The sequence below is a fragment of the Ranitomeya variabilis genome, chromosome 3 (assembly GCF_051348905.1).
Source record: "Ranitomeya variabilis isolate aRanVar5 chromosome 3, aRanVar5.hap1, whole genome shotgun sequence".
Lineage (NCBI taxonomy): Eukaryota > Metazoa > Chordata > Amphibia > Anura > Dendrobatidae > Ranitomeya > Ranitomeya variabilis.
Window position 1 is genome coordinate 136123023 of NC_135234.1, and position 115412 is coordinate 136238434.

Sequence of the window (115412 nt, forward strand, 5' to 3'; positions counted from 1 at the left end):
GCCGGAGGACTAACTAATCCTGGCAGAGGAAAATATAGTCCTGGCTCACCTCTAGAGAAATTTCCCCGAAAGGCAGACAGAGGCCCCCACAAATATTGGCGGTGATTTTAGATGAAATGACAAACGTAGTATGAAAATAGGTTTAGCAAAATTGAGGTCCGCTTACTAGATAGCAGGAAGACAGAAAGGGCACTTTCATGGTCAGCTGAAAACCCTATCAAAATACCATCCTGAAATTACTTTAAGACTCTAGTATTAACTCATAACATCAGAGTGGCAATTTCAGATCACAAGAGCTTTCCAGACACAGAAACAAAACTACAGCTGTGAACTGGAACAAAATGCAAAAACAAACAAGGACTAAGTCCAACTTAGCTGGGAGTTGTCTAGCAGCAGGAACATGCACAGAAAGGCTTCTGATTACAATGTTGACCGGCATGGAAGTGACAGAGGAGCAAGGCTAAATAGCGACTCCCACATCCTGATGGAAACAGGTGAACAGAGAGGATGATGCACACCAGTTCAATTCCACCAGTGGCCACCGGGGGAGCCCAAAATCCAATTTCACAACAAATGTGTATATTTCTTTGAGTAATATTTCAATTCATTTTTAGGGATCTTTTAGATAAAAGAGCACATCATCTGCAAATGCGGCTATTTTATGTCCTGTTTGACCACATTTTAAACTTTTAATTTCAGGATTTAGTCTTATTTTTTTAATTATTATTATTTACTTCATAATTATTATTATTATTTTTACAAAAACATAATTGGACTGTTACTGGTGTTACAGGAAATGTGTATAGGTGTTACAAAGTCCACATGCTTTTAGTTTCCTGAGGTTTCGAAAAGCAATACCTTCAATTTTAGATACATTTTTACCCACTGATAGTCCTTTAACCCCTTAGTGACAGAGCCAATTTGGTACTTAATGACCGAGCCAATTTTTACAATTCTGACCAGTGTCACTTTATGAGGTTATAACTCTGGAACGCTTTATCGGATCCCGCTGATTCTGAGATTGTTTTTTCGTGACATGTTGTACTTCAAGTTAGTGGTAACATTTCTTCGATATTACTTGCGATTATTTATGAAAAAAATGGAAATATGGCGAAAAGTTTTAAAATTTTGCAATTTTCAAACTTTGTATTTTTATGCCCTTAAATCAGAGAGATATATCACAAAAAATAGTTAATAAATAACATTTCTCACATGTCTACTTTACATCAGCACAATTTTGGAAACAATTTTTTTTTTGTTAGGGAGTTATAAGGGTTAAAAGTTGACCAGCAATTTCTCATTTTTACAACACCATGTTTTTTTTAGGGACCACATCACCTTTGAAGTGATTTTGAGGGGTCTATATGATAGAAAATAACCAAGTGTGACACCATTCTAAAAACTGCACCCCTCAAGCTGCTCAAAACCACATTCAAGAAGTTTATTAACCCTTTACGTACTTCACAGGAACTAAAACAATGTGGAAGAAAAAAATGAACATTTAACTTTTTTTTGCAAACATTTTACTTCAGAACCATTTTTTTTAATTTTCACAAGTGTAAAAACAGAAATTTAACCACAAATTTTGTTGTGCAATTTTTCCTGAGTACGCCGATACCCCATATGTGGAGGTAAACCACTGTTTGGGCGCACCGCAGAGCTTGGAAGTGAAGGAGCACCGTTTGACTGTTTCAATGCAGAATTGGCTGGAATTGAGATCGGACGCCATGTCGCGTTTGGAGAGCCCCTAATGTGCCTAAACAGTGGAAACCCCCCACAAGTGACACCATTTTGGAAACTAGACCCCCCAAGGAACTTATCTAGATGTGTGGTGAGCACTTTGAACCCCCAAGTGCTTCACAGAAGTTTATAACGTAGAGCCGTGAAAATAAAAAATCGCATTTGTTTTCACAAAAATGATTTTTTCGCCCACAAATTCTTATTTTCACAAGGGTAACAGGAGAAATTAGACCACAAAAGTTGTTGTGCAATTTCTCCTGAGTACGTCGATACCCCATATGTGGAGGTAAACCACTGTTTGGGCGCACCGCAGAGCTTGGAAGTGAAGGAGCACCGTTTGACTTTTTCAATGCAGAATTGGCTGGAATTGAGATCGGATGCCATGTCGCGTTTGGAGAGTCCCTGATGTGCCTAAACAGTGGAAACCCCCCACAAGTGATACCATTTTGGAAACTAGACCCCTTAAGGAACTTATCTAGATGTGTGGTGAGCACTTTGAACCCCCAAGTGCTTCACAGAAGTTTATAACGTAGAGCCGTGAAAATAAAAAATCTCATTTTTTCTACAAAAATGATCTTTTTGCCCCCAAATTTTTATTTTCACAAGGGTAACAGGAGAAATTAGACCACAAAAGTTGTTGTGCAATTTCTCCTGAGTACGTCGATACCCCATATATGGGGGTAAACCACTGTTTGGGCGCACCGCAGAGCTTGGAAGAGAAGGAGTATCGTTTTACTTTTTCAATGTAGAATTGGCTGGAATTGAGATCGGACGCCATGTCACGTTTGGAGAGCCGCTGATGTGCCTAAACAGTAGAGACCCCCCACATATGACACCATTTTGGAAACTAGACCCCTTAAGGAACTTATCTAGATGTGTGGTGAGCACTTTAAACCCCCAGGTGCTTCACAGAAGTTTATAACGTAGAGCCGTGAAAATAAAAAAATCGCATTTTTTCTGCAAAAATGATCTTTTTGCCTCCAAATTTTTATTTTACCAAGGGTAACAGGAGAAAATGGACCCCAGAAGCTGTTGTACAATTTGTCTTGAGTACGCCGACACCCCATATGTGGGGGTAAACCACTGTTTGGGCGCATGGCTGAGCTCGGAAGCAAAGGAGCGCCATTTGACTTTTCAATGCAAAATTGACTGAAATTGAGATCGGACGCCATGTCGCGTTTGGAGAGCCCCTGATGTGCCTAAACAGTAGAAACCCCCCAAAAGTGACCCCATTTTGGAAACTAGACCCCCCATGGAACTTATCTAGATGTGTAGTGAGAACTTTGAATGCCCAAGTGCATCACAGAAGTTTATAATGCAGAGTCGTGAAAATAAAAAATATATATTTTTTAACAATAAAGATTTTTTAGCCCCCAAGTTTTTATTTTCACAAGGGTAACAAGAGAAATTGGACCCCAAAAGTTGTTGCCCAATTTGTCCTGAGTATGCTGGTACCCCATATGTGGGGGTAAACCACTGTTTGGGCGCACGGCAGAGCTCGGAAGGGAAGGAGCGCCATTTTGGAATGCAGACTTTGATAGAATTGTCTGCGGGCGTTATGTTGCGTTTGCAGACCCCTAATGTACCTAAACAGTAGAAACCCCCACAAGTGACCAAATTTTGGAAACTAGACCCCCTAAGGAACTTATCTAGATATGTGGTGAGAACTTTGAAAGCTCAAGTGCTTCACAGAAGTTTATAATGCAGAGTAGTGAAAATAAAAAAATATTTTTTTTTCCAACAAAAAAGATTTTTAGCCCCCAAGTTTTTATTTTCACAAGGGTAACAGGAGAAATTGGATCCCAAAAATTGTTGTCCAATTTATCCCGAGTACGCTGATGCCCCATATGTGGGGGTAAACCACTGTTTGGGCGCACGGCAGAGCTCAGAAGGGAGGGAGTACCATTTGACTTTTTTAGCGCAAAATTGGCTGTCGTGTTTGGAGACCCCCTGATGTACCTAAACAGTGGAAACCCCCCAATTCTAACTCCAACCCTAACCCCAACACACCCCTAACCCTAATCTCAACCCGATCCATAATCCTAATCACAACCCTAACGATAATCACAACCCTAACCCCAAAACAGCCCTAATCTCAACCCTAACCATAACCCTAATCAAAACCCTAAATCCAACACACCCCTAACCCTAATCCCAACCCTAACCCTAATCCCAACCCTAATCCCAAACGTAACACTAATCCCAACCCTAATCCAAACCCTAACCCTAATCCCAACTCTAACCCTAACTTTAGCCCCAACCCTAACTTTAGCCCCAACTCTAACCATAACTTTAGCCCCCGTCGTCACAAAAAAAGTTCAATGTAACCTTTTTGTTGTACGTCGCGTCCGCCATTTCCGCGCATGCGTGGCCTTAACTCTGCCCCCTCCTCCCCAGGACATAGACTGGGCAGCGGATGCGTTGAAAAACTGCATCCGCTGCCCACGTTGTGCACAATTTTCACAACGTGCGTCGGTCCATCTGGCCGACGCATTGCGACCGCCCCGTACCGACGCAAGTGTGAAAGAAGCCTAAGGCTACTTTCACACTAGCGTCGTACTCGGCCCATTGCAGTGTCGGGCCGACGTACCGACGCTAGCGTTGTAAGCACCGCACAACGGGTGCAGCGGATGCTGTTTTTTCAACGCATCCGCTGTCCCATTGTGAGTTGCGGGGAGGCGGGGGCGGAGTTCCGGCCACGCATGAGCGGTCGGAAATGGCGGACACGTCGCACAAAAAAGTTACATGTAGTTTTTTTTGTGTCGACGGTCTGCCAAAGCACGACTCATCCGTCGCACGATGGATGCGACATGTGGCAATCCGTCGCAATGCGTCGCTAATGCAAGCCAATGGAGAAAAAACGCATCCTGCAAGCACTTTTGCAGGATGCGTTTTTTCTCCAACGACGCATTGCGACGGAAGCCAAAAAACGCTAGTGTGAAAGTAGCCTAACCCTAACCTTAGCCCTAACCCTAAATTTAGCCCCAACCCTAACCCTAACTCTAACCCTAACTCTAACTCTAACCCTAACCCTAACCCTAACTCTAACCCTAACCCTAACCCTAATTTTAGCTGCAACTTGTCTTCTCCTGCCGGCCGGCAGATGGCAGCAGATGGCGGGCGCACTGCGCATGCGCCCGCCATGATGAAAAAGCCGGCTGGCAGGAGAAGACAGAAGAGGACCCAGGGACCCCGGGTGAGTATGTTAGGGTCCCCGAATCCCCCTATTTCTCTGTCCTCTGATGTGCGATTTTTTTTGCGGTCGCCGGTAAACTGTTAATTACCGGCGATTGCAAAGCAGGGGTCGGTGCAAACCGACCCCGATCATGTTCTTTGGGGTCTCGGCTACCCCCGGCAGCCGAGACCCCAAAGATCTTCCGGGTGCCGGGCGGCGGGCGCACTGTGCCCTTTTTCCCGGAAAAAAGATGGCGGCGCCCATGGGGAGACACGAGGAGCACCGGGGGAGGTAGGTGAGTATTGGGGGGCTATTGGGGGCCATCGGGGACCACATTTCTCTGTCCTCCGATGTGCGATCACATCAGAGGACAGAGAAATTAAACGGCAAATCGCGTTTTTTTTTTTTTTTTTGTTGCGACCGCCGGTAAACGGTTAATTACCGGCGATCGCAACTCGGGGGTCGGTAAAAACCCCCCGAATCATGTTCTCTGGGGTCTCGGCTACCCTCGGCAACCGAGACCCCAGAGAAAATCCGACTCTGGGGGGCGCTATTCACTTTTTCCACAGCGCCGTTAATTAACGGCGCTGTGGATTAAGTACCCTTAGCGGCCGCCGTTAAAAGGCGTATCGGCGGTCGTTAAGGGGTTAAAGAGTTTTTAAATTATTTTGGAATTTTTTTATTTTCAACATATTTTAGGGAAAAAAAGGTTTATTACATTTTTATGTTAGACTAGATGGTGGCCCGATTCTAACGCATCGGGTATTCTAGAATATGCATGTCCACGTAGTATATTGCCCAGTCACGTAGTATTTTGCCCAGTCATGTAGTATAATGCTCCATGCAGTTATGGCCCTATAGATGCCCCATATAATGCTCCATGCAGTTATGGCCCCATAGATGTCCCATATAATGCTCCATGCAGTTATGGCCCCATAGATGCTCCATATAATGCTCCATGCAGTTCTTTATGGCCCCATAGATGCCCCATATAATGCTCCATGCAGTTATGGCCACACAGTTGCCCTATATAATGTTCCATGCAGTTATGGCCCCATAGACGCTCCATACAGCATTGTGCCACATGTAATGCTGCTGCAATAAAAAAAAATTAAAAAAATCACATACTCACCTCTCGTCGCTGCTCCTCAGCGTCCCGTCTCTCCGCACTGACTGTTCAGGCAGAGGGCAGCGTGCACACTAATACGTCATCGTGCCCTCTGACCTGCACAGTCACTGCAAGAGGACGGGAAGACGAAGTGGTGTCCGGCGGATGGAACACGGGCAGGTGAATATGAAATACTCACCTGCTTCTGGCGCTCCTGACGCTGTCCCTGCCTGTCCCATGGTACCGCAGCTTCTTCGCGCCTGCTCGAGAAGGACCTGCCATGACGTCACAGTCACATGACCGTGACGTCATGGCAGGTCCTTCTCGCACAGGGAAATACTCACCTGCTTCTGGCGCTCCTGACGCTGTCCCTGCCTGTCCCATGGTACCGCAGCTTCTTCGCGCCTGCTCGAGAAGGACCTGACATGACGTCACAGTCACATGACCGTGACGTCATGGCAGGTCCTTCTCGCACAGGGCCACATAGGCAGCATCAGTAGTAAAAAGTTGGGGACACACAGGGTTAATAGCAGCGGTAACGGAGTGCGTTATCCGCGGCATAACGCGGTCCGTTACCGCCGACATTAACCCTGTGTGAGCGGTGACCGGAGGGGAGTATGCGGGCGCTGGGCACTGACTGCAGGGAGGTAGGAGCGGCCATTTTCTTCCGGACTGTGCGCATCGCTGATTGGTTGTGGCTGTTTTGCCGCAACCAATCAGCGACTTGGATGTCCATGACAGACAGAGGCCGCGACCAATGAATATCCATGACAGACAGAAGGACAGACAGAAAGACGGAAGTGACCCTTAGACAATTATATAGTAGATGTTCATAATAACTTGAAATTGTTACTTTTAGTGCAAAAACACTCCAGTAAGGTAGGTCAGTATAATAAAAAAAATGTAATATAATAATAATCTATTTATATAGCGACACCATATTCCTCAGCATTTTACAGTTTTGCACACATTATCATCACTGTCCCTGATGGGGCTCACAATCTAAATTCCCTATCAGTATGTCTTTGGAATGTGGGAGGAAACAGAGTACCCGGAGGAAACCCCACACAAACACGGGGAGAACATACAAACTCCTTGCAGATGTTGTCCTTGCCCTGGCCTTGTGATAGGGAATACCTGTCACTTTAGCTCCTAAATCTGCTTCAAGGACATATTCTGTCAGCCGGTGCTGTCGTATTTAGTCTGTTGGCAGTGCTGGTGATGGAGGAAACATCACCACCAGAAGCTCTGGGCGGTACAGGCTTTGTCCGCTCACATAGACTTGTTTAGTGCCATTCAGTCTGGTGGTATGAGTGTCTTTACTGTCCAGCAGGAGTAATTACCTTCCTGCTGTGGCCAACAGGACAGCATTATTATTATTATTTATATTAAGCACCCTTAATTCCATGGTGCTGTACATTAGATGGGATTACATTAAAATACAAATATCCCTTTCAGTAAACAAAACTAACAATGACAGACTGATACAGAGGGAAGAGGACCCTGCCCTTGCGGGCTTACATTCTGCAGGATTATGGGGAAGGAGACAGTAGGTCAGGGTCAGGGGTTGTAGTAGCTCCAATGGTGTTGAGGTGGCTGTGTGGTCATTACAGGTTGTAAGCTTCTTTGAAGAGATGGGTTTTCAGGTTCCGTTTGAAGGATCCAAATTTTGTGGATAACCGGATGTGTTGGGGCACAGAATTCCAGATGATGAGGGATATTCGGGAGAAGTCTTGGAGGCGATTGGGTGAGGAGCGAATAAGCGTGGAGGAGAGAAGGAGGTCTAGGGAGGACCGGAGATTACGTGAGTGAAGATATTGAGAGATTAGTTCGGAAATGTATGGTGAAGAAAGATTATGGATGGCTTTGTAGGTCAGTAGTTAGTAGTTTAAACTGGATACCCTGGGAAACTTGGAGCCAGTGAAGGAATTTGCAAAGAGGGGAAGCAGGAGTTCCGTGAGGAGAGTGATTAATTAGTTGGACAGCAGAGATAAGGACGGGCTGGAGAGGTGCGAGAGTGTTATAAGGTAGGCCACAGAGGAGGCATGTTGCAATAGTTGAGGCAGGAGATGATTAGGGCATGCATAAGCATTTTGGTAGAGTGAGAGTTGAGCAAAGGACGGATTCTGGAAATATTTTTGAGCTGGAGGCAACAGGAGGTGGCGAGAGCTTGGATGTGCGGTTTGAAGGACAGGGCAGAGTTAAGGGTTACTCCAAGGAAGCGGATTACCGGGACAGGAGAAAGTTTGAATTTATTTATTGTGATAGATAGATCAGGTAGGGAGGGTATGCGAGATGGTGGAAAGATAACTAGTTCAGATTTGTTCACATTTAGTTTGAGGAAGTAAAAGGAGAAGAAGGAGGATATGGCTGATAGACACTCTGGGATTCTGGAGAGCAGAGAGGTGACATCTAGGCCAGAGAGGTAGATCTGAGTGTCATCAGCATATAGATGGTACTGGAAGCCATAGGACTTTATGAGTTGTCCCAGGCCAAGGGTATAGATTGAGAAGAGAAGGGTTCCTAGGACAGAGCCTTGAGGGACACCAACAGAGAGGGGGCGAGATGAAGAGGTAGTATGGGAATAGGAAATGCTAAATGTGCGGTTGGTAAGGTATGGGGAGATCCAGGATAGGGCAAGATCTTTGACACTAAAGGAAGAGAGGATCTGTAGTAGGAGACAGTGGTCAACTGTATCGAAGGCAGAGGACAGGTCTAGAAGGAGGAGTATAGAGAATTGTCTGTTAGCTTTGGCTGTAAGTCGTTCGTAAGTTTGGTCAGGGCAGTCTCAGTGGAAAGGTGGTGAGGGAAGCCAGATTGTAGGTTGTCGAAAAGTGAGTTAGATGCATGGTGAGAGGAAAGTTCAGCATGGACGTGCTGCTCAAGGAGTTTTGAAGCAAATGGGAGCAAAGATATGGGGCGATAGCTGGACATAGTGCTCAGGTCAAGGGACAGCTTTTTGAGAATAGGTGTGATTGTGGCATGTTTGAAAGCAGAGGGGAAGGTACCAGAAGTTAGTGATAAATTGAAGAGATGGGTTATGGATGGGATTATTGTAGTGGTGAGGTTGGGGAGCAGGTGGGATGGGGTCAAGTGCACAAATGGTGTGGTGTGATTTGGAGAGAAGATGAGCAAGCTGTCCTTCAGTGATTTTGGAGAGGGAAGTTAGCAGAGATGAGGGAGGTTGGAGGGGGCAGTGGTGGGCGGAGGAGGGGGGAGCTAAAGGTGTTGAACAACTTTTTGGGGTTGTGGGATAAGGAAGATACAAGGGATGTAAAGTAGGCCTGTTTAGCCAAGGTGAGAGCTGATTTGCATGCGAGTGTTGCTTGTTTGAGTGCAGTGAAATCATCTTGCCAATGCGTTTTCTTCCAATGCCATTCTGCAATTCTGGATACTTGTGAAAGCGTTTTAGTGATGTTATTGTGCCAGGGTTGTGTATTGATTCGTCGCACTCTGCTATGCATGACAGGGGCGACCGATTCTATGACTGATGCAAGAGTGGCATTGTAGAAACTAATGGTCTTATCTGTGTCATGGAGTGAAGCTATGGAGGACAGAGGTCGAACAGAGTCAGAGAGTGTGCGAGTGTCTAGATGTGCGAGGTTTCTGCAGTGGCGTGCATGTTGCTGGAAATCAGTGACAGGTGTGGAGAACAGTGATGAGAAAGTGAGTAGATGGTGGTCAGATAGAACGAGAGGGGAAGTTGTGAACTTAGACAGGGAGCAGAAACGGGTGAAGACCAGGTCTAGTGTGTGTCCGTCTGTGTGGGTGGCTGAGGAGGACCACTGAGTAAGTCCAAAAGATGGAGTAAGTGACAGGAGTATGGAGGCAGCTGACTGGTGAGTGTCAATGGGAATCTTGAAGTCACCCATGATGATGGTGGGAATTTCAGCAGAGAGAAAGTGAAGAAGCCAGGTGACGAATTGGTCACACCTTTCTAAAACTCCCAGCTTATAGCTCGGGGTAGCCAGTTATAGTTTTAATAGCTATGCTTCAATTCCGTTGCTCAGTTTCTGAACACTCCCTGACAGAAGTTATGTCGCTTATCCATGTTATGTAAATAAAAGCTTATAACCTGACGTTAAATTCATCCATTGGTTGTATAAATTATTCTTTTGAAAGCTCAAACCCTCCGAAATGTGGTTTAGGTTAAGAAAATAAATTGGCATCAGTGCAGAAATATTGATCAGTTAATGGACACAGAATGGTTAGATTTTGGCAAGACAAAAGTTTTGTCACCTGGTCATATAATGCACCTAATCCTCGTTTACATCTTCACCTGTGCTCAGTAAATGATCTGTTAATTACCGTGTGTATAAAAAGAAACCCAGCACCCCAGACCTTCACTTGAACTGCAAATTGAGCTCTGACAACATGCCAAAAATCCACCCTGTGACCAAAGCCTGGATTATCAAGAGGCTGAAGACCAGATCCACTGCAGAGGTGGCTGGCACCTTTAATGTGTCTCAGCGTCAAGTACAAAGAATTAAAAAAAGATTTGAAGAGACTGGAGATGTGTTTGACAAACCCAGGTCTGGCAGACCCCGCAAGACAACTGCTCAGGAGGAACGTTTATTGGTTAGAAAATACAAAGCAAGTCACTCTTCTATTTCAGCAGAGCTCCAACGGGCCTGGTCACCTCAAGTCCCTGTGTCAACTAGAACAGTTTGTATGATTCTGTCTCGAAATGGCCTCCATGGTCGAATCAGTGCCCAGAAGCCAGCACTAAGCAAAAGGCAAATAAAAAACCGTGTGGCATTTGCAAAGTCTCACAGTCTGCTAAACAGATGGACGCTGGAAAAGTGGCAGAAGGTGGCTTCCTCTGATGAATCTTCAGTAGAATTAGACCACAGCTGCCGCAAATACTACAGGAGACCTACTGGAGCCCTTATGGATCCAAAATACACCCAGAAAACAGTTACATTTGGTGGTGGAAAGATCATGGTCTGGGGTTACATTCAGTATGGGTGTATGCGAAACATTTGCAAGGTGGAAGGCAATATCAATAGCCTAAAATATCCAGAAGTATTAGCTAACTCTTGTATTCCAAATCATAAAAGGGGTCCAATTCTGCAGCAGGATGGTGCTCCATCTCATACATCCATCTCTACAACAAAGTTCCTCCAGGCAAAAAAGATCAAGGTGCTCAAGAACGAAAGAAGAAAGAAGATGAAAGAGGAAGCTTGGAAGACAAAGCCAAATAATCTAGATGAACTCTAGGAGGCATGTAAGACTGCATTCTTTGCTATTCCTGATGACTTCATTAATAATTTGTATGAATCATTGTTGAACCGCATGGATGCAGTCCTTCAAGCTCATGGAAGTCACACAAAATATTAAATATGACTCTAATAGCACCACAACTTCATTCATCAATGTTATGCAACATATATTTGTATTTTAAGTTAATTATTTGTTTGAATATCACATTACTTTCTGTGGGCGACAAAACTTTTGTCTTGCCAAAATCTGACCATTCTGTTTCCATTAACTGATCAATATTTCTGCATTGATGCCAGTTTATTTTCTTAACCTAAACCACATTTTGGAGGGTTTCAGCTTTCAAAAGAATAATTTATACAACCAATGGATGAATTTAACGTCAGGTTATAAACTTTTATTTACATAACAAGGATAGCCGCTAGTGTTGAGCATTCTGATACCGCAAGTATCGGGTATCGGCCGATACTTGCAGTATGGGAATTCCGATACCGAGTTCCGATACTTTTGTGGTATCGGGAATCGGTATCGGATCCATATTAATGTGTAAAATAAAGAATTAAAATAAAAAATATTGATATACTCACCTCTCCGGAGGCCCCTGCACCTAACCGCTGTTAGCCGGCAGCCTTCTTTGCTTAAAATGAGCGCGTTTAGGGCCTTCCATGACGTCACGGCTTCTGCTTGGTCGCGTGCCGCTCATGTGACCGCCACGCGACCAATCACAAGCCGCGACGTCATTCTCAGGTCCTAAATTCCTAGAATTTGGTGGTGGAGAGTTTCCTCTCCTTCAGACCCTGGGAACCATCAGGATACCTTCCGATACTTGGTGTCCCATTGACTTGTATTGGTATCGGGTATCGGTATCGGCGATATCCGATACTTTTCGGGTATCGGCCGATACTATCCGATACCGATACTTTCAAGTATCGGATGGTATCGCTCAACACTAATAGCCGCACACTCCGGTCCCGAGTGCCAGCAGCAGTGCTGGGTATTGATGCGAGAGTCTTTTGCAAGTTTCTCGCATTGCATTCACAAGTGTGACCCCGGCCTCACTCCAGTCATGCACTTCTTAATAAATCAGGAACCCTTGACTCCAACACACTCCCTCATCAAGACTGGTGAGAAAAACTTGATGAATTGGGGCCTTTGTGCTCAAATGCGCATACCAAATGTAAATGAAGCAAAAATAAAGGAAATGGTGGTTTTGTAGGTGAAGCCATGATTATAGGTTAAATTAAGTTGTTACATACTCACAGACATTCACTTATACAGAAGTGAGAAATACCAGTAGGCAAAAAACCTTTACTTTTCCAGGTAAAACAGCCACATGTGCAACTGAAAATAACACCTTACATTAGTGTTAGAAAAGTACCCGATGCTACTTGGTATAGCTGTTACACATATTTCTGTTACAATTAATAAGATTTTACAATGCTTATAAATATATTTCTATCACTGTTTATTTTGAAATGAAACTTCTATTTCCTTCATCCAGAACAATTGTTTAATTTGCTGCCCTAACCAAGTGTTTAACTACATAGCTAGCTCTGCCCCGAGTTATAATCCTGGCCAGTTAAGCATATTTTTTGTGCTAAGTAGTTTAATTCTTTATGTCTATAGGGTAATATAATACTATTTATAATTTCTACTGAATTTCCTGGAGAAGGAAGATGCATACTTGAGACCTTTACATCAAAAAACAGGGACACTATTGGGGACACTAGCTTTTCTGCTAATGGTCCAGGACATTGCATCCACACCAGTGGCTGGAATTTAGGAACTGCACAGTCAACAGGCTATACCCAACATTTGATGTTCACATTGCTCCACTTTTTCTCAGAGCCATAACTTTTATATTTTTCCGTCAATATGGCCATGTGAGGGCTTGTTTTTTGCTGGACAAGTTGTACTTTTGTAAGATACCATTAGTTTTACTTTGTCATGTACTAGAAAGTGGTGGAAAAAATTCCAAGTGCGGTGAAATTGCAAAAAAAGTGCAATCCCACACTATTTTTTTTTTGTTTGGCTTGTTTACTAGGTTCAATAAATGCTAAAACTGACCTGCCATTATGATTCTCCAGGTCATTACAAGTTCACAGACACCAAACATGTCTAGGGTTTTTTTTACTTAAGTGGCAAAAAAAATTACAAACTTTGTAAAAAAAAAAAAGTAAATGAGCCATTTTGCGATACCCATAGCGTCTCCATTTTTCGTGATCTCAGTTTGGGTGAGGACTTATTTTTTGTGTGCCGAGCTGACGTTTTTAATGATTCAATTTGGGTACAGATATGATCTTTTGACCGCCCGTTATTGCATTTTAATGCAATGTCACGGCAACCAAAAAAATGTAATTCTGGTGTTTGACTTTTTTTCTCGCTATGCCGTTTAGCGATCAGGTTATTTTTTTTTGTTGATAGATTGGGCGATTCTGAATGCGGTGATACCGAATATGTGTAAGTTTGATTTTTTTTATTGTTTTGTTTTGAATGGGGCGAAAGGGGGATGATTTGAACTTTTATATATATATATTTTTATTTATATTTTTAAAAACTTTGTTTTTTATGTTTGGCATGCTTCAATAGCCTCCATGGGAGACTAGAAGCTGCCACAACCCAATCGGCTCTGCTACACAGAGGCGATGATCAGATCGCCTCTATATAGCAGAATTGCTCCCTTGCTATGAGTGCCGACCACTGTGTGGCACTCACAGGAACCCGGCACTGACAACCATAGAGGTCTCCAGGAGACCTCGTGTTGTCATGCCAAGAGTGCATACACACCAATAATAGACACTGGTCAAGAATGTTTTCAAAAGAGGACTCGCATACAAATTAAATAAAGTCATAAGAGCACCAAGCCTGTTCTCGCTGTTGTTAGCAGCAGCAGGTGTAGGCTGATGGCAGTTGTAGTCCCAGCAGCTGATGCCAGTGAATAGATGTAAACTTTTTACCTCCGTTCCAAGCCACGGGCTCAAGCTGTCATTTGATTTTGCCAATGATCAGAGGCAGATGTTCGAGTTCCCCATTCAAGTAAATGGGGTCGGATTTGGGCACTGTTCTGGTACCTGAACCAAACTTTTTTTAAAGTGTTCAGCCAGACCCAAACATCCGTTCACCCATCACTATTACGAGTTCATAGATACCAAACATGTATTTTTTTTATTTAGTAGTAAGTAGTGAAACAAAATCTACAATTTGTAAATTTTTGTCTCATTTTCCGAGACCCGTAGCGTCCCCATTTTTTGGGATCCGGAGCTAGATGAGGGCTTATGTTTTGCGCACCGAGTTGACATTTTTAGCGATACCATTTCGGGATAGATACGATGTTTTGATCGCCTGTTATTGCATTTTATTTCAATGTTGTGGGGACACAAAAAATGTAATTCTTGAGTTTTCATTTTTTTCTCATTACGCCATTTACCTATTGAATTAATTATTTTTACAACTTGATAGAGTGGTCATTTCTGAATGCGGCGATACAAAATATGTGTATTTTTTATTATTATTTTATTTTGAATGGGGCAAAAGGGGGTGATTTGAACTTTTATATTTTTTCATATTTTTAAAAATATTTTTTTTTACTTGACGCAATAGTGTCCTTATGATACTTGAAGCTCTGATCTCCTAATCGTTTGTGCTACATATAGCGGTGATGCCTCGGTGGACAGAACACTGAGAACATTGAGCCCAGTGATTGGCTGCAAGCAGTTATAAGCTGTAGTCATGATGTCACACCAGCAGCCATGTCAGCAAATAATGGGCAGTGTAGAGGCAGTGCTTAGCCAATAGGAGTAGAAAGTAATCAAGAATTTTATAGTCTCAAAAGATTTTGGGGTATTACAATGTAAAACTGTAAAACCCATTTTAAATTACAAGTGCACCCAATATGTTCAGCCAATGAGCGAATATGGAGTGTAACTAGACTGTAAATGCAGCCCTGCCCAATGGGTAGGCATAAAAAAGGCTTCTTGATTGGCTGAAACTTCATTTGTTTCTCCCATGTATGTTTTCTGCAATTGAAATAATGGACTGTTCCTTTACAAGCGTTAATTAGTTGCAGCGGTGATTTTTTTGATTCAGATTCAAATTGGCTTGTTTAAATCTCAAGTAGAAAATACACCACGTCAGATGTTGACCTCAGTGAATTGCATTTTATCTTGATAGCAATAAACTATTGGGGAAGATTTTAGAAATAAAAAAAGCATTGTGGCTTTGCTTTAATCTAGTCCTAGATTAAAATTTCAACCCAACCCAGTCTGCAAGGAGTTTATATGTTCTCCTCGTGTTTTTGTGAGTTTCCTCTGGGTACTCCATTTCCTCCCACTCATCAAAGACTGAGAGGGGACTTAGATTGTGAGCCACCTAGAACTTGATGGATTCATATAATAATAGTGGAGCGCCCGCCAGGGCCGTGGGATACTTGGTACCAGGCCAGACACAGTTCTTAAACGGTAAGTCACGGCAGCAGTGACCCGGTCTGAGGCCCTGGGCGTACAATTAAAGGGGATGAAGTGTAGTGACAAATAAAGTCTATGGAGAAATGTTCATGATGCCACCTGTGGTACTCGGCCAGGGATGACCAACGCTGCTTAAAGGGATCCACTGGGGCTGATGGTGATGCAGCTTAGATAGTTTTGCTCCCCACAGGTGGAGCAGAGGCCCCAGGGCTACCAGGACAGTCTATGAGGGGTTGTAGATGTTGAGGTGCAGGAAATTATTGGAGGACACTGGGTTTGCAGCTTCTTTACCTTTTTAATTGCCAGTACAGTCCAGAGCACAGGTTACAGGTGATCTTTGAAATCCGGGCAGCCTGGATGCGGTTCGGTATCCCCCTAACCAGGTGGGGTTGGAAGCCTTCCTTCCTGCGCTGAATTCTTGGTTCTTGATGCATTAGCTTTCCTCAAGTCCCTCTCTCAATCTGTCCCTCAGATGGAACACTACCCGCATCACAGGCAGCTCGAGCCTTTTTACAGGTGTCCCTCTCTCGTGATTATGGGCTCTAATATGCTGCTGTGCCTTCGGGTGTCTGTTGTGGCCAGGAGTCCTGCAATCTCCTGCCCTCCGGTTTCTGCTGTGGGGCATACAGTTCCCATACAACCTTGGACTCCGGTCTCCGGTTTCCTGCGCTCGATCCTCGGGGTAAGCTCAATTGCAGCTCCACTCCGTTTCTCTCGCCTCCTGTGCTTCCTCTCCCTTCACTGTCTCACACAGACTGACTACTAACTCCTCCTCCAGACCAGAACTTATAGGGAAGCTACCCTGAAACCAGGTTTAGAGCTCCCCCTTCTGGCTTGGAGTCAGGAAAGTGTTGTATGCTAGTGTTACCTGTTAAGGGGATCCCTTCTCGCTTCCAGGCATGGCATCACCCTCCCCGAGAGGCAGGCAATACCACTGTAGCACCCAGACCCCTGGGGCCCCACAATAGGACTGGACCAAAAAGTATACCAGTTATTGTAATGAAATCATACTACCAGTACCATCTTTGTAGTCTGTAGGACAAGTATCACTGAACTAAAATGTATAAAAATCTCATTTATTTCTTCAGAGGGATTCACTGCAATGTCTAACACAAAACGTGATGGACCATGGTCTCAATGTTGAAAATGTTTAGGACTACACTATGTTCCAAATTATTATGCAAATGACATTTTCCTCTGATTTTCCTAAATGGTCGGTGCAAATGACAGTCAGTCTAATAAAAGTAATCACCCGTTAGAGTATACATCAAATTTTATTGAATAAACCTCCCAATGATAACAGTATAATCTCCAAAATGAATAAAAACTTAAAATGCACTGTTCCAAATTATTAGGCACAGTAGAATTTCTAAACATTTGATCTGTTTTAAAGAACTGAAAATGCTCATTTGTGGAAATTGCAGCATTAGGAGGTCACAATCACTGAACAAAAAAGCTATTTAACTCCAAAACATCCTAACAGGCCAAGTTACATGTTGACATAGGAACCTTTCTTTGATATCACCTTCACAATTCTTGCATCCATTGAACTTGTAAGTTTTTGGAGAGTTTCTGCTTGTATTTCTTTGCATGAAGTCAGAATAGCCTCCCAGAGCTGCTGTTTTGATGTGAACTGCCTCCCACCCTCATAAATCTTTTGCTTGATGATACTCCACAGGTTCTCTATAGGGTTGAGGTCAGGGGAAGATGGTGGCCACACCATGAGTTTATCTCCTTTTATGCCCATAGCAGCCAATGACTCAGAGGGATTCTTTGCATCATGAGATGGTGCATTGTCATGCATGAAGATGATTTTGCTCCTGAAGGCACGTTTCTGCTTTTTATACCATGGAGGAAAGTTGTCAGTCAGAAACTCTTTATACTTTGCAGAGGTCATTTTCACACCTTCAGAAACCTTAAAGGGCCCTACCAGCTGTTTCTCCGTGATTCCGGCCCAAAACATGACTCCTCCACCTACTTGCTGTTGTTGCAGCCTTGTTGGGACATGGTGGCCATCCACCAACCATCCACTACTCCATCCATTTGGACCATCCAGGGTTGCTCAACACTTATCAGTAAACAAGAATGTTTGGAAATTAGTCCTCATGTACTGTATGTGTGGGCCCAATGCAACCATTTCTGCTTGTGAACACTGTTTAAGGGTGGCCGAATAGTAGGTTTATGCACCACAGCAAGCCTTTGAAGGAGCCTACACCTTGAGGCTGCACCAGCAGCTTCAAATATCTGTTTGCTGCTTTGTATTGGCTTTCTAGCAGCTGCTCTCTTAATCCGATGAACTTGCCTGGCAGAAATCTTCCTCATTATGCCTTTATCAGCACAAACAGATCTGTGCTCAGATACAGCCACAAATCTCTTAACAGTACGATGATCACGCTTAAGTTTTCGGGAAATTTCTAATGTTTTCATCCCTTCACCAAGGCATTGCACTATTTGATGCTTTTCAGCAGCAGAGAGATCCTTTTTCTTTCCCATGTTACTTGAAAACTGTGACCTGCTTAATAATGTGGAACATCATTTTTAAGTAGTTTTCCTTTAATTAGAATCAACTGGAAAACTAATTATCCCATATGTTTAAGATTGATTTCAGTGATCCATTGAGCCCTGAGACACAATACCACCCACGAGTTTATTTGAAAAACAAAATAATTAAATCTTTATCACACTTAAATCCAACTTGCATAATAATTTGGAACACAGTGTATTTATTGGCCTGTTCTTTCCCTGTGTCCACCACAGCTGCCTGATTTATGCCTTATTAGAAGGTCAATTTGTTGTCATTTTATGAGCGCCTTAGTATTTCAGCACTGACCCCCATGCATATCTCCTAAGAGGGCACAACAAAACTGTATAAAGCTCATCTGCTGCAGTTGAAAGATCAAACAAAGCAACATCTCAGCATCTAATAGGGAAGCACCGATGACAATGTTACATTGGGGCAAGTGGCACAATGCCTCACCGCTGTTGCTGGTTGTGTGTTCCGAGATTCTTATTTGTGATTTTTTGGCAGAGTGATTTGTGTTTTGCACAATAGAGTTAGGATTCACTCATCTATAATAATAGAATGGATTTGCCCACCTTTATGCATTACAACAGTGTAAATGAAGCTTCGCATTTCAGTTATTTTCCATCCTTCTCTCCTTAACATGAATTGAGTTGTAGTGTACTAGTGTAACGTTTTAAATTTTCTCATCATAATTATCATTACTTATGATATTGCTAAAGCTTGTGGTTTGATTTGTATCCTGTGTGGGCATACTGCATTAGCTATAGTTGCAGAAGGAGCTGCCACTTATGGCTTGGCAACCAAGGTTTGTGACCACCACAAACCACACGTTAATAGTACATCAATATTATTAAAGGGAATTTGTCCATAGGATCAACCCTCCTAAGCTGTCCATTTGGTCACCCAGGTCATAGGAAGCTGAATAAAATGATACCTTGATATCTGCGATCTGATGTTTATTCCAGAGATTTTAAATACATGTTTTTCTTATATGTAGAGAAAGACAGCGCAAATAAAAGTGCACAAAAAGGCTTTGAGAACAAAGTGCAAAAAACATCCATAAAAAGCATATATAGACATGCACAAACTCCCAATAGAGTATAAATAAACGGGCTAACAAAAAAGATAAATCCTCAATTCAATAAGTATAACTCCCATGCAAATGAAGCAGCAACGGCAAGAAAAAAAATGATGCATAAATAAAAAGGCGTCCGGCCAATGTGCGAACAGCAGCAATACAGTATGTGTGACTCCTAGATGACCCCGTTAAAATCAATTTATAGCAGCACAAGTGTTGCACAATCATGGAAAAAAGGAGGGGGGGGGGGGCGAAAAAATACAAACAATTTAAAGTCTAAAATAGAGACACCAAAGTTGGTAAATAATTCCTGTGAGCAATTGACATGCGTTCCAAAACAGTCGGCCATGTACAGTATGCGTTTCATCGGCCGGAAGTAGAGACCACGCGTGCGTGATCAGTCAATATGCATAGCACACAGAAAAAAACACATATCACGGGATGCACTTCAAAGACCAGACAAAATGTAATCGCAACTGTGCAATGAGAACATTTGTGCACCAAAAGTTTTTTTAAGTAAAAAATAATAAATGCTAATAAAAGAAAAAAATATAAACATAATAGTAATTACTAAAATGATACATACAATCTAATATCATTATTTATATTTAATTTTGAAAGGCACTATATGCCAGCAAGGATCCACAGGTAAGCGAGATATGAAATATCTACCCATTAGGTGTATATAAGTAGTACATATTTCATATCTCGCTTACCTGTGGATCCTTGCTGGCATATAGTGCCTTTCAAAATATAATGAAATATCATGTATCATTTTGGCGATTACTATTATGTTTATTTTTATTTTTTTAAATAAAACAAATGTATATTTTTTTCTTTCTTCAATATAATTCATTGATGTCCCCTGTTTACCTATATATGATTCCCCTTGCAGGAATTTAAAGTCCTCTTGTATCTGACTCATTCATTTTTTATAGCCTTTAAGTATTGTATACTTTGATTTTGTCCGCCTGGTGGTACGCACCCCGAGCTCTTATGATGCACAAACGATCTCATTGCGCGGTTGCGGTGACATTTTTCTGGTCTTTGAAGTGCATCCCGTGATATGTGGTTTTTTCTGTGTGGTATGCATGTTTACTGATCGCGCACACGTGGTCTCTACTTCTGGGCGATGAAACCTATACATGGCTGACTGTTTTGGAATGCATGTCGGTTGCGCATGCGCACTGACAACACTTTTCGAGCAGATACGCATGTTTGAATGGATGGAACTTTATGTACAATGGACGCCGCTCTTACTGAGCAGGTATTCTATTAGTAATTGCTGGACCAAGTGTTCTATGAGTGCCGCCTACAGGTGTCTGCGACCAAGAGAACTGCAGTAAGTGCACTGACATGACTGATCTTTCTCTGACTTTCCCTGATGAAGCTACAAGTGTTAGGCTATGTGCACACATTGCGGATTTTGATGCGTTTCCGTGGCGTTTTTGGCCGCACAGACTCGCATCAAATTCGCAGTGTAGTGCACAGCCAATGTTAGTCTATGTGAAATTGACAATTGTTGTGCACATGCTGTGGAAAAAAACTATCAGAATCGCGGAATTTTTTTTCCGCAGCATGTCAGTTATTTTGGCAGATCTGCAGCGTTTCTGCACCCATTGACTTCTATTGTGAAAGGCACATCCGCAGCAAAATCGCAGGTGTAAAAAAGATGTGCGTGTATGTGTGTGTGCCGGTGTCTGCGTGAATCTGTGTCTGTGTGCGGAGGTCTGTGTGCATGTGTCCCTGTGTGTGTGCTTGTCTGTGTAAGCAGCCATTGTCTGATAAGATCACTGCTCCCATCCGGCAATGAATGCTCACAGTGACAGCATTGCCGATGATGGGAAAATAGTCCCATCAGACAATGGCTGTGTTCAGTAGTAAAAAAAACAAAACATACAGAACATACAACATATAACATACAGGACATTTACATAACACACAACACATAAGATAGAGTACATACTCACCAATCACCTAGTCCCCGAAGCCCTCGATTATCCTGTAAAAAAAAAACCCCATAATAAACCAACCTATACTTACCTTTTGACCGTAGTCCAGTTAATAATGAGTGTTCCACGACAATCTCCCGTATAGAACAGTGACATTGGGCGATGTCAGCCCTCTATAGGGGCTTTGCGATGAATTGAGAGCGGAGGTAATCCTCCGCAATGTATATCCCTCCGCCGCTGCCGGGAGAGAGGTCACTTAAGTTCATTCTCTCGCAGGCAACGCTGTGTGAAAAAAATTCCCACACAGCATTGCCGTAAAGCGAGAGAATGAACTAAGGTAACCTCTCCAGTGATGCACTGCAGGAGTCATTGTCTCCTGTCAGTGTGTCACTGAAGGCCCTATAGAGCAGTGACATCACCCGATGTTACTGTTCTATAGGGGAGATTGTCGTGGGACACTCGCTATTAATTGGACTACATCGGACAGGGAGTATACGGTTGGTTTACTATTTTTTATTTTTTGCAGGTGATCAATGGCTTTGGGGAATTAGGCATGGTTGTAAGTATGGTGAAATTAAGAATATTTAAATACTTTTTTCTGGCTGTGTCTTTCTTTAACTCTTTCACTACTATAGGATTAGTAATGGATAGGTGTCTTATTGATGCCTCTCCATTGCTAACCAGGCTTGATGTCACCTTTCAATACAAAGGTGACATTAACCCCTTATTACCCCATATGCCACCGCTACAAGGTAGTGGCAATTAATTCTACTCAGTGTTAGTTTTAACATAATAATTATATTAACATATTAATTATTTAATATTAATATTAATTGTATCACTTAATATTGAGCAGAATTAAGTATGCTGACATACCCTTATATAAAGTATGAGCCCGCACAAAGCCCCCATTATATACCGAAGAGCCAACTCACAGCCCCCTATATACCATATGAGCCTACACACAGCCCCCCTATATACAGCCAGAGCCCCCAAATTCCCAAGGATGCACATGTGGGTGAAGGCGGCAGATTGCGGGCAGAGGAGGGCATGTTGCAGCCTGTGGGCCATTGTTTCAGCCCTTTGACTGTGTCGGTCCGTGTGCCAGACTGGAACTGCCCGAAAGCTGGATGTGGCCTTCGGGCCACTGTTTGCCCACGCCTGCTCTAAAGCTTGGTTGACCACTGTTTTCTGCACTTTTGAAAAGAATGTAAATATAGACCAGATGGTTCAGGGTAGTTCTGCTTCCTCATTAGTGAATGGATCTGTCGGCAGTTCCATCTGAATCACATTTTTCAGATATTTTGTTGGAAAACCTGCTGCAAGTGCTAGCATAAAGCCTCATATTAATGTGAATCAAGTCTTCAAAGTGAACCAAAATGAAAATGTCACCACTCAGATCCATCATCTGTTAATGGAAATATAAGGGATCTGTATGTTACTGAAAGCACAAAGGCTCTGAAAAAGCAACATGCTTCTCCCAATCTAAATACAGCAACACCTGCTCTCCCAAATACAAATGTTCTTATACCTTCTGAGCACCACAGTGTTTCTATTGTAATGGGGAGATCCTACTTACTTAGCAATTTTCACTTTGTAACATCCACTGCTTCCTGTTTCTGGAAAAGAGTCAAGCTCCTCACTACACCCATAAATGAATTCCAAGAGAGGTATAATCTACCAAAAGGCATGTCTTATAGAGGCCTCTCCGCATACATAGTGGCGCTACATTGTTGTCTGCACTTCAATTTACTCCATAGGGCAGGCAGCTATAAACAATTAAAACCTGGCAGCCTTAGCCCTACTTGCAATCGCTGATTACCAATTAGTGGTTCCTGTGTGTGATTAATCAGTGAGTGATTATGAGGCTATTTAAGGATGGGTGTTCCCACTAGAGACATAGCCCTGACGAAGAGGGGAGTTACCCCTCGAAACGCGTTGGCAGCTTGTCTCTCACCCCTCCCTGCTATTTGTGATGTCACACTAGCTCCGCCCCCATCTCGGCGCCGCGTCCTCAGCGTTGCTTCCGGCCGGGGCACGCGAGGCGCTGGTACCTTCCAACTACTCACTGTGCCGCTATCGCCCAGGAACCTCGGCCTCTGGCACCAATCGGACCACAATCCGCTGAGCTCATTGAGCGATTCAATCAGCACCGCATTCATTCAATTACTCTGCTGTCTTCACTGCATGTGTCTACCTAAGTGGGATGTGGTGAGTGCCAGTGGACTTCTATTGATATCTTCTGGGATGATTGTGGTTAACAATAACTGTATGATCTAATTTATTGCTTTATCCATTTATCAGCATTTGGTTTATCACACCGTGGAAATAAAACACTAAATTCCACATAGGATCGCTTCAAGTGCAGCCTACACAGTTTCATAAAAGGAGTAAGTGTATTTCACCAATACTCCTGGCAGTTCACTTTTACGGCCCAAATAATATACTGATTTTTTATATATTCTACTTTTCAGTAAGTCGCTGCAACCAGGTGCAACCCTTTACTCATAAGGGTCCCATAGTCACACACTACAAAAACAGCTACAATATAAGTAAGTATTGCACTCATTTTTCGATATTCTAGCCTCAGTTTAACGCGGTGGTTTCACAGTATTATTTAACCGGTTATTTATCAACTGTTTTGTGTGACATCACTCTCTGATTAAGGGTACACAAACTGATTTAAGGGTACAAAAATAAAATTTCCGTTTTTTTCACAAATAAACACAAGTTATGTTGAATAAATTTTGCCACTAACATGAAGTGCAATATGTCACGAAAAGAGAATCTCAGAATCAGTGGGATAGGTTGAAGCATTCCAGAGCTATAACCTCATAAAGTGACTGTGGTCAAAATTGTAAAAATTGGTTTGGTCATTAAGTTCCAAATTGGCTCTGTCACTAAGGGGTTAAAGAGGATGTTCAGAGGAAACCAGTTATCATCTATCTATAGCATAAGTGATAACTTACTGATCAGTGGAGGTGGGACAGCTGGGGGTCTCTCAGATCGGCAGTACGGGAATGTTTATCCCCAATGGGTCACTTTTACCACTGTTACAAAGTAGAGCAGCAAGCCTAATGCCCTGACCTCCGCACCATTCAGTCTCTACTGCTGCAGGAAAAAATTGAGCGAGTACTTGGAACCCTCTTAGGGAATAAATGGCGCAGTGATAGAATATGTGCACAGCCACTCCATTCTAATGGAGGCAACAGGTTCATATATATCTTGTAGATAAGTCATAACTTGCTTTCCATGGACAAACCCTTTGATGGACATTTGTTTGCTTTAAACTGCCACAATAAAATTAGCATTACCCTGGTCTAGTTTCCTCACCGGAACTTTGGGGCAACTGGATCAGTACAGTGTAATTTTCCACGGTCCATACTGTAATGCTGGCATCCTGGGTGCCTCTTGTGATTACTGTGACGTTATGAGGTTGCTGTACAATTCACATCATGGTATTGTTTGATGACTACATGCTAGACCTCATGTGATGTCATTACATTGCAGAGTCACACTGGCTTTGGTTAGGCCAAAATTGTATGAAGAAATAGTGATTATGAATGTCTTCTTTGTTCTCATTTATCATATGTTATCATTAACCCATATATCCATATAAATAGTACACAAAAGTACTTTTTTTTGTCAATGGTGCAAAAGTATGTCCATCTTTAATTAAGTCCTCCAATAATTATCAATTGTTAAGTACTACTACTTTGCAACCAAATTAGGATAACCAGCACACCAGGTTTACTTATGTAGATTTTATTTACAATATTTTATATACATGTATTACCTTTACTTGTAAAATGAATGAAATTGCCCACAATCCAATACAGATATAAAGATTGAACTGAAAGCATAATTACAATTGGCCTATAACAAAAACTGAAGCGTTATACACATACAGTATGTATGACTGCAATGTTTCTTGTGTTCCTCAATCCAAATGACATTGCTATGTTGAGCAGTATACAAAAACCAATAAAATAGCGGACTGCAAGTAAAAAGGAGCTTTCACTAAACTTAAACTGAGTACCTCCTCTAATTGCAGCTGTTCCATTGATTCTGGAAATTTTTATTTTGAGGCGTCAGCTTTTTATCAACTATGTCTGAAGTTTTGCAGCATACACCCATTTGGTTAAAAGGAAAAGTTTACTTGGAGGCATAACTTTGGCCAGGAGGAGGCTAAAGAAAAAAAAAAAAGAAAAATTGCTCCAGAGTCAGTGATGCAAGACAAGTGGAAGAGGTACTCAGTTTAGATAAAAACAAAATTAATGAATGGTCCTCTTTATAGGGAATCTGTCATGCTGGATATCACTATTGACCTGCCACTATGTGGTTAAAAGGCTTGTGCACTACATGAACAACCTCTTCTCATTCCTCTTGTTTGACCCGGTTAAAATAAAAAATTCTATACTCGCCTCCGGTGCTGGTGCTGTTCCAGCGGTATCTGCACTTGCATTCTCGGAGCTTACGTGAAGTTGTTATGTCACATTAGCCCTGCATCCAATCAGTGCTGGCGTCACTGTCCCCGCCTTCGGACACATCGAACAGTAACAGGAAGTCAGAGAGTAGCCACAGTCCTGGCTTCCTGTTCATGTTCAATAAGTCTGAAGGCAGGGATAGTGACGCCAGTGCTGATTGAGCTCAGGGCTCGTTGACATAACAACCTCATGTGAGTCCCTGGAACGAGAGTGACAACACCGCTGCAACAGAGCAGGCACTGGAGGTGAGTATCAGTGTTTTTATTTTAACGGGGCCAAACATGAGGAATAAGAAAGGGTTGTCCTAGCAGTGGGCAGCCCCTTTAATCTGCAGGTTAACAGGAGTACAATTATGCTCATCCTCCTTGCTGAAAATGCAACTTCAGGAAGAACATGAACTTTATTACTCCTGGGAGGCACCATATTTAATTCATGCAGGCATATCTGGAGCAGCTAAAGTCACTGCCAAGTATACTGTGAGCGGTGGCTGTAAGCATGTCCAAGCACTATGGCAGATGGCACTGCACTGATGCACTGCGGAGTCGATTGTCAGTCAAAGCGTCAGGATGTGCTTAAAGAAGCCGCTGCTCTTTGTGTACTGAGCGGTGACTGTAGCCGCCTAACACAGCTGTATGGCTGAAAGACAGCAGCTCCCGGGAGGAGAAAAGTTAATTTTCTCCCAGGATTCACACTTTCCTTTCAGTATGGCAGCCGAGTACCCTTCTAATGCTATTAACATGCAGATTAGCCCCATATCTGAAGGTTAATGGCATTATCTGGCATGACTTGTTCCATTGAAGTCATGCCTAAAGTACTTTGTTGTCTAAAGCACATATGTTTGGTGAGATATTTGTTAGGCATTTATAAAATAATTTACCAAAACTTAAAAATGTAATAATTTTGTACAATATTTCCAATACCAACATGTATTATCTGATAAAGCACTCAATGTTTGAACTTAATTATAAAACCATCTTTTGAATTAAAAGTGCTGCCTTTGTAGTCAGTCCCATGTCCTTAGTTCAAATGCTGATTAACTGTAACTCCACTTAGATTCAGATAGAAACATTTCATTCAGTGCCCTCAGTTCATATGCAAAAGGTGTCCAAAATGTCTACATATCGCTCACTTGGTTGTGGTCATATCTGTGGTTGTTCCCATTTTGTAAGGTTTCACACTGTCCAGAGGAAAAAGTCAGAGCAGAGAACACACTGTCCCGTCTTACTACACACTGTTTAATGCTTCGAGACCTGAAATTCAACAACTCCAATGCTTTCCTACGAAAATCTTTAGAAGCAAAATAATAGAGAAATGGGTCCACACAACTGCTTAAACAACTCAACGTAAGAGTCAGTTTGTAAGCGTAGTAATAGCTCTTGCCATAGAACAGACGAACAATTGTGTGCAACAGAAGGATCAAATTGTTTGGTGCAAAACAAGTGATGAACACTATAAGAACAAATATAGCAAGGTTGATAGATCTTCTTTCATAACCAGTACCATTCCTGTTGGATGTCTGAATCAGCTTCCTAATGATACGGGCATAACAAACCACAGTAATTATAAACGGTATTAAAAAAAAGAAAAGGAAAAGTCCAATGATGAATACAGCCCAAGCAATGAGGTTTGGCAACATGTTCCATTTCAGAATATCAAAACATGTTTTGATATTTAGCTCCTTCACTTCATACATTAGATCTGTCGACTCCATAGGGTATAATGCAGCTAGTAGCACCAGCCAAATTAGTAGAATTGCTCCAATTGCGTACCTTTTTTTCCTCCATAAACTTGATTTCATTGGGTGGACAATGCCTAAGTACCGCTCCAGGCTGATTAACATGATTGTTAATATTGTACCATACATATTAACATAAAACATAATTGATATCACATTGCAAAGGTCCTTTCCGAATATCCAATCGTTCTTGTTGGCATGGTAGTGTATTTGAAATGGAAGAAGCATGGCAAGGGCAAGGTCTGTAATGCTCAAGTTGATCATAAGGATTACTGAAGATGTGATAGGTTTAGAGTGAAATACCAAAATCCAGAGTGAAATTAAATTTCCGGGAATACTTACTAAGGTTACAAGTGAATACACCACTGGTAAAGCCACCCAGATTGCTTTGTTTTTAAGCATATCTAATGTCTCATTGTCCGGATGGGATTCATTTGGTAAGCTGTACAAATTCATCATTGCTCCGGTTTATGATGGCTTTTACTTGGTTTAGACAAATACTCCTGCAAGATAATGGAATAGAAGATAAGAATCTGCATAATTTTAAATCAAGTGAGAATAAAGACAGCTATACATATTAGCTGGCTGTCTCCCAAAAGCCGATTGCTTGGTTGACAGCCATCTCAGCCGACTCTCCCATACACAAGAACGATCATTCGGCAGAGTGGTCCTGTGTTCTGAATGAGAAAGCGGCTGGCTGACATTATGGCCAGTGCTTATCACCAATAGAACATTGTGATTGGCAGTCCAAAATTGGACATGACAGATCGACATCTCCCCTGATGATCGGTTGGCCAGTGCACATTAGACTGTCAATATCCACAGTTCAGTCGACATTCACCTAATGTGTATTTTAGATATTTAGACAATGCTTTCAATCTTTCACAGGTCAGACTGAATGTATGTCATAAAAGTGTCTACATAATGGTATGGAACAGTAGGCAACAATGTGCCTTGAAGTCTATCCCCATATATACCTATGGTAAAATTACAATTTAAAAATGTTTATATGTTATAAAAGTAGCTTGCCCTGTGAATCTTGACCTTCTACTATAGTATAGTATGGAGTTGTGAAGTTCTGTACTTTAGGTCATATACAGTGTCTTGCGAAAGTATTCGGCCCCCTGGAACTTTTCAACCTTTTCCCACGTATCATGCTTCAAACATAAAGATATCAAATGTAAATTTTTGGTGAAAAATCAACAACAAGTGGAACACAATTGTGAAGTTGAACGAAATTTATTGGTTATTTTAAATTTTTGTGGAAATTCAAAAACTGAAAAGTGGGGTGCACAATATTAGGGGCGTGCAATATTATTCGGCCCCTTTACTTTCAGTGCAGCAAACTCACTCCAGAAGTTCATTGTGGATCTCTGAATGATCCAATGTTGTCCTAAATGCTTAATGATGATAAATATAATCCACCTGTGTGTAATCAAGTCTCCTTATAAATGCACCTGCTCTGTGATAGTCTCAGGGTTCTGTTTGAAGCACAGAGAGCATCATGAAGACCAAGGAACACAACAGGCAGGTCCGTGATACTGTTGTGGAGAAATTTAAAGCCGGATTTGGATACAGAAAATGATTTCCAAAACTTTAAACATCCCAAGGAGCACTGTGCAAGCGATCATATTGAAATGGAAGGAGTATCATACCACTGCAAATCTACCAAGACCCGGATGTCCCTCTAAACTTTCATCTCAAACAGGGACAAGACTGATGAGAGATGCAGCCAAGAGGCCCATGATCACTCTGGATGAACTACAGAGATCTACAGCTGAGGTGGGACAGTCTGTCCATAGGACAACAATCAGTCGTATACTGCACAAATCTGGCCTTTATGGAAGAGTGGCAAGAAGAAAGCCATTTCTCAAAGATATCCATAAAAAGTGTCGTTTAAAGTTTGCAACAAGGCACCTGGGAGACACACCAAACATGTGGAAGAAGGTGCTCTGGTCAGATGAAACCAAAATCGAACTTTTTGGCAACAATGCCAAACGATATGTTTGGCGTAAAGGCAACACAGCTCATCACCCTGAACACACCATCCCCATTGTCAAACATGGTGGTGGCAGCATCATGGTTTTGGCCTGCTTTTCTTCAGCAGGGACAGGGAAGATGGTTAAAATTGATGGGAAGATGGATGGAGCAAAATACAGGACCATTCTTGAAGAAAACCAGTTGGAGTCTGCAAAAGACCTGAGACTGGGACAGAGATTTGTCTTCCAACAGGACAATGATCCCAAACATAAAGCAAAATCTACAATGGAATGGTTCACAAATAATCATATCCAGGTGTTAGAATGGCCAAGTCAAAATCCAGACCTCAATCCAATCAAGAATCTGTGGAAAGAGCTGAAAACTGCTGTTCACAAACGATCACCATCAAACCTCACTGAGCTCGAGCTGTTTGCCAAGGAAGAATGGGCAAGAATTTCAGTCTCTCGATGTGCAAAACTGATAGAGTTGAACCCCAAGCAACTTGCAGCTGTAATCGCAGCAAAAGGTGGCGCAACAAAGTATTAAGTTAAAGGGGCCAAATAATATTGCATGCCCCACTTTTCAGTTTTTGAATTTCCGCAAAAATGTAAAATAACCAATAAATTTCGTTCAACTTCACAATTGTCGTCCACTTGTTGTTGATTCTTCACCAAAAATTTACATTTGGTATCTTTATGTTTGAAGCATGATATGTGGGAAAAGGTTGAAAAGTTCCAGGAGGCCGAATACTTTCACAAGGCACTGTATATGTCTACAGTGGATTCTAAATAAACGGTGATGATGAGTATCTACAAAGTGGCACTCGAGGTAGTCCATGGCGAAAGAGTTCTGCAACTTCTCTTTCCTAATGTACAATAGTATAATATGTCTCTGTGAGTACATAATAGGCGAAACAATGGACAGAAGCCGTTTCAGATGAAACCATCTCCTGTTTTGTGGGAAAACCACAATGTTTTTTCTCTACCCCAGATTCATGCCATGGGAAAGAGTTAATTACACAGTCAAAATCAACCAGTAAATAATGTTAACTTCTCGATTTCAAAAGTACCAGCAAAGCGTTCAGAAATACTGTTGAAAACACATGAAAGACTTGCTGGTTTCGTTATATTGCTAAACCTATAACACCTTTATAACGAACACTAGTTTACTGGAACATTTAAAACAAAAATTAAAAGAATACTTGAATATTACAAAGAAACAAAACATCATACCGGTGCACGTCCTATGATGTTAGCATTTAGACACTTCTGGTAACACCTAGCTATTTCTGATTATTAAGCCTTACCCCTTAAAGAGGATGTGTCTGTTCTCCTGATATGTCTGTTTTTGTGTCTAGAGTAATTATATAGCATTTTTTATCAAATACTAGATTGCAGATTGAGCATTACCATGTCCCTTTTCAATAGGGTTTTTATATATTTGGGCTTTTGTTAGGAGCCATACAGCATTTAAATGTGAATCTTGGATTAATAATAATCGGTAGGGATGATATTCGGCAACATGAAGAAAATTGTGGTCAAAAAAGCAGAATTGAAACATTTCCTGTAGTAGTAAATGCAATAGGTTAGCCAATACTTTAACTGCCAAACAAGTTTCTTAAGTAAAATAGTGATTTTCTGCAGCATGCGGCTAACATCTTCTAATGGTGTCAGCAAACATGCAAACCTAACAGCGAGTAACAAGATCTTTACATCCAAGATATTACAAAAAATGAAAACACGTTCCTTAGGCAAATGTGATTTTTTTATATACTTTGGTGCTTTTTAAATGTTTTATAATGCACAACTAAAACGTAACAGGTTGTTAGATTAGAGGATTTAATTCAAAGAAGGATTCATACCATAGCCAATGATGACTTTTTTGGGTGCGTGTTACATTCCATAGTGACCAGTGAGATCCTGTAGATAGCAAGGATGTACATAGGAGGCAGACAACCTCACTTCTATGGGGACTCCATCCAGGTTAGACCCATCACTTTTACAATTAGGCATCAAAAACCTGTAAATGACTCTCCTCTCCAGACGAACAGCGTTAAATACAAACAAGGAACTGATAAATTGAGTGGGGAACCTTCTGTCCTGGCAGAACCTGGCATCATACTGTGATACGGAGTCCCTTCTTTTTAGTGAATGCCACTGACAGTGACAAATAAAGAGCAGGAAGTGAGGGAAATCAAAATTTCCGGAGGCTCTGAATATGATGTCAGGATACCCTAGTAGTAATCTAGTAGGTACTTAAAAGGGAACATGTCATCAAAAAATAAACTGTTCTTTAAATTAGGGTTTTGTATTTTTTTTCCATTGGAATTTTTTTTCCATATCTTAATCTTTAACCCCTTCATGACCTTGGGATTTTCCGTTTTTTCGTTTTCGTTTTTCGCTCCCCTCCTTCCCAGAGCCATAACTTTTTTATTTTTCCGTCAATATGGCCATGTGAGGGCTTATTTTTTGCGAGACGAGTTGTACTTTTGAACGACATCATTGGTTTAACCATGTCGTGTACTAGAAAAAAATTCCAAGTGCGGTGAAATTGCAAAAAAAGTGCAATCCTACACTTGTTTTTTGTTTGGCTTTTTTGCTAGGTTCACTAAATGCTAAAACTGATATTATGATTCTCCAGGTCATTACGAGTTCATAGACACCAAACATGTCTAGGTTATCTTTTTATCTAAGTGGTGAAAAAAAATTCCAAACTTTGCTAAAAGAAAAAAAAAAATTGTGCCATTTTCCGATACCCGTAGCGTCTCCATTTTTCGTGATCTTGGGTCAGTCGAGGGCTTATTTTTTGCATTCTAAGCTGACGTTTTTATTGATACCACTTTTGTGCAGATACGTTTATTTGATCGCCCGTTATTGCATTTTAATGCAATGTTGCGGCGACCAAAAAAACTTTTTAGGTCTAATAAGGGACTTTTTCCGTTTCCATTTTTTCACTTTTTTGTCATGCCATCCTTTCACTTTTTTTAATCAATGAAAAAAAAAGCTTTGTACATTTTATATGTGCCAGATTTTAACGTTTTAAATTTCTTGCTTGTGGTGGATTTTGATTCAGGCACTCTCCAAGACAGGTGAGCTGGTATTTTCTTTTTGTGTGGGAGAGGAGCAGTACAGCAGAGTCGACAGTGCTATGAAAGGAGAAAAACTGATAAAGCGGTTTGTAATGTGACACAGCTAAACTCACCTGTCCCCCGCCCCCACACTGACTGCTGTTACCTTATCTGAAAAGTGTTAGTTATTTGTGCTTGACTCCCAATACTTTCTAATTATGCACAAGGTTAAACCAAGAGATCAAAGCTGTCTTTTATTACATCTCACACACTTAGTTTTTTTATTGGCATTATCAAATAGTTTCTATCTTATAAAGTCCACTTGGACTCAATGAAAATTAACTCTTTAAGAGGTAAATTTTTTGATTGCTAATATGTTTGCACGCCCCCGGAAGAAGCTAAGGGCGAAACGCGCGTCGGGGCGAGAGGGGACAACCTAACCACCCTTAATTTTGCTGCTTACTGGCTGATATGTCTGTGGCTCCTTTTGAAGAGGTAATATAAGTATACCTGATGTGCAATATATTTATGCAGCGTTTACATCGATCAATGGTAATTTGGTATAGATGCCTTAATTTATTATATTAACTTTGAGTACCCTGTCTGATTGCCTACAATTTCATATAGTTGTAAACAACCATGCTCATCTAAGCACCAGGTTTTTACAGATTTATATTGCAGGGAGCTACTTATGTATTTATTTATTTATTTATTTAAATTATTTTGGGTTGGTTGATTTGGGCCCCTCTAAGGGTATTTCTTTTGTTTTTTTTGCTGCTAAATAATGCACGTGCTGCTGCTGAGAGCTTCCCTGCACTGAATGTTGACAGTCAGGGCAGGGAAGCTCTCGGCAGCGCGGCATTAGCAGCGCTCCAGCCGAAAGCAGTTTTAACCCTGTGGACGCCGGGGGACGTGACAGACATCAGAATGTGAGTATGTACTGTTTTTTTTTTAACTGTTACAATGGTAACCAGGGTACCTGCGGCCCTGCGCTTAGTAACCCGATATTTACCCTGGTTACAAGTGAACACGTCGCTGGATCGGTGTCACACACGCCGATCCAGCGATGACAGCGGGACATCAGCGACGAAATAAAGTTCTGGCTCCGACCAGCGATATCACAGCGGGATCCAGATCGCTGCTGCGTGTCAAACACAACGAAATCGCTATCCAGGACGCTGCAACGTCACGGATCGTTGTTGTTCTCGTTGTAAAGTTGCTGAGTGTGAAGGTACCTTAAGGATTTATGTTTGAGTTTGTTTTGGTGCTGTGCAACCTGAGCAAAGCAATACAAACTGTACTTGTTTGGACCAAAACTGCATTACCTGTGTGAACACTACCTAAGACCTAATGCCTACCTGAGAGAGTAGAACCTACACCATGTAAATACAACTCTACTTTGTATATGGCCACTTTCACAGGACAGTATCTATAAGCCAAAACCAGATGTAGATCTATAACACAGACAAGGTTCAAATATTTCCATTCTAAGTTTTCTCTGTAGGTTACAAATGCTTATGCAAAATACTGACCAAAATACTGTCGTGTGAAAGTAGCCTAGCCAGCCTAATCTGCCGGGATTAGACACATCACACAGATGCTCCTGAATTCTAATTTTTCGGTTTCAAAATCAAGGGGACTTTCACAACTTCACCAAGTCTGAACAAACAGCTGTTACGCAATGTAAACACGTATGTGAACTTGTCATTTGGAGATTAGACACAGATGGGGGATGGGGTGAGGGGTTGTGTAGGTTCTTTATTATTCATTTCAATACTAAGAACCTTCTCATACAAAGGATGCACAAAGAAATATGTACCTGAAAATGGTGCCATTGGAAACTATATCTGTTCGCTCTAAAAACAAGCTTTCATAAAGCTACAATGACAGTAAAAAAATGGTTTTTGACCTTGGAAAAACATACTATAGCTTTAAAAATCTGAACATACTTGGTATTCCCATAATTATAATGACATTTAAATTAACATGTAAATCGTACAAAAACATTGATAGAATTATCATTTCTTCTTTGCACACAATACTCATAGTTCCATAGTTAGCATGGTAGAAAAAGACACATGTCCACCAAGTTCAACTGAGGGATGGTAGATGATCAAAGGAAAGAGCAGAACCATAATGCACAAAACATTATGTTCTAAAAAAGTAAATTTTTCCTTCCTTCCTAATCCCGAGTATCGATCGACTGGATTAACAATCAGAACACGAATTTTTCCATGTTTGCATAACTGTTTCTGTTATTTTAATCTTAAAAAAAAGGATTTACACCCTTTATAAAACCATCGATAGGTCCCACAGTGACTAGCTCTTGTGGTAGTATTTCACATGGTAAGGAAAGCTCACGATCATTCATTTAGCTGGAGATTAGTTGCGGTTCTCTAGGCAGGAGCCAAAAATAAGCATTAACAGATTGAAGACGACAGTGGAGGATTTTCAAAAGACATAAGAAAAGGATGGCATAGGGGCTAAACAACACATGGCCAAGACTTTATTGGGTACTAGCTTGTATAATGTGTTGCACAATGTTACTGCGTTGTGTATCTTGATTGTGTCCATCACTTTGGAACCCACATGAGCAAATCAGCTGTACTTTTAATTAGTAAATCTTGTACCTAATCCTTGACATCATCTCTTTAATAAAAAGCAACAACAAAGAAGGAAGGCACTCACTGGTCTAAGACTCATCACTTTATTCCATCTTCAAATAATATTCATGGTCGGGGGAGTGAACATAGGAGCTGGTGTGAGCAGGGATAGACGACGGCCGTTTCGCGCTGTGCTTGCGCTTCCACGGGTCAGTAATAAAAAGAGAGAACTAGTTATAGTTCTATTTTCCGTACTATGCAGCTTTATTATGTGACAGGAGGATAAAAAGAAAACTGAATATCATATAAGTTAGTTTCAAATTAAAAAGTTTCTTCGTACAGATCCTGCTGGTCTTGTGGTCATCATTACCAACCTCGTTAGGATTAGAACAAGCGCGGTATTTGTTCTCTTTACTACAATTTGACATTAGATAACACACAGTAAGTACTACTTATTCTACAGCTTGACATGATAAAGAATATTCTAAGAAGAGCCTGAGCAGCACAGAAGGATATTCATTCCACATCACTACGAGTGCAGTGACTGGTGAGACAGCAGCAGAAGCACCGTCATTAGGGCTAACATACGATTGACTCACAATAAGAAAGGAATATCTTTTACATTTTTTGATAATCTATAAAGCAAAATCCCTTGAAACTATCGACTTTGCAAGCCGATGGATAAACCGCTTTTAATTCACCAACCATGGGTCTAGTGCCGAGTCGCTGCTACCGAGCTGATGTCAAATTAACAATGCGGCAGCCAATAAGTGACTCTGCTTGTGAAAACTAAACTACCCGTTAGAGCCACTGAGCTCAATGATTGGGAGCAGCGCCATAGACTCAGCCGTGATCTTGGGGACGGTGAGTCAAGAGCAGTTTGGTTTTCTATAATAAATTGCAGCTGGGGCGAAGACTTTCTGAAATCAGGCAACCCATTTAATTATTTTCCACACTTAGGTATGGATAAGAATGAGCAAGGATTTCAATAATGAAATAAAATTATACAAAATCTTTGCAAAAAAGCTGTAAATCAATTTGGCCATATTTACCCAATGCAGCAAGAATGTCTCTGTCACACAAAACAAATTAAAATCTGGCAACGAGCCCTTATATTATCTGTTATGTTCAGTCCATTTAAACTTAAGTGCTATTTTTACAAACCACTACTTTATCAGACCACATAATCTCGCTGATCTGAGGTGTATTAAAAACATGAGGCATTCGTTCACCTCATCTGAGGTCTTACAATAATATGCAGGAACTGGTGTGCCTGGCACAGACACTGTCTGATCCGGTGTCTTATCTGGTCCAGGATCTCGATGATATGTCGGCATGTGGTCTAGAATCTTGTTGGAGCTGTGCGTGGCTTTGGTTGTCCTATTGAATGAAGACAAATTGGCACAAGCCTTGTTTGGACACTAGTGTGATTGGCTTTTACACAATGAAATGCATTTGGATATGTTTTGTTTAATGCCTACAAACATGGTGACCAGACAATGGGAAATATAGTAAATTATGTATGGTAAAACAAGGAACAGTGATGATTAATAAGCACATGTTCGCACTTTAAAAATAGAAAGACAAGTTCCCTTTTAAGACTCTTGTGATTGACACGTGCATCAGAAGTTTGAAGATAGAAATATTCAGCATTCGTAGTATGTGCACCTGCAAATGGAATTGGAAACACTGTGAACTTTATTGTTAAGATATCCTTCTAAGACACGTGTAAAGATCACCCTGTTATTGTGCCTACATAATCCAGATATCTCCTCCATTTGGTGTAGTAATACAGCTGAAAGGACTAGAAATTTCAGCTGTCGGACTCCCACTCATCTAATATTTAACGAGTAACTAAAGAGTTAAAGGGGTATTCCCATCTCCAAGGTCCTATCCCAATATGAAATAATAATAATATTAGCAACTACCTCCAATTAGAAAGTAGTATAGTTCTTCTGATTTGCTTTGTCGCTCACCCCATGTGCAGGGCATTGCAGTAGCTTAGGTATCATTGATTATGACGTCTCATATTGTGACAGTTAGTTAGCTGTTAGTGGCCATAGCCATGGATACCTAAGTACTGCAATGCCCTGCGCAAGGAGTAAGCGACAAGGCAAATCAGAAGAACTATACTACATTTCTAATTGGAGGTATTTGCTAATATTATTATCGTTACCGCTACTACATATTGGGATAGGATCTTGGAGATTGGAATAACCCTTTAACTTATTTTTCTTATAAGCTCATCAACGCTATTGCTTTTAGATCTTTGAGGGCCTGGGTTCTGGACTCCCACCGATTGCTTACAATATTGCATAGTAGTACTGAGCTCCGGAGACAGAAGCACATAGCTCCATCCCATGTGGGGGTGCAGTGTGGAGTATGGATTCAATAGAAAGTGAAAAGCTATCTATTGCATCTATACCCATACCCATGTGTGCTCAATCAGGCAGGAGTGATGTTCCCCGTCTCCTGAACTGAGCATTTCTCCGCAATCTTTTGAGTTATCAGTGGTGATCACAGACCCCCAACAATCTACTGGTAATTAAAGTGGCTGACAAATATGTCAAATGTCAAATGTTTACTCCACATGTATACTAAGCCTGATGAAGGATAATAATGGGCTATATGTGCAACTATACTAGAACCGGCACTATTATTGTTATTATTTATTTATATAGCACCATTGATTCCATGGTGCTGTACATGAGAAGGGGTTACATACAGATTACAGATATCACTTACAGTAAACAAACTAACAATGACAGACTGATACAGAGGGGCGAGGACCCTGCCCTTGCGGGCTTACATTCTTCAGGATTATGGGGAAGGATACAGTAGGTTGAGGGTTGCAGGAGCTCCGGTGTTGGTGAAGCGGTAGCTTTGGTAGTGATGAGGAGGCAGCGGGGTCAGTACAGGCTCTAGGCTTTCCTGAAGAGATGGGTTTTCAGGTCCTGTCTGAAGGATCCGAATGTGGTTGATAGTCGAACGTGTTGGGGAAGAGAATTCCAGAATATGGGGGATATTCGGGAGAAGTCTTGGAGGCGATTGGATGAGGAGCGAATAAGTGTGGAGGAGAGAAGGAGGTCTTGGGAGGACCGGAGATTACGTGAGGGAAGATATCGGGAGATTAGTTCAGAGATATATGGAGGAGACAGGTTATGGATGGCTTTGTAGGTCAGTATTAGTAATTTGAACTGGATAAGCTGAGGGAATGGGAGCCAGTGAAGAGATTTGCAGAGGGGGGAAGCAGAGGAGTAGAGAGGAGAGAGATGAAGTAGTCGGGCAGCAGAGTTAAGGATCGACTGGAGAGGTGCAAGGGTGTTAGCAGGGAGGCTGCAGAAAAGGATGTTGCAGTAGTCAAGGCGGGAGATGATGAGGGCATGCACAAGCATTTTAGTAGATTGACGGTTGAGGAAAGGACGGATTCTGGAGATATTTTTGAGCTGGAGGCGACAGGAGGTGGAGAGAACTTGGATGTGCGGTTTGAAGGACAGGGCAGAGTTAGAAGGTTACTCCGAGGCAGCGGACTTCCGCTACGGGGGAAAGCATGATGTCATTGATCGTGATAGATAGGTCAGGTAAGGAAGATCTATGGGATAGAGGAAAGATGATGAGTTCAGATTTGTTCACATTGAGTTTGAGAAAGCGAGAGGAGAAGAAGGAGGATATGGCTGATAGGTACTCTGGGATTCTGGACAGCAGAGTGGTGACGTCTGGGCCAGAGAAGTAGATCTGAGTGTCATCAACATAGAGGTGGTACTGGAATCCATGGGACTTTGAGTTGTCCCAAGCCAAGTGTATAGATTGAGAAGAGTAGGGGTCATAGAACAGAGCCTTGGGGAACTCCAACAGAGAGAGGATGGGATGAGGATGTAGTGTGGGAGTGGGAGACGCTGAATGTGCGGTTGGAAAGGTACGAGGAGATCCAGGATAGGGCGAGGTCTTTGATACCAAAGGAGGAGAGGATCTGTAGTAGGAGGAAGTGGTCAACTGTGTCGAAAGCAGAGGACAGGTCTAGAAGGAGGAGTACAGAGTATTGTCCATTAGCTTTGGCGGTAAGTAGGTCGTTAGTGATTTTGGTCAGGGCTGTCTCAGTTGAGTGATGGGGCGGAAACCATATTGTAGATTGTCAAAGAGCAAGTTAGATGAGAGGTGGGAGGAAAGTTCAGAGTGGACGTGCTGCTCCAGGAGTTTGGAAGCGAATGGGAGCAGTGATATTGGGCGATAGCGGGACATAGCAGTTGGATCGAGGGTTGGCTTTTTAAGGATAGGCGTGATTGTGCCATGTTTGAAAGCAGAAGGGAAGGTGCCAGAAGATAGTGATAGGTTGAAGAGGTGGATTAGGGATGGGATAAGTGTGGTGGCGAGGTTAGGGAGGAGGTGGGATGGGATATAATATAATAAAATAACTATAATACATAAATATCATAATGTGCCACACAAAGCAGTTTGGAGTGCTATTACTATCCCTGGGCAGTGGGGAAATGAAACGTACTCAGCATTCATCTATAGACCAAGAAATTGATGACCTCACTGCTAGTTTAAAAATGTGTGGGGCCAAATAAACATTTTAAGAATTTCTGTTATATATAATTTTTGATTAATATTACCAATGGTAAAAAAAATAGTAAGCATAAGGTTTTTTACATGATCTAGAAATGCAAAAAGCTGGGGTGTGTATTCAAATATCTCCAGTCATCGCTGACACTAGGAATTTCGGGACCTCATACTGGCAACATTTTCGGGGCCCCCTTGAGACAGACCAGGCTCCACCCCAGCCCCACCTCCACCCCTCGAACTGTCCACAGTCAAAAGACTTTTTAAGCCGCCACCACGACAAGGTACGACGATTTTTAAAATGACCAATAATATCACATACAAGGAACAAATACCGCCACGTCATGTCCAGACCACATATTACTACCACAATGACTGAATAATATCACATACAGTACAGACCAAAAGTTTGGACACACCTTCTCATTTAAAGATTTTTCTGTATTTTAATGACTATGAAAATTGTACATTCACACTGAAGGCATCAAAACTAGGAATTAACACATGTGGAATTATATACTTAACAAAAAAGTGTGAAACAACTGAAATTATGTCTTATATTCTAGGTTCTTCAAAGCCACCTTTTGCTTTGATGACTGCTTTGCACACTCTTGGCATTCTCTTGATGAGCTTCAAGAGGTAGTCACCGGGAATGGTCTTCCAACAATCTTGAAGGAGTTCCCAGAGATGCTTAGCACTTGTTGGCCCTTTTGCCTTCACTCTGTGGTCCAGCTCACCCCAAACCATCTTGATTGAGTTCAAGTCTGGTGACTGTGGAGGCCAGGTCATCTGGCGTAGCACCCCATCACTCTCCTTCTTGGTCAAATAGCCCTTACACAGCCTGGAGGTGTGTTTGGGGTCATTGTCCTGTTGAAAAATAAATGATGGTCCAACTAAACGCAAACGGGATGGAATAGCATGCTGCTGCAAGATGCTGTGGTAGCCATGCTGGTTCAGTATGCCTTCAATTTTGAATAAATCCCCAACAGTGTCACCGGCAAAGCACCCCCACACCATCATACCTCTTCCTCCATGCTTCACGGTGGGAACCAGGCATGTAGAGTCCATCCGTTCATTGCACAAAGACACGGTGGTTGGAACCAAAGATCTCAAATTTGGACTCATCAGACCAAAGCAGATTTCCACTGGTCTCATGTCCATTCCTTGTGTTATTTAGCCCAAAGAAGTCTCTTCTGCTTGTTGCCTGTCCTTAGCAGTGGTTTCTAGCAGCTATTTTACAATGAAGGCCTGCTGCACAGTCTCCTCTTAACAGTTGTTGTAGAGATGTGTCTGCTGCTAGAACTCTGTGTGGCATTGACCTGGTTTCTAATCTGAGCTGCTGTTAACCTGCGATTTCTGAGGCTGGTGACTCGGATAAACTTATCCTCAGAAGCAGAAGAGACTCTTGGTCTTCCTTTCCTAGGGCGGTCCTCATGTGAGCCAGTTTCTTTGTAGCGCTTGATGGTTTTTGCCACTGCACTTGGGGACACTTTCAAAGTTTTCCAAATTTTTCGGACTGACTGACCTTCATTTCTTAAAGTAATGATGGCCACTCATTTTTCTTTACTTAGCTGCTTTTTTCTTGCCATAATACAAAGTCTATTCAGTAGGACTATCAGCTGTGTATCCACCAGACTTCTGCACAACACAACTGATGGTCCCAACCCCATTTATAAGGCAAGAAATCCCACTTATTAAACCTGACAGGGCACACCTGTGAAGTGAAAACCATTCTCTGGTGACTACCTCTTGAAGCTCATCAAGAGAATGCCAAGAGTGTGCAAAGCAGTCATCAAAGCAAAAGGTGGCTACTTTGAAGAACCTAGAATATAAGACATAATTTCAGTTGTTTCACACTTTTTTGTTAAGTATATAATTCCACATCTGTTAATTCATAGTTTTAATGCCTTCAATGTGAATGTACAATTTTCATAGTCATGAAAATACAGAAAAATCTTTAAATGAGAAGGTGTGTCCAAACTTTTGGTCTGTACTGTACAAGGAACAAATACCGCTGCACCATGTCCAGACCACATATTACCATCACATGATGACCAATAATACCAAATACAAGGAACGAATACCACCACACCATGACCAGACCACATAGTACCACCACAAAGTGACCAAATAATAGCACATACAAGGAACAAATACCGTCACACCATGGCCGGACTACATATTACCACCACATAGTTATTGAATACTAAAATACTGATCAGTAATGGAAAAACACACTACAAGTATCACCAAGTGCCATTATACACAGGAGATCTGTACTTAATATGCAGTGTCTGTGTACAGGTAATACAGTGATCACCGGTGACATTATGCACAGGAAATCTGTATATAGTATATAGTGTAATGGTAATACAGTGATCACTGGTGACATTGTACACAGGACCGCTGTATATAGTATACACTGTATAATGTCAGTGTACAGGTAACACACTGACTCACCAGTGACGTCTCTAGGTGAAGTCCTTTATCTTCGCTTTTAATCTTCATCCAGCACAGACCGCCGTCACTTGTTCCAGCCAGGGCTTGTCTCTGTAGGAAATAACACAGTTATCTAGAGCACCGCTTGCAGAAAACATTACTTATTTTTTTCACAAATTCTAAACTACACCAGATGAAGAAAAAAAGGCGACAGTGTCTCCATCCTGCCCCCTGCATCTCCAATCCTGTCCCCTGTGTCTCCAATCCTGCCCCATGTCTCCCATCCTGCCCCCATGTCTCCCATCCTGCCCACATGTCTCCCATCCTGCCCCTGTGTCTCCCATCCTGCCTCTTGTCTACATTCTGTCCCCGTGTCTCCCATCCTGCCCCCTGTCTCCATTCTGCCCCTTGTCTACATTCTGCCCCCATGTCTCCCATCCTGCCCTGTGTCTCCATTCTGCCCCGTGTCTACATTCTGCCCCTTGCCTACATTCTGCCCCTTGCCTCCCATCCTGCCTCTGAGTTACTTTCCTGCCCCCATGTCTCCATTCTGCCCCTTGTCTCCATTCTGCCCCATGTCTCCTTCTTGCCCCCATGTCTCCCATTCTGCCCCATGTCTACATCCTGCCCCGTGTCTCCCATTCTGCCCCATGTCTCCATCCTGCCGCTGTGCCTGCGATCCTACCCCCGTGTCTCCCATCCTACCCCTGTGTCTCCCATCCTGCCCCCGTGTCTTCCATGCTGGCTCCATGTCTCCCATCCTGCCCCCTGTCTCCATTCTGCTCCCATGTCTCCAATCCTGCTCCCGTGTCTCCATTCTGCCCCCTGTCTCCATTCTGCCCCCTGTCTCCAATCCTACCCCTCATGTCTCCATTCTGCCCATGTCTCCATTCTGCCCCCAATCCTGCCCCCCGTGTCTTCAATCCTGCCCTGTCTCCATCCAGCGTCTTCATTCTGCCCTGTGTTTCCAATCCTGCCCCGTGTCTCCAATCCTGCCCCGTCTCCAATCCTGCCCCGTCTCCATTCTGCCCATTGTTTCCATTCTGCCCATTGTCTTCAATCCTGCCCCCATGTCTCCCATACTGCCCCTTGTCTCCATTCTGCCCCGTGTCTCCCATCCTGCCCCCGTGTCTCCCATCCTGCCCCCGTGTCTCCCATCCTGCCCCTGTGTCTCCCATCCTGCCCCCATGTCTCCCATCCTGCCCCTTGTCTCCATTCTGCCCCTTGTCTCCATTCTGCCCCTTCTCCCATCCTGCCCACATGTCTCCAATCTTGCCTCCATGTCTCCAATCCTGCCCTCATGTCTCCAATCGTGCCCTCATGTCTCCAATCCTGCCCATGTCTCCATTCTGCCCCGTGTCTCCAATGTTGCCTCCGTGTCTCCAATCCTGCCCTTGTGTCTCCAATCCTGCCCATGTCTTCATTCTGCCCCTTATCTCCATTCTGCTTCTTGTCTCCCATCCTGCCCATGTCTCCCATCCTGCCCCGGTGTCTCCCATCCTGCCCCGGTGTCTCCCATCCTGCTCTGTGTCTCCCATCCTGCCCCCATGTCTCCCATCCTGCCCCCGTGTCTCCCATCCCTCCATTCTGCCCTGGGCCACTTTTAATAAACAAATAAAAACTTTCTTCTTACCTTGCCATTTTCCTGCGGCAAAGTTCCCTCCAGGCATTTCAAGCGCGCACTTGCCGGCAAATGACAATTACGTCATACGCCAGCGACGTGCGTGCTGACGTCAGCTGTCAGCCTGCGATTGGCTGGAGGCTTTAACTATTGCAGTGTGGGCCCACACAGCAATAGAGTAACTGAACCTGCATCTCAGACGCAGGTTCAGTTACTGCACCGGCAGAAACCTGCCGCTGGCGCCCGATCAGCAGAAGAGACAGAGCCCGATGCGGGCCCCCTCTGCTGATTGGGCCCCATACGCCAGTTAGGGCAGTAATGCCTTGATGGCAGCCCTGTCTCCAATTATGGATGGACCTATGGTAACTCTACTTTCACTGCCATGTGGAGAAAAGATTTAGTCATGATAGCCTCATCATATTTTTCACTTGTCACAAGTATATACTGCCCATGCTTATCCAGGACCACTGAAGTAGGCACAGGAGGTCCATCAGCCTTTAGGCAACATAGCGAGTGACTGTATTTTGTCACAAAGGAGTGATTTTGAGGGCTTTTTCCCTAGTGACAGGTTTCAATTTTGACTTAGTAGTGGGCCAACTATGCTCTTAATTCAAGGATTGTCTGTTTTAAAGAAGTCTTGCTACACTTCCAATGACTTGGGTAAAAGGTTGATCACTGATAAATGTTAACATACTGGAAACTGCAGAGAAACAATTTGCTTGGCTTTGCTCTTGCTGCTGACTGAGCACTCACACTACGGAAGTTTTCCACATATCATTAGTGATGAGCGAATATACTCGTTACGCGAGATTTCCCGAGCACGCTCGGGTGACCTCTGAGTATTTTTTAGTGCTCGGAGATTTAGTTTTCCTCACCTCAGCTGAATGATTTACATCTCTTAGCCAGCTTGATTACATGTGGGGATTCCCTAGCAACCAGGCAACCCCCACATGTACTTATGCTGGCTAACGGATGTAAATCATTCAGCTGCGGTGATGAAAACTGAATCTCCGAGCACTAAAAAATACTCAAGAGGTCACCCGAGCGTGCTCGGGAAATCTCGAGTAACGAGTATATTCGCTCATCACTACATATCATCTCTAACCATTTCAGAGAGTTCTTCATGTTAACCTGATATTAACACAATAAGTTTTCAAACTGATTTATTAATCACAGTGAATAAAAACAGTAAAGCTTAATAAGGATATTCCCATGAAATGTTTATCTTATCGATCCTTTTGTTATATTTTCAAAGTAGAGTAGCCAACAATTAGTAGAGTGACAGCTTTACCAGAATCATGAGCAAGTCATAAATCCGACCTATCCTGGGAATCAGGACAAGCATCAGGGCACTATATGAAGTTCTGCTGTCGGAGGCCTGATCAGCTGCTATGTTAGAGAAGCAGCCACACAGTAACATGAAAACAATCAAACTCTGTCTACCATCATGTGCCAGCAGGGAAAGATCTTTGATAAGGACTTAAATAGCTTCCGTTGAGTTTATAAGATATATCAGAATCTAATGAGGCAGAAAAAAAAAACATCAAAAGTTGAAGGGGTACAATACTTAGGCAAGATGTTAAAAGGGACCATTTAGGTGAGTTGCCTATTTAAGAAAATGAAAAAAAAAAAAAATTAGTAACTTTATTGTTCAGATCAGTTCAGGCGATCCAATTTCAGTGGTGTCTTGAAAATCTGGCTGTCTGGCTCAAGTCTATGGCAAAACCAGTATCCTTCTCCATCACACTTAATTCAGAGATGGTGAAGGGGTCTGGTTTTGTTAATGAGTTGAGCTATATAGCCATACCCCTTCATCACATCACGAAGAGCAACCAGGGGAGTGGTCCTAAAATAGTAGGAATCAAGCTACTTTTATCAAAAATCTATTTTTTCACTTATTTTACCATAATGAAACTTCAGGGTGTAGAAATACTTGTTATGTTCTTGCCATATTAGCTGACAATTTCCTTTAAATTGTGAATTGTGTTTTTATAAATGTAAAGAAGATTTACTATGACAGACTCTGTATATTGTCACGTTTCAAATGCAGACAATACAGGATGTGAGATATCTTATCAGTCTAGATGGTTTTAAGGAAGTGTCTCAAAACATTTCACCTCTTAAGAAATGGGTTACAGAGATAAATAAGATGTAGGGATGATCAAATAAATTTACAGGACCCTGATCCAGCAACCACATCAGTATTCCAAGACCATCGGATGGGAAGCCTACGAACTGCCTTCTTCCCACCTGCCAGCATTCCTAGCTCCTCTCTTGATTAGTGAGCCTCGCACAACATCATTGTTGTGGTGTGGTGCACAGGTTGGCTGGCCAAAAGAGTAGTTGGGGATGTCGTCAGGTAGGAAGCAGCTTGCAGGGCTCTCGTCTGGTAGTCCTTGGAATACTGATGTAGTTTCTGGACCAGGGTACATCTCTAATAAGAGGTAATTAGTGATGAGCGAGTGTACTCGTTACTCGAGATTTCCCGAGCACGCTCGGGTGACCTCCGATTATTTTTTTAATGCTGGGAGATTTAGTTTTCATCGGCGCAGCTGAATGATTTGCATCTGTTAGCATCTGTTTTTAAATCAGCAGCGCACTTGAAGTCCACTTATCCTGGCTCTTCATACCATGTGGACTTACATGATGATCTTTTGTGTTCTTATTCCAAATACAGTACATTTTAACAATTAAACCAGAATAGTCATACATTTGATTCAAACGAAAGACATAAAATTGTACAGAGAAGATAGGTCACACAACACTCGACCGTGCCAAGACCACAGGAAACAATTTATCGTAAATGATGATCTTGTGTAGAAGAGACTGTTTTTTCCATTGTTTAGTGAAATCATTACCACTCATCTCATTCTGCAGCATAATTGCCTTTGAACCCCTGGTAAGTTCTAGAAATGCACACGCTATAATATCATCAGACTATAAGCTGAATGGATCTTAAAGAAGACAAGTGGTAAAGCTTTTTATGGGCAAGGTAACGATAGATGAAAAAAGGCAATAAAGGCCCATTGCTTTTGGAGATGTCATGGAAAGCTAAACAAGCTGGCTCGGTCAGTTGTAAAGTGCTACAGAATATGTACAAATAAAATTATTATTATTATTTCTGTAGTTTTGCAGTTTGGAGATGTCTAGTGAAGAGAAGGCATATTGCATAAGGAATGTATTCATTTCAATAAAGTTAATCCAACACAAACAAAACCCATTGTCCTAAATGTATGCAGGGTCAGGCTGGCCCACACCTTGGACACAGTCGTATTCGGGGGCTCTTGTTATGCCACAATGGTAGGGCCCAGACACAACAGAGATTCTAGAGTTCAGCAAAGGCCAACCCATCAGATGCTGACTTTTTGCTGCTAGAGGTGATCACCTTTTGGGGTTAGACAAGCACGTGTTATTTCCTTTGGTGGTCTAAGACATACCACTTCCATCTGCTGATTTCTTTACTAACTTATTTCTTTATTAATACCTAATGAATCTACATCTTCATACTAAAGTCACAATTTCTTATAAACACTTTCTACCTGTTTTACTAGTTTAAGTTTAAAATGTCCTTTTTGTTAGGGAGAAGGTAAAGAGCACATAGAAAAAAGGATCAGCTCATTTTACTTCCCACAATGCATCTTGAGGGAAAATACCCAGATCCTTTCGCTTATGTGAGCCTTATTTACTGCATGTTCTAGCAGTTTTTAATAACAGTGGCAGCCTTCCCTGTATGACTGTGCACACTGAGCTAATTGGTAGTCATTGAATAGGACTGCTCACATGGCTCCTAAGTATAGAAAGGGCTGTGCTTTTATTAAAGAGATTGGCTCTCTAGAAACATTTACGGCTTATCAGAGGGATATGCTATAAATGTGTGATAGATGTGGGTCCCACCTTTGGGCCCTTCACTTATCTACTGACTAGGGTTCACCTGATCCCTACGTTCTTCACGCCGTCAGACCACCAGTAAATGTAGAGCTGGTGATTGACGTGGCAGCTCTCTCCATTCATTACTATGGTAGTTCCAATTCCAGTATTTGCTTCGCTGTATTCGGAACTCCCATAACTATGAGTTGAGAGAGTTGATTCATACAACGCCATGACTACATCATGGGCAGGGTGTTGTGGTGCCCTCCAGCTTAGTGACCTGGTAGGAGTCCTCATGTATTCCCGAGTGTAAGGGTATGTGCACACGCTGTGGATTTTGCTACGGATCCGCAGTGTTTCCGCAGCTGCGGATCCGCAGCGGTTTCCCATGCATTTACAGTACCATGTAAAGCTATGGGAAATGAAATCCACAATGCACATGCTGCGGAAAAAAACGCGTGGATACGCAGCGGTTTATTTTCCGCAGCATGTCAATTCTTTGTGCGGATTCCGCTGCTCCAATAGAAATCTGCAGGTGAAAACCCGCAGAGGAAACCGCAATAGAAACCGCGATAAATCCGCAGTAAAAACCGCAGCGGTTTTGCACTGCGGATTTATCAAATCCGCTGCGGAAAATTCCACAATGGAATCCACAGCGTGTGCACAAGCCCTAAAGGTTCTATCAGATTTCAGTCACAATTTTTTTGGTGACTGGTTGGCTACATTTATCTTCCTGTCAAACTGGAAACAAACCTACTGTCAAACTGTTTTTTGGCGGCCTTGTAAGATGGCAAAGAACGGTATGTAATCATAATGCCTTTGGATGTATTCTAAAACAGGCAGACAATTGGAAGGTCAGCAAATGGGAAGTTCTGGCACATTCAATTCCTATTTCACTGTCGCCCTTTAATTTTTTCTACTTTTACAACAATAAAACAATATCACTAACTACTCTTCCCACTGACGCTTTTTTTAACGACAGGAACACTGAACGCTAAACCTCTAGACCAGTGTTCCCCAACTCCGGTCCTCAAGAGCCACCAACAGGTCATGTTTTTAGGATTTCCTTAGTATTGAAGAGGTGATAATTGCATCACCTGGACTATACTAAGGAAATCCTGAAAACATGACCTGTTGGTGGCTCTTGAGGACCGGAGTTGGGGAACACTGCTCTAGACTAACAGTGACCTGGCACTCTTCCTATGGATCACCAAGAAATGTGCACCTGAGTGCTATGACTATACTAAAGGATCATCAGGTCTGGAAGCCTAGGTCAGTGGTGTACTGACACAATACCTCTAGGAAACCCTAAATTAGATTTGACACTGCTACTTGTTCACTTTGTCAACCTCTTCTTAAATCAAACAGGTTCCTTTTAAAAATAAAAACAGTTTATACTCACCTCCAAGTCCGGCACCATTTCAGCAAAGTCAGTGCCGCATCTGCCAGTACTCAGGTGACATTGTTATGTCATGTGAGTACTGTAGTTTATCAGCGACCACTAATGGGCGTTCTCCGGAATGTCCTAGTTTCGTCTAATGGAAGTGCGAGTTTCATTTGGGAGACCAATATCTCTGGAACGGCCCTGGTGTAGAGGAGAGGAGTATAATTGTTTTTCATTTTATTTGGAGGACTAAAGAAATAAAGATCTTATTGCCAAATATAGACTGAGCAGTTTTTATTCCACAATGTGTTTCGATGCTAGACTGTACACCACTTACATTTGAGAAACACTCCAGTCCAGCGTCAAAATGCGTTGTGGAATAAACACCATTCAATCTATACTTGGCAATAGGATCTTTAATTTGGTAGCGCAGCCCAATACTGTGCTTTGTCCAATTTGGTCAAATATCCTGGAGGATTTCATCCCCCAACCACAGGGCAGAAGCTGATATCATACCTCAATAGGATTTGTGCCTCACACAACTCACAACTTGGTCAGGTGAGCACATTCCCTTGAATTTTATTGTTTTTTCACATGATATCACCCTATGGTCTTGTGGGCTCTGTTCCCTCTACAATTCTTGCGCATGGGCATGTGATGGACAGACAGCCGCAAGTCTCATTAGTTATATGATGTGTAATCAAAGCTGTGTCTTACAAAGAGCCATGTATCTGTCTGTGCATCACATGACTAGGGGGGCTGCCAACTTGATGTTTTATTTTTTTCTGAAAAACTTTTCAAAAAATCAAGGACAGACAATAATTTTTATGGACACAACACATTTTTAATATTATAAGAGGTACATATCATAACACATTTTTAATATTACAGCCCATAATTCTGATAAGCAGACATTAGCTGCATTCCCTATGAACTGTAAAATTACAGTCATAATAATGGGAAAAAAGTGCCCTATTTTTACTTGGCATGTACTGTCCAAAAATTTCTGGGTAGTTGACAACCCGGTGATCCGGGCAGATTTAAGTCAACACTGAATGCTTTTGATTATTGACAGTATGCAGAGATATTTAACAGCGTGTTGAATCAATTCCACTGGAAAGTCAGATAACTTTTCATTATAAAATAAATTAGATTTTTTTCTTTTACCGATGCAACAATACCCCTTTAACCACCAATGTTCAGAGTGATGCCCTTATCCGATTTGTAGTTTGGGGGGCACATAGATGAGCATTTACGGTGCGGACCCTGAGTAGAAGGTTTACAAAGGCATGTTTAGTGAAGAAAGTTGCTTAAATAGAATCTGTCAGTAGTTTTTTCATATGGAAGTATGGGTATAGCTGCATAGGCGCATGTACCCTCCAAAATAATACTTTTTTATAGAGATCCTATGTGGCAGTCATGAGAAATCGATTTTAGAAGCCAGATGTAAATAAGGCAGAGGACGTGGTAATGTATATAAACGACTTCTTCCAAGTGCAGAGACACGTCCCAATGCACTTCCAGCCTGATTTGCATATGGCTTCTATGCTAGATTGCACATGACTGATACATCAGATCTCTACAAAAATCATTTTTATTGTGGGACATTCACCTATAAAGCCATGACACTACTTACATGTAACATGCTGACACATCCCTTTTCATTTTGCACTTAGGAAGCATATGAAAAATAGCTTCTATAGCCGTTAACACAGTAACCTTGCATACCACTTTCTCTCTACACATGCATCATATGCGTGCCAGTATTTATAGACATGACGAATATTCACGTGCCTGTTTCCAGTAGATATAACTTCTGATAGTACCCTGCTTGTGTTTTTCTTTTATCTCCATCTGTAACCGTCTTGCATCTCTTTAGGAATAATGTAAGATATTGGCTAAATTTACTAATTGTAAACTTTTTTTTTACACTGAACAAGGCTTGTCTTATTCTTGGAGTGTTTACTCTATGAATAGCTAAGATTATACATTATTGAGGTTATTTTCCACCCAATATATCACAAATGACTCATGAGACAAGACAATACTTCACGGAGACTCAACTTAAAGGAGTATTCCCATCTCCAAGATTCTATCCCAATGTGTTTTAGATGTAATTATATGATGTTAGCATGTAACTCCAATTAGAAATGTAGTATAGTTTTTCTGATTCACTATGTTGCTTACCCCGTGTGCAGGGCATTGCAGTAGCTTAGGAATCCATGGTTATGACCACTTACATAGTAACAGTTAGTTGTTAGTGGTCATAACGGGCAACATGGTGGCTCAGTGGTTAGCATTGCAGCGCTGTAGTCCTGGGTTCAAATCCCACCAAGGACAACATCTGCAAGGGGTTTCTATGCTCTCCCCGTGTTTGCGTGGGTTTCCTCCGGGTACTCCGATTTCCTCCCACATTCCAAAGACATACTGATAGGGAATATAGATTGTGAGCCTTATCGGGGACAGCGATGATAATATGTGCAAACTTTAAAGAGCTGCGGAATATGTTAGCGCTATATAAAAATAAAGATTATTATTATTATAGCCATGGATACCTGACCTAATGTCCTGCACATGGGGTATGTGACATACTGAACAAGAAGAACTATACAACATTTCTAAATAGAGGTATTTGCTAATATTATTGTTACTCCTACTACACATTGGGAAAGGATCTTGGAGATGGGAATACCAATTAATCAAACGCTTCAATCATAGAGGGGTGGGAAAGCGCAAAGATTTTGAGATCCATATTTAGCTCTCAGAGATAAACAACAATACCTTGTGCCCCTCTTACTTATAGTCAGAATACTCACATCCAGGGTTTTCCACTTCACCCCCATTTGGTATTCTTGCATCAAGCACTCTCACCACACCATCTTATCCAGCTTCAAACAGTGTCTAACTAGCAGTATCATCCTTTATCCAACTTAAAACATTATTCTTCCCTACCTCCAGTTTACACGCATCCAGATCTGCTCTTACGTGAGGGTTTACTCACAAAAGTCACAATTTGGAGACCTGCTCTTCATAGTTGTTTGCTAGACATGGTGCTAATGCAGATGGTCATGAGCCACACCTCATGGGCCCATGAGCCACAATTCTGAACAGCCAATCACAGCATTTTTTCTTCAAATCCCTCTCTGCAGGAGATACCGCAAAAATCAGAAAGTCTTTCCTAAGACGCTAATTGGGTGGCTGCTCAGGAAGGGCGAGAGCAGAGTCCAAGCAGAGTCCAATCTAGCGACAACAGGCTGGTGGTCATGTACAAGGACAAGAGGGTACCCTTTTCTTGACCACTGTACATGGTAATGGCAGCACCTCCATGACTGTATGAGGTACTTCTACAAAGGTCCACAAACCAAACTGTGTACTGAGGTACAACAAGAACATGGTGGGAGTTGATCTCTCTGATCAAGTCCTCCAGCTTTACCGTGCCATCAGAAAGGCCAAGGTGTGGTACAAGAAGCTGGTTGTGCACATCGTACAGATGTCAATGTACAGCACTTTCATGCTATCACAATGTGCAAGCCAGACCGGTACCTTCAGTTCCAGGAGGTAGTGATTAAGGCCCTAATATATGGAAGTCAGGAAGGAGTGGGCCCCAGTACTTTCAGAACTGAAGGTGCTTGTATCGTACCAGGCCAACATTTTGTCAGTGAGGTCCCTCAAACCACAAAGAAATTGAAAGTCCCAAAAAAGGGACAACAGGGGAATACGCAAGGGCATCACTTGGCAATGTAACACCTGTCCTGACAAACCTGGCTTGTATATTAAAGAATGCTTCAGGCTGTACCACACATTCATGGACTAATAAATTAATTTCTGACTTACACAGCATGACATACACTACACAACTTACGTATGCTAATCTTATGTACACTACACAACTCACGTATGCCAACCTGATGCACTTTACACAATTTACGTGTATGCCAACACATTATAAAATTCACATAGCAGGAAAGCACTAGATCAATTCCAATATAGGGTCAATTGTGGGAGGTTTCTACTGTTTAGGCACATCAGGGGCTCTGCAAACGTGACATGACCCCCACAGACAATGCTATCAAAGTCTGTCGTGCACCCAAACAGTGGTTTTCTCCCTCATATGAGGTAAGAGCGTACTCATAAGAAATTGCACAACAAATTTTTGGTCCATTTTCTCCTGTTAACTTTGTCAAAATAAAATAAGTGGGGTTAAAGATCATTTTTGTGGAAAATATGTGATTTTTTTATTTTCACGGCTCTACGTTATAAACTTTTGTGAAGTACTTATTGGTTCAATGAGCAATTAGTTTCTAAAATATGATCACTTGTGGGGGGTTTCCACTGTTTAGGCACATCAGGGGCTCTCCAAACGCAACATGGTGTCCGCTCTGGATTCCAGACAATTTTGCGTTCAAAAAGTCAAACGATGCTCCTTCCCTTTCAAGCCATGCTATGCGTCCAAACAGTGGTTTTCCCTTACATATGGAGTATCAACGTACTCGGGAAAAATTGCACAACATTATTTGGTGTCCATTTTTTCCTGTTTCCCTTGTAAAAATAAAAAAAATTGTGGCTGAAAATAATTTTTGTGGAAAAAATGTGATTTTTTTTATTTTCATGGCTCTACATTATAAACTTCTGTGAAGCTCCTGATGGTTAAGGTGCTCACCACACATCTAGATAAGTTCCCTGAGGGGTCTAGTTTCCAAAATGGGGTCACTTATGGGGAGTTTCCACTGTTTAGGCACATCAGGAGCTCTCCAAATGCGACATGGCATCTGCTCTGGATTTTAGCCAATTCTGTGTTCAAAAAGTCAAACGGCGCTCCTACCCTTCCGAGCCCTGACGTGCACCGAAACAGTGGTTTTCTCCCACATATGGGGTATCGGAATGTTCAGAAGAAAATTGTACTATAAACTTTGGGGTCCATTTTTTCCTGTTGCCTTTGTGCAAATAAAAACATTGGGTCTAAATAAAATTTTAATGGAAAAAAGTTAAATGTTCATTTTTTCCTTCCACATTGCTTCAGTTCCTGTGAAGCACCTGAAGGGTTAATAAACTTCTTGAATGTGGTTTTGAGTGCCTTTAGTGGATCAGTTTTTTAAAATGGTGTCACTTTTTTGGTATTTTGTGTCATTTAGACCCCTCGTAGTCAGTTCAAATGTGAGATGGTCCCTAAAAAAGATGGTTTTTTTCATTTTGTTGGAAAAATGAGAAATCGCTGGTCAACTTTTAACCCTTATATCTTCCTAACAAAAAAAATTTTGTTCAGGAATTTTGCTGATGTAAAGTAGACATGAGGGAAATGTTATTTATTTACTATTTTGTGTGATATAACTCTCTGATTTAAGGACATAAGAATTCATAACTTGAAAATTGTAAAATTTTCTACATTTTCACCAAATTTCAGTTTTTTCACTAATAAACGTAAGTCATATTTAAGAAATGTTACCACTATCATGAAGTACAATATGTCTATTGTTATCTAATATATAAAGCTGAATGTGTGTATGTGTGTGTGTGTATGTATGTATGTATGTATGTATGTCCGAGATTGGCATCTGAACCGTCGCAGCTACAGCCACAACATTTTGCATAGTCACACGCCTGGACCCCGAGAGCGTCATAGGCTATGTTGTGAGGTGAAATTTTAACCCCGCGCTTTCCAATTCACCAAACAATTTTGCCCCTATCTACATAATGGGGAAAAAGTGAAAGGAAAAGTGTTGGAGGCGTCACAGCTACAGGCACAAAATTTTGCACAGTCACACGTCTGGACCCCGAGAGCGTCAAAGCTATGTTGTGAGCTGAAATTTTAACCCCGCGCTTTCCAATTCACCAAACAATTTTGCCCCTATCTACATAATGGGGAAAAAGTGAAAGGAAAAGTGTTGGAGGCAAATTAACAGCTGCCAGATGTGAACAAGGGGGACTTAAAGAATGACAGCGATGGCGCCAAAGAGTATATGCTGTACAGTTGCTAAGGTGGGGCCCCGACATGGGATAATCACCACACCACCACGGGGATATGAACACACACACAAAATGCGCCACACACTACCACGTGCTCGAACACATATACGACCCTCAGCGCACATTTCACCACACATACACCAACCTCGCCACATAAAAGTCGAAACACAAAAGTCGCCGCTCAAAACTCGCCACGCGCAAAACTCTCCACATGCAAAACTCGCCACACGTGCAAAACTCACCTCATGGAAAACTCACCACACGCAAAACTTGCACACGCAGAAAAATTGCCACATGCACAAAAGTTGCACCACATGCAAAAGTTGCCTCACCCAAAACTTGCACATACTCAAAAGGCACCACACATAAAACTCGCCACGCACAAAACTCGCCATGCGCAAAACTTGCTGCACACAACTTGCTACACTAACCTGTCACATGCAACTCGACACACAAAAAGTTGCTACACGCATGTCGACACACAAAACTCATCTCACAAAAGTCGCTACATGCACGTCGCCACACGCAACTCAACACACACAACTTGACACGAAACTCGCCCTAAAACACACACAAGTCTGGTATTATCCTTCAAAAATAAAAATCTGATTAATAAGCTGAAAAACTACAAGAGCAACAAATGTACCATATAGGAATCCGGCAGCTGTCAGTCACATGACCAGTCTATTATGTGTATGTGTGAGCTAATATATACTGCCAGGGGATGGGCTTACTGTTGGCTGGGGATTTATCAGGCTGCCAATTTAGCTTACAAATACTGAGGTAAAAATACTGACCAAATAACGTGTGAACGAGGGCTAATACAGGAGGAGATGACATACAGATATATACTATATACAGGAGGAGATGACACACAAGTATATACTATTTACAGGGGAGATGACACACAGGTATATACTATATACAGGAGGAGATGACACAGATATATACTATATACAGGAGAGATGACACACAGGTATATACTATATAGAGGAGGAGATGACATACAGGTACATACTACATACAGGAGGAGATGACATACAGGTATATACTATATACAGGAGGAGATGACACACAGGTATATACTATATACAGGAGCAGATTACCTACAGGTATATACTATATACAGGAGGAGATGACACACAGATATATACTATATATAGGTGAGATGACACACAGGTATATACTATATACAGGAGATTACATACAGGTATATCTAATATATAAAGCTGAATGTGTGTATGTATGTATGTATGTGTGTATGTCCGGGATTGGCATCTGCACCGTCACAGCTACAGCCACAAAATTTTGCACAGTCACACGTCTGGACCCCGAGAGCATCATAGGCTATGTTGTGAGGTGAAATTTTAACCCCGCGCGTTCCAATTCACCAAACAATTTTACCCCTATCTACATAATGGGGAAAAAGTGAAGGGAAAAGTGTTGGAGAAAAATTGACAGCTGCCAGATGTGAACAATGGGGACTTAAAGAATGAGAGCGATGGCGCCAAAGAGTATATACCGTACAGTTGCTTAGGTGGGGCCCCGACATGGGATACTCACCACACACGGGGATATGAACACAAACACAAAATGCGCCACACACTACCACGTGCTTGAACACATATACGACCCTCAGCGCACATTTCACCACACATACACCAACCTCGCCACATAAAAGTCGAAACACAAAAGTCACCACTCAAAACTCGCCACGCGCAAAACTCGCTACATGCAAAACTCGCCATATGCAAAACTAGGCTCACGCAAAACTCGCCACACGCAAAACTCACCTCATGGAAAACTCACCTCATGCAAAACTTGCACACACAGAAAAACTGCCACATGTACAAAAGTTGCACCACATGCAAAAGTTGCCTCACACAAAACTTGCACATACTCAAAACGCACCACACATAAAACTCGCCACGCGCAAAACTCGCCATGCTCAAAACTTGCTGCACACAACTTACTATACTAACCTGTCACATGCAACTCGACACACAAAATGTTGCTACACGCATGTCGCCACACAAAACTCATCTCACAAAAGTCACTACATGCATGTCGCCACACGCAACTCAACACACACAACTTGATACATGAAACTCGCCCTGAAACACACACAAGTCTGGTATTGTCTTTCAAAAATAAAAATCTGATTAATAAGCAGGCAAACTACAAGAGCAACAAATGTACCATATAGGAAATACGGCAGCTGTCAGTCACATGACCTGTCTATTATGTGTATGTGTGAGCTAATATATACTGCCAGGGGGTGGGCTTCCTGTTGGCTGGGGATTTATCAGGCTGCCAATAGCAACCAATCACAGCTCAGCTTCTATTTTGCTACAGTTAATTAATCTAAGCTCTGATTGGTTAATATAGGCAACAAAGACATTCTCAGTATAACAAAGCTAATATATGTTGTGAAATTCTTCTATTAGCTTAGTTTTTGCCTTTTAATAATTACATTTCTATCTATTTGTTTTGTGGTTTTTGTGTGCAGAATAAATTTTTGTTAACACATTCTATTTTGCTAACAGCAGTCATTAACCCGGGCGAAGCCGGGTAGTACAGCTAGTTATCTAATGAAGTAACAGTGGTCATAATTGTAAAATTTGGCTTGGTCATAAAGATGCAAACAGCCTTGGAGGGTGAAGGGGTTAAAACAATAGGTCATTTTCTAATAACGCATTCCCTTTAAGAGGTTATGCAAATCAGAAAAACCTGAGTATTAGATTTTTTGTGTTTAGAAAATATTGGTAAGATCAAAGAAACCAGGAAATTATAAGATAGCTTTTCAGAAGACTCTTTGGTCATGAGAAAGAATACCTACATACAATACATTGTATGCACCTTTATGCAAGTCAAGAATGTTTGATAGCCATTTTCTTCTGACTTTATCATTCTTTTTTATAAATTAGACTTTGTCCAATTAAATTTGAAATCCACCATTTTTAACAGTAAAAATAGCTCTGCTTGATGATCTATTTTTGTTTTAAAAAAGACAGAAGACTCCAAAAAATCTTAAGAAATTACATGAAATGTCACTGAGGTCAATCAGTCGTTGTTCTGATTTCCCATATGGTGGAGACAGTTTTATAATTTCCAAACAAAACAAAAGCCATGATGCTATTAGGTAAAAAAAAACCAAGATATAATTTATTCTCTGTAGTTACAAAAATGTTGACCAGTGTCAGATATTAGCATACTGCCTGAAGGTTTCAATAGGTAAAGGAAGCCAGTACTCAAGAGGAACTGTGATATTACACCAGACAATTACCACAGATTAACTGCCAAATGATAACATCACGAAAGCATCTTGATTTAAATTCTATTAGGATTAATTATAATCAGAATCTCATATATTGCCCTAACTCATGGATTCATGATGTCATGGGTTGTCCTAACTCATGTATTCATAATGTCATATATTGTCCTAACTCATGTAGTCATGATGTTTCGAATTGTCCTAACTCATGTATTCATGATGTCTTGTATTGTTCTCACTTGTGTGTTTGTGAAGTAATATATTGTCCTAATCTCTAACTGCTAATGGCATGAATTACCAATACTGAAAGCCTGCCTCTGTGTGATACTTGTTTAAAGTTGTACAAGAGAGCATGAGCAGAGAGAATAAGATCTGTCCCTAAATTCATATAATCACTCTTGTCATCTTTGCTGTTACAGACAGATTGCACTTGACAACAGACAGTGGACAGTACGTTATACAGAAGCAAGACACTTAGTGGCCAACATTTTGGTTTGATTTTTTGTGACAACAGATTTGCTATGCAAAGTGATCTGTAGATTGCCTATTTACACAACAACATCAAGTTGTATGAAAGTTCAGTGACCATTTCAAAGTCCTGTACTACTTTATTGTAACCAAATTAAAAGCACATAGCAAAACTACCAGAAAATCGATGTCACAGGGATACCACAACAGAGAGGGGCTAAAAGATTGTGGGGTTTGGTCACATGAACTTCTGCATTGATTAGACCTGCTTCACTATCTTATTAAATAGTGGAGGTTTTTCTTTGCTCTGTTATTGGGAGGGTTTATCAGTTCAGTTGATCTCCTGGAGCTCTCCATCCTAAATTGTCGCAGCTGTTCTGTGTTGGCCACTCCCCTCTCGTATGTATGCTCACCACTGGCACTTGGGATTTGCCAGTGATAATTCACACTCCTGGTTTGGTGTTGAAGTAGAATTTCTGTGTTTGGAATAGGCGGTCGGAGAGTTGTTCAGGAGATTTCTGTGTAGAGTTGGTTTGCAAGTTGATCCTCCCATTTGGTTTCTCCTTCCTATTTCTAACCTGTTTTCCACTCTGTTATTTTTGTGAGTGTATTTGCACGATTGTAGTTTTCTTTTTTCCCTTTCTGTCTACCCCTATCAGTCTGGTTAGTGTAATCATATACACTTCTGCCTCACATCTCCCTGGGTGAGGGAGGGAACAGATAAGGGCTAAGATAGGAGCATAGCAAGGTACATAACCTCAGCATCTCCACTTCCAGTGTAATCCGGGAGACAGGAATAGCCAAGGATGCCCCCTAGTTTAAGGAATCGGGTAGGTGCCCACAGTCCCTAATCGCTATGTGACAATCGAACATCGTAATATATAGTACTGTATGAATAGCAGGAGAGTGTAGGTGGACTGATGTTCCCACTGAGCTACCATAGAGCTTTTTGTTTTCCAACACATGATTTTTATTTAGAGAGTGCTGGTATATGTCCTAATATTTAAAGTTTCACTTTCTTCTATGTACTGAGTAGAAAAGAAAGCTACATAACGTTGGTAACGTTCCTCTAAATATTGAGTAGAAAACACCACGTACTGTATAGTTTGTTACAAATGAATAAAAGAAAACCTGTAGCATATAGGGACTTTTCCGAAAATGATCAAAACAAGACACTACATCAGTTTCAGAGCCTGAAATCAACTACCAGCATACCATCCACCTACTTCTGGTTTTGCTTCTACTTTTGTAAAATACTGCCCTACAGATGTGGAAAATGTATACCCCTCCCTTTACTTTTACTTTTTGAAGCGAAACATATGTAGAAGTACCTAATAAAGTAGTGAAAAAAAGCAATTGATGTTATATATAAAAGGTAGCACAAATTTAATAGCTAAACAGAAGAGGATAGACTCTCTCTTTAAAGTGGACTTCTGTTCAAAACTAAAAACTGCCTACTCCATTTAGATCCATTTATAAAGTATTTTTGGAAATCCATTCCCCTATGTTAAGTACGCACAATTTATTTTTGGTACAATTTTGACCCTGCATATTTTTGCTGTGAAAAAAAGTAGATCTTATAATTCTAGCAAAATGGGTGGAATTTACATAAATCTCATGGCCACAGTGCACTTTTTTTTACATTGTGTAAACTAACCTTTTGTGCCTGTTTGAAATCTGCAACGGTTAATTGCTCATGTGGGTACGCTGAGTTTTATGTGTGGGTTTTCCCCATAGAATTGCATTAGATGCAAAAAATGCACATGTAAAGAAACACATGCATTTTGAGTGCATTTCCACTGTGGAAAAGCACAAAATGCGCATGTAATCCACACATTATTGTATCAATAAAGTTTTGTCAAAACCAAATACCATAAGGGATCACAAATAAAGCAGCTTAATTTGAAACATGACATACCAAAAAGACAAAAATATGCAGTGTCAAAAACATGATAAACACATGCACAAAAACTCACTCAAAAATATAATGAAAAAACACAAGCAACGCTTACTAATAGGTGCAGATATGCTGGGAAAAAATCTGCAACATCTAAAAGTCACCAAATATTCACTGTGGGAAGCCTTAGGGTATGTGCAGACGATCAGTAAAAGCTGCGGGTTGGACGCTGTGTACTTGTCCAGCACCCAGATGTTACAGCATATCCCATGCCACAATGCGTCTACAGACGCCAGCGGATCACCCGTGGAGACGGGCATGCGGCACGTCTCTCCAGACTGCAGCATGTCTACACAAGAGAAATTTCACCAATACAATGTATTGGACGCTGTGAATCTGCACGGTTCAGTGAATACATGCGGAATCACCTGCGTTCAATAGTCGGCAGAGCTTTAGATGCGGCAAACATTCGCTGCGTCCAAAGCGCTGCCACATACGGATCGTCTGCACATACCCTCAAAGTTCAGCTTCTTGTGCTGTAGACATCTCCTTCCTAAGTCATTAACATGATGCTATTATCATTTGGAATGCTACAGATACAGTGAATCTACAACTCAGTCATGGCCATTTTGTCTACAAGTCTGGTAGCTGACATTACTTTTGCCACAGCCCTCTACTTTTAGTACGCTAATGTGGATCCTTCCCTCTCAAAAATCAGAGATGGCCAATTGAAAAATTGTAGAGGCTGCTGTAATCACAGGGCTACATTAACTAGACTAAACACAGACTATCACTTTATATTTCATTTTTTTCATGTCATATTTAACTCTGAGATGTATGCCCTTAGATGTTTTAATTGGATTTGGGAAGATTGGTAAGTAGATAAGAATCGCTACCTCCTTCGTACTTGTGCTACACCTGCGTGCCAAAAAATACCACGCTATGATTTATTGTAATTAATCATATTTTACAATTCAGTATTTACCTTTATTTTAGCATTGTTCTTTTGATTCTGTTCTTGCAGTTGTCTGTTTTCCTGACAGCGGAAGGTATATTTCTGTCATGAACACCTGTACGATATACAGTTAGCGTTAGATTACTGTTCACACTTCAGTCATTGAAATCAGACGTCTCGAGGTCAAGAGCACGTGACATATTCAGATGTGGAAAGTAATCAGGAACTTGAGGCAGCTGCGCGTGTGACAATCATTTTGCAAGGTTTATTGAAGTACAAACAGGATGTCTTGTGCCCTGGTTACAAAATCCACAGGATGGCTAACCAACATAAATCATATGCAACTTCTCATCTGTTCTGCAGCGACAAACAAGCGTGACACTGGCTTTACTTAGATTTGTACTTTTGCGGGAAAAAGTAGAGGGTCCAATTGCCATTACACTATGTTCTGAGTTTATAGTCAAATTACATGATTTCCCTTAGTTTGTCAAGGACTGTGAAATCCCAGCATCAGTGAGGCAGGATTCATGACATACAAAGCCATCCACAACCTGTCTCCTCCATACATCTGTGACCTTGTCTCCTGGTACTTACTTAAATACACGCAACCTCCGATCCTCACAAGATCTCCTTCTCTACTCTACTCCTATCTTATCTCCTCTTCCCACAATCGCATACAAGATTTCTCTCGTGCATCACCCCTACTCGGGAACTCTCTACCACAACACATCAGACTCTCGCCTACAATCGAAACAAAAATGAACCTGAAGACCTACCTCTTCCGACAAGCCTACAACCTGCAGTAACCACCAATTGACCAAACCGCTGCACGACCAGCTCTACCCTCACCTACTGTATTCTCACCCATCCCTTGTAGACTGTGAGCCCTCGTGGGCAGGGTCCTCTCTCCTACTGTACTAGTCGTGACTTGTATTGTTTAAGACTATTGTACTTGTTTTTACTACATATACCCCTCCTCACATGTAAAGTGCCATGGAATAAATGGCGTTATAACAAATAAATAATAATAATAATGCAGGGATGTGATGCAAAAACAAAGCAACTATTGTAATGAGGTGTTCGTATTTTTATTAAGAAGAAACATCTAAACTATCTGGGTTCTTTTATTTCCAGCCTTATGAAATGAAGCTTGTGGGTGCCACTGAGCCTAATAAGTTTGAGTAGGGGGAAGGAGAGGTAACGAGAATTGAGAGCAGGTTACGATTGGAGAGCTTCTCTTATGGGTGCAGCTCCAATCACTTCCTCCCCTGTATCTGGTTGTCCAATTAGAGGGGTGCACAACGTTTGGACTGGGGGCCACATGCGGCACATGATGCCATTCTGTGAGGCCTCCAACCATAAGGACAGAAAAAATGCTTGTCTGCTAGATTAGCTGTATGTGGGCAGCCACAAACAGAAGAGTAGTTGGCAACTGGCTAAGGAGAAGGGACTGGCAAGTACTAATGGTGCCCTGTTTAGACCTCTCGGGATGCCTCATTATTATCAAGAGATGGGGTCTCTCTACCCATTTAGCTCTCCGGAAAGGCAAATGTGAACTAGACAAGGTGGCCTCCTGTGTCCATGGCTAACTCCACTGTAGTTTATGGGGGTTCTGAATCATTGGGCAGTAAGCAAAAAAACATGATCTGTTGCAGAGAGCCATGTGCATTCATGACCTCTTCCATTTACACAGCTTTTTACAAGGATTTAGAAGTGGATGTTATTGCAAATACACATAAAAAATGTTTCAAATATTCTTTGAATAAGCTTCTTATTGGTTTTACAGTGAAATGTACAAAATAAGGTGAAAAAACAGTACTGTGCTGTAAAGGAGATTTCTCCCATTCAAATCAGTAGGAAATTTTATTCAAAGAGTATTTGATGTGGTTTTTCAAGTGGATTTAGGAACAGAATCTATTTCCAAATCCTTGTCAAAAAACTCGGTGTGAACATACTATTAGGGTATGTGTCCACGTTCAGGATTGCATCAGGATTTAGTCAGGATTTTTCATCAGTATTTGTAAGCCAAAACCAGGAGTGGGTGATAAATGCAGAAGTGGTGCATATGTTTCTGTTATACTTTTCCTCTAATTGTTCCAGTCCTGGTTTTGGCTTACAAAAACTGATGAAAAATCCTGACCAAATCCTGATGCAATCCTGAATGTGGACACATACCCTTAGAGTACTGATGTTTGGAGGTAAGAGTCCTGCAAGGAAAATGTGTACGAGCCGGACATTTATGGTTGTGAACCTTAGTCCTATAGGATACTTAATGTAAAGTGCTCCACTTGGTGACAGAAAGTATTTAAAGATAACCAGTCATATTTACATATGGAAATAGTGGAAGGGCTGTGGAGGCGCTTGTCCTCCTATAAAAAAAAAGAGAGATCCAATGTGCAATTAAACATTCTCTAGAGAAGATAAAGGCAAAGCAGACTATAAGTGCATAGGGGTGTACTAATGCACTTAACCTGGGGCCTAATTTTTTTCTATTTGACTATGCACTTATCAGCAGGTAATTGCTAACTACCTGCCTGTTCTGCCGGGTGACGATCTCTCCCAACTCAGAGCGGTCATAGACTGCTCCTGGCAGCGATTCTCCTGTTTCCTGTGATGTTACATCGACACAGCAGTCCCTTCTCAACCTATCAATCAACATGATGTCAACACTCTGCTGAACGTGCAGCGTGGAAGAGAAGGAACTGCACTGTCGACATGACATCACAGGAAGTAGGAGAATTGCCGGTCACAGGAGTAGTCCCAGTCAGCAGAGTTGGTCACGTGGTGGAACAGGCAGATAGTTAACTACCTGCTGATAAGTGCTAAGACCTATATGAAAAAACTAAAGTCCCGGATAACCCCTTAAACTGTTTCTTCCAAGTGCAGTGACACAGCCCTGGTGCATTTCCAGCCTGATTTTCATATAACTTCTACTCTATATTTAGACAATAGAGAAACTGGACACTCAAAAATACTTTAGCGTAGATAGTTATTTATTCAATGTGCATCCATGGAGACAAAAGTTGAACGTCTTCGGTCCACATCTGGACCTTCATCAGAACAATTATACTGGTATACTGGGAAATACGTATATCCAGTCAAAACTGGTTCCAACAGAGTTTTCAAAGAAGCCTGGATGCAAAGAGGAATCTTGAGTGTGTCCGCGCACATGGAGGGCGACAGAAGTCGCGTGGTGAGTTGCGCAACTCATGCCCTCCATTTGACAGGATATACGTATTTCCCAGTATACCAGTATAATTGTTCTGATGAAGGTCTGGATGTGGACCAAAAACGATCAACTTTTGTCTCCATGGATGCACATTGAATGAATAACTATCCATGCTAAAGTATTTTTGAGTGCCAAGTTTCTCTATTGTCTGGATTGCTTTGGGCTGCATGACCGACTTGAGCACCTAACTCGCATGATAGTATGAGTGCCTTGTTGTACCACTACAAATTCTACTCTATATTTGTTAGGACTGCTACATCAGATCCCTACTAAAAATGTTAGCAATACAGCAACTTCTGTATGAGAAAACCTGCTGACAAGGTCCCCTCAAAAATGTCCCCAGAACTGTTTTCCATCCCTGTCTCCGTGGACGTGGTAGAGTATATGAATATCAGCAGGGGTGAAAATAACCAATACACAATTATCATGTATAGCTGGAAAATCATAATTTCATGATCTACCAAATCAGTTACTTTATGTGAGCAAAGCAATAAAGAGGGAAATTTATCAAAACTGGTGCAAAGAAAAAGTGGAGTAGTTGCCCATTTTAACAAATGAGATTTTAGCTTTGACATTGTAGAAGGTCTCTGGGACAAGAAAGGAGGAATCTGATTGGTTATTAAGGAAAACTACTCCACTTTTATAACGGCATCTACATTATTTGGCAAAAAAACAACTATCACATATCAAAATAAATGCACAGGACTTTTGATTTGGGGGGAGATGACCTTAACCCCTTTCTGCCAGCTGACGGAATAGTACGTCAGCTGGCAGAACCCCCGCTTTGAGGTGGGCTCCGGCGGTGAGACCACCTCAAAGCCGCGACATGTCAGCTGTTTTGTACAGCTGACATGTGCGCGCAATGAGTGCGAGCGGAATCGCAATCCGCCCGTGCCCATTAACTAGTTAAATGCCGCCGTCAAACGCTGACAGCGGCATTTAACTAGCGCTCCCGTCCCGCGCGGCCGGAAGTGCTCGCACCGCTGACCCCCGTCACATGATCGCGGGTCATCGGTGCATTGCCATAACAACCAGAGGTCTCCTTGAGACCTCTATGGTTGTTGATGGCCGATTGCTTTGAGCGCCACCCTGTGGTCGGCGTTCAAAGCACACCTGCATTTCTGCTACATAGAGGTGATCTGTGCTTCACCTCTATGTAGCAGATGCGATCGAGTTGTGCATGCTCCTAGCCTCCTATGGAGTCTATTGAAGCATGCCAAAATTTTGAAAAAAAGGGTTTAAAAATATAAAAAAAATAAAAAAATATATAAAAGTTCAAATCACTCCCCTTTCCCCAATCAAAATAAAACAATAAAAAAAACTAACCTACACATATTTGGTATTGCCGCGTTCAGAATTGCCCGATCTATCAATAAAAACAAAGCATTAACCTGATCGCTAAATGGCGTAGCGAAAAAAAAATCAAAACGCCAAAATTACGTTTTTTTGGTTGCATTAAAATGCAATAATGGGCGATCAAAAGCACTTATCTGCACCAAAATGGTATCATTAAAAACGTCAGCTCGGCACGCAAAAAATAAGCCCTCACCTGACCCCAGATCACGAAAATTGGAGACGCTACGGGTATCGGAAAATGGCGCATTTTTTTTTTTCTTTTTTTTTTTTTAGCAAACTTTGGAATTTTTTTTAACCACTTAGATAAAAGAGAACCTAGACATGTTTGGAGTCTATGAACTCGAAATGACCTGCAGAATCATAATGGCAGGTCAGTTTCAGCATTTAGTGAACCTAGCAAAAAAAGCCAAACAAAAAACAAGTTTGAGATTGCACTTTTTTGCAATTTCATCGCACTTGGAATTTCTTTCTCGTTTTCTGTTAAACGGCATAGTAAAACCAATGGTATCGTTCAAAAGTACATCTCGTCCCACAAAAAATAAGCCCTCACATGGCCATATTGACAAAAAAATAAAAAAAGTTATGGCTCTGGGAAGGAGGGGAGCGAAAAATGAAAACAAAAAAACGAAAAAAGCTCCGGGGGTGAAGGGGTTAATATCTTTATACAGCATAATATCTGAAATTACAATTTCACCTAAAACCACCAAATATTTAAAAATTAATCACAATTTCAACCTTCAACCAAAATTTGACCATAATTTGCATTTTACTTGCAAAATGATGTATCTTGTCATGTGTACGACCGTACCTGCTGGATCTACCACCATATTACTTGTCAAGTTACTTTTTAGGGCTAGGATGAGGATTAGGCAGAATAGACTGCTGCCATTATGGGGAAGGGCAAGTGCGCGTATAATGTATTGATAAAAATCTGCAAACTAAACATAACATTTCCTCATAGATTGTAAGCTTTTGTGAGCAGATCCATCTGACTCTGTGTAAATTGCTAATTGGTTATTATGTAATGTCTGATTTTGCCTGGTCATGTGACCTACGAATTGTAACTTGCTGCAGAATATATTGGGGCTACATAAAGATTACTATTATGATGCACCCATTGCAACAAACAGCATCTGCATATTATATGGTACGCATTTTCTTTAATATGTACGTTTGTATGGAAAAGGATTGGCGGCTACATTATCCCAGAGTGCAAAAAATAGTGGCTTGATAAAAAAGCATAAATACGTTATTTTGGCCTCTATTGAGTAATGTAAGTCCCATGGATACGTTTGTCATATGAGGTTTTCCATATATTTTGAACAAAGTATGCAAAATTCAACTTTTTGCAACGCTTGCAATCATTTCTGTAAGCACTATTACTGCACTCTGGCTAGAACTCTACCTTCTGACTTATTAATATACAGCCACTACTTTTGGTGGATAGTCACTTTAAAATAAAAAATAAAATAAATCTTAGCGCAGTGTGAGAAGGAACAGTACCGGCACTGTCTGGATAAAAGAGAAATCACCACTGTGCGAAACAAAAAGTGTTAAGAAAAACCTTCCTCGGGCAAAGAAATGGCCTTGCGTCACTTTAAACAAAAGATACACTGTAGTTAGATTGTCATGGTTTACATGAAATGTCCCTTTAAATGTTGTCAGACCTAGGGGCACAAAATATGGAAAAGATGCAATTACATTAGGGTTGGTGTTTGGCTAAGGACAAGCAAAATGTCTGCAAGGCTACAATAGTCCGGAACCATATGATGATCAGTGATGGAAGGCTGCGTATGGCACCAGCCACATGTGCGCATCATCTGACTATGAAAATAGTGTGGGTTCTTTTTTTGTCCTTTCAGACAGCAAACCAGCCATTCAGTCAGACAGTTTGCATCTGTTCGTTCCATAACACAGACACACCCTGGAGAGTTGGTATCATCACAACAGATCACTTGAAGAGGTGAAGATAGTTTTAGAGATGGAGCCCAATGGAGAGAGAACAGCTCTGTACCTCAACTTTCATTTTCTCTACATTTTATATACTTTTGCACCCTTAACCCCTACCACTAATCTTTATGTTGCAATGCGGAGTGGCAAATGTGACAGCGTTGATACAAAGGGCCACTACTTTGGTTCATAGATGTTCTCCGTGAGAGCAGGTGCTCCAGACTCACTGGCATCCATGATGCATGATTTAAGAACCACTCCAGTGTGTGTCTTTTTCATTGTAGAGCTGGAGTGGTGCAAATAATCGGTATAGGGAAACCCAGTGACTCAAAGATGATGTTTTCCCTGGTTGACATTTGAGGTTTTTCCTTTAACCACCTAACCTGTCTCTACACACAAACTTTTCATTTTGCTGCTACACTCAATTCTCCTGTCCACAACACAGTAAAGTGTCTCCTTTGTCCTCCATTTATAGTCTGTTATGGTTCTCAATGGCAAGAGAACATAGCCCAGCAAACATAAGTACTAGCTCTTGGAAGGATGGAAACTAAACTGACCATGAACTAAACCTGCCGCACAACTAACAGTAGCCGGGTAGCGTTGCCTACGTTTTTTATCCCTAGACGCCCAGCGCCGGCCGGAGGACTAACTAATCCTGGCAGAGGAAAATATAGTCCTGGCTCACCTCTAGAGAAGTTTCCCCGATAGGCAGACAGAGGCCCCCACATATATTGGCGGTGATTTTAGATGAAATGACAAACGTAGTATGAAAATAGGTTTAGCAAAATTGAGGTCCGCTTACTAGATAGCAGGAAGACAGAAAGGGCACTTTCATGGTCAGCTGAAAACCCTATCAAAATACCATCCTGAAATTACTTTAAGACTCTAGTATTAACTCATAACATCAGAGTGGCAATTTCAGATCACAAGAGCTTTCCAGACACAGAAACGAAACTACAGCAGTGAACTGGAACAAAATGCAAAAACAAACGAGGACTAAAGTCCAACTTAGCTGGGAGTTGTCTAGCAGCAGGAACATGCACAGAAAGGCTTCTGATTACAATGTTGACCGGCATGGAAGTGACAGAGGAGCAAGGTTAAATAGCGACTCCCACATCCTGATGGAAACAGGTGAACAGAGGGGATGATGCACACCAGTTCAATTCCACCAGTGGCCACCGGGGGAGCCCAAAATCCAATTTCACAACAGTACCCCCCCCTCAAGGAGGGAGCACCGAACCCTCACCAGAACCACCAGGGCGATCAGGATGAGCCCTATGAAAGGCACGGACCAGATCGGAGGCATGAACATCAGAGGCAGTCACCCAAGAATTATCCTCCTGACCGTATCCCTTCCATTTGACCAGATACTGGAGTTTCCGTCTGGAAACACGGGAGTCCAAGATTTTTTCCACAACGTACTCCAACTCGCCCTCAACCAACACCGGAGCAGGAGGCTCAACGGAAGGCACAACCGGTACCTCATACCTGCGCAACAATGACCGATGAAAAACATTATGAATAGAAAAAGATGCAGGGAGGTCCAAACGGAAGGACACAGGGTTAAGAATCTCCAATATCTTGTACGGGCCGATGAACCGAGGCTTAAACTTAGGAGAAGAAACCCTCATAGGGACAAAACGAGAAGACAACCACACCAAGTCCCCAACACAAAGCCGAGGACCAACCCGACGCCGGCGGTTGGCAAAAAGCTGAGTCTTCTCCTGGGACAACTTCAAATTGTCCACTACCTGCCCGCAAATCTGATGCAACCTCTCCACCACAGCATCCACTCCAGGACAATCCGAAGATTCCACCTGACCAGAAGAAAATCGAGGATGAAACCCCGAATTACAGAAAAAAGGAGACACCAAGGTGGCAGAGCTGGCCCGATTATTGAGGGCAAACTCCGCTAAAGGCAAAAAAGCAACCCAATCATCCTGATCAGCAGACACAAAACACCTCAAATATGTCTCCAAGGTCTGATTCGTCCGCTCGGTCTGGCCATTAGTCTGAGGATGGAAAGCAGACGAGAAAGACAAATCTATGCCCATCCTAGCACAGAATGCTCGCCAAAATCTAGACACGAATTGGGTTCCTCTGTCAGAAACGATATTCTCCGGAATACCATGCAAACGGACCACATTTTGAAAAAACAGAGGAACCAACTCGGAAGAAGAAGGCAACTTAGGCAGGGGAACCAAATGGACCATCTTAGAGAAACGGTCACACACCACCCAGATGACAGACATCTTCTGAGAAACAGGAAGATCCGAAATAAAATCCATCGAGATGTGCGTCCAGGGCCTCTTCGGGATAGGCAAGGGCAACAACAATCCACTAGCCCGAGAACAACAAGGCTTGGCCCGAGCACAAACGTCACAAGACTGCACAAAGCCTCGCACATCTCGAGACAGGGAAGGCCACCAGAAGGACCTTGCCACCAAATCCCTGGTACCAAAGATTCCAGGATGACCTGTCAACGCAGAAGAATGAACCTCAGAAATGACTTTACTGGTCCAATCATCAGGAACAAACAGTCTACCAGGTGGGCAACGATCAGGTCTATCCGCCTGAAACTCCTGCAAGGCCCGCCGCAGGTCTGGAGAAACGGCAGACAATATCACTCCATCCTTAAGGATACCTGTAGGTTCAGAGTTACCAGGGGAGTCAGGCTCAAAACTCCTAGAAAGGGCATCCGCCTTAACATTCTTAGAACCCGGCAGGTAGGACACCACAAAATTAAACCGAGAGAAAAACAACGACCAGCGCGCCTGTCTAGGATTCAGGCGTCTGGCGGACTCAAGATAAATTAGATTTTTGTGGTCAGTCAATACCACCACCTGATGTCTAGCCCCCTCAAGCCAATGACGCCACTCCTCAAAAGCCCACTTCATGGCCAAAAGCTCCCGATTCCCAACATCATAATTCCGCTCGGCGGGCGAAAATTTACGCGAGAAAAAGGCACAAGGTCTCATCACGGAACAATCGGAACTTCTCTGCGACAAAACTGCCCCAGCTCCGATTTCAGAAGCGTCGACCTCAACCTGAAAAGGAAGAGCAACATCAGGCTGACGCAACACAGGGGCGGAAGAAAAGCGGCGCTTAAGCTCCCGAAAGGCCTCCACAGCAGCAGGGGACCAATCAGCAACATCAGCACCCTTCTTAGTCAAATCAGTCAATGGTTTAACAACATCAGAAAAACCAGCAATAAATCGACGATAAAAGTTAGCAAAGCCCAAAAATTTCTGAAGACTCTTAAGAGAAGAGGGTTGCGTCCAATCACAAATAGCCTGAACCTTGACAGGATCCATCTCGATGGAAGAGGGGGAAAAAATATATCCCAAAAAGGAAATCTTTTGAACCCCAAAAACGCACTTAGAACCCTTCACACACAAGGAATTAGACCGCAAAACCTGAAAAACCCTCCTGACCTGCTGGACATGAGAGTCCCAGTCATCCGAAAAAATCAAAATATCATCCAGATACACAATCATAAATTTACCCAAATAATCACGGAAAATGTCATGCATAAAGGACTGAAAGACTGAAGGGGCATTTGAAAGACCAAAAGGCATCACCAAATACTCAAAGTGGCCCTCGGGCGTATTAAATGCGGTCTTCCACTCATCCCCCTGCTTAATTCGCACCAAATTATACGCCCCTCGGAGATCTATCTTAGAGAACCACTTGGCCCCCTTTATGCGAGCAAACAAATCAGTCAGCAGTGGCAACGGATATTGATATTTAACCGTGATTTTATTCAAAAGCCGATAATCAATACACGGTCTCAAAGAGCCATCTTTCTTAGCCACAAAGAAAAAACCGGCTCCTAAGGGAGATGACGAAGGACGAATATGTCCCTTTTCCAAGGACTCCTTTATATATTCTCGCATAGCAGCATGTTCAGGCACAGATAGATTAAACTTAGACTGTAAAGTGCCAATTGAAACAGACTTATCAAGCTTCTTAGTACGCTTAGAGCATGCTGATATAACATGAGTTGAATCACCGCAATAGAAGCACAACCCATTTTTTCGTCTTAAATTCTGCCGTTCACTTCTGGACAGAATTCTATCACATTGCATATTCTCTGGCGTCTTCTCAGTAGACACCGCCAAATGGTGCACAGGTTTGCGCTCCCGCAGACGCCTATCGATCTGGATAGCCATTGTCATGGACTCATTCAGACCCGCAGGCACAGGGAACCCCACCATAACATCCTTAATGGCATCAGAGAGACCCTCTCTGAAATTCGCCGCCAGGGCGCACTCATTCCACTGAGTAAGCACAGCCCATTTACGGAATTTCTGGCAGTATATTTCAGCTTCGTCTTGCCCCTGAGATAGGGACATCAAGGCCTTTTCCGCCTGAAGCTCTAACTGAGGTTCCTCATAAAGCAACCCCAAGGCCAGAAAAAACGCATCCACATTGAGCAACGCAGGATCCCCTGGAGCCAATGCAAAAGCCCAATCCTGAGGGTCGCCCCGGAGCAAGGAAATCACAATCCTGACCTGCTGAGCAGGATCTCCAGCAGAGCGAGATTTCAGGGACAAAAACAACTTGCAATTATTTTTGAAATTTTGAAAGCAAGATCTATTCCCCGAGAAAAATTCAGGCAAAGGAATTCTAGGTTCAGATATAGGAACATGAACAACAAAATCTTGTAAATTTTGAACTTTCGTGGTGAGATTATTCAAACCTGCAGCTAAACTCTGAATATCCATTTTAAACAGGTGAACACAGAGCCATTCCAGGATTAGAAGGAGAGAGAGAGAGAGAAAGGCTGCAATATAGGTAGACTTGCAAGAGATTCAATTACAAGCACACTCAGAACTGAAGGGAAGGGGAAAAAAAAAAAAAAAATCTTCAGCAGACTTCTCTTTTCTCTCCTTTCTCTGTCAATTAATTTAACCCTTTTTTGGCCGGTCAAACTGTTATGGTTCTCGATGGCAAGAGAACATAGCCCAGCAAACATAAGTACTAGCTCTTGGAAGGATGGAAACTAAACTGACCATGAACTAAACCTGCCGCACAACTAACAGTAGCCGGGTAGCGTTGCCTACGTTTTTTATCCCTAGACGCCCAGCGCCGGCCGGAGGACTAACTAATCCTGGCAGAGGAAAATATAGTCCTGGCTCACCTCTAGAGAAGTTTCCCCGATAGGCAGACAGAGGCCCCCACATATATTGGCGGTGATTTTAGATGAAATGACAAACGTAGTATGAAAATAGGTTTAGCAAAATTGAGGTCCGCTTACTAGATAGCAGGAAGACAGAAAGGGCACTTTCATGGTCAGCTGAAAACCCTATCAAAATACCATCCTGAAATTACTTTAAGACTCTAGTATTAACTCATAACATCAGAGTGGCAATTTCAGATCACAAGAGCTTTCCAGACACAGAAACGAAACTACAGCAGTGAACTGGAACAAAATGCAAAAACAAACGAGGACTAAAGTCCAACTTAGCTGGGAGTTGTCTAGCAGCAGGAACATGCACAGAAAGGCTTCTGATTACAATGTTGACCGGCATGGAAGTGACAGAGGAGCAAGGTTAAATAGCGACTCCCACATCCTGATGGAAACAGGTGAACAGAGGGGATGATGCACACCAGTTCAATTCCACCAGTGGCCACCGGGGGAGCCCAAAATCCAATTTCACAACAATAGTCGCCCCTACATACAGAGTAAAAATTAAAAATTCTGCAACTCTCAACACATTTATGCCTCCTTCGTGTCCCACCATACCTGTCCCCCCTTTCTGCCATTACACAGTAAAGATACCCCTTAATCTCCACCATAGTAATAACTCCCATTTGGCACATAGAGTAAAAATTGACCTTTATGCTTTCGCACAAGCTAGTGCCCGTTTTGAGTCCCAAAATTAACAATACCCATTTTGTGCCTCAGAAGTATGAAATCCTCTTTGTTCCCTTTTAGATAGTGACACTATGTATCCTCCTAAGTAATAACGCCTCCTGCTTCCGCAGACACAGACGGTTGGTTCTGCAGCGGACCACCCAGCACCATGGAATGACTGCACCAATAAAGTAAGAGAACAAACTATATTATTGTACCAGTCAGCCCCCTGTCACATCACAGCATGTGGTAGTGTGGGTACCCCAACTCCTCCTTCCAAGACCCCTGCTTTTTAGCTCTTCACAGCTGAGAATCTGACAGCAGTAAACAGGGGGAGTATGGGTCGGGGTAGTCACAGCACTGCGTAATGAAGTTTGTCCTCTTGCATTAGCAGACACACTCTTGGACATAGCTTTGGAAACACAATTAGGTGTCCTGTCAGTGTTACTGTGTTACCATACGTGGAAAACATTGCTCATTGGCAATGCCATGCAAAATACCCCTGCAAGCTTAAATCACCACTAGAGGGGCAATGGTGGAGACATGCATTTTTTTTCCCAGAGTTTTAATACGTAAAGAGAGTTTATACATTTCTTTCTGAACAATTTATTCCCTTAAAACACTGGTACAATATATTGCCAGAACATGCCATAACAATAAGCTTAGTGGAGTCCATAAAAAGCCTACTAGGGTTACTGGTCTGTCTTGCCTGTATACTACTAGTCCCTGCACAGTAATACTCCCTACCACCTGCCTGCAGAGTTAGGCCGGGGTCACACTAGAGAGAAATACGGACGTATGCGAGGCGCAAAAACAACGCATTGCACACGGACCAATGTTTCTTTATGGGGCAGCTACAATCTGCCGTATGTTTCTCGGCCGTATTTTACGGGCTGAGAAAATCGCAGCATGCTGCATTTCTCAGCGTATTGCACAAAAAATCCACCAATGAAAGTCTATGGGGGCGAGAAAAATACGGATTACACACGGACCATGCGTGTTATTTGCGAGAAATACGCAGCGGTGTTCTTTAGAATAGCCGGTAATTCAGTGTGGTGTACATTAAAATCACACTGACAGAATAGAATAGGTAAAATAAATGTCTACATATAGAATATATATATATATATATATATATATATATATATATATATATATATATATATGTCATTGACACACACACATACAGTGGGGCAAAAAAGTATTTAGTCATTCAGCAATAGTGCAAGCTCCACCACTTAAAAAGATGAGAGGCGTCTGTAATTTACATCATAGGTAGACCTCAACTATGGGAGACAAACTGAGAAAAAAAAATCCAGAAAATCACATTGTCTGTTTTTTTATCATTTTATTTGCATATTATGGTGGAAAATAACTATTTGGTCAGAAACAAACAATCAAGATTTCTGGCTCTCACAGACCTGTAACTTCTTCTTTAAGATTCTCCTCTTTCCTCCACTCATTACCTGTAGTAATGGCACCTGTTTAAACTTGTTATCAGTATAAAAAGACACCTGTGCACACCCTCAAACAGTCTGACTCCAAACTCCACTATGGTGAAGACCAAAGAGCTGTCAAAGGACACCAGAAACAAAATTGTAGCCCTGCACCAGGCTGGGAAGACTGAATCTGCAATAGCCAACCAGCTTGGAGTGAAGAAATCAACAGTGGGAGCAATAATTAGAAAATGGAAGACATTCAAGACCACTGATAATCTCCCTCGATCTGGGGCTCCACGCAAAATCCCACCCCGTGGGGTCAGAATGATCACAAGAACGGTGAGCAAAAATCCCAGAACCACGCGGGGGGACCTAGTGAATGAACTGCAGAGAGCTGGGACCAATGTAACAAGGCCTACCATAAGTAACACACTACGCCACCATGGACTCAGATCCTGCAGTGCCAGGCGTGTCCCACTGCTTAAGCCAGTACATGTCCGGGCCCGTCTGAAGTTTGCTAGAGAGCATTTGGATGATCCAGAGGAGTTTTGGGAGAATGTCCTATGGTCTGATGAAACCAAACTGGAACTGTTTGGTAGAAACACAACTTGTCGTGTTTGGAGGAAAAAGAATACTGAGTTGCATCCATCAAACACCATACCTACTGTAAAGCATGGTGGTGGAAATATCATGCTTTGGGGCTGTTTCTCTGCAAAGGGGCCAGGACGACTGATCCGGGTACATGAAAGAATGAATGGGGCCATGTATCGTGAGATTTTGAGTGCAAACCTCCTTCCATCAGCAAGGGCATTGAAGATGAAACGTGGCTGGGTCTTTCAACATGACAATGATCCAAAGCACACCACCAGGGCAACGAAGGAGTGGCTTCGTAAGAAGCATTTCAAGGTCCTGGAGTGGCCTAGCCAGTCTCCAGATCTCAACCCTATAGAAAACCTTTGGAGGGAGTTGAAAGTCCGTGTTGCCAAGCGAAAAGCCAAAAACATCACTGCTCTAGAGGAGATCTGCATGGAAGAATGGGCCAACATACCAACAACAGTGTGTGGCAACCTTGTGAAGACTTACAGAAAACGTTTGACCTCTGTCATTGCCAACAAAGGATATATTACAAAGTATTGAGATGAAATTTTGTTTCTGACCAAATACTTATTTTCCACCATAATATGCAAATAAAATGATAAAAAAAACAGACAATGTGATTTTCTGGATTTTTTTTTCTCAGTTTGTCTCCCATAGTTGAGGTCTACTTATGATGTAAATTACAGACGCCTCTCATCTTTTTAAGTGGTGGATCTTGCACTATTGCTGACTGACTAAATACTTTTTTGCCCCACTGTATATATATATATTACAGAGCTAGATAGCAGAAAATCCGGTAATTCAATTGCCGGCTTTTGCTCTCTCCTTATCAAACCCAACAGGATATGAGACATGGTTTACATACAGTAAACCATTTCATATCCCTTATTTTTTTACATATTCCTCACTAATAATGTAAGAAGTGACTGTGTTCAAAATTTGGGAGCTCTAGGTGTTAAAATAAAGGGTTAAATCACGGAAAAAACAGGCGTGGGCTCCCGCGCAATTTTCTCCACCAGAGTGGGAAAGCCAGTGACTGAGGGCAGATATTAATAGCCTAGAGAGGGTCCATGGTTATTGGCCCCCCCTGGCTAAAAACATCTGCCCCCAGCCACCCCCTAAAAGGCACATCTGGAAGATGCGCATATTCTGGCACTTGGCCACTCTCTTCCCACTCCCTTGTAGCAGTGGGATATGGGGTAATGAAGGGTTAATGTCACCTTGCTAATTTAAGGTAAGGTATTAAATATAAATATATATATATATATATATATGTGTCTCACTGACATATACAGTCATACAGTATATATATATATATATATATATATATATGTTTTCACGAATATTTGAGCCCATGGATCCATTCTATGTCCATTTTGCAAGCCGGCAAGAAAATCTCGCAGTACGGATGCCATACGGAGGTTTACATGTGCAAAATACGCAGCCACACCTTGCCTACGGATGACATAACGATCACTGTTCAGGGAACATTTCTGCGTATTTGGTCAGTAAAAAGCGGACTGTATTTTTATACGTTATGTGTGACTCCAGTCTAATACTCCATACCACCTGCCTGCACAGTAATACTCCATACCACCAAAGGTTTAGGGAAATATAATCTCCAACTTGTGGCTCTCCAGCTCTTTCAAACTAAATCACTCTGTATTCTCTGACAACCTGTACTTTGAAACTGTCTGACTACACATCTCAGTAGAATTTCCGTTGCCATTTTCATTACTGACAATGATGTAACTAAACTATCTGTGTGATTAGAACGGGGCAGCAGCTCTACTGTATCTACAATAAATATAGACTATGGATGTCTTGTGCGGGCTCATAATACCGTGCCTATACAACACTATGGACCCATACTGTAACTCATAAAGAAGCATAACTGAAGTGGAACAAATGCATATTCTAGCACATTCTGTATTACAGTGGTTTACCATCTTCCCAGGGCGAATGTGGTGTTATACACATACACATATAAATATACAAAGGCACAGGGTCTTTCTAAGGCTACTTTCACACTAGCGTTAACTGCATTCCGTCACAATGCGTCGTTTTGCCGAAAAAACGCATCCTGCAAAAGTGTTTGCAGGATGCGTTTTTTCACCATTGATTAACATTAAGCAATGCATTGTGACGGATTGCCACACGTCGCACCCGTCGTGCGACGGATGCGTCGTGCAGTGGCGGACCGTCGGGAGCAAAAAACGCTACATGTAACGTTTTTTGCTCACGACGGTCCGCTTTTTCCGACCGCGCATGCGCGGCCGGAAGTCCGCCCCCACCTCCCCGCACTTCCCCGCACCTCACAATGGGGCAGCGGATGCGCTGGAAAAATGCATCCGCTGCCCCCGTTGTGCGGCGGAGACAACGCTAGCGTCGGGAATGTCGGCCCGATGCACAGCGACGGGCTGAGCCCGAAGCTAGTGTGAAAGAAGCCAAAGCCACTTTCCTTGTGTGCATGGACCTCAAGTTCCAGTTCATAACAATTTATTGAGTGTTAAAACGGAATCAAAAGCAAAGAACAACATCTGTCAGTGTGCATTTTTGGCATTTTTTAGGGAATATTAAAAATGTTTTGTAAGTCTATGGTTGAACATCAGATTAACCCATCATCAGTTCAATAAATGCCAAAGCACATAAGTAAACAAATGGTAATGTGTATGGATATTCATACAAATGTGCAACAGTTCTTTCAGGCAAGAGAAAACGACATCCCACACCAACCAAAAAAAAAATCACAAATACTACTGTAAACACCGTGACTGACAGTTTCACATGTGTGAATAAACATGGCTAATTTGAATGCGGTCTGAGGAAGAGTACAAAATTGTGAAACAGACATTACAGTCATGGCCAAAACTAATTTTATACAAATCACCAAAAATGGGCTAGATACAATTGTTGGCACCTTTCCCAAATTGTGGGTAAACAGCTTTGTTTTAAGCATTTGATGCTTGTTCAAACTCACCTGTGGCAAGTAAAAGGTGTTAGCAATATGAGAATCACACCTAAAACCAGATGATAAGGGGAGAAGTTGATGCAGTTTTTGCATTGTGTGATATACTAACCATGGAGAACAGAAAGAGGAGACAAGAATTGTCGGAGTACTTGAGAACTAAAATTGTTGAAAGATATCAACAATATCAAGGTTATAAGTCCATCTCCAGAGATCTTGATCTTCCTGTGTCCACAGTGCACAAGAAGTTTACAACAGATGCTGTAGATAATCTCCATGGGCATGAACAGCAGAGAAACATTGATGAAGGTTGCAATGCAAAATAGGGATAGTCTGGACCGTGGATAAGTAGAGGCAATCAAGGTCCAAAACAATTCAAGCTGTCCTGCAGGCTCAGGGTGCATCGGTGTCAGAGAACTATAAGTCCACATTTTGAATTAAATGAAACGCTATGTCAGGAGTAGAGATGAGCGAATTTGCTTGGGTTCCCTCTTATTCGGCAACCTATAGTGCTTGCCAAATAAGCTGCAGAGGAAACCCGGCATCCTGGATCGAGCCGGCCGATCAGCTGATCGGCGCCACAGCTGCATGTGTCAAAACACATGCATGGAGATCCTGTTTGTTGGGCTCTCCATGCATGTATCGTGACTGTCACACAACCGCGACACATGCAGCTGTGGCACCGATCAGCTGATTGGCCTGCTCTATCCAGGAAGCCGGGTTTCCTCAGCAGTTTATTCGGTAAGCGCTATAGCTTGCCGAAAAAGAGGGAACCCGAGCAAATTCACTAATTTCTAGTCAGGAGACCCAGGGGGACCCCACTGCTGAGACAGAGACATAAAAAACTAGGCTGCAGTTTGCCAAAATGTACATAAGCCAAAATCCTGCCGGGAAGGTCTGTTGTGGACAGATGAAGGTAGATCATTTTGGTAAAGCACTATTCTACTGTTTACCAAAACGGAATGAGGCCTACTAAGAAAAAAACACAGTACCAACAGTCAAATATGGTGGAGATTCAAATATATTTTGGGTTGTTTTACTGTCTCTGGCACTGGGTGTCTTTACTGTGTGCAAGGCATCATGAAATCTGAAGATAATCAAAGGATTTTGAGTAGCAATGGTCCAAAGTCATGGGTCTTCCAGTAGAACAATGACCCCAAACATACTTCAAGAAGCACCCAGAAATGAATGGAAACAAAGAGCTGGAGAGTCCTGAAGTGGCCAGCATCAAGTCCAGATCTAAATCACATTGAACACTTGTTGATAGATTTTAAAATTGCTGTTGGGAAAAGGCACACTTCAAATATGAGAGACCTGTAGTCCAAGATCCAGTTGAGAGATGTAAGAAGCTTGTTGACGGTTATCGGAAGCAATTTATTCCAAAGGGTGTACAACCAAATATTAAGTTGAGGGTGCAGTAAGGAGAAAACACCAGCACCATTTAAGAACCTACATATCATGAATAGATGTCGCACACACCTGCGACTTGCTTGGGAATTCCGGTGCTTTACATACCTAAAGAAGAGACCCGTTGAAGCTCCATTGTTTGTAAAACGGTCGTAGTTCATCTCTGTGCTTGCATTCTCCTGCATCCATGTTTTATGGATCATGGAATAAAGAAGAATTTTTATGGCATCGTGAGTGCTGCCATTTTTTCCTCTGGATTGTTTAAATGGAGGGTGCCAACAATTTCTATCAGTCCCATTTTGAGGATTTGTGTGAAATTATATCCAATTTGCCTTTTTTTCTCAGTTTTTTTGTGCTCTTCCAATACACACCCAGGAAATAAACATGTTTATAGCAAAACATGTGTAATTCCATTAATTTTCTGGGAGAACAATTCCTGGAACAATTTCAAGGGTTCCAACACTTTCGGACATGGCTGTACCTTGTTTGCAGCCCATGTCTTACATGTTTGAGCTTTAAAGCATTGATTACTTTCATCCCAGTGAGTTTATATTGCATATCGGGACACTTTCTAATGAAATGAACTATCGGTGTGTGCTACCAAAAGTTTGGTGATTTCCGGTGCCAACTATACATTCTCTTTCAATGACTAAATAGGTATATTTTATAAGTAACAATGTAGGTTTACTCCTAGTTCAAAAACAAGCTCCATGGTAAGGAGCAGAAAAGAACAGATGTATTATTAATGGATAGAAGAATATTCTGACTTTAGGCAATCACTACGTTCAGCAATAATACCGGAGAAGGTGGCACAAGCAATCGAGCCCACTGATTGGCTGCAGTGGTTACCTACTCTGTAGTTGTGATCTCACAGCTACAGGAAGTAAACCAAGAATGGAGCGGCGGCTGTAAAGCATCGATGGACCCAGGATGGGTAGGTAATGCTGTGTTTGTTGTTTTAAACATCTACAAGCCTATGGAGAAATAAAAATGATTGCTGGACAACAAGTGTAGTACTCACCTAAAAAAGTGCAGAAAACGTGAAAAAAATTATTTCAAAGTGACTTCTTATTAATACTGGACAAAGGTTCATACAGGATGATAAAATATGATTTATCTGTGACCTCTCATTTATGCTTTACGGTTCAGTTGCTCACCTGATTCGGAAATCACAGAAATTATTAGCAGATCATATTGGAACAATCCGCAGCAACAGTGCAAATGAGACGTGTTTTATAAGATTTTCATGATGTATAATTATTAACCCCTAAAATTCGGGAAATCTGTGGTATATGCTTATTTAAAACAAAGATTGATTGATCACAGGATAGATAGATAGATAGATAGATAGATAGATAGATAGATAGACAGATAGATAGATATTGGATAGATGGCTAGATAAATCGATGGATAGATAGATAAATAGATAGGTAGATATGGGATAGATAGATAGATAGATAGATAGATAGATAGATAGATAAATAGGTAGATATGGGATAGATAGATAGATAGATAGATAGATAGATAGATAGATAGATAGATAGATAGATAGATCTGTATCTTATTGCTCATACAAATACATAATTTATACTTTTCATTTCAGGATATAAATTCTATATAAATATGTAATAAAGCAGTATTCTTGTTGCAAGTGTCACAGTTTCTACATCAAAGGGCTATAGGTGTGTGATTGCACACTCGGCATACAGTACACGTAGATTAAAATGGCTAAACATACCTACAACCATCATATAGCATGTATACACATCTTCACAAGTCGACAAATGCAATAATAGGTATCTAATGCAGGCCTCTTGGGCGATGTTACATACAATATTATATGAACCTGAAGACACCAGCAAGGTGGGAATGTCGTAACAAGGTCCTAAAGTAGATTTGTAGCAGTTCATATTATGACAATGTAATTTCACCATTAATAATACACGTATGACTGTTAGACTATTACAGAACATACTCAGCTGCATTAAACACTTATGCATTGGAGACATATCCGAGTTACGAAGCTTGAAAAAAAAGACTTGTGATTTATAATATTTATAGCTAATGGCATCTCGGCAGATGATGAAGCCACAGATAACAAAAAAAGAAATATAAATGCACGAGAGTAGAGATAATATAGTACAACAGTTATCATGTACCGGCCAATGCTTACCAGCTCTGTCATTCAGTTGTGGTTCAGACAGATTTGTCATCTTGTCACAAAGTAAGAGCGGAAAAAAATAGGAAGGACAGGAAATTAAATTATTTTTTTGCGACTGAATTGTTCTCAGCTATAGCAGCTCTTGAGGCGGGGTCTGTGAAAGGAAGACTCAGCTGAAGATTTCTGTGTTCAGTTACGTTTTGCATACAAGACTAGACTATCTTTAATACTCATAGTAGCGTAACAGGAAACAGTTTAGCCACAAACCTTAGGTTTTTAAAAGGGCATTGCCTAAAACCTATAAGTTAACTAACAAGCACTGAGAAATGACATACAATACAATGAAATTATTGATTTTAGCCTGCAATGTGAGATATTTACTTTTTTTTTTATTATTACCCTATAAACTGTTTCAGAATGCAGAGCTAGCACTTTAACCCAAGTCTCCCCTCAGTCACATAAGGTACCGTAATACATATTTTTAAAAAGTACAGTACAATGTGCGTGGGTGGTGTTCCTGTTACAAATTTTACTCTTACATTTAGTCCTCTGGCTTCTTGTTATGGTTTTATTACCACTAGTGGCAATCTGTAGCCTTGGCATTATTTCTTTTACAATTCTATAGATAAATAGATATTGATAGTGGTGGGTTTAAAATATAAAGATGGTTTTTCCAAACTTATACAAAGTATAGAAACATACTTAAATCTACCTAAATCTGTCTGAATGTCCATCATGGCTCAGAAGTATCTGGGTTTTTTTTACCAATGTGCTGTGTAACATTGTCGTTTTCATTTTGCTGAATTTTGTCTTTGTCGGCATCGTGAAAGAATAGGAACACAGTTTCGTATGATTTCTCTGCCCTTTCACACACATTGCTTCTGTATGCAGCAGATTCTAAGCTCCTCTATTATCAAGTTTACTCATAGTTTTCACGCACAACACAGATCTGATACTAAATTCACTGCGCACTTCTTTTCTGCTGCCCAGCATGTGAGACACAATCCCACCTGAAACAGAGAGAAAGGGCTCTCACTGCACAGGAACATTAAAGCTAAAAAGCATAAACAAGTCCTTCAAGTTCAGTCTATAACCTAACATTTTTAAGGCGGAAAACCCCACTCCTGAAGAAGGCAAAAACCCCATGAAGCAGATGTTAATTGTACCATGTTAGTGGAAACACTCCTTTCTACTCCAGATATAACAGACTAGTTCCTTGGATTAACATCCAATCACAAAATCTAGCACCCATAAATTTATACTGTTACATTTTTAAAGAATGGTATCCAGGCCTTCCTTGAACTTGTTTAGTGAATCGATAGTTACAACGTGCAGTGGCAAAGAGTTTCATAATCCCACTCCTCATACAGTAAATAATCTTCATCTATATGTGGCACCTAATGAGTTTACTTTTGTTAAATCCAAGTGGATAGTTTTCACTGGGGGCATGTACTTCTTTATCCTGTTCGATGCTGACTAATTATGAGCAGGCTGCAACACACTTGAGAAAGAAGAGCACACCCCCACAATACCTTGGAGCAGGTTTCTCAGTGTGTTTCATATAATGTCCTGATCTCCCGGTCTAACATATTGATGATAAGGTAGATAAGATAAGGTCTTGGTAGTCAGTGTGGGAGGTGGGATAGTACAGCCGAGTTTCACTGTCACATTACAAACCCTTCCCTCATTGCCCCATCACCTCTGCTGTACTGCCCCTACCCCTAGACTGGTGATTAGCTCAAAGTTGTCAGAATCATACTTATGTCTATTGTGCTCAGTATTCATGTACTGATGATGGTTGTAATGCTGTATTTTTATAATGTTGGTGCTTCTGGTCATGGGTTATTGTACTGATTGTGGTCTAATGTAACGCATGTGTTATGATAGTGTAGCAACTCACTCATAAAATTTGGTAGCACACTAAAAACTGCAACTAACCCTGCTGGTTGCTGTACAAACTAGAGATCCTGTCCCAGCAGTCCTTAGTGGTTCCTTTGATAGCTGAGATAGCGCTAACTATAGACTAGATGATGGCAACTCGGTCCTGTGCTGTCTTAAAGGTTTTCGAGCACTTCACATTCCTCCTAAAAACTGGAGGGAAGAGCAAAGGGTAAATTACCAACAGAAGGGAAAGTATGCTGAAATAGAAAGAGATCCCAGAGTGCGAATACTTGAATAGGATGGCCGAAAGTTGAAACTGTGTACCCAAGATGGCAAAAAAATCTAAAAGACTCCATTACATTAAGCCACTTTAACCCCTTAATCCCATATGACGTACTATCCCATCGAGGTGACCTGGGACTTAATTCCCAGTGACGTGATAGTACTTCATATTCGATCGGCAGCGCTCACGGGGCCGATCGCCGACGGGTGTCAGCTGACTATCGCAGCTGACATTCAGCACTATGTGCCTGGCACATTAACCCCCAGAACACTGCGATCAAACATGATCGCAACGTTTCGGCGGCATAGGGAAGCATCGCGCAGGACGCATGTGACCGTGATGTCATTGAAGGTCCTTCGCTCAATGCATCCTTAGGAGTGGAGGCTGCTGCTTGCACCGCTGTGAGCCGCGGGCCGTTGGAGGGTAAGTATATCCCATATTTTTTATTTTTATTCTTTTTTTTACATGAATATTGATCCCAGGGGCCTTAAGGAGAGTCTCCTCTCCTTCAGATCCTGAAAACCATACAGGAACGCTCCCTGCACACGCCGTACCCGGCGTATAAGACGACCCCCGACTTTTGAGATGATTTTCAGGGGTTAAAAAGTCGTCTTATAAGCTGGAAAATACGAATGAGGTATCACTGTAATCCTACTGACCAGAAGAATAAAACTGCTTTATCAATTTTACCAAACGTGGAATGGTATAAACGCCCCCCCAAAAAAGAAATTCATGAATAGCTGGTTTTTGGTCACTCTGCCTCACAAAAATCGGAATAAAAAGCGATCAAAAAATGTCACGTACCCGAAAATGGTACCAATAAAAACGTCAACTCGTCCCGCAAAAACCAAGACCTCACATGACTCTGTGGACCAAAATATGAAAAAATTATAGCTCTCAAAATGTGGAGACGCAAAAACTATTTTTTGCAATAAAAAGTGTCTTTTAGTGTGTGACAGCTGCCAATAATAAAAATCAGCTAAAAAACCCACTATAAAAGTAAATCAAACTCCTCTTCATCACCCCCTTAGTTAGGGAAAAATAATAAAATAAAAAAAAGTATTTATCTCTATCTTCCCATTAGGGTTAGGGCTAGGGTTAGGGTTGGGGCTAGGGTTAGGGTTGGGGCTAGGGTTGGAGTTAGGGCTAGGGTTGGGGTTATAGCTACAGTTAGGGTTGGGGCTAAAGTTAGGGTTGGGGCTAAAGTTAGGGTTGGGGCTAAAGTTAGGGTTAGGGTTGGGGCTAAAGTTAGGGTTGAGGCTAAAGTTAGGGTTAGGGTTTAGATTACATTTATGGTTGGGATTAGGGTTAGGGGTATGTCAGGGTTAGGGGTGTGGTTAGGGTTATGGTTGGGATTAGTGTTAGGGGTGTGTTGGGGTTAGGGGTGTGGTTGGGGTTAGGGGTGTGGTTGGGATTAAGGATAGGGGCATGGTCGGGTTAGGGCGTGGTTAGGGTTATGGTTAGAGTTGGGATTAGGGTTAGGGGTGTGTTTGGGTTAGGGTTTCATTTAGAATTGGGGGTTTCCACTGTTTAGGCACATCAAGGGCTCTCCAAATGCGACATGGCATCTGATCTCAATTCCAGCCAATTCTGCGTTGAAAAAGTAAAACAGTGCTCCTTCCCTTCCGAGCTCTCCCGTGCGCCCAAACAGGGGTTTACCCCAACATATGGGGTATCAGCTTACTTGGGACAAATTGAACAACAACTTTTAGGGTCCAAGTTCTCTTGATACCCTTGGGAAAATACAAATTTGGGGGGCTAAAATCATTTTTGTGGGAAAAAAAAGATTTTTTATTTTCACGGCTCTGCGTTGTAAACTGTAGTGAAACACTTGGGGGTTCAAAGTTCTCACCACACATCTAGATAAGTTCCTTGGGGGGTCTAGTTTCCAATATGGGGTCACTTGTAGGGGGTTTCTACTGTTTAGGTACATCAGGGGCTCTGCAAATGCAATGTGACGCCTGCAGACCAATCCATCTAAGTCTGCATTCCAGATGGCGCTCCTTCCCTTCCGAGCTCTGCCATGCGCCCAAACAGTGGTTCTCCCCCACATATGGAGTATCAGCGTACTCAGGATAAATAGGACAACAACTTTTGGGGTCTAATTTCTCCTGTTACCATTGGAAAAATACAAAACTGGGGGCTAAAAAATAATTTTTGTGAAGAAAAAAAAATATATATATTTTCACGGCTCTGCGTTATAAACTGTAGTGAAACACTTGGGGGTTCAAAGCTCTCACATCACATCTAGATAAGTTCCTTAGGGGGTCTACTTTCCAAAATGGTGTCATTTGTGGGGGGTTTCAATGTTTAGGCACATCAGGGGCTCTCCAAACGTGACATGGCGTCCCATCTCAATTCCAGTCAATTTTGCATTGAAAAGTCAAACGGCGCTCCTTCCCTTCCGAGCTCTGCCATGCGCCCAAACAGTGGTTTACACCCACATATGGGGTATCGGTGTACTCAGGACAAATTGTGCAGCAACTTTTGCATTCCATTTTCTCCTGTTACCCTTGGTAAAATAAAACAAATTGGAGCTGAAGTAAATTTTTTGTGAAAAAAAGTTAAATGTTCACTTTTTTTAAACATTCCAAAAATTCCTGTGAAACACCTGAAGGGTTAATAAACTTCTTGAATGTGGTTTTGAGAACTTTGAGGGGTGCAGTTTTTAGAATGGTGTCACACTTGGTTATTTTCTATCATATAGACCCCTCAAAATGACTTCAAATGTGATGTGGTTCCTAAAAAAAATGGTGTTGTAAAAATGAGAAATTGCTGGTCAACTTTTAACTCTTATAACTCCCTAACAAAAAAAACTTGGGTTCCAAAATTGTGCTTATGTAAAGTAGACATGTGGGAAATGTTACTTATTAAGTATTTTGTGTGATATATCTCTGTGATAAATCACAGGGCATAAAAATTAAAAGTTGTACAATTTTCAACATTACCGCCAAATTTCCATTTTTTTCACAAAGAAACGCAGGTAATATTAAAGACATTTTACCAATAGCATGAAGTACAATATGTCCCGAGAAAACAATGTCAGAATCATCAGGATCCATTGAAGCGTTCCAGAGTTATAACCTCATAAAGGGACAGTGGTCAGAATTGTAAAAATTGGCCCGTTCATTAACATGCAAACCTTCCTTGGGGCTTAAGGGGTTAAAGGGGCTGTCCTGTCAAAATCGATAAGCCTGCAGTCACTCTGTGTTTTCTCCCACACTCCAAAGACATTCTGACAGGGAATTTACATTATGAACCCCAATGAGATCAGTGCCAATAATATCTGTAAAGTGCTGATGAATTAATGAAGGGATATAAGTTAAATAAAAAATAAATCTGAGTTGACAAATGCAGAGTTAATTAAAACTCAAGATTTGGTAATCAAAGACGCTTGTAAAAAAAACAACCAGTAGTATGCATGAGATAACTTCAAACCTTTAGAACCAGTGTCCTTACATCTTAATTATTTTTTTTCTTTCTCTTCACATTTCAGAAATGTATTATTGTATCTGAAACATTGAATTATTACATGACCCATTCAATAGTAGTATAGACAGAAACAAACAGATGTTCAATTCCCTCCTTGAACTCTCTTCAGGCCCCAATTTACATCAGTTCTCCTGTCTCAATAGGATGAGAGGAAGAAATCATAAAAAGACCCTCAAATGTGTTCTTATTCCAAAGACACCTGTCCAAATGCACTGTCACTTACATGGCCTCTCCCAGGGACAGCGAGGAGGAACTATAGACCATCATATCTCATATCTGGCTGAAAAGACCTTGATATAGGAAAGATATATATCTTGGTACCGTGTTAGGGTACTGTCACACAGTGCCATTTTGATCGCTACGACGGCACGATCCGTGACGTCGCAGCGATCGTATGATTATCGCTCCAGCGTCGTAGACTGCGGTCACACGTTGCAATCACGGCGCTGGAGCGATGCCGAAGTCCCCGGGTAACCAGGGTAAACATTGGGTTACTAAGCGCAGGGCCGCTCTTAGTAACCCGATGTTTACCGTGGTTACCAGCGTAAACGTAAAAAAAACAAACAGTACATACTTACATTCCGGTGTCTGTCCCCCGGCGTTCTGCTTCTCTGCACTGTGTAAGCACAGCGGCCGGAAAGCACAGCGGTGACGTCAGACGTCACCGCTGTGCTCGCTTTCCGGCTGGCAGGCGCTCACAGTGCAGAGAAGCTGAGACGCCGGAGGACAGACACCGGAATGTAAGTATGTACTGTTTGTTTTTTTTACGTTTACGCTGGTAACCATGGTAAACATCGGGTTACTAAGCGCGGCCCTGCGCTTAGTTACCCGATGTTTACCCTGGTTACAAGCGAACACATCGCTGGATCGCTGTCACACACAACGATCCAGCAATGTCAGCGGGTGATCAAGCGACGAAAGAAAGTTCCATACGATCTGCTACGACGTACGATTCTCAGCAGGATCCCAGATCGCTGCTGCGTGTCAGACACTGCGATATCGTAACGATATCGCTAGAACGTCACGAATCGTACCGTCGTAGCGATCAAAATGGCACTGTGTGACGGTACCCTTAGCCAGTGGAAAGAAAAATATTTAGAATTGAGAGTCCTCAGTGGTTGATACCTTTTAATGGCTAACTGAAAAGATGGTAACAAATTGCAAGCTTTCGAGACTACTTCGGTCCCTTCATCAGGCAGCAACTTTAATCGGGGTCATCATAAATGAACCCCAGAGGACAGAAAAAAGTGTCAACTGAGGAAAACACTGTAGAATCCTCTTGCAGAGAAATACCAAGGCTTAGGATCTCCACGGAGCAATGACAGAACAGTACCTATGTGTTGACTCTCTATGTTGGATGAGGCAGGACAGAGACGAAAATACAATTTACATATAGAAAGATGGAAAACTTACTTCTGTCCCTGTCGAGAAAATCTGACAAATTTACCTTAGGCTCAGAGGTTTTAGGTGGAATAAAACCTGCTTAGCGGCGGATAATGCATGCTTTTGTTGCCGCTTGATGTCTGCCACCTTCAAAGAAAAAGACTTCCATTGCATGGTCAGGTTGTTCACAGCGCCCATGACGGCTTCTCAGCACACAAAAAATGGGCTGGTAATAATGTTAAGATAGTGTAGCAACTCACTTGGAAAAAATAGGTAACATACTAAAAACTACAACTGACCCTGCCGGTTCCTGTACAGACTAGAGATCTTGACCCCAGCAGTCTCTAGTGGTTCCTGCATGAGCGGAGATAGTGCTAACAACAGACTAGATGATGGCAACTTGGAGCTATAATGCCTGAAAGGCGGTCAAGTGTTTGACGTTCCTCCTAAAGAATCACATCAGAGTGCAGATTACCAACAGAAGGTAAAGTGTGCGGAAATAGAAATAAATCCCCGAGTGTGTAAAACAAACCACGAAATACAATATAAAAGATTAAGTACATATTGTTAGAGTATATGATGTCTACTTCCTAAAAAGAAAGATATAAACCCTAGCTGGCCCAAATGGGACTATCACTAGCAGGAAATACCAGCAGGGGAAAAGTATATAAAGCCAAATCAGAAAGGTGATAGGGCAGACAAATGAGTAAATTAAAACACCTCTTACCGTAAAAAGACTGAAGCAAGGATAACATAAACTAAACACCTGGAGAAAAAGTGTATCAGCTATTGCTCAGTAGACAGAGAACCTGACCCCAAAGCACTGGCTCAAGGGTTCGAACCCAGACACATAAAAACGTGGTTTCCTAATAAAGTACTGTGCTGTCTGATAAGTTATGGATTATTACATTTCTATTTATGTTAGGTTAGTTGATTATAAAACTAAGCACTGTAGCATGCCAAATCCTAATAGTGTGTAATATACTCACTGTCAGGATTCCAGTAGACAACTCATATGCGATTTTCATACTGACAGTCATTCGCCAACTGGCTTCTTTTGCTGTTTCTCTCAATGAATCAAGGGTTGCAGTGTTTCACTCTTCATAGAGATTATTAGGAAAAGCAGCTCGTCAACATGTGACTGTAAGTATGCAAATTTCATATGAGCTGCTACATGACGACTCAAAATGCTTAAGCAATGTGGAAGAGGGGGCGCCAAACTGACTTTTTTCCCTGGATGCAAAAAAACCTACAGTTACCTCTGCTATATTACCGTGGACAATCTTCTATGCACCCTCTCTAGTTCAGCTATGTCCATCTAATACACTGGAGCCCAAAATTGTACACAGTATTTTAAGTGTGAAATGAGCATAGAGAAAAGGAGAGACCGGCACTGCTGCAATGCTCCTGGACTCCCAAAAACGATGCCAGACCAGGACTTACGGGTGCCTAGCCACATAACACAACAAATGTCCAAATTTTCACAGGAGAAAGAAGTGGCAAGATGGCACTCACCATCCTCAATAGTCCTTTATTGGATATCACATAAGACAGGAGAACATGGAGTGAAAAAGTATCGGACGATGGCCGTTTCGCGCACACAATGCGCTTCTACGGACCCATAGAAGCGCATTGTGTGCTCAAAACGGCCGTCGTCTGCCACTTTTTCACTCCATGTCCTCCTGCCTTATGTGATATCCAATAAAAGACTATTGAGGATGGTGAGTGCCACCTTGCCACTTCTTTCTCCTGTGAAGATTTGAGTATTTTAAGTGTCGCCTGACTAATGACTTGTATAAAGGCACAACTATGTTCCTGTCATTAGCATTTAGGCTTCTTTTTTTGTTTCATCCCATGATTTTTTTTTCCTTCGTGGCAGTTAAATAGCACTGGTCATTAAGGTTGAGTTTTCTGTCCACCAACATAGGCAAGTCTTTTTGAGCGTTTCCAATTATTACTATAAATGAACTTGTATCTTGTACCTTTTAGCATTATTTTTAACTAATTTAGCAGCTAGAGAAGACAACAAAGTTGCCACAGTGGCAGCTCAGGAAGCTCTGACAACGCTGTACCTCTCAGACAGGAAGGGCGAGGGCTCATTTCAGTTACAACGATAAAACAAGGAATTGACTAAACTAGTGTTGATGTGTGATGAAATGATGTAAAATGTAACAGAACATGTTTTCAATCAGATTTCTTCTAAAGTCTCTGACGATCAGATAAGAGAGTTTACAATGTGCAGACACACTAGTCTGATTGGTAAGATAACACAATTCTATGCAACACACGCACTCAATAAACCTATAAATTGAGACATTTTATTTCTCTAATATTACCCTAATATTCCATTAATACTTCCCTGGAAGCTTTCTTATCTTTTATAGGAGATTGACATTAAAGGTGCCTGACAGACCTTATTGCCTTATATTTTGGTCTGTTGGATTCCCCTAGCGATAGGTGGTGGGCATAAAATTATCCTTCCTGTACAACAAATTGGAGCTTGGCAGGAAAATACCCAATGATCACTCCACAAAACTAAATAGGTATACTACAGATAAAACAAACTTTTATTAATATTAAAGGGAATCTGTCAGCAGGTTTTTGCTATGTAATCTGAGGACAGCATGAAGTAGGAGGTAAAACACACTATTCAACGATGTGTCACATGTCTGCCTGTGTGGTGTTGTTTATTTAGACTGTTAGACTGAAAGTTTAATCACCTGGAGTCTGACTCCGCCCCCTCCACTGATAAGCAGCTCACTGTCTATAGACCATGTACATACAGAGGCTTGTGTGGGCGGGGTTAGCTTTCTCAGCTCTGCTGCACTGCTAGTTCTAAAAACTCTGTGTCAGAACTGCTGCACACAGTAATCTTAAGTGATATATATCATTGGATTCAGCTTCCCTTTGCCTACATGATACTAATCTCAGATGAGGTACAAAAGCCTGCAGACAAATTTCAGAAATTCTCTTTTTTTTTGCACATCTCATTCCCAACCAGCTGCGTTTCAATGATTGGTTCCCTTGAGCAAAAGTTTTACTTTAGCTGGTTTCATAAATCTGTCCTATAATTTTTTCTCTTACATGAAATCAGTGCTATCCCCTGCAGTAAATAACAGCGGACAGCAGATCTATGTAATTCTTCATTGGCTGTCACTAAATGGGAGCAGGAGTGATGTAAGGTGAGGATCATCATGGAAAATGGCTGCATGACGGGAATCATGTTACAGGGAAAAAGAAGTGAGGATGGTAAATAACCTTAAAATGGAATATTAGTTAAAAGGAATCGAAGCAGGATTTTGCTTTCTATTTTGAGTGCAGCATGATGTAGAAGCTGAAAGCCTGACTCCAGGGATTTGTCACTCACTCAGAGGCTTTCTGCAGTTTTAATAAAATCAGTGTTTTATGAGCAGGAGATTATCACTGCAAAACAAGGCATCTTGTGCAAGCCAGTCAGACTAATCTGTATAACCCAGTCTCTACCATCCCCACCAATGATTGGCTGCTAACTGACAATGCATTGTGTACACAAGAAGAGGCTGTCAATCAGGGGTGTGGACGGGGTTATACATAGCTTACAGGTAATGAAACAATAAGGTATAAACAATTATTTGCCAGAAAAACCCTTCTATAAGAGTCTAAAACATTATTGGTAAACATTAAAAATACCGCATATATAAATATGTGAAAAAAAATCTATATGAATAAATATAAATAGGCCCCCCCCCTCGAGGGATCATTCATATCCCAATAAAAAGCATACTATAATGAAATCCCAACCACAGTTAATAGAGGGGAAGGGGCACGAAATAGAATCAATCTGTAGGGCAGGCAGTATATAAAAAGGACCTGATAAAAAATATGCCTATTAAGGTCCTATTAGGAAACTGCTCCCTGCCTAACCCTGGAGGTTAGCACCCTAATCACGATATGGGCCCTCGCTCACCAGTGGCTCATTCTCATAACAATCCCTACAGTAGCCCTCAACCACAACAGTTTATAGATAAGAAGGGTCATAGAATATTATAGCTGAAACAATACAAAACTTTCAGCTTAGCACAAGGCCCATGAGGTACTGGCACAATCGGCCGTCACACCCCTGGGAAATTGAATTTGTGCCAGCACCTGAATCTTGTCCCCTGAGGAACCCTTACACCCAGAAAAAGGGGAAAACGCATCAGGACTGCAACCTCAGATCTGGATTGACTAGGGCAGCTTGGAAGGGGGATAATCGCTCCCCACCTCACCTCATAGGCCATGTGCGAAGCAGGAAGCTAAGCTAAGTGATCGCACTGCTTTTGCTGTGGGATTCCACACTAGTTTATACTTACCTTCATAAAAAATATGCTTTTACACTGTTATATACTTAGGCTATGTTCACATGTTGCGTTTTTGCAGCGTTTTTTTTTTTTGCAGGCAAAACCTGCTCTTTGCGCAGTAAAGAAGCAGGTTTTGCTGCTTTTTTTATTGTCTTTTGTGCATGTTGATAAAGTTTAGCGGCCCGAAAGAATTCATGATGCAACTTCCTTAGGTTTTTGCAACAAAAATACAACAAAAACTGATACCTGCATTTTTTTTCGGCATTTTTTCACTTACTCATTGCTTTCTAAGAAGTGACTTGCTGCAGTTTGCAAAAATGCAGCAGTTTTCCAATTCAATCACGAAAAAAAACCAATGTGTGTGCATGATTTCTGAAATCTCATAGCTTTTGCGGGTACAGTAAAATGTAGCTTAAAATTTGTATAAAAAACACAGCAAAAAAAACACGTCAATAATGCAATGTGCAAACATAGCCTTAATGTTATGATTCCAGCTGTATCAATTCATCCATGATAATAAAGCAATATTTTTCTTGTACAATCACACTCTTACCTTAATTCATCATATTTGTTTATACTTACCTTCATAAAATGATATTTTTACATATGTTATGATTCCAGCTGTATCTATTTATTAATGATAATAAATATTTTTTCCTTATGAGTCTCACGTATTTGGCACTTTGTGGCACTTTCATCATTTTCGCTTTTATTTGCATGTGTATATATAGTACATATACATATAGTAAAGGATTTTTACACTCACTTGTGTGCACTTACTTTTATTACCATCTTTGTTTCACGTTTATGTCTTGTCCTGTCTGTCCTACGGCATATACCGAATTTTTCGGACTATAAGACACACCTGACCATAAGACGCACTCCAAATTTGGGGTGAAGATTGCAGAAAAAAAAGATTTTTTTATAAGATGGGGGTCCGTCTTATTGTCCGAATTTACAGTATCTTACCTGAGGGCTGGCGGTGGCAGAGCAGGGTCACAGGAGGCATGGTGTCAGCTGAGGTGGGGTGATGCGGTACGGCGTGCACCTGAGCTGGGTCCCTTCCTACTTAGGTGGGTGACGCCACGGCCTGGTGTCCATGGGGGGGTTGCAGCAGTGGTGTGGTGACAGCAGAGGTGCGGGGATGATGAGCGGTATGGCGTGAGCAGGGTCCCTTCCACAGGTGAGGTGATGCAGCAGCCCGGTATGCAATCTGAGCAGCAGAGCCGGATTAATCACCGATTTATCAGTGACAGCGGCCATCTTCCTGAGGCCGCGCGTGTGCAGATGGAGTGCTCTGCTTCCCAGGGCTTCAGGAAAATGGCCGCGGGAGGCCGCGTGTGCGCAGATGGAGATCGCGGTGGCCATTTTCCTGAAGCCGAGATCTAAATCTGCGAACTCGGCTTCAGGAAAATGGCCGCCGCGATCTCCATCTGCGTACGCGCGGCCTCCCGCAGCCATTTTCCTGAAGCCCTGGGAAGCAGAGCACTCCATCTGCGCATGTGCGGCCTCAGGAAGATGGCCGCCGCCACCGATAAACCGGTGATTAACCCAGCTCTGCTGCTCACATTGCATTCCGGGCCGCTGCGTCACCTCACCTGTGGGACCCTGCGCACGCCATACCGCACCTCTGCCGCCGCCACCACACCACTGCGGGTAAGCCTGCATTACGACTATAAGACGCACCCCCTATTTTCCCCCCTTTTTTTTGGGGGGGAAAGTGCATCTTGTAGTCCGAAAAATACGGTACCTGTTGTTTCAGTATTTTCCACTTTGTAAGTCGGATCTGCCAATAACTAATATATATGGATGTATACCATATTTGGGATGTGCCTCAACAGGAGGCTTTGTATGCAATAGTTATTCATGATGTGTTCATCCTCCCTCCTGCTGCCTCCTCTGTTAACATTTTTAAATATATTCATGTTCACTCGTTACGTGGTTTGTTGTGAATTCTGTTCTCGAACTCCCTCCTGTGGTCATGAATGGTACTTCGGCGAGTTCTGTCCATGGACTCCCTCTGGTGGCTGTGAGTGGAGCTGCTGGTTCTGAGGTTCCTTCTCCAGCTGACCTCATTTAGTTCTAGGCTGGCTGCTCTATTTAACTCCACTCAGATCGTTACTTGATGCCAGCTGTCAACGTTCTACTGCTGGTTCAGTTCTCTCTTGGATCTTGCAGATGACCTGTCTACTCCAGCAAAAGCTAAGTCCCTGCTAGTTAAATTGTTTATCTCTGTTTTCTGTCCAGCTTGCTATCATGATTTTGCCAAGCTAGCTGGAAGCTCTGGGATGCAGAGTGGCACCTCCGCACCGTGAGTCGGTGCAGGGGTCTCTTTTGCACACTCTGCGTGGTTTTTATAGTTTTTTGTGCTGACCGCAAAGTTGCCTTTTCTATCCTCATTCTGTTTAGTTAAGTCTGGCATCCTTTGCTGAAACCTATTTCATTCCTGTGTTTGTGACTTCCATCTTAACTCACAGTTAATATTTGTGGGGGGCTGCCTGTTTTCTTTGGGGAATTTCTCTGAGGCAAGGTAGGCTTTATTTTCTATCTTTAGGGGTAGTTAGCTCTTAGGCTGTGAAGAGGCGTCTAAGCAGAGTCAGCTACGCTCCACGGCTATTTCTAGTTGTTGTGATAGGATTAGGGGTTGTGGTCAGCAGAGCTCCCACTTCCCAGAGCTGGTCCTGTATTACTAGTTTGCTCATCAGGTCATTCCTAGTGCTCCTAACCACCAGGTCACCATAACAGTACAGCTGGCCAATAAAGTGTTAATGCATCTCAATAGAGGGATAAGAGAAGTTCTGAGACCATTTTTTTTCCCCTCTGCAGCGTGTTTTGTTTTTCCTTTCCCCTAAATCTCTGGGTGGTTCAGGACACAGGTGTAGATATGGACATTCAAGGTCTGTCCTCTTGTGTGGATCAACTCACTGCAAGGGTACAAGGCATTCAAGATTATGTAGTTCAGAATCCGATGTTAGAACCCAGAATTCCAATTCCTGATTTGTTTTCTGGGGATAGATCTAAGTTCCTGAATTTCAAAAATAATTGTAGACTGTTTCTTGTTTTGAAACCCCGCTCCTCTTGTGACCCCATTCAGCAAGTAAAAATCGTTGTTTCTTTGCTGTGTGGCGACCCTCAAGACTGGGCATTTTCCCTTGCGCCAGGAGATCCTGCATTGCGTAATGTAGATGCATTTTTTCTGGCGCTTGGATTGCTTTATGATGAACCAGATTCAGTGGATCAGGCAGAGAAAATCTTGCTGGCTTTGTGTCAGGGTCAGGATGAAGCGGAGGTATATTGTCAGAAGTTTAGAAAGTGGTCTGTGCTTACTCAGTGGAATGAGTGTGCCCTGGCGGCAATTTTCAGAAAGGGTCTTTCTGAAGCCCTTAAGGATGTTATGGTGGGATTCCCCACACCTGCTGGTCTGAATGAGTCTATGTCCTTGGCCATTCAGATCGATCGACGCTTACGTGAGCGCAAAACTGTGCACCATTTGGCGGTATCTTCTGAGCAGAGGCCTGAGCCTATGCAATGTGATAGGACCTTGACCAGAGCTGAACGGCAAGAATACAGACGTCAGAATGGGCTGTGTTTTTACTGTGGTGACTCCACTCATGCTATCTCTGATTGTCCAAAGCGCACTAAGCGGTTCGCTAGGTGTGCCACCATTGGTACTGTACAGCCAAAATTTCTTTTGTCCGTTACTCTGATTTGCTCTCTGTCGTCCTATTCTGTTATGGCATTTGTGGATTCAGGCGCTGCCCTGAATTTGATGGACTTGGAGTTTGCCAGGCGCTGTGGTTTTTTTCTTGGAGCCTTTACAGTATCCTATTCCATTGAGAGAAATTGATGCTACGCCTTTGGCCAAGAATAAGCCTCAGTACTGGACTCAATTGACCATGTGCATGGCTCCTGCACATCAGGAGGATATTCGCTTTTTGGTGTTGCATAATTTGCATGATGTGGTCGTTTTGGGTTTGCCATGGCTACAAGTCCATAATCCAGTATTGGATTAGAAATCAATGTCTGTATCTAGTTGGGGTTGTCAAGGGGTACATGGTGATGTCCCATTGTTGTCAATTTCGTCTTCCCATCCTTCTGAAGTCCCTGAGTTCTTGTCGGATTACCGGGATGTATTTGATGAGCCCAAATCCAGTGCCCTACCTCCTCATAGGGATTGCGATTGTGCAATTAATTTGATTCCTGGTAGTAAGTTTCCGAAGGGCCGACTGTTCAATTTGTCTGTGCCAGAACACGCCGCTATGCGGAGTTACATAAAGGAGTCCTTGGAGAAAGGGCATATTCGCCCGTCGTCGTCACCGTTGGGAGCAGGGTTCTTTTTTGTGGCCAAGAAGGATGGTTCTCTGAGACCTTGTATAGATTACCGCCTTCTCAATAAAATCACCGTCAAATTTCAGTACCCTTAGCCTCTGCTGTCTGATTTGTTTGCTCGGATTAAGGGGGCTAGTTGGTTCACTAAGATAGATCTTCGAGGGGCGTATAACCTTGTGCGTATTAAACAGGGCGATGAATGGAAAACAGCATTTAATACGCCCGAGGGCCATTTTGAGTACCTGGTATTGCCATTCGGGCTTTCTAATGCTCCATCTGTGTTTCAGTCCTTTATGCATGACATCTTCCGAAAGTACCTGGATAGATTCATGATTGTATATTTGGATGATATTTTAGTCTTTTTGGACGATTGGGATTCTCATGTGAAGCAGGTCAGAATGGTGTTCCAGATCCTTCGTGCTAATTCCTTGTTTGTGAAGGGATCTAAATGTCTCTTTGGAGTTCAGAAGGTTTCATTTTCGGGCTTCATTTTTTCCCCTTCTACTATCGAGATGGACCCTGTTAAAGTTCAGGCCATTTATGATTGGACTCAGCCTACTTCTGTGAAGAGCCTTCAGAAATTTCTGGGCTTTGCTAATTTTTACCGTCGCTTCATCGCTAATTTTTCTAGTGTTGTTAAACCATTGACTGATTTGACCAAGAAAGGTGCTGATGTGGTCAATTGGTCCTCTGCGGCCGTTGAGACTTTTCAGGAGTTGAAGCGTCGTTTTTCTTCTGCCCCTGTGTTGTGTCAGCCAGATGTTTCGCTCCCGTTTCAGGTCGAGGTGGATGCTTCTGAGATTGGAGCAGGGGCTGTTTTATCTCAAAGAAGTTCTGATGGCTCGGTGATGAAACCATGTGCTTTCTTTTCTAGAAAGTTTTCGCCTGCTGAGCGCAATTATGATGTGGGCAATCGAGAGTTGTTGGCTATGAAGTGGGCGTTCGAGGAGTGGCGACATTGGCTTGAAGGAGCCAAGCATCGCGTGGTGGTCTTGACGGATCACAAGAATCTGACTTATCTCGAGTCTGCCAAGCAGTTGAATCCTAGACAGGCTCGATGGTCGCTGTTTTTCTCCCGCTTCGATTTTGTGGATTCGTACCTTCCGGGTTCTAAGAATGTGAAGGCTGATGCCCTTTCAAGGAGTTTTGTGCCTGATTCTCCGGGAGTTCCTGAGCCGGCTGGTATTCTCAAAGAGGGGGTAATTTTGTCTGCCATCTCCCCTGATTTGCGGCGGGTGCTGCAGGAGTTTCAGGCTGATAGACCTGACCGTTGTCCAGCGGAGAAACTATTTGTCCCTGATAGATGGACTAGCAGAGTTATCTCTGAGGTTCATTGTTCGGTGTTGGCTGGTCATCCTGGAATCTTTGGTACCAGAGATTTGGTGGCTAGATCCTTTTGGTGGCCTTCCTTATCACGGGATGTGCGTTCTTTTGTGCAGTCCTGTGGGATTTGTGCTCTGGCTAAGCCCTGCTGTTCTCGTGCCAGTGGGTTGCTTTTGCCCTTGCCGGTCCCGAAAAGGCCCTGGAGGCATATTTCCATGGATTTTATTTCGGATCTCCCTGTCTCTCAAAGGATGTCGGTCATCTGGGTAGTTTGTGATCGCTTCTCTAAGATGGTCCATTTGGTACCTTTGCCTAAATTGCCTTCCTCCTCTGATTTGGTTCCATTATTTTTCCAGCATGTGGTTCGTTTGCATGGTATTCCGGAGAACATCGTGTCGGACAGAGGTTCCCAGGTTGTTTCAAGGTTTTGGCGGTCCTTTTGTGCTAAGATGGGCATTGATTTGTCTTTTTCTTCAGCTTTCCATCCTCAGACAAATGGCCAAACCGAACGAACCAATCAGACTTTGGAAGCATATCTGAGATGCTTTGTTTCTGCTGATCAGGATGATTGGGTGTCCTTTTTGCCTTTGGCTGAGTTCGCCCTTAATAATCGGGCCAGCTCAGCCACTTTGGTTTCGCCCTTTTTCTGTAATTCTGGTTTCCATCCTCATTTTTCTTCAGGGCAGGTTGAGCCTTCGGACTCACGTGGTGGACAATTTGACATTGTCCCAGGAGAAGGCTCAACGTTTCACTAACCGCCGTCGCTGTGTTGGTCCCCGACTTCGTGTTGGGGATTTGGTTTGGTTGTCGTCTCGTTATGTTCCTATGAAGGTTTTGTCTCCTAAGTTTAAGCCTCGGTTCATTGGTCCTTATAAGATTTCTGAAATTCTTAATCCTGTGTCATTTCGTTTGGACCTTCCAGCTTCTTTCGCCATCCATAATGTGTTCCATAGGTCGTTATTGCGGAGATATGTGTCTCCTATGGTTCCCTCCGTTGACCCTCCTGCCCCGGTGTTGGTTGAGGGGGAGTTGGAGTATGTGGTGGAGAAGATTTTGGATTCTAGTATTTCGAGACGGAAACTTCAGTACCTGGTCAAGTGGAAAGGTTATGGTCAGGAGGATAATTCCTGGGTTGTTGCCTCTGATGTTCATGCTGCCGATCTGGTTCGTGCCTTTCATTTGGCTCGTCCTGATCGGCCTGGGGGCTCTGGTGAGGGTTCGGTGACCCCTCCTCAAGGGGGGGGGTACTGTTGTGAATTCTGTTCTCGAACTCCCTCCTGTGGTCATGAATGGTACTTCGGCGAGTTCTGTCCATGAACTCCCTCTGGTGGCTGTGAGTGGAGCTGCTGGTTCTGAGGTTCCTTCTCCAGCTGACCTCATTTAGTTCTAGGCTGGCTGCTCTATTCAACTCCACTCAGATCGTTACTTGATGCCAGCTGTCAATGTTCTAGTACTGGTTCAGTTCTCTCTTGGATCTTGCAGATGACCTGTCTACTCCAGCAAAAGCTAAGTCCCTGCTAGTTAAATTGTTTATCTCTGTTTTCTGTCCAGCTTGCTATCATGATTTTGCCAAGCTAGCTGGAAGCTCTGGGATGCAGAGTGGCACCTCCGCACCGTGAGTCGGTGCAGGGGTCTCTTTTGCACACTCTGCGTGGTTTTTATAGTTTTTTGTGCTGACCGCAAAGTTGCCTTTTCTATCCTCAGTCTGTTTAGTTAAGTCTTGCCTCCTTTGCTGAAACCTATTTCATTCCTGTGTTTGTGACTTCCATCTTAACTCACAGTTAATATTTGTGGGGGGCTGCCTGTTTTCTTTGGGGAATTTCTCTGAGGCAAGGTAGGCTTTATTTTCTATCTTTAGGGGTAGTTAGCTCTTAGGCTGTGAAGAGGCGTCTAGGCAGAGTCAGGTACGCTCCACGGCTATTTCTAGTTGTTGTGATAGGATTAGGGGTTGTGGTCAGCAGAGCTCCCACTTCCCAGAGCTGGTCCTGTATTACTAGTTTGCTCATCAGGTCATTCCTAGTGCTCCTAACCACCAGGTCACCATAACAGTGGTTCATGTGTATCAATTTGGTGTATATTTTTATATATGCACTTTTTTAATTCATTAGTTCCACCAATCACGTTCCACTTCCTTCCTGCTTCTTGTTTTCATTTGCCACTTTCTCTTGCCCTTTTTACACCATGGTATCTTCATTGCTGATATTGCCCCATTGAAGAAGCCTTGGCGACACGCGCATCAGGCATGATCAGTAATATCTATATAACATTATTGTCCTCACTATGAATTTATGACTTTCTAGTGCTTTCTTTGTATTACTATCATTTATTCCATGTGTTACACGTTACTATTATTGAACCCCTTGACGATCGCCGATACACATTAAAACAGCAGCTGTTAAGGGGCCTTATTCTCTTATTGCCATTTTAAAATGGAGATCGGGAAAAAGCCTTTAGTGCCCTCCCAGGGTCGGAAAATCTCTGGGGTTTCAGCTACTGGTCCCCTATCACGTGTCACCGTTATTCAATCAGTAACAGTGATCACGCGAAAAAAAGCGTGCCAGCTATTACACAATTTTTCTGTCTCTTCTGACATGATATACATGTCAGAGGAGAGAAAAATTAGGTCCCCAAGCCCCCCACGGTACATCCACCATTCCCGGTCCATACAGCTCCGACCCTTCGAATATATATATATATATATATATATATATATATATATATATATATATATATATATATATATATTGCAAATCTTTATTCATTACATAGTGGAATGTGTTGAGAACAATAAAACATAAAAATGATCAATGTAAATCAAAATGAGTATCCCATGGAGGTCTGGATTTGGAATGATGCTCAGAATCAAAGTGGAAAATCAAATTACAGGCTGATCCAACTTCAATGGAAATGCCTCAAGACAAGGAAATGATGTTCAGTTGTGTGTATGTTGCCTCCATGTGCCTGTATGACCTCCCTACAATGCCTGGGCATGCTCTTGATGAGGCGGCGGATGGTCTCTAGAGGGATCTCCTCCCAGACTTGGACTAAAGCATCTGCCAACTCCTGGACAGTGTGGTGCAACGTGACGTTGGTTGATGGTGTGAAATATGATGTACCAGATGTGTACAATAGGTTTCAGGTCTGTGGAACGGGCGGGCCAGTCCATAGCTTTAATGCCTTCATCTTGCAGGAACTGTTGATACCTTCCAGCCTCATGAAGTCTGGCATTGTCCTGCATTAGGAGGAACCCAGGGTCAACAGCACCAGCATATGCTCTCACAAGGGGTCTGAGGATCTCATCTCGGTACCTAATGGCAGTCAGGCTACCTCTGTGCAGCCCTCTAAAGAAATTCCACCCCACACCATTACTGACCCACTGCCAAACCGGTCATGCTGAAGGTTATTGCAGGCAGCAGATGTGCACAGTGTCTCCAGACACTGTCACATCTGTCACATGTGCTCAGTGTGAATCTGCTTTCATCTGTGAAGAGCACAAGGCACCAGTGGCAAATTAGCCAATCCTGGTGTTCTGTGGCAAATGCCAATCATCCAGCATGGTGTTCGGCTGTGAGCACAACCCCCATCTGTGGATGTCGGGCACTCATACCATCCTCATGGAGTCTGTTTCTAACCGTTTGTGCAGACACATGTACATTTGTGGCCTGCTGGGGGTCATTTTGCAGGGCTCTGGCAGTGCTCCTCCTGTTCCTCCTTGCACAAAGGCTGAGGTAGAGGTCCTGCTGCTGGGTTTTTGCTCTCCTACGGCCCCCTCCATGTCTCCTGGTGTACTGGCCTGTCTCCTGGTAGCGCCTCCAGCCACTACGCTGACAGAGAAAACCTTCTTGCCACAGCTCGCATTGATGTGCCATCCTGAATGAGCTGCACTACCTGAGCCAATTGTGTGGGTTGGCGAGTCCGTCTCATGCTACCACGAGTGTGAAAGCACAACCAACATTCAAAAGTGACAAAAACATCAGCCCGAAAGCATTGGTACTGAGATGTGGTCTATGGTCCCCACCTGCAGAACCACTCCTTTTTTGAGTGTGTCTTGATAATTGCCAATAATTTCCATCTGTTGTCTATTCCATTTGCACAACAGCATCTGAAATTGATTGTCAAACAGTGTTGCTTCCTAAGTGGACAGTTTGATTTCACAGAAGTTTGACCACTGCAAATTTTTCAGTTTGTTTGATTTTTCTCTTTATAGGTACTGTATATATTTGAGTAAAATGTAAATTGTTATTTTATTCTATAAACTACTGACAAAATGTCTCCGATGTTGCAAGCAATACATTTTGTATTTATTTTCTGAAAATGACAAATGGTGAAAATACTGTAACAAAAAAATGCATTGCTTGCAGTCCTCAAATAATGCAAAAAAAAAAACCAAGTTCATAGTAATTTAGAAACAACAATATTAATGTTTTAACTCCGGAAGAGTTTAGAAATCAATATTTTGTGGAATAACCATGATTTTTAATCACAGCTTTCATGCGTCTTGGCATGCTTTCCACCAGTCTTTCACACTGCTTTTGGGTGACCTTATGCCACTCCTGGTACAAAAATGTAAGCAGTTCTTCTTTGATGGCTTGTGACTCTCCATCTTCCTCTTGATTACATTCCAGAGGTTTTCAATGGGGTTCAGGTCTGGAGATTGGGCTGGCCATGACAGGGTCTTGATGTGGTGCTCCTTCATCCACACTTTGATTGACCTAGCTGTGTGGCATGGCGCAGTCCTGCTCGAAAAAACAGTCCTCAGAGTTGGGGAACATTGCCTGAGCAGAAGGAATCAACTGTTTTTCCAGGATTACCTTGTATGCGGCTTGATTCATACATCCTTTGCAAAGAACAAACTGCCCAATTCCAGTCTTGCTGAAGCATCCCCAGATCATCACCGATCCTCCACCAAATTTCAGTGCTTACAAGACACTGTGGCTTGTACGCCTCTCCAGGTCTCTGTCTAACCATTAGATGACCAGGTGTTGGGCAAAGCTGAAAATTAGACTCATCAGAGAAGAGTTACCTTACTCCAGTCCAATCCTTATCGTCTTTGGCAAACTTCAGCATGGCTCTCCTTTGCTTCTCATTAATGAAAGGCTATTTTCTAGCTGTACATGACTTGAGTCCTGCCTCTAGAAGCTCATTACAAACTGTAATTTTCATGCACTTCACCCCAGCTGCCATTTGCCATTCCTTTTGTAGGTCACTTGATGTCATCCTGCGGTTGCTGAGCGACATTCAAATAAGATGATGGTCATTCCGGTCAGTGGAGAGTCGTTTTTGCCCTCTGCCGGTCTGTAGCTTTGTTGTCCCCAATGTCTGCTGATTGACCTTGTTGTAATGGACTGCCGTCTTAGAAATTTTAAGGATGGAGGCAACATGACCCTCACTGTGTCCCTCTGCTAGTAAAGCCAGAATTGAGCCCTTCTTTTCCTCACTCAAGACTTTTATTTTCAACTCCTTTGGCATGGTTAAAGGTTATTTTTTCATTCCCATTACTTTTGGTATATTACTAGCACTTGTTTTGCTATCCAATTTTTCCTATTGCAAGAGGATTGTGAAGACCACAGCAGTGTTTTTTATACTTTTCTATGTTAAATAGGAATTTGGTTTAGGTGATCACCTAATCAGAAGCACATTAAGTAGAATGATGTGTACTCTGGTTGGAATTCAACTGACACTGGTATGGAATGGCTGTCAGACATGTAGAGAAGCTGATTTTTATAAAACTGTGTAATGGTCTCTTCATTTTTTCCAGGGCTGTATATATATATATATATATATATACACATATATATATATACACACATATATATACACACACATATATATACACACACATATATATACACACACATATATATACACACACACATATATATACACACACACATACATATGCACACACACACACACATACACACACACATATATATACACACACACACACATTATATATATATATATATATATATATATATATATATATATATATATATATATAGTTTTGGCAAAGCCAGCTCACCGCTTTGAAGAAACAGGAATACATCCAACCTGTGGTTTGGTTACAGTTAGCACGGAATACGTATTGGGATAAATCCACACATGTAAAGAAGAAAACTTTTTGTTTCTCCAGCGATCAGTCCAATGGTAGAGTAAAATATACCTTTTATTTATCCATTAAAAAGTTCCAGATTTCTTCAATAACAGTATTGCATACATTCAATCCCTTATGGACGACATGTTTGGACACCACATGTGTCTTTCTCCAGGTCCAAATGAACACTGAATCAAGACCGTATATATAGTATAGGAAAGGCAAAAAAAAAAGAAAAGGCCCCTATGAGTTACTGGGTGTCACAGGTGTGTATAGAGAATTCCAATAGATTTGATTTAACCCGGTTTACCCCATAGCCAACCGTAACCCCTTGCGGTATTGATCCTTCCCCAAGGATTTCTACAACATGAAAGAAACGAATAATTAAAATCCACATTAAGTACAAATTAAAATCAACCATATCTATAGGATACAAAAAAAAACCATATTAAATATTCAAAGAAAAAAAACAAAACACACTGGCGCTACAAAAAAGCTTGTTTTCCTTTTTTTGGAGCTGCTGATACCAAGACAAGCACTGTGCCAGCTGTGTCAGAGTCAAAGAAATCACCTATAAAAAGGATGGATATCGCGCTACAACTGCGGTCTAAAAGACAACTGCTGTTTCAAAAAGAAAAAAACCTTAGAAATCTATCTCACAACGTTACTGCCTTATAACATAGTGGATAATCTATTAGGAACTGTAACTGTAGATACCAATAGTGTGCAGTAAGTGGGTGATAATCCCACTATTACCACTTATTATAATCATTACTACTGTGTTAGAATAAAATGTATATACACTTGCTTGCAATGGCAGTAACCCTCAAATACGTCATGAAGGTAGATGGAGCAAGGCCGATTTCTTACCCAATTAGCATTAGTTAGGTGTTCGGTGCTTGCACAGCGTCGCTGGATGCTCGGGAAGAAAACAGGAAAAAAGGCGGCCGCTAGTGGTCCTGAGGAAGAAGGACGCGATCCTTCGAAACGCGTTGGTTGAACTCTTTTGGCCCCAGCGAGGCTTTGTAGCCGAGTGACGTCACACGCTGTAAGCGACCACTAGCGGCCGCCTTTTTTCCTGTTTTCTTCCCGAGCATCCAGCGATGCCGCCGGCCGGGGCGTTCCTGGCTCTGCACGGCAGTCTTCAGCTATACAGACATCGGGACACCTATCTGCCTACCACCAACGGTGTGGAGGAACGTGCAAGCACCGAACACCTAACTAATGCTAACTGGGTAAGAAATCGGCCTTGCTCCGTCTATCTTCATGACGTATTTGAGGGTTACTGCCATTGCAAGCAAGTGTATATACATTTTATCCTAACACAGTAGTAACGATTATAATAAGTGGTAATAGCGGGATTATCACCCACTTACTGCACACCATTGGTATCTACAGTTACAGTTCCTAATAGATTATCCACTATGTTATAAGGCAGTAACATGTTGTGAGATAGATTTCTAAGGTTTTTTCTTTTTGGAACAGCAGTTGTCTTTTAGACCGCAGTTGTAGCGCGATATCCATTCTTTTTATACGATATAAAATATTCAGATATTCACAGCACAAAAAAATGGTTAATAGTGGAATTATTTCATATTAAATAAATTACTGTGACTATAGAGCTTCTATTATAACATCTCAATTTATATTTAATATTGCATTATCAAGTCCATGCGGCTACTGTATTTAAACCACACGGCACTCTAGGTCCCAGTAAAAAAAAATCCACTTACTTTCCCTTGCCAAGATTTTGTTGTGCAAGTTGCCCCCCCCCCCCCCCAACGGGCTTAGACACTTTCTCTATTCCTTTGAAGGAAAAAGATTTTAGATCCCCATTATGCTTATTGCCGAAATGTCGTGAAACTGCGGAGAAGCCTGCTGGAGGCAAATTAACAACATCGGACAAGTGTTTACGAATATATATATATATATATATATATATATATATATATATATATATATATATACAGTTAGGTCCATATATATTTGGACAGAGACAACCTTTTTCTAATTTTGGTTATAGACATTACCACAATGAATTTTAAACAAAACAATTCAGGTGCAGTTGAAGTTCAGACTTTCAGCTTTCATTTGAGGGTATCCACATTAAAATTGGATGAAGGGTTTAGGAGCTTCCGCTCCTTAACATGTGCCACCCTGTTTTTAAAGGGACCAAAAGTAATTGGACAATTGACTCCAAGGCTATTTCATGGACAGTTGTGGGCAATCCCTTCATTATGTCATTCTCAATTAAGCAGATAAAAGGCCTGGAGTTGATTTGAGATGTGGTGCTTGCATTTGGAAGGTTTTGCTGTGAAGTAAACATGCGGTCAAAGGAGCTCTCCATGCAAGTGAAACAAGCCATCCTTAAGCTGCGAAAACAGAAAAAAAAACATTGAAAAATTGCTACAATATTAGGAGTGGCAAAATCTACAGTTTGGTACATCCTGAGAAAGAAAGAAAGCACTGGTGAACTCATCAATGCAAAAAGACCTGGGCGCCCACGGAAGACAACAGTGGTGGATGATCGCAGAATAATCTCCATGGTGAAGAGAAACCCCTTCACAACAGCCAACCAAGTGACCAACACTCTCCAGGAGGTCGGCGTATCAATATCCAAATCTACCATAAAGAGAAGACTGCATGAAAGTAACTACAGAGGGTTCACTGCACGGAGCAAGCCACTCATAAGCATCAAGAATAAAAAGGCTAGACTGGACTTTGCTAAAAAACATCTAAAAAAGCCAGCACAGTTCTGGAAGAACATTCTTTGGACAGATGAAACCAAGATCAACCTCTACCAGAATGATGGAAAGAGAAAAGTATGGCGAAGGCGTGGTACAGCTCATGATCCAAAGCATACCACATCATCTGTAAAACACGGCGGAGGCATGTGATGGCTTGGGCATGCATGGCTGCCAGTGGCACTGGGTCACTAGTGTTTATTGATGATGTGACACAGGACAGAAGCAGCCGAATGAATTCTGAGGTATTCAGAGCCATACTGTGTGCTCAGATCCAGCCAAATGCAGCCAAACTGGTTGGTTGTCGTTTCATACTACAGATGGACAATGACCCAAAACATAAAGCCAAAGCAACTCAGGAGTTTATTAAAGCAAAGAAGTTTAATATTCTTGAATGGCCAAGTCAGTCACCTGATCTGAACCCAGTTGAGCAGCATTTCACTTGTTAAAGACTAAACTTCAGACAGAAAGGCCCACAAACAAACAGCAACTGAACACCACCGCAGTGAAGGCCTGGGGAGCATCAAAAAGGAGGAAACACAGCGTCTGGTGATGTCCATGAGTTCAAGACTTCAGGCAGTCATTGCCAACAAAGGATTTTCAACCAAGTACTAGAAATGAACATTTTATTTACAATTATTTAATCTGTCCAATTACTTTTGGTCCCTTTAAAAACAGGGTGGCACATATTAAGGAGCTGAAACTCCTAAACCCTTCATCCAATTTTAATGTGGATACCCTAAAATGAAAGCTGAAAGTCTGATTTTCAACTGCATCTGAATCGTTTTGTTTAAAATTTATTGTGGTAATGTCTAGAACCAAAATTAGAATAATGTTGTCTCTGTCCAAATATATATGGACCTAACTGTATATATATATATATATATATATATATATATATACCTAAAATTGAAAGTATATGTATCATCTTTAAGTTTAGCCCTTTCAGAGATCATTTAATTTTCAACTTGCTTAACTGTTTACAACAACATTAATTTTGATCAGGGGTGTCCAACTTTTTCATGCCACTGTACTTTTATTTAGAGGCACAACACCACCTTTTACAAGTATGCTTGTTCACAATTTCGCATCAGAATATGACGCAACTAATGCCCTACACAAATCCACTGTGAAATTAATTGCATCATTATTTATATCATGGGAAATGGGAAGTTTCATTCTGTATGTGCAAATAATACATTTCCCAGCATTGTTACTCTGCTCAGCATTTTATGTCATATACATAGTTTTTAGCCGCTGATTGCACTTTTCTCTGTACAGACAATGTACCTAGAACAGGATGGAGGAGGTGTTAGAATATTGCATGACAAGCATATACTCATTCTATTTAATATTTAGGCCAAAAAAATGATTTGAGCAATGTTTTTTACATGTTTCCTTTTGTGATGAAGTTTTAAGCATACTTTAGAAATGTGATTTTTCACTTTCCTTTTCATAGGACTAAATTTACCCCTAACGTGTTATGCAAAATTATTCACCACCCTTTGCTTTTTTTATTATATTACAACCTGCATTTAAATATTTTGTAGTCCGATTTGAGTATGATGCAACAGCACTAAATAGTCTAAGTTGGTGAAGTGAGAAAAATATAGGCATACATTAAACTTATGGGATATATGCATTCACCCTTTTTGCTATGAAGCCCCTAAAAATTTCTGGTGCAAGCAATTACCTTCATAAGTCACATTCGTAGTGAAAGGAAGTCCACCTGTGTGCAACCTAAGTGTCACATGGTCTGTCAGTATATACATACGTTTTCTGAAATGCCACAGATGCTGCAACACCATTAAGCAATAGGCATCACTAACCAAACAACACCATGAAGGCCAAGGTGGTCTCCAAATAAGTCAGGGACAAAGTTATTGAGAAGTACAAGTCAGGGTTGGGTTATAAAAAAAAAATCCCAATCTCTAATGATCCCTCGGAGCACCATCAAATCCATTATTATCGTCAAAAGGAAAGAACATGGTACTACAACAAATTTGCCAAGAGAAGGCTGCCCACCAAAACTCTCAACCAAGGCAAGGAGGGCATTAATCAGTGGGGCAGCACAGAGACCAAAGGTAACTATGAAGGAGCTCCAGAGTTCCCAAGCAGAGACTGGAGTATATATCCATACGACCACAATAAGCTGTACACTCCATTTCTTATACACAAAAATTGTAAGGCTCATTTTGAGTTTGCCGAAACACATGTGGGAGACTCTTCAGATATATGGAGGAAGGTGCTGTGGTCAGATAAGACAAAAATTAAACTTTTTGGCCACCAAGGTAAATGCTATGTCTGGTGCCAAACCAACACAGCTCATCACCCCAAGAACACCATACCCACAGTGAAACATGGCGGTGACATCATACTGTGGGGATGTGTTTCAGCAGCATGTACAGGGAAAATGGTCCGAGCCGAGGGGTAGATGTACAGTGCAAAATACAGGCATATTCTTGAGCAAAACCTGTTTCAGTCTGTCAGTGATTTGAGACTGGGACAGAGGTTCACCTTCCAACAAGACAATGACCCAAAGCATAGTGCTAAAACACTCGAGTCGTTAAGGGGAAATATGTAAATGTTTTGAAGTGGCCTAGTCAAAGCCCAGACTTTAATCCAAATGAGAATCTGTTTTCAAACTTGAATATTGCTGTTCCTTAGATGAAGCCATCTAACTTGTAGGAGCTGGAGCAGTTTTGCCTTGGGGCATGGGCAAAAATCCCAGTGGAAAACTCAAAGAGACTTATCCAAAGCACCTTGCAGCTGTAATTGACGCAAAAGGAAGCTCTACAAAGTACTGACTTTAGGGGGGCGAATAGTTATGCACACTGAAGTTTTCAGTTATTTTGTACTTTTTGTTGTTTGCTTCACATGATCTTTACATGAACTCGCCCAAACCAGTGAAATTCCAGATTGTGAGGTAGCAAAACACAAAAATGCCAAGGAAGGTGCATGCTTTTGCAAGTCACTGCATTTTAGCAGTGCCTCATAGAAGTGCCTCGTTGCAAATTGTTAGAGGCAGAGAGGATTCCCTCTGGTACCAATCGTTGCCCAGCGACGCAGTCACAGTACACCTATGGGTTAGAATGCTAAGGTACAAAATAAGTCTCATAGGCATTACCGTGGCTGTATGCATAATAGGATTTACTATTTTTCAATTTCCTCCAAATACATAAAGTCGATAAGAGCGGAAGAGGAATTCAGCACATCTGTCTGGTAATATGTAAAAAATATCAATCTTTATTTTTAATCCATTAAAATGCAATGATTAAAGCAGGATTCACTGGAAACATTAGTATTTATTTAACCCCTTTACCACCACAAGGTTGTTTGCATTTTAATGACTAGGCCACTTTTTACAATTGACCACGGTCACTTTATTAAGTAATAACTCTGGAACGCTTCAATAGATCCCACTGATTCTGAGATTTTTCTACCGAGACATATTGTACTTCATGATAGTGGTAAAATTTCTTTGATATAAAAACTTAGAGAGATATGTCACACAAAATAGTTAATAAATAACATTTCTCACATATTTATTTTATATCAGCCCAAATTTTGAAATATTTTTTTTTAGAAGTTAAGGGTTAAAAGTTGTCTAGAGATTTCTCATTTTTCCAACAAAATTTACAAAACCATTTTTTTTAGAGATCACTGTACGTTTGAAATGATTTTGAGGAGTCTGTATGATAGGAAATGCCCAAAAGTAACCCCATTCTAAAAACTGCACCCCTTAAGGTGCTCAAAACTACATTCAAGAAGTCTGACTTTTTGTATGTAAATTTTGCTGAAATCATTAGCTGAAGCCATGTCCAGTTTGGACAGGCCCTGATGTGCCCAAGCAGTGGAACCCCCCAAGTGACCCCATTTTGGAAACTTAACTAGTGGGACAGGTTCATGGCTCAGGTCATTCCGGAAACGGCAATACTAAATATGTGTACTTTTCTTGTTTATACAGTATATATTTTTTTCATAAAAATATTTATTCATGAGTACAATATATTTAGATTTTTCGAAAAATATTTTTACAATTGTTTTATAACTTTATTTTAACTTTTTTACTTCGTCCCACTATGGGACTTTAATTTTTTGCAGGCTGATCGCTTGTATAGCATGGGAATGCAGCAGCATCCCTATGCAATGCAAATTGTCAGCGTTGCACTGACAGGTTAAGTTGCTAATCATCTCTGAGAATGATCAAGCAACTTTGCTACCTCTGGTGACCCAGATGTTGTCAGGACACCATCAGGTCACCATGGCAACATTTGGGACCTCGCAATGGCATCCAAGGGCCATTGGGCTTCCTTCCCTCTACCTGCTCTCGAAATGCTGCGATCGAGTTCGATCACAGTATTTAGGTGATTAAAGTGCCTGGAGTGGTATGGGGCCACTCCAGGCACTGAGTGTTGGGTGTCACCAGTCAGAATCGGCCGACGCCCAGCGGCAATGCACGCGCAGCCTGTGTGCCCCAAAATCTCCGGGACTTATCGATACGTCCAAGGCCAATAAGCTCCAGGTAACAGGGACGTATGGATACATCTCTGATGGGAAAGGCGTCACTATGTTTAATGGATTAAAAATAAAGATGAATATTTTTTACATATTATCGGACTGATGCGCTGAATTCATCTTCCTCTCTCATTGCTGAGCACGCCAGCTGAACACAGCAACCACCGGTAAAGATTCATTTCAGCTGACTGCTATACTAGCAAGCAGGGTGAGTTTTTTTTTTTTTTTTTTTCTTTACATAAAATCACTCATTTGTATGTAGCCTACAATTTTTCTATTAAAAATTTGAATTGTACCACAAAAAAAGGTCCTCATATGGTTGCAATGAGGAAGAAAAGATGGCTCTAGCAATGGTGAAACATTTTTTTTTTTTCCATGTCCAAGGGAGACAATGTGAGCATTGCTATAAGGTCTGTATCATGCCAACACTATAGTATCCCGAGACCATTTATGTGTGGGGTTACTTTTCTTACAAGGGAGTGAAGTGGGTGCACTCACAATTTTACCTTAAAAGCTCTACTACGAATAAAGAATGGGATCAAGATGTCCTCCAAGAGCATCCTCTCCCAACGATCCAGGAGGAATTTGGTAATGATCAATGCATTTCAAGCATGATGGCACACCATGTCACAAGGCAAAAGGGATAACTAAGTGGCTCAATAAATAAAATATTGGAATTTGGATCCATTGCGAAGAAATTCCTCAGATCTCCATCTCATTGAGAACCTGTGGTCAATCCTCAAAAAAAGTGAGTGGCCAAACAAAACCACAGAAATTGTGAAACTCCGAGCATTGATTAGGTAAGAATGAGTTGCAATCAGTCAGGATTTGACCAAGAAATTGATATTCAGAATATCGGGGCAAAGAGCAGAAGGCTTGAAAAATCTGGGTCAGCACTGCAAATATTGAGTCTCTTCATAAACTTGATGTATTTGTCAACAAAAGTTGAAAAACACATGAAAAGCTTATAATTGTACATCAGTATTCATAGAAACATCTGACTAAAAGATCTAAAAAAAAAACCTGATGAAACCGCAAACCTTGTGAAAACCCAAATTTGTGTCAATTTCAAAACTTCTGGCCTTGAGTATATGTATTTAAAATACAGCCCTACATTAATTGTCAAATGCTTGTGAGCACCTGTTTATCCAATGGTTTTCCTCGTTTTTATTGTCCTTGACCGTAGACTGCAAAGCTATGAAGAAACACATATGTGGACAAGGAGTAAAGAAACACGTGTGAAACAAGCCAAAATATATGCTGGACCTCATTCAGCCAAATTTTTCAAGTACATAAAATACATAAAAAAACCAGCGAGATTGTCAGAGTTTTTTGTTTGGTTAGTGTTTGTTTTTACCATCAGAACATTGAAGGTATTGTCAAGTGCAGTTATAAAAATGATCAATCTCTACGAATAAACTGGTTCTCATGAGCACCATGAGCAGAGTGAAGGCACAGCAGCAAACAAGTACTCATTACTTCTAGGAAAGCCTTCAAGACGATTGGAAATTCATTCCACAGGACTACCTGAAGAAGCTGCTTGAGGGAAAGGCAAAGGGATGTAAAGCTGGCATCAAAATAAAATGGAGGGACTTTTAGGATTCTAAGATGGAACATTTAATAAGATGCCTTCCTGATGGTATTGCATGTTGAACACACTGGGGAACAATTTTGAACATAACTTTGGTTGAGTTCGAGTTTTCTGCTGATTTAGAGTACAGTAGGCAGGCAGATTTCAAAACTGCAGTTAGATTCACATCAGTTTTTTCTCTACAGTTTTTTTTATCTTAATGCGATTACTTTAGGCTGAATCGAAGTCAGCACTAGCAGAGAGCCAACCTGCTCTCGAGTGCGGAGTGGTGGAGGGTGACCTTGGCGACCGGCAACAGATTGTTATTTGTCTAGGCTATTTAGTATTATACATGAGACTGTGTGGCGACAGGTTGTGTACAACTCTATATAGTGAAGAGTTTTCTGAAAGTTTGCAAACAAGGCGATAGCAGTTTTTTTTTTTTATTTACACACTTATTTCCTTTCTTTCAGATTATGTCTGTCTCTGCTGTTCCTTGTCATAAGCACCTAAACAAACTAGATTCCTTTTGTTATATCTGTGGCAGTTTCACCACTTCCAGCCAAAGGATGAACATCAGCACATTTGTCAAGCAAGCCTATTTTGCATATTTCAAAGTAAAAATATGCACGCGCTGCTGCCGAGAGCTTCCCTGCACTGAATGTGTCAGCGCCGGCAGTAACAGCGGTGACGTCACCGCTGCGCTCTGCTTTACGGCCGGAACTGACACAGTCAGTGCAGGGAAGCTCTCGGCAGCAGCGCGTGCATATTAGCAGCGCGTGCATATTAGCAGCGCTCTTGCCGAAAGCAGTTTTAACCCTGTGGACGCCGGGGGACGTGACAGACATCAGAATGTGAGTATGTACTGTTTTTTTTTTTAACTTTTACAATGGTAACCAGGGTAAATATTGGGTTAGAAGCACGGCCCTGCGCTTAGTAACCCGA

General features: G+C 41.9%; 1 protein-coding gene across 3 annotated transcripts; it reads right to left on the bottom strand.

Moving 5' to 3' along the window:
• Window positions 1-25012: 25012 nt before the first annotated feature.
• On the bottom strand, window positions 25013-82714 carry P2RY8 (P2Y receptor family member 8). 3 transcript variants are annotated; one of them, XM_077294679.1, is made up of 3 exons: window positions 82541-82714; window positions 61592-61676; window positions 25013-27985 (listed from the first exon to the last, which is right to left on the bottom strand). In XM_077294679.1, the coding sequence occupies exon 3, from the start codon at window positions 27939-27941 to the stop codon at window positions 26862-26864; it is 1080 nt and encodes a 359-aa protein (XP_077150794.1). In that variant the 5' UTR covers window positions 27942-27985; window positions 61592-61676; window positions 82541-82714; the 3' UTR covers window positions 25013-26861. The 3 variants fall into 3 exon arrangements, with proteins under 3 accessions (XP_077150794.1, XP_077150796.1, XP_077150795.1); XM_077294681.1 differs by lacking the exon at window positions 61592-61676 and having other exon boundaries at window positions 25029-27985; XM_077294680.1 differs by lacking the exons at window positions 61592-61676; window positions 82541-82714 and adding an exon at window positions 35218-35463 and having other exon boundaries at window positions 25029-27985.
• Window positions 82715-115412: the final 32698 nt, after the last annotated feature.

What these genes read in the sequence shown, in the direction of transcription:
- P2RY8 (XM_077294679.1), bottom strand. Translation starts at nt 27,941, where the DNA reads ATGATGAATTTGTACAGCTTACCAAATGAATCCCATCCGGACAATGAG.